The sequence below is a fragment of the Streptopelia decaocto genome (assembly GCF_964273445.1).
Source record: "Streptopelia decaocto genome assembly, chromosome: 1".
In the NCBI taxonomy this organism is placed as follows: domain Eukaryota; kingdom Metazoa; phylum Chordata; class Aves; order Columbiformes; family Columbidae; genus Streptopelia; species Streptopelia decaocto.
Window position 1 is genome coordinate 105339125 of NC_138663.1, and position 144179 is coordinate 105483303.

Below are 144179 nucleotides of genomic sequence, written 5' to 3' on the forward strand. Positions count from 1 at the left end.
GGGCACGACTGGGAGAAAAGCTGAAGTTGTTGAAAGTAGGGTGCAATAGCGATTTGGATCCCAGTTTCTTGGGTCAGCCCATTGTTTGCTATGGTTTCAGTGGAGTCCTGAGGTGTGTGAGGGTTCTGTTTGGGGCTCCCGTTGCCTGGTTGCTGGGCACATGCTGACCTGCCCTTTAATGAACATGGTCTCGCTGCAGTAAGACTTAGATTGTAAATGCTATTTTGCTCTTGCTTCTGGTCGGATGGCAGCTCAAATCACAGCTGGCGGGTTTGAGGCAAACTAATGAAGACCTGAGATTCTCCTAAGAGGGCAAGTGAGGAGACAGTATTCAGGAGAACAACAATTTTTTTGGAGAGAAGACGAATTTGAGCTATTAGCAATATCAGTGTTGTATTTGATGCTCTCAAAGCCATTGATGGGCTCAAAATTAATGTAACAGCACTTGTTTGAATTTCCTGATAGCTCCTTCAGAGGCAAGAAAAACAGTCTATTGTGGGGGAAAAACCCTAAAATCCTTCTTTCCTGAAATACTGACTCAGAAGGTGGCAGGCCCAGCTCAAGTGTGGGATACCCTTTTGTTGTGGGACCTTGAAAATAGTCCCACAACTATGAACAGTTGTGTGATACTAATATAATACAATATAACATAACATAACATAATGTAATGTAACATAACTTCATATATAATAATAAATATATAAAACCTGTAAATAGTCCCACAACAATATGTGTATTCCAACTCTTGAAACTGAAAATTCACTAGTTATGCATTTATGTTTTCCTTTCTCTTATCCTCCTGTTATTTTTACTTCTGCTAGTAAAGCTAAAGAATAGTACTTGAACATTCATTTTATGCTGCTGAATCTATTTGCTTTAAAATTCAAGTTGAAAATGAATATCAATGAAACAAAACAACAAATGCAATAATTTAGGTATGTCAGACATGTTAAAGAGAAACACGTATCCCTGGAGAAACGGAGAGGGGAGTCAGTGTGATCATATAAGTAATCTTTAGTTAAAATAAAGTTTAGTCTCCCTAAGAGCATCAATGACTTTCTTGTTACTTAGAAATTAACCTGTTCTGTTTCTCAGGGGAATTGTAGTCATTTGAACTTGTCGATTAGGAAGTGTATTGCATTAGTGAATGATACCAGTTAGTGAAGAGCTGAGCAGGTGCCAGAAGAAAAATGCAGAAGGCTGCACTGCAAAATGTACTTTGTTCATTTATTTAATTAAACCAAATCTTTTAATGTTTCAGTAGAATGCAACAGCAAATTGGATGTTCTATTTAAACAAAATCTGATAATGAAACCATTTTCTGTGGCACTGCCTCTCCTTGTAAATTTGGTGGTGGTGACACTGAGGGATATAGTGATAAATGGGGTGGTAGGGCACCTTTTCAAATCAATAGAGTGTTAGGAGGGCTGAGGTTTGCGGGTTTTTAGCAGTAGTATCTGGTGTAATTTGAAGTCCTTAGAATTCTACAGTTCCGATATTTCAAATCACAAAAATGAAGAGTAATAGGCCTCTGTAGTCCTTTGTCCCTAGTAGTGAGGCTTTAAATAGCTAGTGCTTCAGATTAAGAAACCACTGGTGCACATTAACTTTCAGCTAACATGTAAGGGAGAAACTGTATTAATTACTGAGTTAATCTGTCTCGAATGCAAGCTGATAGTGATCAGATGTGAAAAAGAAGCAGTATGGTTCATCAGGTCCAGTTTGTGTAGGATATGCTGTACAGTAATTTGTTATGAGCTGTAAGTACTTTAGATTCTGTGTTGTCAAGCACTTTTTTTTTTCCTCTCCCTCCCTCCCTCCATCCCAATCATCTCCCTGTTAGGAGTGGTAGCAAGAGCCCAGGATCCCAGAGCATTATAGTCCTCATCACTGAAGGGAGAACACAGGAAATGTGTGTAATGCTAACAGCTGAGAGAAACATGCTTCGTATCAGCAGCGATTAAAACTGATGGGCAGCATCACTGGAACCATGGGGTGCCGAAGCTCTGTGGCTGACAGAAGGTCAGAGAAAGGTGAGTACTGCTTTTGTCTTCAGGGTCAGTGGTGGTTATCACTGTAACACCAAAAGAGGATTGCAAGGTAACATTTCCTGCTATTGTCTGCATACTTGTTCAGAGAAAATTATTTTCTAGTTATATTATTTTTAAAAGTGCATAGCTTTTAGATTCTTGGTGAGGTCAGAAGGAAAATGTAGACCACCTGTAACATCTACAGATTGGGTTGGAAAAGATTCGCAGCATCTCAGACAGAAAGTAAATTTCAGATGTGTCTGTGCTCACTCTGTCACTGGCAAAATGTATGGAGTAAAGTACTGAAGGGGACTTTTATGGCCTTTCACAATACAAAATACCTGGGCAAAGTGCCCCGATTTCCCTGCTGTTGAGTGGCTCCAATTATGAAACAAGTATAATAAAGCAGAGCTATTACAATGACTCTCTGATGCAATTTTCTGACATATCAAGTGCCTGGCCTGAAATTCTCCCTGACCATCACCGAGGCTGTCAGTTGAAAGTCTCCACAGGACCTGGTTAAATGTTCCTTTAAAAACTAATGCATTATCTGCCTGCTTTTAATCATACCACACCCTGGTATGAACACACCAGGCTTTGCACAGGCAGGTGGGTTCCAGGATTGGCTCAGGCCATTGCTTAGACCCTTTGTGTTCTCTTTGAAGGTTTGTCATTAAAACATGATTTACAGGTCTGCCAATAGGCACGTTCCATGGCACAGTGCATAGTTTTAGGAGATTATCATGCTGAACAGCCACGGTTGAAAAGGAATGCTCTTTTTGGCTACCAAGCCAGGACACAAGTCATGGGAGACTGCTGATTAAGAAGCAGGAGCACTTAGTCATGGCTACAGGGACCTGAGCTGACTGCTGTGAGGGTAGCCCTCATCTCTGTGTACACTCCTTGGCAGTCACAGCAGCATCAGTGCTGTGTCACAGCAATGGCAGTAGAATGGAAACATATGGAGTCCGAGACCTGCCTGTAACTGGGAAGCGGTCCTTCCTCTTTGGGTTTGCATACTATATATATATGTGCCTTGGAAGGTCTTGGATACAAGTTAGGTGGGAATATTTCTGAGGGTGCAAAGGATTTGAGCTGTATTCTTTCACAGTCTGCAACCATCAATACACATTGGTCTGGAGCTAGGCTTTGCTACCCCAAAGCAGGCTTATGATTTTGTGTGCTTGTTTGAAAATGTTTTGTCCTCTCCACTTGCTGGATGGTATTCTTTCTGCACTTCAGCAGTAGTCAAATGATGCTGAACCATGATTCGATCTGCAGCCTGAGGCTATACATCCCTCTAATGCAATAATAATGTGAATTCAACAAGTACTTGCTGGTGTAGAGACCTTCTGCAATTGATAACAATTTATTTTACAGATGCAGTTTAGCCGCATGTAAAAATCATGTTCTGACTCAGTCCTGAGAATATCAGTGCTGTAATAATTGCAATTTAAAAAAAAAAAAAGGAAATATTCTGTTAGATTTGCAACATTAAACAGAGTGGTCTACGTATATCTGCCTCATGTGATACCAGTGGAACTGTGCCATGTTAAGTGCTCAGGACCATTAAGCAACCCAGGGGGTCTTTAATGGGAAGTTTAATGGTTCTGATGCTAGAAATCAGTTTCTGTGCTGGTGGCTGTGCTTTGCCCCTTAGATACTCTTCTAAACAGAAAAGCTGATGACAGCCTTGCTGCAATATGTCAGACTTCCAGTTCTGTGGTGGTGGCGAATTCCAGAAAGGACAGAAAATAAGAGAGGTATCAGAGTTTATGCAGGGTATGAAAGATGTCCTTAGTAATATAGGGGTTATATTTCCTTCAGGCAGGAAGATTTTTCTGGGACAGATGCAATAGCTGTAGGATCGGAGTCTTTACTGATTTTGGCCTTGTCTGGACTAGATAAATTTACCACTTTAACTCTGCTGTATACTTATTAACAGTAAATAAACAAACAATGTGCTGTTTGGCATCTGTAAGCATTTTTATTAAAAAAGCTTCCATAATGTTATACATTTATAAATAGACTCACTTTTCCATGGAGGTTTTTCTTTACCTGCATACTGTCAGTTTAAGAAAAAACTAATTCTTACTCAGGGGTGCCACTCATCTTAATCTCAAAATCCCCAGTATTTGTGATCAGCTAAAATAATTTACTAGTGTGAACTGTTGTTCCCTATAGTAGAGAGTTTTTCTTTGCTGTTTGGCAGGGGAAAAAAGCATTAGTACAGGCTGTTGGTCATTATTTCTTGTTTTGTTTTTCAGTATCAACTGCTCATTTTGGCAACTAGTACAAATATAAGGATATTCATATTAAGACATTAGTGTTGGTTTTAGTTTCCTCTTTTTTTTTTTTTCTTTTTAATGAATTTGCAGTACTGTGCAATGGTGATTGTGTCAAACTCTGGAATTCAGGAGAACACCTCAGTTTTGCTTCTGTTTTTGTTTTGTTTCTCCTGCTTGTCTGTTCATCCTCTCAGAAGTGAGCTCTAGTTCTTGGGAACATTGGCAGATAAGATCAGTGTATTCCTTTTGTCCTTGTACCTTTGATAGAGTTGCCCTGCAGCTGCTTTCACTTGTCCTCCCAAGATCAGATGCATAAGGACTTCTTCTGTGTCCTATGCTGAGCTATTCAGGGTTGAGTTCCTTAGGAAACTCCTTTAAGTGAGGTGTTAGCTGCAGGGCTGGAGACAAAGGCTTGACATTACTGGCCCTGTCCATTTATTTACTGGTATCCGGTTGAGAGTACAGGGAAAAAGGAGGTAAGGAGCCAGTTAAGAACTAATTATGTTCAACTTTAAGTCAGTAAATATGACATCTCTTGAGAGCAGCCTCCTACCATACTCTATTTTTTTGTTGCCAGGCAAGAATGTGGTGCGGGCGATGTGGTTGCATTGGGACAGGTGTAAGATCCAATGCTCCTGTGCTCTGTCTTCCTTTCACTGTTAGGCAGTGATGCATGTAATGCTTCTTGACTGTCCCTGTTAGGGCAAAGCATGTTAGCACAGAGTCCTCTTCTGACCAAAATTTGAGCAAATGACTAGATTTTAATTTGCCATTATTTCAGCTGCTTGACTTTCAAGGCAGTAGCTGCATTTTGTTCCAATTTTGTGCAGAAAATGGTGTCCTACTGTGGATGATAAATCAGTACTTACATATGCCCTATCTGAAACGTGCATTTATATAGTTAACAAGTGACTGAGAAATGTTTTACTCAAAGTCAGTTCATCTTTTTGAATAAGCACCCTTAAAGCACTAGAGAGTCCCAGCTCTGTGAAACAGCACATGTTACTGCTGAGCTCATCTGTTCTCCTCTCCAAAGCTCGTGGTTATCTCAGGCTTAGCATAGCCCCTCCAGCCTCCTGCTTTCACTCCTCCCTCCAGGTCTATCCAAGCTGCAGTGATCACCTGTCATGCAGAGGGCACACCGGCCCACCCTTCCTCTTGTCCTACTGCTGGCAGTGCTGCTGCCACTCACATTTCATGCCCAGGTTCCTCAGAGCTGCTGCCCTTTATGTACCAAGTGTAGCTGTGAGAGTTGTCAGCGTGATGGGGACGGATCAAGTGGGCTTCAGCTCCCAGAGCTCTTGTCCTCCAGCACTGCTCTCGCTAGTGGCCACTGTTCATGCAGCACTAAGTGCTTGGCACAGGTGTAAGGAGCTCTTCCCATGGAACAATGTCCAGCCCAGGACCATTTTGTGCCACCAGACATTGTTCTGCCTTATAAACTTTCATCTGACCAGCTACGGGAATGGGATTTGTTTGTGGTGTGACTGGGGCCTGTAGGCAAGCACTCTAGGCTGCAGTCTTGGTGATTGTCCTACAGGGAAGTTTCCAGCAGTTTTCCAGAATGGGACGATAGTAGGCACAACTTCTTAAAAGTGCTGAGTGGGATGCATATTCAGCACACAGTTCAAAATGGTCTTCTGACATGTCCCACTGAATTCTTGGGGTGAGGCTTCCTTTGTTCACCAAGCTAGCCAAGACATACCTGTGTGTCTTTTGGTGTGTCTATTTAAGCAATGTATTCTGCCCTTCAATACCATTTGTTAACATTTTATCCTAAGGTTTGAATTTTGCTGGCTTGCCAATATAGCTGTATAGGCAAAATCATTCTGTTAAAAGAGGCTGTTGCAAACTCTGTCATTACACGATGCTCATGTTACAGCTTGCAAAGTCTGAAATTTTTTACTGCAGCTTGGTAAAGAAGTACATTTTATTGACAGGCCAAACTGCTCTTCTTCCTTCCGTCACCTTCCCAGAACCCACATAGTGCCTATTAGTTGAACATGGCTGATTCCTTACATGGGTACTGTCTTCAGGACAATGAAATGAGGAAGGTTTCTAACAGTATAGGCATGAGCAATTCAGCTGGTTTGGGATCTGTCCCTAAAGGCAGAAACAGTAAATGCATCATGTATTCATTATTACAAAACACTTTTGCAGCCTCACTTTTACAGAGTTTCATTTTAATGTTGACTGTGTGCAATGAACAAATTTGGCATCTGTCTGCAAAATTCTGCGAAGGTAGCATGTGTTTTCATTGTAGATTACACTGCACCCATGTGTACTCCATTGCTTTCTGTTTTGACAGTCATTAGAGCTGCTATCCTCATCCAGAACTGGTACCGCCTTACAATGGCCCGGCTGGAGATGAGGCGCCGCTATTCTCTGAGTATCTTTCAGTCAATAGAATATGCTGATGAGCAAGATCAGCTGCAGGTTTGTAATCTTCAATTATTCCTGTACAAGCCGTTATGTTATCCCCAGAGGACTGAAGTTGCACAAACAAAATGGTTATGTGGTTATTTCTTCCTATGAAGCTGTGTCCTGTATAATAAAACCACTTCCCTGCCTCACACATGAACTAATTAAGTTGTGTGCATACATATATATACATGTGTGTTTATATATATATATGTAACTATGTAAACAGCAGGACACTGTTCTGCCCATACAACCATATGTAGGTTAGAGGTTCCCACAGAAGAGCTCTGTTACCCAGAGATTGCAGGTCACCTGACCATGGGTGATCTTAACCGTGCTCTGTGAGGTAAGGTATGTGCAATGGAGATATCAGTGTCTCAGCGTGTCAGCTCAGTCTTTCTTTAGGGTCAATAGAGTGAATTAGGAACTTGTAGGGCTTTGTGTTCATCCTAGCATCCATATCTGAAGTCAGTTCAGTGCATTGCAGCAGTGTCTTTCTATTGACTGCAGATGAAGTCCAGGCAAATAGTCTGGCTGATGGACAAGATGAATTACACCCAAAAATGTCAGCAGCATTGATACAGCCCTGGAACTTCTAATGTATTCTTATAGTGTCAATCTGCTAACTCATAGCAAAGAAGGAAAGGAGTAAGCCATTTCTGTAGTAGGACACAAGGTGTATCATTATTGCAGGCTAATGCTATGGGAACATACACTAGTGTCTTAGATCCCCCTAAATGGGAAATTGCTAGAAACTAAGTAAGGAAAGAGAATATTCATGCTTGTTGGATCCCCTAAACTGATCAGTGTGTGTTCTTTTCTTTTCCATATTCAGCTATCTGACTTTTTTACATTCATGCTGGAACGCTGTACTCCTCCTGATTCAGGTAAGGAAAAAATCAAAGTAATATGGAGATTCTGAACCTGATGTGAGAAAAGTTAATTTTCAATGTGACGTTCACAGCCTCTGGCACATGCTGGGGCTGAAGTTTCATTTCCCAAATATTTTAATAAGAATTTTATCCCGTAAGTGTTGACTCTGCTCAGTATCCACTCAGTGAGTCATGATGGAAGACATGTTGTCCTTATGAAAATACCCAGAGGTGCTCGAGTGCTTTCTTGTATGTTACTGCCCTTAAGCCGTTCTCATGGTAGTCTTACTGACTTAAACTTTCACAGTTTTCTATGCATGTTTTCTTAAACTATGAGATGTGATTATCCAGACAGACTGTTTCTAGTTGGTTTAGGACAAGTGTAATCAAAGAAGTTGGTAGGTTTCACCGCAAAACATGTATCAGTATGTGAATGGTTAAAAATGAAAAAAAATTAAACTGCTGGATATAAATCTTTACAATCGCCTTGATTAAAACTTGGTTATTCAAAGAACAACCTTTAACTTTTGAAGTATTTTGGGATCCTTGGACAAAACCTACTTTTGAGGTCAAGCTCAACAGAAGGACAGATTGAAAGTGATTCCTAAGTCCAGAAAACAAACATGGCTTCCCTGAACAAATTGAGAGTAGATCTAATCCCAGCGGAGTTAAAAAGGAGGCTGTCCCCTTCTTATTGAATTAGAAGAGAATGTCCTTTCTCTTTCATCTGATTGAGCTACAGGTTATTCCAATTAAAATTTGCACAAGGCACTTCGATAGCAGGCTAAAACTGCCATAAAAACTGTAAGTGGTTCAGTGTTCTAATCACAACCATTAGAAATTGCAATTTTTTCTCTTAAATACTTTAGAGTACCTAATGATCTCTCTGTTGTGCAGAAAAAGGAATTATGTTTGAGCCTTGCTCCAAAGTCAAAGCAGATGATACAATAGTCCTTCCTTTGATTTTTTTTTCCCCATTACCACTGTATTCTGAAACCAAAACAGAACAACAAAACCCACACCAAAACATACCACCATAATTTAACTTCCTGGGAAGGAAATGACAAACTCAAAGAAAATAACACACTGCTCACTTTATCTACTTCTACATGCTGATAGCGCTCCTCAGTTCAGCTTTTCCACCTGAGTGGGAAAGAAAATAGTAGTGCTAGGTCTGAGGTTTGGAAAATAGTGTTAATCTCCATTTTCATTACAATCTTAAAAGGGAATTTTACAGCTGCTCATTGTAGATATGACATATCCACCTTTATTGACTGTGTCTATTGACAGAAGGAACAAAGGCGAGCTGCCTCAGGTGACTTGCCAGGGCTCGAGATGCGGCTGGTACAGAGCACACTGCGACATGCATGAGCTGTTTGTTTGTGGGCAGGTGGAGACCCAGGTCCTGCCTGTGCACAGGGAGGGACAGAGGGTGCTGTGGGCTGCCCCTCGTCACCACTGCATGGGTGACCTGCTTCTTGGTCTCGCAGACTTTGGGAGTGTGGACGTGGTTAAGGCTGAAACACATGATGAAGTTTATGGTAAAGCTTCTCTTTGTCTTCCTTGCTTAAAACTTTCATTTGTTAGGACAAGCTGTTAAGACTTGATAACTGCTCTGAAGGCTTTATTTCTCTCTTGGTTTGTTACTTACTCTTTACTAACACCCCGTGTTACAGATACCAGAACCCAAAATGAAGCAGAAAGATTCCGTAAGGGACATATTTAATAGAGAGTTGTCTGAGGCTGCCTATGCAAAGGAGATGACTCAGGATTTTTTTGAGAAACTGCCTATCAAATTAGTGTTGTGTGGTTTGTGGCTATGTTTGTCCAATTACTGGCTGTGTGCATTCTTTACTTCAAGCTCTTGATTGCTTGCCCCTTCAAGTGACCTTTGCAGCACCCATGCTAGCCCCAGTGATTTGAGCAAATCAGTGCTGAATAGTGATTCTTAAGGAACTGCTTCCACTTCTGCTGAATCACAGTCTTAAGATGTGAGCCACAGTGAGAGTAAACACAGCAACCAGAGGGGCTTCAAATTGGCTTTGCTATTTCAAAGCGTTTTTTAAACCCCACCATTCTCTGGCCTTTTTTTTTTCCCTTTTTTTTTTTTTTTTCTTTCTTTTCTTTCTTTTTCTTTTTTTTTTTTTTTTTTTTTTTTAACAGTGTGTGCTCACTTAAATTGGAGTGATAGCACATGTTTCAAAAGCCCTCTCCAAGAAGACTATATATAATATTCTTGGCAGAGAATGGGTTGCCTGTTCTTCTCAGTATGTGATCAGAAATCTACCTGAAGATTGTGTGATCTGTGTTTTTCCTTGCGTTATAAAACACTCAGTCTTTGCTATTCATCTTGGCACTTCCCTCTCTTTAATCTGCTTTTTCAGAATATGTTTTTCAAAGAAAGCAAGCAGCCACCATCTCATTAACACAGTAGTGGTTTTGATGCCATTGTTTATCTGTTGTGCCCTGAAGCTTTTTTCATACTCTCAACCTGCTTAAAATTTCAGTGCAGTTTAAGTTATGATTGGGATACTATGTAGCTCTGTGTCTTGTTCTTCTGCTTCTGACTAAAGGCTGTTTTCCAAGGGTTTGTGGGAAGTAAGAGTTAAAACCTTCTCCATCTTACTCTTTTCTCCCTCCCTCCTTCACTCCCTCCTTTTCTCCTTCCTTCCCTCCCTCCCCTAAAAACTCTGCATAGCTACTTAGTCTTTCGATGGAAAGATCTCTGGTCAGAGAAAGCTGGAAACTGCTTTTCCAGCAAAAGATGACCCATTTACTCACTCTTTGGTGGCTGCACTGAGGGTAAGAAGGCTGCAAACATGTCCTGGGCAAAATGGTGGGACTGCAGGTCCAAGGCACCCCTGGCTGTGCCTTTCAAGGTCACTAGGACAGGAGCTGCAGCTCCTGGAGCCTTCCTTCAAAAGGGAACAAAGAAAAAGGTGCTGTTTTCTGCAGTTTCTCTCCCCAGGATGCCTCCCTTACAGCATTAACAACTTTCCAAGGCTTCTTGCACAGAGGGCTTCTTGCAGCAGGGAATAAGTCACAGCTACTTGGAGCTTACAGTGCCAGGAACAGAATGAAGGAATAAATTTTTGGGGCGTTATAGAAATTTTCATCTTCTCAGTGGATTCTGGCTCCATCTGGCTTTGACCTGGTGGCTAGGGATCAGTATCTGGCAGAGGTAAGGGCACTCCTCAGGGGTCAGGGGTGCTCTCAGGGACCTGAGTGGTTAGTCTGTAGGTGCACAGATGGTGGCAGAACACAGGCTTATTTCAAGCTGCAGAAGTAGCTGGTTCCCTGTTACCCCAATAGGGAGCACATCCTTGGCAGTGGTGTCTCTGACTTGCCTTGAACAACTCCCATGATGAGGTGATCTTGTCAGGAGAACCATGTCCCTGGGCTTTCTGTGGCCAAACTGACTCCACGTAGCTCTGGACTTCTGTGTGTAACATGGAATGTGGGTATTGTCCCGTAGGGCAGTTGTATGAGGTCTAGTGAAGGCTCAACTCACTGAGCTTGGGCTGGACCTCTGACACGTGTCAGAGTACAGAGCAGGTCATTCCCTGTACTCACTGGAGAGGTGCAGATACTGACAGAGGGTGTTTTGTTCTTTCTTAAGATGGGTGCCTGAACTAGACACAGTAAGAGTTTTTGTCTCTATCTTTCAATATGGACTGAAAGAGCCTTGACAGCTTCATTGAGAAGATGACTAAATGAGAGGGGTGCCGAATACATCAGGATTAGTCCTCCAGGGTGCTCGTGGTGAGCTGTGGTACGTGTTGGCCAGAGCACTAATCCCCAGGCTGCATTAGGGCATCCATTACTGACTGCTCTGAGACAAGACAGTCATCCTGCTCAGGAAGGAGCCTTAAAATCCAGCTGAAAGACTACCTGAGGAGATATAAGTGCACTCTAGGGCTAATGACCATCATTGGCTTTTGATGACTCATCCAGAAATGGAAAATGGGGTGTACTTTGCAGAGAGATGCCCTCCAGAGAAGGAGATTTGGTTTCCCAGCCTGGGCAAATGCCAAAAAGGAGCAAGGCTGTGAGGAAAGCAGGTTCATGTTCAGAGGTAAAGGGATGTGTAGACTGTTGTGTGCAAGAAGGAAGGGCCGTAGGAGGAGGAGGCCTGGACAGGTCTCTCCCTGCCTTGAAATGCTGAGAAGATTGCTGACTCTGAAGGAGTGTCAGATGAGGAGAGCCTCTGGATAGAACAGGCAACAATGAGCAATTTGGGTGGTCTGAGGAACCCACTCCAGGGTCTGCAGCCACCCACTGCCTGAGAGTTCAGGCACAGTGGGAGATGCCATGCAGAGACCTGCTGCTGGAGCTGGGACAAGACTCAGTGCAGATGTGGTTGGCTGATCAGTATATGCAAACCAGCACTTTCAGTCCATGGGTGATGTTCTGGCACCTGGCCAGATTAAATGTGGTGGGAATCTGCAAATCAGACTGTACTTGGTGGAAACTGTGAACCCTGAGCACCTTGCTGTTACTTGATGCCTTAATCAATTTACATGGCTGTGCACTGAATGTGCTAATCAGCTCACAGCAGAAGAAATGATAAAAAAGGGGGTTTTGTAATGCAGAGCTGATAAAAAGTGTGTTTTTACCTATTTATATATTTAATATGGGTTTCATCCAGTCACAAGACCAGCTGGCCTTTATAAATCTCATAATTTATGAAGCCACATGCCGGATTTGGTTGCTCTGAGTTTTGAGTCACAGCCACAGGTATTCCTCTAGCAATAAATAATACATTTTTATTTCCAGTTGCATCTAATCAAGGTTGCAGAAAACTTACCCGTAGCCCAACAAAGAGTGTTTACAACAATCATCTCACAAGAGCAACTCTGCAGCAGCAGCTGCCAGAACACTGTCCTCTTCTTTTTTAGTATAATAAATGATAAAGACAATCTGCAAGAGAACACTGAAATCTACAGTTCACTAAGTTACATTTCAAGGGTGTGCCAAAAAAATATTGGATTGAAGCAATTAGCAATGTTTCTGCTTTTCCCACATTCCAGGAAAATGAGAAGCTATGCTCTACTTTTATTGCTATGTTTTTGTCTACTTTATTTCATCCAATGGTTTTATGGCAGCCAACCAAGAGCTGGCATTGTCTCCTAGCTGTATCAGCAAGGAGTGCTTTGCAATCCGCTGCAAATAAATAGGATTTTGTTGAGGACTTTTTAACTAATCATTGACCTGCTGGCATTTAACCTGAAAAATTTACATAGAAAATAAGAGTAATGGAAATGAATCTCTAAAACCTGTATTAAAAGTGTAACATTGAACTTTAAACAGGTGATGGTTACTAAATGATCAGCCATGACTTTTGAATCTCCTTGCTTTGTGGAGAAGAAAGTCTGTAACAGGTTATGTTTCTCATTACATCTGATAGCAGATTGCTCCATAACTTCAGTGCAAAATGTTTTGCACCCTAATCACAGCTACTGGCTGTTAGGACAGAGGTTTTGACTGTTTTGTTTTGTTTTTTGGTTTGGTTGGCTTTTGCTTGGTTTTAGTATTGTAAAACAATGTGGGGAGACCTGGAGCTCTTCCACTGTACAGGTCAGGACTTCGCCCCTGCAATAGTGCAGCAAGTAAAGCATCAGTTCCATACAGCTGGTTCTGGTCATGCTGTTACAGCCCTATGGGGGGCTGGTGGAGTTTCTACATTGTTTTTTTTCTTCCCTCTTGTTCCAGTTTCTCACACTTTCACCAGCCCTGGTGTTTCTCAGGTGGTGGATGAAGGCTTCAACATTCAAGAATTTGAAAAGAAGATTTGTGTTCCAGACTCCTATTATGGACCACGACTCTCATTCCCCCTTACTGTTGAACATGCCAATGCTCTTCTTCATGCTTTCAAGAACGAACAGGTGCGTTGCAACTAGTTTTTTTTTTTTTTTTACTTATTTTGCATCTCTGTCAAGTTGTATCACAGTATCACAGTATGTTTGGGATTGGAAGGGACCTCAAAAGATCATCTAGTCCAATCCCCCTGCTGGAGCAGGAATGCCTAGGTGAGGTCGCACAGGAACATGTCCAGGCGGGTTTTGAATGTCTCCAGAGAAGGAGACTCCACAACCTCCCTGGGCAGCCTGTTCCAGTGCTCTGTCACCCTCACTGAGAAGAAGTTTCTTCTCAAATTTAAGTGGAACCTCTTGTGTTCCAGCTTGATCCCATTACCCCTTGTCCTATCATTGTTTGCCACCGAGAAGAGCCTGGCTCCATCCTCATGGCACTCACCCTTTATATATTTATAAACATTAATAAGGTCACCCCTCAGTCTCCTTTTCTCCAAACTAAAGAGACCCAGCTCCCTCAGCCTTTCTTCATAAGGGAGGTGCTCCACTCCCTTAATCATCTTTGTTGCCCTACGCTGGACCCTCTCCAGCAGTTTCCTGTCCTTCTTGAACTGAGGGGCCCAGAACTGGACACAATATTCTAGATGGGGTCTCACCAGGGCGGAGTAGAGGGGAAGGAGAACCTCTCTTGATCTACTAACCACCCCCCTTGTAATACACCTGAGGATGCCATTGGCCTTCTTGGCCACAGGTCCCTTTCCCCTACACTGCTCTCTAATATGTAATTTCCCAACCTATACTGGAACCTGGGGTTGTTCCTGCCCAGATGCAGGACTCTACACTTTCCCTTGTTAAACTTCATCAGGTTATTCCCTGCCCAACTCTCCAGCCTGTCCAGGTCCCTCTGGATGGCAGCACAGCCTTCTGGCGTGTCAGCCACTCCTCCCAGCTTAGTGTCATCAGCAAACTTGCTGATAGTACACTCTATTCCCTCGTCTAAATCATTAATGAGTATATTGAATAATACTGGCCCCAGTACTGACCCCTGAGGCACTCCACTAGATACTGGCCTCCAACTGGACTCCGCACCATTGACTACCACTCTCTGGCTTCTCTCCTTAAGCCAGTTTGCAACCCACCTCACTACTCTATTGTCCAGACCACACCTCCTCAACTTAGCTGTGAGGATGCTGTGGGAGACTGTGTCGAAGGCTTTACTGAAGTCAAGGTAGACCACATCCACCGCTCTGCCATCATCCACAATCAGCTCCACAATCAGCTGAATCCAATGTAAGGCTAAACCGATGCCCAAGGAGATATTTTTCCCCTCCTTTCCATCCCATTACCCTTTCTTGCTGGCTCCATGCGATCACATAGGTACGTGGTGGAGCTGTCTTGGGCTGGAAGCTGACACACAACAAAATCAAAAGCAGTGAGTTCTCAGCCAGAATAGTTCCCAGATTTAATCACTACTTGGCTACATGACCACCAGAGACACTGGGGAGGGGGCAAGGTCTAGTGGGGACCTCTTCTTCTAGCACTGAGATTACAGTGATCATGAAATGGGAACCCTTAGCAGCTGCAAGGCAGGGGTTGTCAGTGAGGCTGCAGGACTGGGGAAGGTATCCTAGGCTAACCTAAAAACTAGTTTCCATCTTTTTCTGGGTTCTGTGGTCCTTTTTTTTTTTTTTTCATTTTCCCACCCCATCCCTGTAGAGGAATTGAGGTGCAAAGGTTGTTCACCTTGTTCCATTGTGCAAGACTCCACCACCATGGAAGGGTGAATATAAAGCATCGCTAAGGTAGTGGAACGGGGTGACAGCACAAATCTCAGGTGGTGGCTGCCTGGACACAGAGAAGGCTGTTCCTGGTTCTCCGTGTTCCTGAGCAACAATATACTGCATATAAAGGATAAGGGTCTATCTTGCTTTTCAGTTTACTAAATAATGGTGGGTTTGTTTGTTTTTTTTCTGTAATTTCCTGTGGAGGCAAAATGTAGCAAAATGTAAAGTGCATGATAAATGAGCCCACCCAGACTTCACCTTACTGTCAGCTTTCTTTTACTATGGTTTGCATTTTATTAAGGAAACTTTTATATGTAATTGGCCTTGTTTGCTTTAAAAACATGAATCTTGAAAAGCCAGTCTGTAGCTCATCTCCTCTACCAAACTTCCTCAGAGCTGTGTTTGAATTAAGTGCCTTAAAAATCTCTGACTGACAAAATTACCACAAAAAGCATTAGCAGAGAAGACTAAAAGCTTCCACGTTGTGTTCTTGTAGCATCTTTACAGCAAACAGGAAAATAACTTTTAACAAGGCAACCTTTTCTGGAGTTTCCCTCTCATTATTTTTGCAATTTGCTGAAATATCATTTATGGCCTTTGGGGTTTTTTTGGTGGTGTGTTTTGTTTTGTTTTTACTGGCAGCTAGAACTATATCCTTTTTTTTTTTTTTTTTTTCCAGTTTCTTTGAACAGATGACCTTATGCAATCATTCTGAGTGCTTTATTACTCAGTCTCTTATCCTTTCTGTAGATACGAAGAGTATAAACAGTACACTAGGAAAGAAATAGAAAAATATGTAAAGCAAGTTCATTAAAGGCTCTATATCCATTCACCAGGATGCAAATACAAAGCTATGAACATTCCTAATTCCCAGCACTAAACCATATAGCCTGTAGTCATGTCTGGAGCTCTGTAGTATAAATAATCTTGGCAATACGTGTCTGGTACTAATAAAGCAGACAGACATATTGCTAATTCTAATAAGTCTCCCTTTTCTCCCTGCGTGTTTTTTTTTCCTCACAGCTGCTTCATGCCCGCTATGTACTGCAGCTGCTATGTGAAACTAAGAAGGTTCTCAAAGAGATGCCAAATATCACCCATCTTTCAACTTCCTACTCCAAGGAGATAACTGTGTGTGGTAAGATACAGAGAAGATAACTTCTTTGGGCTATGGACTGATATTCTAAGGGGTTAGAGAATGATGCAGACATTTCCAAATGTTGCCATTACAAGAAAGTTCTCAATGCTTTTTTTTCTTCTTCCCTCCCCCGCCTCATGAATAAATTAGAACAAACGAAAAAATAAGGTATCTGAGTCATGCTAAGTGTATATTAAGAAAGCCCCTCACCTCTTCTTTTCTTATTTAACATTGCTGAATGAGTCAGTATTAATTCAGCTAATACTGCAGTGTAGCTTAAATGTTCCTGCACTTCCATTTCTAAAATGCCACCAAGTATTTTGATCACCGGCTGCAAGTCTCACCACTTTCTCCTCTTACTAAGAAAAAGACTTTACCATCATAATTTACTCAGTAACGGTGACAAACAAGACCTTTCATTGACAGCATGACTAACTAGAATAAATTGAAATTGTAATAAACCCTCATTTCTAAAGGGACCTGCAAGAATGGATCAGTCATTATACAACCAATAAATTAGTCTCACAGAATGATGTGATGTGCTACAAGGTGTAAAAAACTAGGAGCTCATTGCCTGTCTATTTTGTTATGCTTTCGTAAATTATGGATAAATGGATGCAGTGTCCTGATTTGCCACAGAACACGGTAGCTGCAAAACAGCACAGTAAGGGTGACGTTAACTCTTGACAGCTAGCAGTGTGTGCTGTGTGTCATAGTAAAGTGGTATAAGGAAGGCTACTATGACACATGCAAAACAAATGACATTTTATAACATGTGGTTATGCACCCACTTGGATTGTCAGGAAAGGATTTGTTTAAATGAGGTTTTGTATAACCAGTAATTTGTTAACCAACCAACAAAACCTCTCTCGGAACCAAGGAAACACAGATTCATACTTTTTCACTACACAGCATGTTCTTATTAAACAAAACATCCCCTTCCTGCCATTGAAGCTAATAGCTTTTGTAACCAGAAAGATCCTCTGTGGAAGATTAAAGACCAATTTTTAGATGTAATTGGTCCAAAATCTTGATTTCTTTAACATAAAGTATCCCTTTCCCCATTTGATTTTAATTTCAAATTAATAATGCAGATTAAATACACACCTGAAATATTGCATCCACATGTGATGAAAAACTACCATTGCTTGAAGGACTCCTTAGAAGGACTTTGACTGGCTCATAATTAATAAAAAGTGGCACAGAAAACATGTAGACAGGATAAAAATGTCACATCTTTCCTTTCCTACTCATTGGTGCTGAAAGCATATTATCACAAGGTAGGTTTTGAAATCATTGTATGGCTTCGTGGTGGTGAGTCACAGACGTGAGAAGGTTGGTTCTGTGAGCATGAAATTCAGTCACATGCAGAGAGGAGCTATGCTGCAGCAATCCTTTGTGTTGGGGTGAAATCCCCCTGCCTGTTCCAAAATAAACCTTGGAGAAAGGGCCAAATCTGTCGTTCCTGTGGCATTAGCAGTGAGGCATACAAGCACGGACAGTGCTTGGCACTCTCCATCAAATCCTGCCTGTACTCATCAAAACCTGGCCCTGAATCAGACAGGTGTTCAGTTGTGCTGTAAATAGTGGGCTACACAGTAATGTCTTTTAGTGGCATTTTCTGTTTTTCAGGTTCATGGTATGTTTCTTCATCTTACTCCCATTTCCCTGAGTGAAACTTTGGCCATGTGACTAGTCTGATCTTCAGATCCAGTTGGAAGGACAAAAACTTTATGCAAGACGATTGTGTACTCTTTTAAGTATTTTATTGCCAGATTTTACTAGCAGCTTCAGTATGTACCTTAAAATGAAGCTAATTCTAATATAAGGCAAATTTAAAAAAAATTTCTTCCTCCTTTGTGAGAAAATAAATAAATAAATAGGAAAAGAATGTTTTTGTTTCTTGTAGGAGATTTGCATGGAAACCTGGATGATCTTTTGCTGATATTCTATAAGGTAAGTAGGCAGTCTGTGATGTAGCATTTTCACTTCAAGACTTGTTGAGAACATATATTTACGTCTGATAGATTTATCACTGTTATAAGTATACATGTGGTGTGCATATACCACCCACACAAATCCTGGAACAATTTGGTGATGTCTTTGTTGTAGCTTTTCCTTCTCTATATTCTCCTGCTCACTGTAAAGGGGGAGATCCAGAAGATCTTTCTCTTCCTAAATGTTGAACTGGAGCATGAACCAAAACTTAAGAGAGCTCCTTGCAATGTCTTCAAAACCCTACCACTTTTATATTCCACATTGACCAAAGTCTTCTAAAATCAGGAGCTATCTTAGTTCCTGATGTAACACTGCACCATGGATGATTTTGGCCCTCCAGAAAAAAGCAGAAGCTTTCATTTAGGCCTTCCCTTGATACCTGCAAAGTGGTTTTTTATTATTATTTGTTTACAGGAAAAAAAAAAAAAAAAGAGTGGTATCTATTTAAAAGCTTTTTAAGTCTTGGAAGCAATCCATTAGTCTGCACAATATGGAAATACCTTGGGCACCCTTTACATACCCTTGAACAGCTGCTCACTTTTTAATGTTAAAAAAGCAGAACTCTGTTTTACTTACGTGGAAAAAAAAAATAAATAAATCTCCAGGCTGTCTTTTCTACAATTGTATGTTTAACTGAAGATGTGGGAAGTTTCCTATATTTAGTTTCACATTTATCTTTAGCATGAATCACTGCCTTTCATTTAGCAGATACTCTATGTGATTTGAGCTTTCTGGGGAAAATGGTTTGTGTCTGGTCCTTATACATTCATCTGCACTGAATAGACTGAAGTGTGCTAAACCAGGTGTCTAAATTATGTGTTTCCCCCCTGCTTCCAACTTTGTTACACTTGATCTGACACTAGTTGAACAGAAACGTCGTTTTGCCCAAGTGCATACCTGAAGCCTATTGAAGTATAATCAGACCTTTTTACAGAGTTCTGCTTTTCTTATAAATCAATCAATTATGTTTAGCTGGTCCTTGACTTGCAGTCTTTTAGCCGTTATTTTAATTAGAGAGTCTTCCTTTTTGCAAGTGGAATGAGAGTATGATACAGATTGGTTTCATATGCAGGACCTGGAATTTGAAAAAGAACTATTTTGAAGCTAAACGCTCAGATATTTACAACTGCAATCAGCCTGAGTTTTACTCTTTTGGAGTAAACAACAGATGATTCTTTTTCCCCTCTTAAATGCATGTCATGAAGAGAAAAAAGCTCTAAGCAAGTACTAAAGCCTGACTTGAGTAAACTCAGAGCCATAGCCCCCATTGACTTCAGGCACTAGAATTTATCCCCCATCATTCTCTGTTAAGCTTCTAGGGGACTCCTTTCACCAAACTGCATAAAATGTACAAATATTTTGCCGTTTCAAATTGGTTGAGGAAATAGAGAGCACACGATAGAGCTGCTTAGTTATTTAAAAGCAAATTATATGACACAGTATTTTCTGTCCCTTCTGAGTAGTTTACTTGACCGAGCAGCCAAACCAGTCAATCTCTGGGATCCAAGTTTTTTTTCTGCTTCCCTAACTCTGTTTCAGTGGAAAGGGATTTCTTCCTCTGACCTGGTATGAACCACTTCATAGCCTTAAACAAGAGGCTGCAATGCCAAGTGATGCCATGAAGATGGTACCGATGGCAGTTCTGTGGAAAGCTGAAGTGGCTGCTGCAGCATTTCGGAGGCCTCTGTGTAGAGCAGGTGCCTCGAGCCTGTGACTCTGTCCAGGGAACTTTTATCACGTCCCTTTTACAAACTGTCAATAGCAAACACACCGAAGCTAGCAATCTGCAGCTTATCAATACAATGCTGGTTGTAAAAGTATGTGTAATTCCTAAACCTAGTTTGGGTGAGGCTAAGATGACTTCTTTCTCAATAGCCAGTTTGTAAGGTTTACATTAATCTCCATTAAATTACAGCATTTCCTGAAATTCCTTGAAACCCTTACACTTTAAATTGTGTATTGCTAAGTTCAATTGTTAAATGGATGATACAGATAGAAACAGCCTGAAGCTGTAGAAAATGCGAACAACAAATGGAAGCTAATTAACCACTAACCCAGCAGATACAGTAATGATGCCCAGCAGCAAGTTGCTAATCATTAGAGGGCCTTGTTTGCCTCTTTGACAGGTCAGAGGCTGCACGAGCCTTTAATTTAGTTTTGCTCTTATTGTTGGATGAAACCACAGAAAAGGAAATAAAAATTTTGCATGAGTGTGGGACAAAAATTAAATGTCACATTGAAGTTGAAAGCCCAAAACAAACTCTCATTTAAAATGAAGAGTTTTGGGTATGCTTTTCCAAAAGAAGAATGACAATCTGGAGAGTGCTTCAGTAGATCTGTCTTTCCATAGGATCTGCAGTTACAGAGTAGCTGTGTGTATATTGGCAATCTGCTGGTGATTTGCGTGCCTATCAGTTTTAAGGCAAAGCTTTTATTAATTCATCTTTCCAGGAACTGCTGTTGAGTTTCTCCTGTCTGTTCCACTCCTGAAATCCGTCCTTTCTTTTTTAAAACAACTACAACCCACTGCATTAGCAGAGTGTCATAAATTGCCACTCCTGTGAGCACAGAGCAACCACGCACCTCTTCTGAGTTAACTTGGAGGGAGCTGGGGACAGGCTATGGCAAAATCCAAGCAAGCTGCATTTACAGCAGTCAAGACTGTGCTGCTGTGGGAATCGAGAGACTGGGATTCACTACTGCATCCCAACATAATAGGACAGGACACTGATTTGGACAAAAAAAAAGATATTTCCTAGTGCGTTCAGATTAAATGTTTAATTGAGTCTCTGGCCAAATAATGTATCCTGCAGTACACCTGCTAAGACAGTACACCGGGGAATGCCATAGGAACATAGGAAGTGCGGGACACTGACGCAGTAGTGAGTGAGAAGTGAGATGTATTCATATGCTGCCAAACATGTTAAGAGTGGCCTCCACAGTGGTAATGTAGTTTTATAGATGTTCTACTGATAATTCTTGCACATCAGTTGTGAAAACAGAGGTTTCCTTTTTTGAGTAAGTCAAAATCGAAATAATATTTCTAATACTTGGGACTGGAAATGATGAAGCTACACAATTGCTGCTATACTTTCTGTAAGCTGATGGCATCCACTGACATGATGATAACTAATCTAATGAAACACACCATCAAGTCACAATACTAGCTTTTGATAATTCACCGTTCATAATAAAGCATTGCTCTATATCTTCAGAAAAAGTAAGGCAGGAAAAAGATTTTACGTGCAGCCTCTCAGTTCTGTGAGCAACGTAGTGCATCTTTGCCCTGAGTGGGGGCAAAGCGCAATGTGAGTAAAATTCAAGTTGTGCTTTCAGGATTAATGCAACTGGAATTAAGGTTCTTCAGAGTTCTGTATTACAATTTTATGTCCTCTGAACTGGCCTTTCTTAAAAGTTTCAGAATCATACACTGCAAACAATGTAAATCTATGAAATCCATTTTCTTGCTGTGTAAGGAAACATGAGAACCTTCAGACTTGTGTCAAAAGATAATTCTTCATGGATTTTTTCTCTTCCATTCAAAATGAATGACTCCTTTCTACTTGCAAGTGTATAACTTCCTGGCAGCAGTTGCATTAACAGAAAAGTATATTTTATTAGAAGAATAATGTTCCCATTGGTCCCTTTCAATTTTATTTAATAGGTAGAGGAAAGGATTAGAGATGACATCATAAGAATACTTGAGAGGTCATCTGTCCCTCTGATGGTTTGCACAGGTTGTCTGATGTAGAAATTTTTTGTTCCAAGCAGTGGAAATAAAGAAATGCTGCATTTTAGATCTCTGTATTGTGCAGGTCTTTTGCAGATTTTATAGCAATGTGATCTCATTTGAAATGCTATTTCCTTTGTTACAGTACCATAGAAGCGTCTCTAAATGTCCTTGGTTTTGTTTCCTTCTGCAGAATGGTCTGCCTTCAGAACAAAACTGTTATGTTTTTAACGGCGATTTTGTTGACAGAGGGAAAAACTCTATGGAAATAATTATAATCCTGTTTGCATTTCTTCTTATCTACCCCAATTACCTACACTTGAATAGAGGAAACCATGAAGACTACATCTTGAATCTGAGGTAGAGTTTAGAGGGCAGGGGAGGGTATCTGGCCTTTCACTAGAAATATTGGAGCTTTTGAATGCTGCTTTAGCCACTGTGACACTCTAAAACAGAAATAATGTTTTATTAGTTATTCAGGGGTTGCCCTGCTTCTTGAAGATGTGTGAGGGTGGCAAGAACATCTTCATTACACACAGGCACTCGAATGGGAGTCATGTCTTGTCTCTGACCGAGTCACAGTCTGCTGAAGTCAATGGGCTTAGTGCAGCTTCCAGAGTACCAAATCTGGGGAAAGGGGATGGATGGAAGGATTCTATTTTAGTTAAAGCATTAGCTTTTTTTCCACAGTATGGTAAAAGACATAATATTATGCAATATAATGGCATCAGTAAACCAGGAGCTGATATTTCACTTAGACTAAGATGTCACTTCTCAGACACAAGAGGTGGGTAAATAGCCTAACTTCAATGCCCTGGAGGTCCATTAGTTGAGTGGTGTCAGTCTACCCCACTGCAGGATCAGTTGAGACCCTGTTTTCTGATACAGGCATTTGTACTCAGCTGTACAGTTCTCAGTCGTTTGGTGACTGACTGGTGGGTAACCTGTTGTACCCTTTCTATCATTTGTTGTGTGCACATAAAATATATTGCTCTTTAGCCCAGGCATAAACCTGGGTTAGAGGCACAGTTTCAATGCCGGTTAGTGATCCATGTAAGCAAATCAGTTTCACGATGCTGCCTTTTTCAGCACTTACTTTTAAAAAGAAAAAAAAGGGGGGGGGGGGAAACAAAACAAAACTCCACACAACACTAAGATCAGTTACTCTGTCTACAAGGTAGGAAAATTCCCACCCAAAATAGTGGAAAATGTTAACTAAGTTTGTGATGGTAAGAAGAGCAAAGATGCATTCCTGTGTATGGCTCTTTGCCAGACATTTTGATTAGCAGTGCTGCACATTGGTAAATTGGAAAGCTGCAAGGCAGGGTGTTGTGAAAATGCCCCTTGTGCCAAGGATATCTTGGTGTTAAAAGAATAAGGTCTCAAAATCCTTGTCCCTTGTGGGGGAAAAGATGTTATAGATGACACTGCCTAATGAAGCTGAGTGATTTAGAACAAAAACTCAAATTTTTGTCCATCATCAGTTAGGTTCCTTTGACACTTCTTTCTGGTATCTAAAAGGTAAAACTGCTAAACTATTTCATTTAGATGAGAAAAAGGCCACTTAATAATTATTGGTTGGGGTTCTGTTCCTGATCTCTTGTGTGTAAAATAAATCAGTTTAAGTCAATTCTTCAGAGAGAGCAGCAGAAAGGACATTTAAACTGAGGTTAGACAGAATGGCAGGAGAGAAGGAGGGATAGAAAATTCGTGGCAAACGCTATAGAAAATCATGCAGGAGGGGCATACTGAAACCAGTTCCTGATGTTGTCCTATTTTCAGATATGGCTTCACAAAAGAAGTTTCAAAGAAGTACAAGGTAAGATTCCTTCCCCTATACTTCTTTTATCATTTTGCACATGTAAAATGAAAACTGTGTAAACAAGGAATCTTCCAAACAGTTTAATCAGGTGTAATATGGGATGACTTTGGCGATGTAGTTGGAATTATTTTGTGTTTTCAGTGAAATAACTGGCAAAACAATTTTAAGTGTTAGCCTTTCATGCTCAGAGATCTATGGAACAAAATAAATAGCATTCATGAGACCACTCAAGAACATGAAAAGAGGTGAGCATGAAAGAAAAATGAAATAGTATAGCGATAATCAAATGACCCTAAGGTAAATGTCAGAACGTGTTTGTCGCTGTTGCAGTTCAGGGTTTCACCTGGACAGAACTGTTCAGACTGTGGCAGACACTTAAGCAAAATCTTGAACTTAAAAGCAACAGAATCTGCCGGAATTAGGATCTAACATGAGTGTGTTTTACAGGACCATGGGAATCAGATTTTGTGTCTTCTGCGAGACGTCTTTAGCTGGCTTCCCCTCGCCACTATAATTGATAGCAAAGTTCTTATTCTACATGGAGGGATTTCAGACACCACAGATTTGGATTTCCTGAATGCACTGGAGAGAAGTAAGGTAAGAGATCATGTTCATGTGCGTGTGATTTTGTTTTCATTAACAAATTTAGCAGAAGAAATGCTAAGATGAAGATCTTTGCTTTAAGAAAGGAAATGGCTGCTGTATAAGGCATGTAAGGAAAGAGTCATGTTTTTTCTTCCAAATCTGTGTTTAGGAAGGAAGGTAGGTTTTAGTAGGTGCTGGGAGCCAGTTGTTTGGCTGCTGTAAAGTAACATGAGTCTTTTAACTTCAAAATAGCTAAAAAAGCTTTAGATACCACCTTTCTGCAGTGATGACATGTAAGACGAAAAGTATGAAAATTACTTAATTTTCAGGCTTTTCTAAACACTTTAGAAATCAATCTAGCCACATCTTCTTAGCACTGCCTTTGTCCTGGGGCTGTGCTTCTGCCACCTGTTCTGTGGGGGAAGTTCTGCACCTGTGGGGCTCTCCTTTGGCAGCAGCTGAGCTTTGCCCATGTGGGAGAGCCTTCCCAGTGCAATCAAACTTCAGGACCTGGTTTTGAGCAAACAGAAGCTACTGCTTCTCAGGGATTTAGAAGACAAATATCCTTTTTTTTTTTTTTTTTTTTTTTTTCTCCCTGAAATGCTGAGCAGGTCTTTGGAATCAGTGGAAAATGCTGTGGGATTTGGACAACTAAACTGAAATGTCTTCCTGTGAGCAGGGCGCTTAAGTTCCTTATGAGCAATGGAGACCCAGGAGATCTGGTGGAGATCCATATGTTATAATTGCTCAGACACAGGTCTCCAGTGCTGTTTGTGGAAGCACTTCATCGCCGAGGGATGTATCCTCTGGCCTCTGCCTGTCTCTGCAGAGTCTTCTTTGCAGGTCTCCTCCACCGGTCGGTCTCCTTTAAGTCTAGTTCAAATATGCCCAACCCACGCTAATTCACAGACATGGTAGAGCATCCCAGACGACACGAAACGCCTATTTTTAGGCAACTTTGTGTACCTTGTCATTAGTGTCTGTGGAATCTAGAGCTATTTCTCTCATCCTCATGTTTTCTAATACAGAAATAAATGCTTTACAGGACAGTCAGGTGTGCTCTGTTTCTTAAAGATGTGAAAAAGGGTAATGATGTCTGTGAATATCTGTGGATATCTGTGAAATGCAGAATTAACAGGTCAGAGTTGCTGCTACAGGAGAGCGTTGCTAATGAGATGTGTGGGCCACAACTCAGGGCAATATCGCTCGAGGCCACCTGATGTATTTTAATTGGTACAGCTGGCAGCTGACGGGTCTCAAATACTGGTCAGTGTGCTGGGGAATAACCCCGTGTTTTGCATTTTGTTTTGCATTAGTCCTTTTCTTTGTTAAAGAGTAGAATTGGAGGGGCAGGTGGGAGTTTTGTTGGGGCTTTTTTGTTCAAAAAATGAGCTGGTCTGAGAAAATTTCAAGTGAAAATAAAAGATAACTCCTGGAGAAGATTCTGTATTCATGAGCATTCATGGAGCCATAGCACACAGCTCCAAAAAAGCAAATGCCCATGCATATTGGAGGAGGTCAATTTAACAATAAAAGAGCATGATGTCATACGTTCAGCAATTTCATTGTTATCCTCCTGATTTTCCATTTATTTTAGCTGAATTAACCTATCAGCCTGTTACTGTATCACAGCAGTAGTGAATGCTGTTTCATTTTCAGTACAATACACATGTATCTTTTCAGTTTCTGGTGAAGTTGGGCACTTAAGTGTCTGCCCTGGTCCCAGACTATATTTGCTGTACAGTGAGACCTTGTGATTGACAGTGGCTTGGAATGAGTCTGTGTGTCTTCATAGAATAAGAGAGCAGCTCTGGAGAGGCTGTCTGCTGCTAGGTATAAAGCAAAAATCCTGCCAGTGCCCAAATACCTGCAGCTTCCACCAAACCTGTGAGTTCAGGACATTATGAGAGTTCAGTATTGAGTGCAGGAAATGAGAGCTGTTGTGCCTTTTGGTTGACATGACTGTATCATCTTTATGTTCTGCTAACTTTCTTTTTTTTTTAAGTTGAAATCATTAATGCGGCCACCCAAGTCGCTGAGAGACAGACAGGACCAAGTGAAGGAGAGAATTCCCCCAACCAGATCCACTAAACACGTGGCCACGCGGAATGTTGCAGGGAGAGCACGACGCTTGTCTTCATCGGGTTCTGCTGAGCCTTCAGGCTCAAATTTGCCTCCAGAACCCACGCCAAAGGAATGGAAACAAGTAGGTGAAACCAAACACAGACTGATACTGAGCCCCCCTGCACAAACCAACAGGCGCTCTGTTCAGGCAGTATGCTGGAGCCTGAGGAGACCGTCTCTCGACCAGAAACCCATAATTTTCGGGAATATAGTAGCCAGCTGTTAGGTCTTTGGATGCTTTTTGTAGAGCTGGTAGTAAAGGCTTGTGATTTTATACCTTACAATTTATCCAGTGTTTTCTTGGCCGTTAAGAGTAGGAAGCTGCTCAGCGTGAGATGGGTTTGCATGCCCTCATGTGGTTGCATCTGTTGGTACATCCCTGGCTGTCAATTTAAATAGGTCAGACTGCAATTGTCAACGACAGTGAGCACCTTTTTTTGGCTGTGTTTTTGGCAATTGAATGCTAATAGTGTCCAAAAAAACCTCGGTTCCTGAGACCTACAGGCTGATTACTCAAGAGTGGGAATTTTTTGTCCTCTGATTGTTCATTTCCTCTTGAATATTAGAGGCAATATGGAGCTCTTGTCATGCGGTAATTTAATAAATTGTGACAACTTGAAAAGCTTAATTTGCACAGCAATTTAGAAACACAAAATTGAGTAGTGTATAAGTTTATTTTTCTGAGCTCCTCTTCAGACAGCTGCTTTAAGGAGCACACACTTTTGTTTTGCTTCCTGAGAAGCAAATTCATGTCTGAAAATGTGATTTCCCAAGATACATATCTGACCTACAAATCAATGTAATGAGCACAAGCGGCCCCTCAAATCTGACACTCACCCAGCCAACCAGCCAAGGCTTCAGTGAGCCTCAGTCACAAAGGTGAAGTGGAATGTGTAAGCGTAAACCTTGTCCGGTTAGGTTTAAACAAACACATTTTGCCTGATATTTGCTACTGACTAGAATTAGTAGGTTAGGTGACTTTGAACCATGATAGTTCATCCTCTTGTGTGTAAAATCTTGTTTTGAAACATGAGCTAACCCAAGATACAAAAGCCAAAGGCAACTCTTGCCATGTTTAGAGCAGGCATTCCCAAGCTTAGTTTAGGTAAAGCCACCAACCTTTGTGGTTATCAGGTCTGTGCTAGGAGATAGAAAATGCCTCTCACAGCTACATGTGTAGAAGGCAGCTATTGCTCATGTTGAACTAGCCCAAGTACTGTTCCTGGTGCACCTACCCGAGTCTGGAAACTTCAGCTGTAAAAGGAGGTACGTTTCAGAAGTGCTGTTATTTCATCTGAAGAAGTTCATCCAAAATCTAGACAATGTTTCTTAAGAAAACTAGAACAAAAGTTTCAGCCCAAAGGCCTAGCTGTTACCTCAAGGTGTGTTTTTTTCTCCCTGGTCTGTGCAGCTCTTGCCATAGCCAGTACTTTAGACAGCCATAGCTTGTCAGTCCTCACCTACTACCAGCCCTCACTCGAGTTTGCTGTTTACAGATTCTTGACATTCTCTGGAGTGATCCAAGAAGCCAAAATGGCTGTACACCGAACAAGGCTCGGGGAGGAGGTTGTTACTTTGGCCCTGATGTTACTGCCGAGCTATTCAGAAGGTATAATCTGAAGTTGCTCATCAGGTCTCATGAATTTAAACCGGAAGGTTATGAGATCAGTCACAATGGAAAGGTAAGACGTTTCCATCTAAAGTAGAATTCTGTGAATTTCACAGGCACATCCACAGTAGCTTTGTCTGGAAAGTTAATTAAAAAAAATGAGTGGCTTCTTTAAAATGGGTTTTGGGGAATTGTGTGCAAGATTAGACATTAGAAAGAATGATGGAGTTCTGACAAACAAAATTCTTTACAGCTTCTGGGGGTGGAGACTGGCTTATTACTTGTGTGGAAACAAATGAATGTCAACAAAAGCCCTGAAGAAAGTTATGTGTAAACAGTGCAAGAGATGCTCTAAGGCTCTAGAAGTCTTTTAACTTAATCATTTCTCTTCTGGCCCTTCTTTCTGACATGCTGTATCAGAAGGCCAGCAAGAATCCTGAAAAACAGGTCAATCTTAGCAAGAGGTTTCTGTTTAACTGCATGTTATACCACACTGCCCTCTGAATTGAAGTCTTCCTACAACAGGCCAAAAACACAGGTCTGGAGCTCTAACTCAAAAAGTGCAAGAAATATGGTGAATGACATAGTTGCTGATCTCTGGGTTTATATGCAGACACTTAATTTCATAACCTGCAAGGTTTTCTAAGATCAGTTTCAGAAATCAGTCTCAAGAAAAGTTGTTCTAGCCAATCCAGTTCCTTTGTTTCCTGCGATCAGGTTATCACTATATTTTCTGCTTCTAACTACTACGAAGAGGGGAGCAACCGGGGAGCATACATCAAACTGAACCCTGAACTCATTCCTCGGTTTGTGCAGTATCAAGTCAGCAAGTATACGCTCAGGCACAGTCTTCGGGACAGGTAAAGCTGTGTGTTTTATGCGGTAAGCGTGTTCTCTCTTTGCACGTGAGTACCTGTCACAAAGTTGTGGTTTGATTGAATAATTGAATAGGCACCTATTTTCCTCAGTTTTCCTTGTTTTTCTGTTTTACAATTTAAAAATAATTACAGAAGACGAAACATGTTCTAAGTACTCAGATGCGGTTTCCTGAGAAGCTCCCAAAGGTAATTAGATGTGGTAAGCAGTTAGAACAGACAATTGTCAGGGACTCGTAAGGGGCCTGCACCTGTCTGTCAGTTCTCCTTTATGGCTGCAGCATTAATCTGACCAAATCCTGTTAGGAATTGAGTCCAAAAAGTTTATCATGACAGCTTTGCCATGCCTAGCACTGTGGTCAGATTTACTAATGCAAAGCAGCTTAGAATTACCTGCATAAACTCGATTATCTCATAAATTGAGATTATTCTTATGGGGCTTAGTTTTGTTGGTTTTGTTTTTTCTTTTCTCCAGTGTTGTCTTTTGATGACCCTGAACATACTACATGTTAAAGGATACAAGAATTTTATAGCGAATGTTGAAAAGCATAAAGTGCTAGAGGATTTAAATCCTGTACTGATCTGCTCTGCATTTTTTTTCCCCGTAGGGTGGGTACAATTGAATCAACTGCCTTAAAGTTCTTACGAGAGAAGATTTGTGCTCACAGGTCTGAACTCACTAGTGCTTTTGCACAGTATGACCCCGAGGGCACAGGTAACGCTACCTCACTGTCCAGTTGCCACCATGGGGAAAAGAGCTCCCATCCATGTGGGGAGGCAGAGGGGACAAACCCCATGGAGAGGGGTCCTGCCTGCCAGTGGGAGGCTGGAGGGCAGCAGAGTCTGGCTGCTCTGATGTTCTTCCTGAGCACAGAGGAGGCGTAGGTGTTAGCAAGCGATTAGCCCCAGAAAACAGCTTGAGGGGATGAAGCCCCACAGAGGTGGGAGAAAACAACTGAAAGACAAGGGCCAATAAGGAAGTGGTGTTTGCTGTTGGGCAGAGAGTTTGAGCAGGCAAATCCAACTCCAGAAACTCAAAGGTCACCACCCTCAGCAGTGTCTTCAGTTGTCAGACAGGGAACTGGGGTCTCACGTGGGGGGAACTGGGGTCTCACGTGGGGGGAACTGGTCTCCTTCTCAGTCTGGGACATATTTGAGTAAAGTTGACTGGCTGTGCCACTAGGAGGCACACGCTCACCCATCAGCTGAAGAAAAGTCAGTGGTAAGTTGATATAAGAAACTTTTGTGTAGGAGTAAGGAGTTTGTGATTTCTAGCGCAAGTACAACTTTTCCTCATGACAGCTTTTCACCTGACTGGGTTGTCATCATTGCCCCCAAAAGGGCAATCCATAAGCCATGGTACTGTTTCTTTGGCCACTGAGCAACTGTTTAACACATTTGTCTTGTTGGGTTTTCAGCAGCATAGATATCTATAACTGCAGCTCAGCTCACATCTGAAGTACTCTTCATGGCATAACCTGTTTTTCTCAAAAGGTATTAAAACATGTTGACCATCATAATAGCATCATAAAGCTGCTGAAGTTGGAAGGGACCTGTGGAGATGTCTATTCCAACCCTGCTGCTTGTTGTTACAAGGGTTTTTTTATCCCACGGTTAGGAGAAAATGTTTATGTTTTGCGGCTGTTCTTAAAAACAGCAGAAGGCATGCTGGTGACTGATCTGTGCTGTGTCACGTACCGCTTGTAACCACGAACTGATCCCTTCTGGCAGGCAGGATTTCTGTCAATGACTGGGCTGCAGCGATGGAGTCTGTCCTGCAGCTGAACCTGCCCTGGAGAATACTGCGCTCTCAGATAGCGCTGCTGAGCCCAGATGGAAAAGTTGACTGCGTATCATGTTTTGGTGATTTGGAAATAGCCCAACCTGTAAAAGAGGTAAGGAGGAAAACACTTCCTGACAAACCTTGGAGGAAGAGCTTTTGGTGCAACTTGATGCATAAGACAGTGGTTTGGCCAATCAGGCAGACATCCACAGCTGAACTAGTTGCTGAGCCTCCTTTTATAGTCACTGGAGGGAAATGAGCACTGTGGGGGTACGAATCATCATTCCCTGCTAAGGTAGATGCTTAATATAGGTCGGATGAATCACAAGCTGGAACTGCTTCTTACTTTCCCTTGACTCTCAAGGGTGTTTAGATAATGTAGCTGAGGAGATGTGACAAATTCTACCCAGAGCACTCAACCCTCGCTCTTGCAGATGAGCTTTTCATATGTGCTCCAGAGCCAATTCAGGCACCTGTAGGAGGGAGTTACATTTATAGATGGACTTTCAGATGTGTAATGGTAGCTGAGATCTCTTCTACAGAGTCCAGTTGATACCCTGTGGCTGCACAGTGCTTTGGTAATTAGCTGTCTCCATCATTTTCCTAAACAGCAGGATCCATCACATATGTACAGTGAAACTTTATGTGAGTTCATGGAGTGCAGCATTTTCCCTAGATTACCCATATTTCCACAAATAATTACTGAAGGTAGGAGGTATGAAAGGCTCCTTTCCCCTGTGCCCCACCATCTGAAAGTGACAGGTTTTAGCTGATTATGCCTCAGGGCAAGGCACAATGTTTCATTGCAGGGAACTTGAGCATAAGGAAGTTTTTTTTTCAACATTTGAGAAGTTAAACTGAGAACATCGATTTGTACAGTGCATATTCTGTTGGTTAGACTAATTCAAACCAAGGTTTTGACTGGTTTTCTGTATGGGATTTCACAACCAGGTTCAGCCAGCTTTGGCGGAAACACTGTGCAGATACAGAAAGGATCTGGAGATCATCTTTAACATCATTGACAAAGATCAGTCAGGTAAGTCTAAGTAACTTCACTGTACCAGCTCTAGGCAGCCCATACTTGTTATCTTTCCCCACCGTGTTTCCTCCTTAAGGCTTCTAAATATAGAGGAAGCAGGGGTGATGTCATTTTTGCAGTTTAGTGAAGACTAATTTAAGCAGTCAGGCTGTAACCATATAAAGGACAGTATACAGAGCCTAATTTGAGACAAAATTCTCACATAACACATCTCCAGAACCGGCTTCACTCTTTTGGAGGCTTTTCTCCGTTCCACTCCCACTTGCAGTATCTAGTGCTTTTTCAGTTCCACTGTTGAAAGCGTTAGATCATTACCTGAAGTAAAAATGTACTTTGGTCACAAAAATCACAACACACACCCCCAAGCCACCACAGTCCAGTAATTTTCTTGCAGTGGAGGAGTGTGCATGTATGTCTGTGTTCATGTAGGAAGGCAAAACAGCACTGGAAAAAGCAACCTGCTGTCTGTCTCCTTTAGGTCTGATTTCTCTTGAGGAGTTTGGCCAGACATGGAAACACTTCACTTCTCACCTGGGTATCGTATATAGTGAATCCCTTGACAAGTTAGTCCTCAGCATGGACTACAACAAAGATGGCTATATTGACTTCAATGAATTCTTAGAGGCCTTCCATGTGGTTCATAGACTACAGAAAAAGGGAGACTCGTGAAAGGCAGTTCTTGTGGGCTGTCCTGGAAGCTCACCTTCCTGTCATTAAACAGTCAGTTAAACCCATTTCCAGACTGACTGACAATAAATGGGCTGCTCGATATGGTAAGCATTGCAGTCACTGTATGCCTTCTAGTAATGACACAGAAGAGATGAAAACCTGCTACTCCTAGTGTGACTGTGTCACTGCCACATCAGTACCTTACAATTTATCCTCATCCTTGGTGGCATCTCCCCCACCACTCTAATGTGTGAACACTGCCAAGGTCGCACCTACAACCCTGTGGGAAGAAAACCGCTGGTTTCTTTCAGCAGACTTTAGCAACAGCTGAGAAATAGCACTGATGGCCACAAGGAACATATCAGACTTCCCTTGTGGATGTAACAGGCACGATGGAGGCCAGCTGTGGACCACCCAGTTCAGGAAAGAAAATAAAGAAGAAGAACCATCTAGTTAAAATACGTAGTTCTGCATTTAATCTTATTGTTTGCATGATGCAGTGAAATTAAAACATTCCGGGTTGTCATGGTTTAACCCCCACTGGCAACTAAGCATCACGCAGCTGCTCGCTCACTCCCCTCACAGTGGAATGGGGAAAGAGACTCAGAAAAGTGAGAAAACTTGTGGATTGAGATAAATACAGTTTAACAGGTAAAGCAAAAGCCACATGTGGAAGCAAAGCAAAATGGGATTCATTCACCACTTCCCATGGGCAGGTGTTCAGCCATCTCCAGAAAAGCCGGGCTCCATCACATGTAACGGTGACTGGGGAAGACAAACAGCATCACTCCAAACATCCTCCCTTTCTTCTTCTTCCCCCAGCTTTATGCTGAGCATGATGTCCTATGGTGTGGAATATCCCTTTGGCCAGTTCGGGTCAGCTGTCCCAGCTGTGTCCCCTCCCAGCTTGTTGTGTACCCCCAGCCTACTCGCTGAAAAGTCCTTGACTTGGTATAAATATTGCTTGGCAACAACTAAAGCATCAGTGTATTATCAATGTTCTTCTAATGCTAAATCCAAACCACAGCACTATACCAACTACTAGGGAGAAAAACTCTGTCCCAGCTGAAACCAGGACACTATCCTCCTTGAAGTTTACAGACACAACTTAAAGGCATTTAAGCTTGCACTAGATTTCTTCTTGCCACTGGTTACTTTTCCCTACATTTGTTGGGGTTTGTAGCTAATAAACAGTCATAACTCATCACCCTAATGCTAAATCCATACCATGTTGATGTAACATAATGTAACATATGATAGATCACAAGATAAAGCTTTACATACTACTGTGAAGATGTATGGTGTCTTTTTTTGCCTGTATTTTGATGTCTTATACATACCAGAGTACAACACGCTTTTCCTGACAATTAACTGCACTTTTTTAACACAAAAAGATGAGCAAGAACACGTAAGTAAAAAAAATTTCACACTAGTGATCCTAAATATTCTTGCATATACTTAAGCATATATCCTTTACCAAGTAAACCGAGAAATTCTGAAACCGAGTTTTTGGAACACAGCAAGAAGGAAGAGTCCTGCGCCCCCATTCCTGCAAGTACCACCCTGCCGGCTCCCAGCAGGGAGAGTAGGGTGATCTGCACCTAATTCTCTTGCATAATATGCTCTGAAAACAACACACTGATATCAAGTGAAGTGCAGCCAGGTCAGGAGCTTTTTGAAAACATTATTACTAATTCAGCCTAAGTAAATACAGTGTGCAGAAAGTGCTTTTTGGATAGGAAAAGGTTCCAGCCTAGCCTGTCTTTAAATTTTCATAGCAAAATATAAACTAAGCAAAGTAGCTATTTTTTATTTAATAACAGTGTTGAAAGTACAAAAAAAGCGCGTATCCTTTGCAGTTTATCATTACAGAATAACAGCAGCCCAAACTTAAGGTACTGCAGTCTTCCTTAAATCTCATTTTCTGCAATTAAATACAAAATACTTTTCTGGAAATATTTTGTAACTTGACAGATGAATGAATAAACATGCACACACTTATTTCCATTGCCTAGGGGAGAGGAAAAGAAAAATCTTTAACGGTGCAAACACAATTTACAGTAAAATTTTAATGGCATTGGTAATAGTGAATGTTTATTTGTAGCATGTATTTATCCTGATCTATGGACTGTATCAGTCCCACCTTATTCCAGTGGAGTGACAAAAAGGCTTCACCTGAGATGCACAAACACCACGGTGTGTGATGGGATCTTGCTTCCCACCATCGGTTTCCTTGCTGTGGGCACAAAGTGACAAGGTGGAATGGGCCAGTGCAGCTCTTGAGTCCTCATTTGTCACCACCACCCCTCCAGAAGAGAGGACAAAGCTAGGGTGTGCTACAAGACCTGGGAGCTCAGAAACATGGCCAACAGCCTCCAGCTTTGATGTCCCCCTCTAATGACACACTGCGGAAGCTCCCCTAGCATGAAGTTGAGGGATACTTGCCTCGAGGGACCACATCCTGAGTGGGGATGGAAAGGTAAGGTGGTGAGGCAGCGCTTCCCTCCGCAGGCAGCACAATGATGATTCCAGGGATGTGGCACTGAAGCATGAGAGGAGCTGAGTCATTGAGCCAAAAAAGAAAAAAGCCTGCCCCATCAGCTGCTAGCGCACACAGGAGCCCCTTACCCCTAACGGAAGAAGCGGGGAGTAACTGTGAAACATGTAATGCCAGAAATAAAAACCACTCCAGACTAAAGCTAGGAGTGGGAGAGACCCCGGCTACTTGTACTTAAATCAAAACTGCTCCAGCTGAAGCTCTTTTTCCATAACACCAACCCCCAATCTTTTTTTTTTTTTTTTTTTTTCTTCTATATCCCACCGTTTTATGCAGCAGCTACCTAATATTACAGCTGTGAGCGGTCTTTTGACCAGGGACTGAATCAGTCTGCAGCCAAGTGCACAAACTCTTTCCCTACAGGTGCAGGTGCCACCACCGGTGGCATCTCCCTTTCTCCCACTTGCTGAACAACTCTGCTCCTACCTCTGGACCACACCACAAAGTTTTTTAGGCTGGGCCTGCACTGACCCAGGCTCCCACTTCACTCCAGCCCCTGGCTGCTGCCAGAGGGGTGACACAGTCCTGCAGTGCCCCGTCCCTGCAGGGGTGCAGCCCAGATGTCCCATGACCCACCACAGAAAGTCACCATTCCTTTCTAGAACTCCCAGGGACTGCCCAGCTCCCCTTCACCTCCTGGGAATGACTGGGGCTCTTTCTCTGAGCAAGGAGACCACAATTAGCAGGACAGAAGCCAAGCAAATTTCATTCTCCAGCCATTAAGTGTTCACATCTGCTTGTAGGAGCAGCAGTCGAATAGGATTAATGCTGCTTGTGATCTGTCCAGTTTGATAAACTTGTGTCCTTTGCACAGCAGCCCCGAGGCAGCAAGCAGGGTGGGCGCTGGCCTGGTGGGGCTGGGTTGAGGCCAGCATGGGGTATGTGCTCTGAGCTGGACATGGTTCATTGTTCTGGCCAGTGCCCCCCGTTAGCCCCAGTTCTGTCTGCAGGCACGGCTGGCTGCCCCATGGCCCTGAAGGTGCTTCTGTCTCCACAGCTGCAAATTGCTCAGGGCAGCAGTGCCCGGCAGACTAGAAAGACTAGGTCTCTGGTGGGTTTCTTTTAACTCATCAGTGCCCTTATTTCTCAGGTGCAGAATGTGTCTGTTTGCCTTCTTTCCATAGATGAATTTTTCAGGGACTTGGAGTTGGCCATGTCATCCTCTGCGGGCTCCCCTGGGATGCCCAACAGCCAAGTCGAGCCTCTGCCAATTAGCTCAGCCCGGCACAAACTGCAAAGCTGTCACATATTTTAACTGGGAGCACACTCTCACCACCGCCGGTGCTAGCTCTGCTCTGCAACACTTAACACACACACACACACACACACACACACACACACACAGGTGGATCTTCAGCAAAGCAGGGGCTCTATATAAAACCCAATTTGCTTAATTAGATTTGCACTAAAATGCTACTTTCCATTTGAAATGGTTCTTTGCTCTGAGTAGTAACACAGCAGCAACTTGCAGCTGTGCCTGATCTGGAGGTAACACAAGTTTCCCTTCTGTTGGTGTTGTGTTTCTGAATCCCACCCTTCAGCACCAGGTACCCAAACTTTTCAAATTACTACATAAATACTACCTGAGTGCCAGTACTCCATGTGATAACTGATCATGATGATCGTAAATGTACCAAAACCTAGGTCATACTATGAATTTCAAATTAAAGATACCAGTGGTACTCCCATTAAAGAGTTAAGGGGTGTCCAGGTATGTTTTGCTGTAGGCTCAATGGTTTTAGACTTCAGTGCAGCTGAATGTAAAACCAACTATATCACCCTTCTTGTTTCTGAAAACAAGATAACACTGTAGGTTTAAAAAAACAAAACAAGAGTCTGAGGGAAAATCATCTTGCAGCTCTCAATCTGGGATTCAACAAGAAAAGCAAAAATAACTGCTCCTACTGCCTTTCTGTTCAATGCTGAGTAGAACCAGAAACTATTACACAGGCTCTTGTGTGCTCACACTCCGCACTGGAACATTTATCTGCTTATACTAGACAAAGGATTTTCCTTTTATTTGCTGGGAAACAAGTTACGTGATCTTTCACAATACAGATGAAAAGAAAAAAAAGAAACAAAACATAATGAAGGCAAAATCCTACAAAACAGGCACCATGCCGATCAAATTACTTCTACATCCAAGGGCTAACTGTACCTGAACCACACCTTTAGACCAGCCCCTCAGCAGGCCCACAGTTTTCACAGTGGTGAACACAGTACATGCCTCTCCCAGGCTCTGCAAAAACATGAGATCATCTCCTCAGGCTTCCCGCAACTTTGGTCTCTTCAGCCAGTGTCCAGACGCTGTTACAACAGCAGCAGCAGCTTCGTGGAGGGACAGCAGGAAGGGTGGCACTGCCATTGGGAGCTTTGCCTCCCCAGGACCATGGATGCTGGCCACTGGCAAGCGAGACACGGGTTCACTTCCCTCCTTTCATCAAGGTATTTCAGATACCTGAATGAAACTGGAACCAAAAACCTTCTTCTCAAAAGCACCAGGTACTATTTTGCCAAAAAAAAAAAAATAAAAAAAAAAATCTTCAAATCCTGTAAAAATGGCCTAGTTGTTTTGAAAGAGTAGAGAGTGGTCTCACAGAAATATGCTTATCAGGCTTATTAGCACAGAATATACGTACTTTTTACAGGCCATATCTGCTAGTTTCCTCTCCACCTGGCAAGGCAGAATTGCTCTGATCCTCTTTGCTCACCCGGCAGCGGAGCCGGCACATCCCAGTGCTGCTGAGGAGCCCGCGGCTAAAGCCACAGCCGCTTTTCTGAGCCGTCAGCCAGGTGCCTGCTGGCTGGTGGCAAAACCAGCAGCGCTGGCAGCACAAGGAAAACCGCAGCCGAGGCCTGAGGGAAAGCAGGGGTTTCCCCTCCAGAGGCAGGCTACCTCTGCTTTCAGTTTAAATAGCTACGGAGCGAATATCCTGCAGGACACACCTGCTCTCCTTGCAGCAGCTCGGAGCAGCCACAGAAATTGGTTTCCAGTGGACAGACTCAAGGTGCAGGCGCTAACCTGGGAGCTGTCTGAAGGGAGATTTCCAGGCAGCTCATCCCTAACTGCATGTGGTAAGTGCAATTTTAAACTGAAAAAAAGAAAAACAAAACGGAGAAACATCAAAGCCTTCCATAAACTCATGCTGTGCTGGAAAGGCAGCAATTATGCCATTCTTAACTCTGAGGCTATTTGCAAGGGAAAGGATCAGGAGATTTGGAAAGAGTGTCCGAGTGGGAGAGGTTTATTTTGTTCCATTCAGAGGAATGGATTACAGGCATAGAACTGTCTGTCACCTTGGAGAAGCTGGAGTCTTGAAATTTTGCCTCAAAAGCCTTGGGGATGCAGGGACGGAAGCGATTTTGTTCCAATTAAAGAGAGGTGCAGCTTCCCGAGAGAGGCCGTCCTCACAAATTAGTGGGTACTGTAAGACACTTGTCTCTACTGGTGTTAGCCCTGCACTGACTAGGTGCAAATGAGATGAGAATCAGGATAAACGTGTATTAGAAATATCACCTCGTTATTTCAAGTTATTCCTGCTCCTCTAATTTGCATTTCCCTGGATGGTTCACACTGTGCATTAGTGATTCACAATGATGTACATTTGCACAAAGCAGGAGAAAAATTAATGAATTCTATCACTTCCCTTATATGGGAGACTTTATGGCTGAGCTACAGCTCCCTTGTTTTATTATGCCTTTTGATCTCCACAGAGTAATCTCTTTTCCCCTTGGCAGAACTGTATAATTCTTGCTAATTTAATATGAATTACATTTACGCACTTTGGGCAGAATAAGCCTCATTATTCGTTATTTCTTGTGCACGCTCTTAAAACCAGGCCAAATTCCTGGCCCCCCACAGGTAGGCGTGCACGTAACATGATGACTAGTGTAACAGGCTGAGGTAGTGCACGGCACAAACACATGCAGCAACTAAACAAGAGGTTCATGGCAGGGAAATAGGTAGAAAGGGCTTCTGAGCCTTCCCTCCCGCACAAGGCATCGCTTATTGCATCGCACAGCCTGTGCTAGGCAGGAAATCGTGTAAATAAATAATTATGGCTTTTGTTAGGTATGTCATGGTGCCATAAGCCCCACTGGGAGCACTGTCATAAAAAAAGTGGCAAATTCCTGTAGCTACATCTTTCTCCAAGATGCCACCAGTAGCTCCAAATGATTTCTGAAAAGACACAAGCAAAGAAGTAGGGAAAGTCAGGCGTGCATGCTTATTTATTGGAAAAAACCCACCACATAATGATTTTGCATTTGTGCTGAATGCTGAAAGCAATTCTCCCTTCCCTCATGAAAACCTTAATCAGGATTATTATAGGACCCAAATGACTTACTTGGATCAGTGTAAGTAAATGAGGAACATATAACTTCACAGATTTTTGTCCTTTGGGGGAGGCGGGTAGAATTACTCAAATACTGGTAATTGTAATTCCTTGGTAAAGCAAAACTTCAATCTACCCACTTAGTTCAGAGCTTGTTAGCTGCTACAATTTTATTCCTTTTAAATCTTGCACAATTCTTAAATTAGTTTTCCAAATATATTTCCAGAAGACACTTAAGCAATTTGGTCTGTCTTTGTAGCGGAAAGAACAAGGACAAGATCGAGCTCATCGCACGTACTAAAAAAGGAGCAGGGGACAATTTTCAAACACGGAGGCTTCCCACCGCTGCCCTTTGAACTCACCAGCTCCTGCAGAAACAGGTCGTTGGCCATGTGCACGATTCGATCCACGTGGATGATGCCCCCGATGCTGTTCACCTCGATGTCAGAGAGGAAGGTGAGAACGAGAATCGCTTCCACCAAGAGCTGCCTGTACTCGGGCTGGGGTACGTGGTTCAGCACCGACTCCACGTGCACAGCAAACTTGATTTCGCACGGGGTCATCTGGCAAGTCGGAGTGCAAATGAAAAGAAAAAAACTGACGAATCCAAAAGACTAGTTCCCCGCATTCTGCGAGTACTTAAGCATATGCTCCTCTCTGCACGTGGGGGTAGACTGACTGAAGCGAACAAAATGTTTGCGCGGCTTTAGCACTTCCAGAAACTTTTTGTGTTGCTAGGCCCTGATCCTGCAAACAGTTACGCAACTTCCAGAAGGCTGCTCCAGCCCTGCAACCCGTCACACACACGGTTTAGCTGCACACAGGACTGCTGGTGCCGGGCTGGCAAATTAACTCTTCGCTCCTCGTGCCGCAGTCTTGTGCACTCTGCCTTGTAAGTATCTTTCTGGCATCGCAGGTTAGTTGCAAAGCCAAAATTGCTGTCGAGTTTTAAAAATAACCACATGCTTAGAGGGAATGCTGTTCCACACAGAGATAGAGCCATATTGTTTGTAGAGCAGCCTAATTTGCACCGGCATAGCTCTGCGGGTGCTACATGAAAGAAAGGCTGCTGCCTTAGGAGGTTTGTGCTTATTTCATTTGATTCCTTTAAACAGCAAAATTAGATACTGTCTAGGTCTGACAGGCTAAAAATATAAGCCTATTTATCTACACAATAGGAATAAATAAAGCTCCTCATTCTGAAAAAAAGGTTTAAATTTGGCAGAAAATTCCAGCTCCTCTCTTCAGCTGTTACCACCGTCCCTCAAAAGAGAAGGAACCCAGAGACAAATCTGAGGGAATCAGACAGGAAAACAGCCTCAGGCACACAAGCACCTCTCTTGTGCTGATGGATTACTGTTCACAAGAGTTTGTTTTATAGATATGAATCCGAAACCTGCCAGTGCACCTAAAGACAGAGCAGAAATCCAACTAAGGGGAAAAAAAAAAAAAAGGAAAGGTTATGGATTTAAAATCAAAGCTTTGGTTAGAAACAATCATCCTCAATTGGTATTTACTTTTGAGACTGAGATGCCAAAATGCACTGGCTGCTGGTAGAATCATAGAATCATTTTGGTTGGAAGAGACCATCAAGATCGAGTCCAACCATAACCTAAGTCTAGGACTAACCATGTCCCTAAGAACCTCGTCTAAACACCTTTTAAAAACCTCCAGGGATGGTGACTGCACCACTTCCCTGGGCAGCCTGTTATAATGCTTGACAACCCTTTCCGTGAAGAAATTTTTCCTCACATCCAATCTAAACCTCCCCTGGCACAACTTAAGGCCATTTCCTATCACTTGCTACTTGGGAGAAGAGACCAACCCCCTCCATGCTACAATCTCCTTTCAGGTAGTTGTAGGCAGCGATCAGGTCTCCCCTCAGCCTCCTTTTCTCCAGGCTGAACAGCCCCAGTTCCCTCAGCTGCTCCTCATCAGACTTGTGCTCCAGGCCCCTCACCAGCTTCGTTGCCCTTCTCTGACCTCTCCCCAGCACCTCAGTGTCTTTCCTGTAGTGAGGGGCCCAAAACTGAACACAGGATTCGAGGTGCGGCCTCTCCAGGGCTGAGTACAGTGGCACAATCACTTCCCTAGTCCTGCTTGCCACACTCTTCCTGACACAAGCCAGGATGCTGTTGGCTTTTTTGGCCACCAGGGCACACTGCTGGCTCGTGTTCAGCACATTCAGCTCATATTCAGCAGTATATTAAAAAAAAAAAAGCGGCAAGCAATGTGTCTGCTTCATTCCAACGTGGCTGCGTGGTCACCCCCCCCTTGCCCCAGGGGCGGCCATCAGGCACCCTCTGCCAAACGCTGCCCATGGGGTCACTGCAGACGTGCGGAGGGCGGGCTCAGTAAAGCGAAAACCTGCAGAAAGCTGCACCCAGGCCTGCCTGGCAGGAACTCATCCACACAGCCCCGGGGACAATGGCAGAAGTGCTGGAGGGAAGGTCCAGATCTTCTAACCTTCTTAAAACCGACGATCTGTAACAGCAGCCCCGCTACGTCTTACACTGTCAAACCAAACATTCAGTCATGGGGCTATGAAACCGTTGGCATTTTACTGTACCTCTCTGGTGGTTGAAGAAGGAAGGACATACCCGTCAATGGACAGACCATGGCACTGAAACAACAACATTTAGACAATGAACAGAAATTCAGTTCTTCCAAGCGAATCTGAGTGTTCTCTGATACCAGTCAGTGTGTAGCAACCCTCAGTTAAAAACAAACAAACAAAACCATCAAACACAAAAATCCATAAAAAAACCCAAACAATTACAATAAAACCTATTAAAAATATCATGTCACCTTTGCTGAAGAAGTTATTACATAACCTGGCAAATGTTAGAATAGCCTGACACGACGCTCAGAGAGTGTCCTGGGCTCCAGCCCAGCTACTGATAGGGAGGAAAGTGCTTAGAAAGCCACTACAGCAAGAGGCACACAAAGGAGGAAAACAAATCAATGAGAACATTCTGTAGGAAAGGATGTAGAAATAAAAGAAAATGCAAAAGCATGACAACAGACTACAGAAGTGAGAACATTCAGTTTTCATTTTCGCTAAAACAACATTGACTTAAGTGTTTCAGATCCAGGGCACCACAACTCAAGGATGTCAACATGTTGTGGTGCCTGGACATAGGCCACCAACAGTGGGGGAGAGGTGGTGTTAGAAATATCAAGTGGTATACAAGAAAAGAGTGACAAAACCTAAATGGTGAAAAGACAGGGAAGGAATGACACTTCTGAGTACCCGAGATACAAAAACACACAAAGAAGAAGAGTGAGCTTTTTTATGAATAGTCCAAAGAGAGTTTAAGAATGAAATACTGAAGACAACTTAGATAAGCACAATTGATTTTAATAACCAGAAAACCATTCTAATAGTCCCAGCTATGACGTTAGGTGAGGACAGAAGTGACGCTCACTCTATTGAAAGGTCCTGTTAGTAAATAGCCATGAGGTCATGTGTGACTCATCTTGGCCGACGTCAACACTAACAGCTTCAGCATAAGTGATTTTAGAAGGACAATCAACCTCAACCTGAGCTGGTGATGCACATTTTTCCCAACTGTGCAGGCATGAACAGCTCAGTGCTGCAAGGTGCTGTGTGCTGGCTTCCATCCAGCAAAGCAGAAGAACAGGTGCATAATCACTTTGAAATTAGTAAAAATTCATAATTCCCCTCTCCTCCTTCCTGGAGAGCTGCTTCAACACATTTCCAGACCCCTGATCCCCAAGGTGCTGCCACAGACTTACTTTTCACTTTAAAAAAAAAACAAAGCAAAACCGAACAACAAAATGTTCAGAATGCAATACAGCTCAGAGGAGCCAGCAAGAGATCTCAAGACATTTTGGAAGAGTCAGTGCAGTTTCCTACTTAATTCCTCACAGCCTTTCTGACCTGGAGCACACGAACTGCACCACATTGCAGTGCTCCTCAGCAGCACTGACCACAACTTGCATTAGGCTGTGGGCGAGGCAAAATAGACAGTGATGGAACAGAACCATTCAGACAAAATTCAACACCGACAGTTTCAGAGCAAAATACTCTTTCAAACAAATGCATGAACTTGTGTTCATCATAGAATCATGGGATCATTCTGGTTAGAAAAGACCTTTAAGATCATTCAGTCCAATCACTAACCTCGCACTGCCAAGTCCACTACTAAACCATGTCCCGAAGAGCCTCATTGATATGTCTTTCAAACACCTCCAAGGATGGTGACTCCACCACTTCCCTTGGCAGCCTGTTCCAGTGCCTGACAACCCTCTCCATGAATAAATTTTTCCTAATACCCAATCTAAACCTCCCCTGGTGCAACTCGAGGCCATTTCCTCTTGTCCTATCACTTGCTACTTGGGAGAAGAGACCAACCACCTCCATGCTACAACCTCCTTTCAGGTAGTTGTAGAGAGTGATCAGGTCTCCCCTCAGCCTCTTTTTCTCCAGGCTGAACAGCCCCAGTTCCCTCAGCTGCTCCTCATCAGACTTGTGCTCCAAACCCCTCACCAGCTTCATTGCCCTTCTCTGAACTCTCTCCAGCACCTCAATGTGTTTCCTGTAGTGAGGAGCCCAAAACTGAACACAGGATTCAGATGCAACGTCACTACAGCCAAGTAGGGGGCCACAATCACTTCTCTAGTCCTGCTGGCCACACTATTCCTGATACAAACCAGGATGCTGTTGGCCTTTTTGGCCACCTGGGCACACTGCTGGCTCATGTTCAGCCGGCTGTCAATCAACATCCCCAGGTCCTTTTCCTCCAGGCAGCTTTTGCAGCCACTTTCCCTCGAGCCTGTAGCTCTGCCTGGGGTTGTTGTGATGACCCAAGCACAGGACCTGGCACTTGGCCTTGTTGAACCTCATACAATTGGCCTCAGCCCATTGATTCAACTGGTCCAGTTCCCTCTGTAGAGTCTTCCTATCCTCCAGCAGATCAACACTGCCACCCAACTTGGTGTTGTCTGCAAACTTACTGAGGGTGCACTCAATTCCCTTGTCCAAAACATTAATAAAAATATTAAGAAGAACTGGCCTTTTTTTTTTTTTTTTTTCCCCAGAGACACACTGCTACTAATGACTCTAGTTTCTACCAGTCTTCCAACTGAAGAGCAACTTCACCTCCCAGCAACATGCCACCTCTGGACGTCCGCATCCCCAAGCTACCACATAGCTTGCTTGCTTCCTGCCCTCCACAGCTGCCAACTTACCTTCTGAAGGATTTTCCACACTTTCTCATAAAAGCCAACAGGAACTCTGTTAATAGCACCATCAAGCCTCCTTCTGCGCAGCCACTGCCCCTTTCGGTCACCCCAGCTTGTTTTTCCACTGGAGCCAGCAGGAGAGGTACTAGTGGGAGATGATGGAGTACTGCCCCTCTGAAAGAAACATCAAAGCCTTGGTTAGTTGCTTTCTACCACCCTTAGTGCTACTCCTGGTGAATACATCATTCTGTTACAAAGCTACCTCAGAACCAGGGAAAAAATACAGGCCATGATGTCATACAAGATGACTGAGCAAGACTGATTCCTTTCTCTTCCATTCACAACAAGCTTCGCTTGTCCAGTACTTCAACTACTTCTCAACAAAACAGACAAGCAGTTCAACAAGGCCTAACCCAGTAAACTTCCCTGCTTGGTTCAACACAGGGCATGACAATTTTAACAACTATGAGTTGGATGCCAGGTCAGTGCCACTGGTGTGCAAGATTTGCAGGATAGGTCTGACTCAAACTTCGGGCTCCATGTTGTAAGAGAACCAAAGGGTCCATGAATCCAGCAAGACAAGACATCTAAATTAAGTAGATTAAAAATTGACTTCATGTGACCGTGTAATCATCATGCCTGCCTCTCTGTAAGTATGAGTCTTGTTTCCTTTGTTGTCACAATTGCTCTATTTTTTTACTCTACCAGACTTGGAGACTAAATTAGACAGCAAATCATCTTCAAAGTTGTGGCATTACCACCAAATTCTTGTTCCCATTTCCACACATGCAGTCTGCCTACTCTTTGCACTCCCTGAGACAGTGCTCTTCCGTTTCCTCCTTCCTTTTCGCACACCTATTACTTGCAGCCCAGAAAGGACTTCACTGACAGCTCCAACGCAAATCCCACCATCTCTGAGTAAGGAACTGCCTGAGCAAAGTTCTGGGGAGGGTGAGAAATAAGAACGAAAGCTGTACATTTGCAAAAGATAGGCTCACTGACTCTACACAGCCAAGCTCTGCAAAAAGGCTGACAAATGCAACCAAAGTCCATATTGACTCCTGTTGGTGTCAGTGAGGCATAGGTGGTGTTCCCTGGATGGCATGATGGATGCCGTTCCTGAGATAGACAGAAGTTTCTGCACCCTGTTGGGTAGAGGAAGGGGATGCAGGAGGTCAGGTCAGCAGGAGGGTGGGTGCCAAAGCAAAGAAATCCATCTGCACATGATAATTAATCTGGCTACTCAGGTGGTTCAGGAAAGCAAAGATCTCACTGAACAATTCCGTGCATTTGGATCGAACACCCAGTTGAAGCCTGCCTTCCTGCATGGGTGTGTGGGAAGAGAGATGCAAAAGCAAGCTGGCAGCTGTCAAGCCAGGCCACAGAGTCAGTGGCACTCTGCAGTTGTGTATTTAGGACGTGGGGGAGGTGTGCCATCGACAGCGAGTCTGTGACCACAAATCACAACCGCCATTTCAAAGTGCATGCATAGCTGCAAACCTTCCATCTCTTCATGACAGATTTGGAGCCTCAGACTTACTTTAAATTGTTCATGTTTCTGTTGGTAAAATATTTAAACAATTATCTTAACAGTGAGAGCTTAAAAGAGCTACAGTTCTTTGCCCCGAATGAAGATGACTGCCTGAGGAGATACCCAGGCCCATAAACCTGCTGTCTCAAGAACCTGAAGCTATTCTGGGTTCATTACTGTCCAGAAACTGCCAGCATTTATCAACACTATATTACTTTTAAGTACTGATGACACCTGCAACATAATCCACCATCAAGTAGCTAAATCTGCTATGGTGTTTTATCTGCTAGAAATGCTTAAGCTTCAGAAGAACTAAGTGGATCTAAAGGTGAGACTCCACTACTATTAAAAGATTACCAATGAGAATTGGTTCCCAATGAAGATGAAAAAGACAAAGAGGTAGGGCTTGAAAACAAGTTTTTACACGGGAGAAGCCACAAGAGGCGTCTAGAGCTAAGACCTTGCACACACACACAGACACGGGGTGAAGAGCAGGTGCAGAGCTGCAGACGGTGTTTTACCATGGAAGCGAACATGCTGCTGGACATGGAGTGGCCCTCACGAAAGAACTACAAAACAAAAACAGACACCAACACATCAGACAGACAGCCATGACAGAACAGGACGCAAACAAGGTTAAGTAACCCATCCGTGCAAAGACAAGAAACATGGAATAAGCTCAGGTACCCCAGCAAAAAGCATGGCAGGCCCTGGCCTCCTGCAGTGCTGCACCTCAGCTGATGTTGGGGCAGCTGCTGCTAATGCCCAGTGTCACCAACAGGCATACCTCACCGTGCCAGAAGCCTGCTTGGTTGTGGTGGAGCCACAAGCTGCCCACACCATTCACTGAGCTCCAAGCATGGCCAACACAAACTGAGACAGTTTTAAGTCGCATGCAAAACCTTCCACGTGACTCAGGGGTGGGAAAAAAAAAAACCCAAGCTTCCCACTTCCATTCCCCATTCATTGCAATGTCAGCAGCTTCTCTTTGCAGGAGTAGGCCATCTTGCTGCAGAAGGTCTGAGGGCTGCCAACTGGGTAGGCAGCACTAAACAAAGAGCTGCAAGGCAAAATTTTTGCTGAAATGTGGATGCAGCACCTCAGGCTTGCAGTACTTTTCTGTAACTGTCTACCCTAAGCCATACCGCCTATTTAAGTATTAATGGTTCAGACCCAAACAAAGGCTTGATGTTCAGACTCCAGAAACAATTGCAGAAAAGGAGAGAGCTACAGCCACTCAACACCTGAGATCTGGTGCAAGGACATATTAGCACAAGTACTTGAAGTGTTCCTTGTAACACAAAATTGATTCCCCCCACTAAAATGACATAAAATTAGTGAATTTTTCAGAGAATGCAGTGAGACACGGCAGGAAGCAGCATGAGTGGAAAGATGGGGGGGAACAAAAATGAAACCAGTCAAGTCTTCCTCTGTGCTGAAACACCAGGTTTCCATCTAATGCAAAAGCAATGCAGGAAACACCTTTCCCACCTCAACAAACCTCCAAGTGTTTCAGCTCAGGTCGACCTCTGTATTTAAAACAAAACCGTGCTGCCACCTAGTGTCTAGTCCCTATTCCTTCCTAGAAAGGTCCACAAGTCAGACACACACCAGATGACTGCAAGCCCTGCTCAGGCTGAACCCCCAAATCATAGAATCATTACAGTTGGAAGAGACCCTCAAGATCGAGTCCAACCGTAATCTAACTCTAGCACTAAACCATGTTCCTAAGTACCTCATCTAAATACATTTTAAACACCTCCAGGGATGGTGACTCTACCACTTCCCTGGGCAGCCTGTTCCAATGCCTGACACCCCTTTCTGTGAACAAATGTTTCCTCATATCCAATCTAAACCTGCCCTGGTGCAACCTGAGGCCATTTCCTCCTGTCCTGTCACTTGTTACTTGGGAGAAGAGACCAACCCCCTCCATGCTACAACCTCCTTTCAGGTAGTTGCAGAGAGCAATCAGGTCTCCCCTCGGCCTCCTTTTCTCCAGGCTGAACAGCCCCAGTTCCCTCAGCTGCTCCTCATCAGACTTGTGCTCCAGACCCCTCACCAGCTTCATTGCCCTTCTCTGAACTCTCTCCAGCACCTCAGTGTCTTTCATGTAGTGAGGGGTCCAAATGCTTCAGAACTGTTGGGAAGCAGCTGGCAGCACCTTCACAGCAACTGCTGTACCACAAGGCTTGGCCACAATGATGCTCAGGCAGCAGCACAGCTCAAACGTGGTGACCAGGTCTCGTGAGACAAGACTCCACATTTCACTGGCGCCTTTGCTTCCTTGCCTTATTGTGTCCCATGAAGGATCATTAACTGATCTTTATTGTCACCATCGAACGATCCACATTAAGACCATGCAGAAATGCCACTCCTTTCTAAAGGCTTATTGAGCAAATATGTTTCATACAGTCAAAGGAAAACATCACATACTTCCTCAGAAACGTATAGAAACAGCCTCTTGTTAAGCTTGCTTGTTAAGAGGGTCTTTAAAAAATAGGTTCTAATATAAAATCATAGAATGGTTTGCACTGGAAGGAACCTTTAAGGACCATGCCACGGGCAGGGACACCTTCCACTAGACCAGGTTGCTCAGAGCTCCATCCAGCCTGGCCTTGAATGCTTCCAGGGATGAGGCATCTATCACCTCTCTGGGCAACCCGTGCCAGTGCCTCACTTCCCTCATGGTGAAGAATTTCTCCCTTATGTCTAATCTAAATCTACGCTCTTTCAGTTGAAATCAGTTGCCCCTTGTCCTGTCACTACAGGCCTTGGCAAAAAGCATGTCTTCATCTTTCTTTGTAAACCCCCTTTATATACTGAAAAGCTGCAATAAGGTCCCCCTGGAGCCTTCTCCAGGCTGAATAATCCAGGCTGAAAAATACAGAACCTTTCTTATACAGGTATTTAGTTGACCACTACCTTCCCATTTATCTAACCACCCATCACATACATTCAGAATATTTTGGTTGTGTTTTCTGTGATATCTCTCCATATACTCAGTTGCTGTGTAATTTAAAGTATTGAACTTACACATATACACATATATATATATACACATGTATATATACATACACACACATTCTAGCAGCAATCATCCTCCATTCCTGAAGAAACAAAACAAGGAGATTAGAAACCAAGATTTCTTTTCCAAGTGTATCTTTTCCAAAAGGCATGTGTAACACTTTAGCAACTTGGCCAGAGTACAAGAATGAAAACTGTTTGCATGAAAGCTTCACTTTGTACATTTGACTTTTCCTTAGCTGAAGACTATGTAAGAGCTGTTTTAAAGTTGATGCCATGAATGCATTAGTTTGTTCAAGTTCTTCTATATTCAGCATGTGAAACAAGAACAAAAAAGGAGGTATATTTTTGGATGAAACATCTCCTTAGTGCCTTCTATTTAGTGATCAGCTTTAAACCAAAGGATCTTTGGAAACTTCCGTCATTTACCAAGAATAAAACCTCACATAACACAGTTCCAGAAAAGCTGCATTTTCTGATGAGCATTGTCAGAAAACCCTTACCTGCTTCATCTCACTCTTCAGTTTAGTAATACCACTTCTTTCTGTTTTGGTTGCTCCAGAATGCCCCATTTCATGAATAGAAATCGCAGGGCTAGATGAAGAGGAATCTACAGGTCGCACTAAAGGAAGCAAATGGACATTTTTACAATTCTAGAGGTAGAAAAACAAATGAAATTGTACCTAGAAGTTAAACACATATCCCTTTGGAAGTGTAAAACGCTCTTGGTGACAGCATCCTTTCAAATCACATCAATAGTTCAAACCTCATTGCATCAAGTAAGGAGCCTAGATCCATGCTTGGATATCAGGGGCTGATTTTCCAAGGCACTGAGCAATTGTAGCTTTAACAGATGTAAGAGTTGCAATGAGTCTGTGAGGGCCTAAGAATGAAGCCAGGAGACAGCCAATGTGCCAGCTGGGAATATCTGGGCATCACAGACCTGGTCCCTGAAGGCAGGTTAGGTGTGACCATTTTATGGTTTACATTCTGATCACATAAAATTTCTTAATTTCAAAGTTTTCCTTCATGTAATTGAAAACTTGATACAATCTTATTTCGGTGCAGGACAGCTTCCATTATATTTGTTTTGTTTATTCCACAGCAGACACACACATGTACTGGCTACCCATGATTAACAGATTACCTATACCTCTATTTTACATGCCAAGAGTCGATTCCTATTTATAAGACAATCTAACTTTACATTTGTAGTTCTTACTTAACATATGCAAGTACCCAAGTGGACAACTTACAGCTTCTTTCCACTCCAAACTCTTTTCCACTGAGAATATGGTGTAGGAGATTTTTCATATCAAAGGGGCTTAGATTCATCAAACTCTCTGAAGCTTCTTCACCTAGTTAAAAAAAAAAAAGACAAACTCATTATAGGCGGCTTTATAGCTAGTTTTCCTAAGTAAACTGTTGATGAATGAAGTTCAGACACATTGATGTTTGTGGCTAACCCTTCCTTTAAAAAAATTAACACGTAGAGTCACATTTCAAAGAAAAGACATTGCAGGACTAAACAACAAACACTGCATGGAAATAACACCATATGCATTAGTGATCATTATGCTGCAGCTTGTGCGAAATCTCACCGAAGCTGACGATGAGAAAGCAGTTGCTCCTTTGTAGAGCAAGATGACTAGAAAAGGCATTACAGCCATCTCTCAACAGCAGATGACATGTAGATCCAAATTACAGAGCCAGAGTTATTCCTTAAAGAAATGCATGCATGTGGAAGGCTTGTGTTTTATTTGATTAAGGATCGTGCTAGTTAAGTGAGAGAGAGGAAAAGCACATACATACACATGAGCCCACGTGAGCACAGACAGCTCTCCCATTGGAGAACATGGACAAGGCAGCAGTAAAGTGGAGGACAGTGTACAAAGCAGCTGGCATTTAAAGCTAAGGAATAGCAAGAGGGACCCCAGGAATGAACAGGCTTTGCACTGTGAACAAAGCTGCTTCTGCTACTCAGCTACAGGCTTGGGCGAAACTGGGCTTTCTGTACTCTGTTCATACAAAAACAGAATTATCCCACAAAATCACTTGGCTGCTTTTGTCACCTTTTCCGAAGGGAGAAACCTGCTACCCCCCAGTGGCAGTCGGCCACTCAAGTCAGCGAACAGCAGCCTCCAAAGTGGCTTCCATCTGACCAGCTACCAGGGACCCCCTCTTCACTCCACCAGGGTGTGCCAGGGCATTAGAAATGGTAACAAGAGCTGAGCCACAACAATATGGCCCAGATCATGCTCCTAAGTGATAGCATTTAACTATATATTTGTCACATTAACTTGATTACTTTTCATGATGACTCCTTCTTAGACTTCTGACTCCTTTCAAGGGGTAAAATTCTTCAGTGATTTTTCAGATCTCTCTTCAGTCATGATTTCTCTCTAGCTTCACTTTTCCAAAATGAGTTTTAAGATATTTTTGCCTTGCACCACTTGTTTTTTTCCTTACTTCTTGGGTTTTTGTAGGGCTTATGCAACATCTTGGGGGCCTGTAAGGATTTGTTTTTACTGATGTCCTGGCAAAAGAACATATCACTAGCTGAAAACTAAATGGCAAATATTTTTCAACTAAGCACATTCAAGGGGAGAAGGCTTACACATAAAAAGGAAGAAGATCAGAAATTATTTGAATCAAAACTACCAGAACTACGAATTAAGGCTTAATTATTCAGAAGACATCTAGGGTCCTAATTCTCATTGACATCAGTAGCACTGGGTCTTTAAATACACACATGTGCAATTTGATGACCTGGACCTCAACCATTTACTGAAAGTCAGGGACTTAAGTATTTAATATGCACTTCCGTTTGAATAACAGGGGGATGGGGCGACAGGAATCTTTCATTAAGCCAAAAAGAGAAGTTATTTTCAAAGTTTGTAAGTGCCCATGCTGCATGAAGAAGTTAATAAAAGGATTTAACACATATAAACGAAAAATCAACCACTGAGGTAAAGCAGAAAAAATGCCATAAGTACCCTTATGATAAAATTGCTCTTACCTGAGCATTTCAGACTTCGAGCCAGTTCAGTGGCCATCACCTGAATTATCAGACCAATGCGGAGCCTGAGCATTTCCACAAAAAGACTGGGCTGTGACCGTACGTACATAGCCAAGTACATAATTATTTCCTGTAAGGACAAATCCATAAGGGCACCCATTCAGAGAAGGTCCTCTTGGCCTTCCCAGTCACAGAGCAAACACTGGTGCTGCACTGGGCACAGCTGGAAGAACCTTTCTTACACATGCTGCTTACCTGTGTCAGGACTGCAATACTGATGTCTTGGCCACTGGCTTCATAAATCAGATCCGTCAGCTCCTCAGGTGGCAGTGGGCTGCAAGAAGGCAAAGCACAGTGAGCAGTGACTCAGGCAGCTGCTGTTAATCTCATGAACAAGCACTGGAACTGAGTCACCCAGAAACATCTTTGCACCACAAAGGTGCCTACAATTCTGACTGGGTGGCTGCAATTCCTCTGAAGGCAAGGAATAAGTTTTAAAATGAGATAACAACAGCAGAACGGTGCTGGCAGGAAGAAGAAGGGCAGGCTGCTTCTGTAACTGAGGCAGAGCTCCAACTTACGCGGTGATTATTTTCTCACGGGGTTCTGGTGGCAGGCCCACTGTAAGTTGCTTGTGGTGCGACAGAAGGTCCGTGCATGCCTATCACAATGGGACGGAAAACAAGAGAACTTGCTTTGAGACATGTGGAAGTGATACGGCTCCTAATTCTCCAAAATGAAGCATTTATTTAGCAATTTTTAAGTGCATCTCTGTTAATTGTCAGACATGTAGATCCAGCAGAATACTGTTAACTAGTTGCCAAAGATGCCCTGAGGTCAACAGGGCTATGAGAGTCTGCCCAGGTTGAAAGCCTGCTTCACTGCACAGTGAGATCAGCAGCATCATGGTTAGGGACTCCCGTGGGGCTGGCACATCAATAAAGGACTTTATCCTTAATCATAAGATAAATGTTTGTTGTTTATTTAAGACAGAAAAGAATGTTTTAATCAATGAAAAGCCTGGCAGTATTAGCTAAAAAAAGTGCTGTGTACTAATATATCTCTTAAAGCAAACAAACACCAAACATACTGCACCACATTCCTGAATCAGACACCCTGACACATTGTGAAATAGGTGCTCCCCCCAGTTCCACAGTGTTTACTGTTCTCTGTCAACCTCCTTTAAAAGTGGGTGTTCAGTTTACCTGTTTTAGGAGCCTGAATCAAATTTCTCTGATTTTGAAGAGTCTATTTCCCCCCCCTCAATGTGGAACACATCAGATCACCTCTACTCTTTTCCTCCCAAATTCTTTGTATCTTTTCAACTTAACATACATGGCTTTCTGTGAACACGTCTGTACTCCTGTCCATCATGTCTTGAGGATGGAAAATGTTATATGCTTAATGAAGTACCATGCAGGGCTATTATCACAAATTGCTCCCCACAGATACAACTGTGACTAAAATAGGGCACCATAGATGTGACAGTCAAAGCTTTGAAAATGGCCAGAAATTAAAGAAAGAGCTCTTCAGAAATATGCAGCGATAAGTACAAAATTAAACAAATATTTTATAGTACTTGGAACACTTCTGTAATGTTCAAAATCAAATCTGTGCCCTTACAGTGGATCTTTCTTGTTACCATTTAATAGCCCCAAATATTTTAAAGCTTCTGAACAACCACATCCATGCACAAGGCAGACTGTCTGCCCAGTGGGATGGAAATCAGCAGAACATGTTTTTGCATCATGGCTGGCACCTTGACATACTGGTGCTCCAAAAGCGTTCACAATAGCAACAGACAATTACCAACGACAACTACAACTTTCAAAGCACATAATTAAGCTTCTCTGTTTAACAGAGATGAAATGAAGCCTTCACAATCATTTACAGTGTGACATTCCCAGTCCATGCCAACATTAGCACAGTTTGCAGTACGGATGAAAGGTAAAGATACGATTTTAGATCAGAAAAGCAACCAGTATTTACTGAAAGATGCTGCCCTATGTATGTTGTGAAGACTAGAAGAAGGGCAAGCACAAGCCCCACTAAACTGGTAGTCTCACCTGTTTCCCCTCAGGAAACTGAGCCAGTTATTATTTCTATTTCATACCTCAGCCAGGACTTCCACTCTCTTTTTGAGTATACCAGAAATATAACGGATTAAGCCCCACTCCTGATTGAGGCCTGCCTCTCTGTAGAGCTCATTGAGCAGGCAATGAACAGTGACGCCGTGCTGTCCATCCAGCTGTGTGTCCCAGTCAGCGCCTCTGCCGGAAAAGACACTGAAGGTTAGTTGTCATCAGATAAAATGCTACACTGCTTAACCTTACCACACAACATTTTGGTCGCATTGCTCATTTTGGTGACAGAATTAAGTAGTACACGGGAGGCGTGGGCCTTCACCAGGTTATATGGGGACAAAACCCTCTTGGTACCAGGAACGTTTATATTTACTTGAGCATTCACTTAGACATGAGACTGTGACTTCAAAGCAACTACCTAAATGATTTCCCACCAGACATTAAACTGAGCATGCATGCAGACAGTTTGCTGAAGGAACACTCCACATGGTGCTTTTTCAGAGCAGAATTCAGCAATGTCTTCAGAACGGCTGAAGACTGCACCCATTTTTCAGATGCCTCAGGGGACTCAAAAGTTTTTTAGCCATGCCTCTTTCTTAGCTAGTAACTACACTTTCACGCTGCTTATGCTGCTACTGAAAAAGCAAAAGAGATTTCTGTTCCTCTCCTGGTTTTGAAATACACTGCATTATGGCTCTTGCTAAAGTTTTGAAGGGTCACAGAATGACCTTGCAACTCCTGCTGGAGGCACAGAAGTCTACCTGCCTGCCCAACAGAGACTCCTACAGTGAAACAAGTCCAGAATGGAAAATTGTTACATGCAGTTAAACAACAAAATGAATTTTTTTTTTTCAGGATTTCCTTTGCTCTTTAAGCGAGGCTGCTAAATATTTTGCTTGGGAAATCAAGACAACCAAAGAAGAGGTCCTCATGGGAGAAAGACTTAACAAAGAGACAATCTTTGTAGCAGTAAGGAAGACCATCTGTGATTAACACATGCTTGTCCTTGCACCCAAAGCTAACTTCCTGACAGGTTCCAGCAGTATTCTCCTGCACAGGAAGAAAAAAAAAAAAAGACCAATAAATGCAATCAAGACGATAATTTTGTTGGTTTGTATTTGCGTTTTATTCCCATCAAACCTATTTAAATAGCAGCTGTTTACTAATGCCAGCAGCTGGGGTTACACAGTTAAGACTGTTCCAAATAACGTTTTGAAGAGCACTGAGTTTCAGGTGGTAGTGCACTTAAACACGCAGAGGCATTAGAGGAAAAATAGCGACTACTCATTAAAACCGCATTTTGCTTCTAATCAGAAAATGACAAGATGAAGTTTCCCTTCACCTCCCTTCTGTGTATAAAATTCACACCAAATCTTTGTGAACTTAATATGGGTGCAGTGAGTTCTCATTCATGGAAAGAATCTGTGCATTTCATTTGTGAGCCTTAGAGCCTGTATGTAGTCATGACTGTGTGCCAATCAACTCTAAAATTTGCACAAGCATTTTTTTTCATCCAAATTATTTATGTAATCAAGCTAATTGCAAAGATGCTTGCTAAAGCACTAAATATTTTAACCTCTCACCTCAAAACACAACCCTGAACAGCAGACAGCTTTTGTACAAGCATAATAAGATAGTTGCAACCATACTTAAAGATGCTGAAGTTTATACTCAGACAACTCACTTCATTATATGCAAGATATATAAGATATCTGCTTGATCATGGAGCGTTGGACATTCCTTCAGCTGCTCAACAAGTTTCCTGCAGTCCAAATCACCATGAGCATCTTTAGGCAAGTGCAAAACATTTTCACGGTCCTGAAAACAAAGATGAATGAAAAATCAAATTAATGATCTTGAAAAAAGTAGCAGATCAAATTCAAACTGTAACTTCCCACTGAACAATACAACAGACTCGCACCATAACTCTGAACTTGAAATGCAGGCACATCATATAGTTCTTGGTAGACTACTACAGACATGACAAGGAGACTAATCCCAGGAAACACAACATCCAGAATAGAACCTTGTCCCTAGTTTTGGTTCAGTCAACAAGAAAAGCTTTTTTTTGGACAAAACAAATATTTTGTAATGAAGGAAACTGAACTATTTGCATGCTTTTCCTGTCATTTGCTGCTACTTGTAAAGAGAAAAGCAGAAGGATACTACTTTTTTTTTTTTTTTAGCTGAAATAATTTAGAGCTTTTTGAGTTCCATCTCTAATCTGCATATATGTGGTGCTTTATGAATTGCTTTACGTTGCCATCATACATCTTCCAAGTTTATGAAACGAACATGTTAACTAATCAGATGTTGCAATATTGTGGTGAGTTCTTGGATGAAGAGATTTGTTTAATTAGCTATTCAGCAATTGATATTGTCCTAAAATACCACTTCTGCAAACAGAGCCTGTAGAGCAGAATCCTTCGGGAGGCTGGATACAACCTCCTGTAACCATTCTCAGCAGCTGGTCACAGGCAAGACAAAACAAGCGCCCAGTGCAAACCACCATTCATACCTTGTTGTGGGGTTTGGCTGGTGCCTTAACGACACCTGTCCTTTCACACACTCCCCTCCTGCCCAGACATTACTGCATATCTCATTTCTTGGAGAACATCTCTAAAGACTGTGAACATCCTGTCCTTCCCTTTGTGTGTTCAGTTAGAACTGAAGATGATGACCTAACAACGATCATATTATTTTCCAGTTTGCACGCATAATTAAAAATTTTCCCCTTGATAATGTCTGTTTAACCAAAAAAAGTCACCCAGCCAAAAAATAAATTCCAAAACAAGCGAGTAGCTACCTGGTACCTTGGGTAGAATGGCTTGTCTGTGAAGGAAAATGAGAACTAACACAGGATTTGGCTGGGAAACACAGGAAAGGTCACAATATTGTGGCCTAAAACGACAAACAGCGTAGAACTTCCCACAGCTTACCTTTGTGTCGAAGAAATGGGGATTATCAACAAGATTCAGAGACTTCCGGTGCGTGTTCAGAACTTTAGTGGGTAGAGACATAGACACAGCTGGAAAGCAAAGCCACCAGAAAAAAAAAAAAAAAAAGAGTCAATTTCAAGTAACATCAAAATTGAAAACACATACGTGAAGAAATAATACTAGGTAAAAACACCAGAAATACCTCAAAGAGTTCAAATATAGAGGTGTTGCTTCTGAGGTGCTGTGGAACTTGGAGACAAGGTCACGTTCTGAACCTTACCTCCTTGCAGGCTTGCTCCAAGAGCTTCTGAGAGCAGCCTGTCAAGGCTCAGGTGCTACAGGCTCAACTGACACCTCTTATGAGGGTTCATGCCTCAGAAATCCTACAGCCCAATGACCCGATCACAGAATCACAGAATGTTAGGGACTGGAAGGATCCTGCTCAGTGTTTTAAACATTTCAGTGGGAAGTATGTGGAGAAAATGGTCTAACTGGTAAGATACTGTAATTAAACTGATAACTCTAAATGGAAGCTAATGCTTTGTTAATGTCATTTGTTGAATTCAATAGAGGATCGGATGATATGGCACATGAAAGATGGGAGAAAAGAATGACAAAAAAGGTTGAAAGTTATTTACATTGAAGTTAAGGGAAGCCTTCCCTTAACCAGGCTATTGAGTACTATATACCTACATATAAAAAAATGTAAATGTTGGAATTTAATTACAAATTCAGTCAAAGCTTTTTGTTTTGGTATAAATCCTCAAATCAGTCTATTAGTAATATAGCATAATTAGGAATACTGTCCCACCTCTCTACTCCATTTGTTCTTACAAATTTAGAAAGTACATGCACACAGTTGTGCTTTTCTGACATTGAAACATTTCATTTCACCATAACTTCATTAAAATAAGAAAGTACATTTTCTCTGCCTTTGTATAAACAAAAAAAAAGAAGAATTAACTGACTCAGGTTCTAAAATTCTGTCCCACTGAGAAGCTGCAGCAGTTTCCATAACATTAACTTGGATTACATGATACATTTCATAGCAGCTTATCCATGTGTACACCAAGACAGGAGATACTGTGGGAACGTAGCAGTAACTGCTTCCAACTCATTCTTATTTCTTGATAACTACAAGATATTTGTACCACTAGTTATTTTAAAATGGCAGAATTTTGAAATACTTGAACTCATACCTTGTAGCACCCAAACCACATTTTCAATTATTATCAGTAAATAAATAATAGGCAGAAATACCTGGAACCTCTAAGCCCTTTGTCTTGGCCATTATCGACAGTATGTCTGTTGTGGAATGGTTTGCACTGAACACAGGTGGTTGATTCGCAGTCTTTGAGGTTGGAGGCAGGTACGACTTCAGTGCTGTACTCTGCAGGACATCATTTATATACTGATCCAGCTCATCCTGGCTTTCTAGTATGACATACAAAAAGGTTTATTAAATGTAAAATCATAATTTGTCAGTGCTTTCTTTTTCAAACACACCGCTCTATTCTTGCTTATATAGAAGAGCACACACAAAAAAAAAGCAATATCATAAGCACGAGATTTTTAAGCTGATCAAACTGGAAAGAAAAAAAATTAATCTGTTTTTGACACTTTGAAAACAGATACATTAAGAAATTACTTTTCTCTTCGAAAGGAAGCAAAGGAGTTTATATCCTGCTGGTAGTCCACAGGTCATGGTTGGGCTCAATGATCTTAAAGGGCTTTTCCAACCTAAATGATTCTATGATTCTAACATCTCTTCCACACAAGCTCTTGTCTATGACTTCTCGCAGTCTCTTCCGCCCTCTAATCTCTTCCACACCTGCCCTCATGTGCTGACTCTCAGACCCAGCTTTACTGCAGCAGTTACTGGTCAACGCCATACTATGAATGTAGGAAGAGTATGCACAAATTCCTTCTCCAAATTACGTCATGCAGGTCCTGTCCCCACACTGACGCATGAGAAACCTGAATGACTATCAGCTGCACACAAAATAGACTCTGCATTGTAGGTAAACCCAGGCTCTGCTGATAGAACTTGACATAGAAAAAAAAAAAACTGAAGTGAAAACACATTACCTTTTTCACAGAAATCTGATGGATAGCCTCCATATTCACTGTCAGGACTACTACAGCCTTCATTAGGGTTGTCAAACAGTTTTACATCGCAGTCTGGATCCAGGAAGCTCAGATGTGTATGAAAAGAGGTGGTAAGAAATTCTGAGAGCTTACCTATCTTCACCCTGCAAACAGGAACACAGGCCAAAGGGCATTGACATCCACCATTCTGATACTGATTAATACTCCCTGAGCTTTCAAAAACTCCTCCAAAATTTATGAGACCTACTCTTAAATCCAGCCTTGGTAACTGCAAAGCAGGAGATACTGACACTGAGAAAAACAAATGCAAAACACTAATCAAACTTACAAATAACTGTGTTATGGTAACACCTATAGCCCTAACTCAAAGTCTAATTTTTCAGGGTGCTGTATGTTTATATGAAGAGAGACTCTGAACAAACACCTAAGCTCCAAGGATGATGCATGAGACACTGAGGCTGAGAAGTTCCCATGAACAGCAGCATCTTCTCACAGAACTGCAGTACTGCCAAAAACCAGAAAGCACATCTGACTGTCAGAGGAAGACACTGATCAAATGAGGGCAAGCAGAAAGGGAACAGAGAGATACTGTGGCATCATATTAAATTGCTTTTACATGTAGATGAATGCAACACATAAGCTTACAAGTACTACATGAAATTCGTGTTTCGAAGACGTCCAATAACTGTGAAAGATAATTACTTTTTAAAAAGAAGAAACCCAGCCAAGGCCAAGCTTTTGTATCTCCAAAGGTCTGACATTCATTTTTCCTCATCCATTAATGGCAGCCAGAGATGGTACACCTTTTGGGAGACAGATCATTTCCATTGCATCTGAGGTACAGCTACCATGTGGTTGCTACAAAATAACTAAAGCTGAAACTTCTCTCTCTGCAGAGTTCTGCTACAAGGTCTCTGCACTATCACAAATTGAAAGTTGAGGCTTGTATAGAATTTAACAAAAAACGTCATGGAGACAATCATTTGGGGTTTATAACATTACCTTGCACCTCCAAAATAACCATCCTCTAATTTTCTTATGGTGGCAAGAACTGCTGGATGAATGTCGGTACCATCATCAACTAAAAAAGAATAATGGAAGAGCTGAAGCTTACCAACACTTCTTAAATCATCATGTCCAAATAAAATGGATTACTGAGTGTTTTCTACGAAGTAAATCAGAGGTATTTAAAACAGAACTCATAACTGCTATCAATACTAGCTTATTCAAAAAAATCCAAACAAGCAAATAAAAAACAACCCTGAGACAAGTTCTAAACGGATTTCTCCAGACAAAAACGAACCCACTCAAGACAAGGTCCAAAGTGATTTCTATCAAATTTATTTGGATAGAAATAGTATGGAAATGATGGGGATATGCAAGGATATAAAGGGGGAAATGAAATATTAACATGTCATCCAAATTCAGTGTACACTTGAGAAAGTAAAACTGTGCTTTTGATGTTAGAACTCAGATACTGAAACACTCATGCCACCTGCCTTCTCTCAAACCAACTTCTATCCTACTCCTCTGCAGTAATCTACTCTGCTTGAAATAGAGAAAATGAAGTTTACCAAGCATTGTGTGGGTGATGGGAAATGTCAGGGTTGGTCTCCCTGTCATCCTCCAACAAGAAGTGAGGTAAGCCAGCTCTATCTTGAGCATCTCCACGATCATCTGATTGTCTAGAGCCAGATAGAAGTGATGCTGGTCAGTAAACTAGAGAACAGAGAAATATGGCATATGAGTAGTTGTCAGTACTGCCCTTATTTTTTCTGTTTCCTCCCCTAAATAATTCACAAAAGCCATACGTGCCATTCTAGACCACAACACAGACTGCGAAAAAAGAAAACTAAATCCATGCTTGTGCAGAGTCCAGTTTCTTACACTTGTAGGCTGCCTGCGAAAGAAGTATCATGGTATCACAGAATCACAGTATGTTTGGGATTGGAAAGGACCTCAAAAGATCACCTAGTCCAATCCCCCTGCTGGAGCAGGAACGCCTAGGTGAGGTCGCACAGGAACATGTCCAGGCGGGTTTTGAATGTCTCCAGAGAAGGAGACTCCACAACCTCCCTGGGCAGCCTGTTCCAGTGTTCTGGCACACTCACTGAAAAGAAGTTTCTTCTCAAATTTAAGTGGAACCTCTTGTGTTCCAGCTTGATCCCATTACCCCTTGTCCTATCATTGTTTGTCAGCGAGAAGAGCCTGGCTCCATCCTCATGGCACTCACCCTTTATATATTTATAAGCATTAATAAGGTCACCCCTCAGTCTCCTCTTCTCCAAACTAAAAAGACCCAGCTTCCTCAGCCTTTCTTCATAAGGGAGGTGCTCCACTCCCTTAATCATCTTTGTTGCCCTACGCTGGACCCTCTCCAGCAGTTCCCTGTCCTTCTTGAACTGAGGGGCCCAGAACTGGACACAATATTCCAGATGGGGTCTCACCAGGGCGGAGTAGAGGGGAAGGAGGACCTCCCTCGACCTACTAACCACCCCCTTTGTAATACACCTGAGGATGCCATTGGCCTTCCTGGCCACAAGGGCACAGTGCTGGCTCATGGTCATCCTGTTGTCCACCAGGACCCCCAGGTCCCTTTCCCCTACACTGCTCTCTAATATGTAATTTCCCAACCTATACTGGAACCTGGGGTTGCTCCTGCCCAGATGCAGGACTCTACACTTTCCCTTGTTAAATTTCATCAGGTTATTCCCCGCCCAACTCTCCAGCTTGTCCAGGTCCCGCTGGATGGCAGCACAGCCTTCTGGCGTGTCAGCCACTCCTCCCAGCTTAGTGTCATCAGCAAACTTGCTGATAGTACACTCAATTCCCTCGTCTACATTGTTAATGAATATATTGAATAATACTGGCCCCAGTACTGACCCCTGAGGCACTCCACTAGATACTGGCCTCCAACTAGACTCCGCACCATTGACTACCACTCTCTGGCTTCTCTCCTTAAGCCAGTTTGCAACCCACCTCACTACTCTATTGTCTAGACCACACCTCCTCAACTTAGCTGTGAGGATGCTGTGGGAGACTGTGTCAAAGGCTTTACTGAAGTCAAGGTAGACCACATCCACCGCTCTGCCATCATCCATTCACCTTGTTACATTCTCATAAAAGGCTATGAGGTTGTAAGTAAGCCTTACAAATAAAAAGCAGACAATCACATCCATGAAGCAGCATCTTCCCAATGATGAATTTCAGTAACCTATGATCTGGAAGACGGAAGCACTCTAAAGGTGGAAGAAAAAGCTAACAATACCAACAAAACGAATAACAGGCTTAAGTGTACGCAAGGGACTGGGAACTAGTAACTGTATGTCTCTTGGGAACAATCTGAAAGTCAAGCAGAATACGGAAATGCCAGCAGTTACTGTGCAAAAAAGGTACATTAAATGTACAATGGTAAAGTGTGGTGTTCCCGCTACAGAGGGAAGCCAAGAACCTCAACCAAGGACTATTACAGCTACTTCAGGAGCTGTAAACCAAAAAAGCGGGACAAACTGTGGAAGAGCAGAGCAGAGCAGCCATAACAAAAGTTAAGGAAGCACATAACTCTTTGGGAGGGGTTAGCATGTATTGTAAATTCAAGCTGTCAAAGTCCCGATAAATTACTTCACAGAACTTAAGGAAATGGCCAAAGTAATCCCTGAGCCACTTGCAATTAGTTTCGATAGCTCAGGAAAAACAGGTCCCAGAATCCAGGGAGAAGCAAAGACACTGCCTGCCTTTAAAAAGGAAGAGCCAGGATAACACAGAGCAGTCAAGCCCATTTCAGCGCCTGAAAGTACAGGAAAACAAATCCAATTTGAGACTGCCAAGTTATTACAAAATGATCAAGCAAAAGTGCCAAACAGTCATATCGAAAAATCAATCTCCGCAAACGAGTCCAATTTCTTTCTTTGGGAGCAACTAGATGGTAGGTACAAGAAAGTGGCTGGCAACTTTTGCAAATTTTCACACTTGTGAGCTGAAGAAAAAAACATCTGAGGAGGCAGAACTGCTTGAAAAATTGTTCTCAAAACGTAGTTATTAAACATTTTTTCAGAATGAGAGGGTATCTAAATGGGCTCAGTCCCTGCCCCACACCTAATCAATGTTTTCATTAGAGGACAGGACTAAATACAAACTGCAAAACAAAATTTGTGGACATTAGCCAAGATCAACACAGATGAGTTAACTGCTAGCCTTAGGAAGGTGAAATTAAACATTAATTCCACCCCTCTCAAAAAAAGTCAGGGGCAGTGTCTGGCTACAAAGTATGATGGGAAATGTTATGGAGCTTTTAGTCAAACACTGAATAAGCAGAAACTGTCAGCATGTTGCTAATGCAAAGATAAGTGCCTTTTTGGAATATTTTAATAAGTATGTCCATACAGGATATGTGGCAATATTTCAGCCAGAATATTGGGTCCTACTGACATAGTAAGATGTGGACAAAGAGATACTTTGAAAAAACCTCACAACTCTAAGGAATTTTTCCCTAATTTGCAAACATGAAAATTGGTGTGGGGGAGCACCACAACAAATAACCTGTCACAAAGCTGCTTGTGATCAACTGACATGGGGAAGAACAGGAAGGGTTCCACATTCTTTGCAGTAAATCTGCCATTGTTTGGACATCATGAAGCAACACAGAAGCCACCTACGGAGTCCACTGAATGTCTGCCATGGAATTTAGAGACAACATCAGTAAAACATCTGTTTAGGAGGGTATGATCCCCATTTGCAAATTTGGAGTGGGTAACTCTTTGGCCTTCTAGCACAAACTGCTAGAATAAGTCTACAGGAATAAGCATGTCATATTTCATTAAATGTATAAACAAGAGCCATTAATTCTGGGAGGATACAAACTTCCAGCTACATTGAAAAAGGCACTAAACAGAAAACAGAGAACATCCCTTTATCAGCACTATTGACCCTTTCAACAATATAATTAAAAGATTACATCTTACTCTCTTGGGGGTAACAGTACTTGGCATGCTTATGTGAAACTAAATTGTGCATCAAAGCAACCACTAGAAAGATACATTAAGTGACCTATTTCTGGAGAAACTATTTTTCATTAGCTAGAATGTTGGTTCGGGCAAAGATCAGTAACAACTTTGTACTACTGATTTGCTGTGCTCTCCTAAGCCAGAAGCCAAACTCTGTATGAGAGATGAGAGATTCATCAGCACTCCTACCATGCTTGTCACCCAATGTTCTGAAAAACCCCACAAAGCAAAGCACATCTGCTTTATCAGCCCTGCTCCACCTAAGTGACAGCATGTAAAAGCAACGTGATTAGCCATCAAGTAAGCAGTGATTTCCCTGCCAGCTTTACATGCTCACCTGAGGGGTAAAAGCAAATATTTGATTTCTTATCACATACAGCTTGGAGGTGCCTAACACTCCAATATGTCGGTGTGGCCGTCCGCTTAATTTCATGTTCTTGTTCCGGCCTGTAATGAAAAGCAAAAGAAGAAAAATGTCTCGCCTAACAGTTTCTGTGTGGTTGGTTTTCCACAACAACTATTTTAGACAAGGAGATCTACTTCATTGGTATCAGCAAGGCAGAAGACAGATAAGAGAGTGAGATGCTACAAACTGGTCTGTTTTGTAGCAACCACAAGTATAATAGTTGGAGTTCTTCAAAGGCCTGATAAAAAGTTTTGGTTTCACTGACCATGGGATTGAGTCTTTTAATTACAGTCATTGCTCAGCACCCAAAGCTTCCCCACCAAGAAGGACAGGAGGTATGTCCTTTCAAAAACAAGGCCCACACCATACAACAGAAACTGTAATGATTTCACTGAAGAACCTTAAAAATTCTTGACCACAGAAGGCTAAATCCAAAGTACATCCAAGTACAAGACAGATTTTCATTCTTTTCATCAAATAAGCTCCAGTTTTCTCAGCAGAACTTATTAGCAAATGACTTGCACCGCACCCTTTGCTGCAGCAGCCAGGAGCTGACTTGAATCTGTCTGACAAGGAATATGAGCCAAACGACCATGTGCCTGAAAAAATACCACTGTGAGCATTCCCAAAAAAGTCACCATTAAGAACAATACACCAACATATCAAATAATCCAAGTCATCCTCCCACTAGTGAAAGAAAGCTATTATGAATTATTATTAAATAAATGTATACTTCAAAGCCCTGAAAATGTTTTCTTTGTTAAAAGTTCTTAGTGATAAAGACACAGATTCTTTCCAGAAAGCAGCACATGTAATTTCCCTACTCCATGAAAAGGCAAACTTCCTAAGGCATATTCGAAGGTCCTATTATGTTGGATGCTTCCAAAAAACTTCATTTTAAAAGAACAACAACAACAAAAAAAAACAACAAAAAACACCATGACAACGAAAAACTCATTAGAATGGCAGCCACACTGCTCAGTTTCCTGACTTAAACTGGAAGCACTCTGACTTCTGAAAGAAAAAACACTTTATTTTTTTCTGTGTTTTCCCAGGCATTTTTTCTAAAGCCAGTTTCTCTGTAGAAGTAGTTCCTGCAGGACAAAAAAGAGTCAGTTCTTGCCTAACTCCAAGGGTACTGGGAAATATGTATTTGGGCCACCTTTTCTAACAAGGCAATTTTTTTCTCCCCTGTTGGAGTCCGTTATTTAAGACAGAAGTTCTAACTTTATTGAGCTTCTTTGCAGAAATGCATTTTTTTTAATAAATAAAATTTATTTCAAGAAAATAAATTAAATCAAAGAAACTGAGACAGTGTGAAGGAAGAAAAACAAAACACCACCCTTAAAAAGTACCATGCACAGCAGCAGAGAGAGGCTTCCATGTTCAAATACCTACCCAGCATGGTGTAGAGGTTACTCAGGATGCGAGCTGGCTGCACTCTGAGCGGGTAGATATCAGCAATGCTCTGAACACTGATTCCATGGTCTTGCAAGAGATTCTTAATTTCGTTAGTTTCAGCCAAAACAGTTACTGCATAACAGAACAGAAAAGAAAAGCACTAGTAAGAACCAACTTTCTACTCTTTTTAACTGACTGTCTCTACTGTCACCTCTCAGCTAATCCATTTAGTTGACTTAAAAAGGCACAGAGGCCTCACTTCTTTCTTAATTTGTGAGCCTGTGAGACCAAAACAGATTGCCAGAGGGCATCAGGCAGATTTTGGCTCTCTGCTTCTCAACATGTCTTGCCATTCCTGTCTTCTTTGGACTACAGGGTAATTCAAGTTGGCAGGGTACTTACAAGGTTTCTATTCCAACCTCCTGCTCAAAGCCGGGTCAGCTCTGAGGTTAGATCAGGTTCTTAGGGGCTTTATCTGTCGTTTCTCATTTATTTCAGTACCTTTAGTTTGCATCATGCAGTCTCTTTTAGCAGATAGGGCTTTTGCCCCATAAAACAACGGGAAACAAGACTTGAAAAATCTTTGTTGTTCTAATACAGCACACTATTAACAACACAGCCTTATCAATGGGGAACAGGTGCTGTTACATGTATAGCAATAACTGTTAAGAGAGTCCATAAAATGGAAGAGATAGGGGAAAAAAGTCCCAAAATCTGAGGTATTTACAAACCAGGCCCTGATCCCACCTCTTGTCCTGCTTGAGGTTTTGTTCATGTTAGGTGGCTTATTGGTTTGTGACTAATAATTCTGTTCTCTTATTTGCATTATAAATACTTGTCAAAGAATGCTAAAAATATGCAAGCACTTCTATTTCTACTAGAAATTAAGTACTTCAAGAATAACAAAATGCCACCCCCACATCAACAGGGGGTAAACAAGAACCTGCCCAGGTCACAGTAAAATTGACAAAGGCAGATCCTTATAATGAGCTGGTTGCTTTTCCAGAGCAGTACAGACCCTTGAAAAACCTTTAAGCCTCGATCAGCTGGTGGTTGCCTTCTACTTAATTTTCTGGTTTTGGCTGTTCCTGCACTGACTACAGGAGCCACCCCATGCAGCAGCTAAAAGGTGGCCCTAAGTCTGGCTGCCTCACCTCTGTGTGCAGAGATCCTCCCCACTCATTGCTCTCTGGTTCCTCCAAAAAGGGGCTGCACAGATACCCAGCTAAACTGACCTATCTCCTGTCACTCCTATCTTTCTCGCTAAAATCCACCGAGATTTTCCTTTTCCCTAAAAGATCAAGTTTGCCACTCTCCCGCCCCTGACAAGTCTTAACATTTTAACAAATATAGTTTTTTAAAAAGTTTGTTAAACCTGGTCTTCCCTCCTGGAAAAAAAAAAGCTGCTGGGCAAACAACCACTTTCTCCTTCTCAAAGTATCACATCAAAGAAAAATCCACGTTTATTTTAAACATGTCTTTCTTCTCTCCTGTACACCGGGACTTTGCCATTACATGATCCAATTCACCCAGAATATTCAAAAAACCTTCCTCACCTTGTACCACAACATCAGGTTTAAATCCAGTGGAAAATCTCCTGTTTAAGGGATCAATTTCACCTGCAGCAAGAAATCCCTACAATAAATGCAAAAGAAAAAAGAAAGGAAATGAAAAAATAAGTAAAAGGCTTCTGATGACATCTAGAAGAAATCTTAACCAAATTTCATGTTTTGTCAGGAGAGCGGGACTTAAAGCCTGGTTTATCTACCCCATCCTCCAAGTAGTACATTCCGTAAAAACAGTATTCTTTCAGAATAACAAGAAAATGTTTATGACTGACACAATCTGCATGTTCAGATTTCCTATTTTAGAGTTGCAGCAACTGTCACAATTTCACCAGACCAGTGATTTTTTTTTTAGCTCCACAAAGATATTCAGTGGTTCCTTTAACAAGCCCATGGCTAATACGGGACAACTCCGCAGGCATCCTAGTGGAGCCGAAACAGTGCAAAATCCCAGCTCTGGGACAGACAAGTCAGACCAGGCATTTTCCTCTAGCCTAAGCATATATTCAGGCCATGTGACAACTTATTTGGCTCGATTAGAAACAGATAATTGCATATCAATATCCAAAAAAACAAAAAATTGCTCCTGAAAGCTCAGAGTCAGCTCTCCATAGTTCATGTACATGTTTCTACCGGAAAACACATTATTCCCTACCTGTCAATCAAATTGTCCTTAAAGTCCAAGCCATCTCAAAACAAAATGAAATTCAAGGTCACCTACTATATAAGAAACAATTACCTCTGCTAACAGGCAGCTAAGGACATACAACGATTGGCCCCAAAGATGAGGCAACTTTCCCACTGGGACACGATCCACTGAGTGAGGATTTTCATACTCCTCATCCACCTGAAAACCAACACATAAGCAAGAAAAATTACTTTAAAGTTGTGAAGAACAATCTGTAACACGGAAGTATTTAAAAAAAGTATGGTTTATCGTCTACCCTTTCTAACCTGGCATCATTACCGACATCAAGATCTCTTGGTTTTATTTTTATGGCTGCATGTTTTCTGGGATAAGAACTATGCTTCCATTTCATACACCACCCCACCCTTCAAAGCTGGAGGTTAAATGGATACTCTGCATATAATTATAGCTTTGGTGTTGGTGCTTCCCTTTCTTCTCGCCATGTCTTTGCTGCCTTCCCTCTGGGCAGCTTGTAGGTAATTGTGTGTCCGCTTTCCAGCCCCTGGCAACATGACACTTGAACTTCACTGATGTCCACCTAGTTCCCAAATTAAAGGTGCTTTCCGAAAATGAAAGCTATTCCAACTTTCCCATGTTAGCAAGAATGACCAATGGGAAAATTAAGAGTAGACTCATTAATTTAGAAAAAATGTCTTGGTTTTGCAGTATGCAGAGATCTACTGAGCACAGGGGGAAAACCCTCCTAGAAAATATCTCTACCATAGCCATTCTAAAATTTATAAATGACATATTGGCATATTCATCAGATCATGGTATCAGAATTCACAAGAAGGCTCTGAACTCTCACACACTTGTTTCCCACTAGGAAGGCAACTGAGAGTTCCCACCCCTGATCTGCGACCAACATATCAGCTGTCGACGCTCCCTGCCCATACTCAGACCAACCCAGGAGGCTCTGCACCCCTAGTGAATGAGGGCTGACAAGTCTGGAGTGGAAGAGGAAGTTGGCAGGGAAGGATGCAAAGGCAAAGAGCATGGAAGAACACATAAGCTCATCTGAATTTCTCTGTCGCAATGGAAGAATCAGGTAAGAAGTAACAGCAAAGATGAGGGGAAAAAAAACCAAAACAAAACACCCAAGCAAAAAACCACACCACAACAAACAAAAAACCCAGCCCAAACCCTAATCCATCTGAAACCCGATTCCCTCCTACATACAAACTCTGGAAAAGAGAGCACAACCAATCAATAGACTAGGCAGGCAGGACAGTCTATGCTTTATTTTGTCATCGAGTTTCAGTTCCTAAGTCAGCATTAGCACTTCTTAAATATATGTCTTACTATGAGCACTTAAAGCTTTAGACCTGCTTTCATATTTCTGTAGGCACCCAGATTCCCAAGTTAAAAATGTGACCATTTGAAAGCCTGAAGTTTACCATTTCTCAGTGGGAGCTGTGACATGTCTCTTAGTTTTTAAATAACGTGAATCAGTCTTTTTTACTGCTGGTTTAGATTTATCAGCTATAGGAAAACTACAAAACCAACATTCGTCTTGATATCTGTACTTTGCATACTGAAGTGGATGCTACATTTTCACAATACCTTTTCTGGAGGGACTGCATATAGTTCAGGCATTAGCACTATTCCATTCTTCTCTCTAATAAGTATTCCTTCCAGTGCCTCTCTGTATTCTTGTACCTGGAAATATTTTTAAAAGGAAGTGAGAATTCACATTTCAGTCAGCAAAAGTGACGCAGTAAAGTTATAACACTTTCCCACAGTACGTTTTAGCTGAAAGTTCATAAAAAAAAAGGCGGGGGGGGGGGGACGGAGCTGAAATCGTGACTTGCTATTGCAAGATCAGGATCCAAATCCTCAGCATCTCTCTTTCAGCATCTCCATACTATCAGCCTCAGAAATGTGAACATACATCTTTAATCTATACCACACCACTGCAGTACAAAGCTTCTAACATTTTCCTATCAAGAAGCCACAAGAACAAATCCTACATGAAATTTGCAACAGATGATAATGCAGTGACATGGATGTCAGGACTGCCAATATCCATAAAAGTGTAAGATGTGTAATAATTATTAGTTTTCTACTGTGCACATTTGTCTATGATTTTCTGAATTCTGCACTGCAGAATTGGGAAATCAGTTTCACTTAACAGATTAACTTAAAAAATTGCCCCCTGGAAAACTTTTAAACCATTTAAAAATATCTAAGTTAACCAAATAGAAAATAGACAACATATTATGAACAGAAATACTAGACCGATACAAAATGAAGAACATTTAACATTCTTTTTACCAGATGCCTTATTTTGTTCCATTTTTTAACTATTCTATTCCAAGTTTTTACATACAAGAAAGCTGTTTTCAAGCTTCCCCAGTACCTGCCTCTGAAATCCTATTTCTGCAATCCCTGAGTGCAGTGGAAAATGCAAGGTAAGGTGCTCACAGGTTCTTTTATGGTGCACTGACATTTTCAGTATCCCATCCTTCTCTACTTATTTGAGTCCCTCACATGCTTATTTTTCTAACAATTGCTGCCATTGCAACCACTTGTTTGCAGCAGTTACTGGGGAAGACGAGACACTCACCTGAGTGTCCCAGTGTGTCACTCAGCTGTGCTTAAATGGTGGGAACTGGGAACAATTGGCTGGTCTGACCATGCCCTAGCACAGCCTGTCTACACACCATAAGGGCAACCAGGTACAAACCATCTCAGATAATCCAACTGAATTCTAGAGGCTGCTTTCTGAAGTGGTATTTTATTGACATGACTGAAGTTTCCAATTTTTTTCCCCTCATGAAATAATGCCTTTTCTCTCTCCACCAGACTATTTTTATTGTGTTCAGGAAAGCAATCTACATTTCTAGTGTCAGTAAGTATTTCACTTGATATACAGCATCTGGTACAAAAAGAGGGCTTTTTTTGGTCTGAAATTCCCTGCTTTGTTTCTGATGTCATTTTACTTTTTAAGAGTTTAGTTTAGTAATCTCCTGTCCCCCTACACACTAGGTAACTAAATCACATGTATTTTTTACTTCCATCAAGCCATCAAGCTACAGAAGTCTTGGTATGAACACATTTAGTCCTGGATACTTGTCACTCTAATTCACCAGTACTCTCCAAGTGCCACAATAACGTTTGGAGGGCTACAATCGATTTAGCTCCCATGACCACTGAATACTTGATACAGTAAAGACATGAAGTAACTTAGGGAGTTGTTAATTAACTTAGGAAATTAGTGAAAATTAAATAGTTCCTCATAGTCCAATGCCAAATCTCCCTGAAGGTACATAAGGACTGAAGGTGCTGTGAATCCTGTTCTCAGAGCCAAGCCACAGAAATTGGATGGAAAAAGAAGCTGGTCTCATCCTGCAGTAATTGGGAAAGAGGCACAAAAGCTGGCAATCAGACAGAAACAGGCAAATTAACCCTGTTCGGCTCAGTTTGACCACACCAGCTAACAGAGCCACCCAGGCTGGCAGAGAGAGGGCAATGAGGCCTCGGTGTGCACAACACTGCAGCCTCTACCACATCACAAACTCCCCAAAAGGAAGAGATTGCCTGAAGACTGCTCTCATCCTACTGATAGGGTGTTCAACTGATACTCAAAAAAAACCACGGAGCAAAGCTACAAAACACTGTGGGCAAATGGCTTCGCTTTTCCATTGAAAGAAAAGTCTTCTTTCCTCACCTGAATTTTGTCCTCATTAAAGACTCCATCAATTAGGAAGTATGTCCAGAATACCGGCCACTCACATTCAATATTTTCAAAAAGCTTGAGCTCAGCGGGATCATAATGCAGCCTGCTTGGATCCTGGAAATACAATCATACTCGTTCAGTCACAGTGCTCAATTAGTCATTCATATTCCAGTCATAATGGCAGCCTATTTTATACAAGAATTAAAACCAAGAAACAAATAAAAACACCATAAATAGTTTCCACACAGTCTCTTGACTTCTTTTTCACACTCAGTCTCAAACTCATTTAATCGTTCCCCAGACAAATTGACCCTTCCCTGTCACAGAATCTAGGTGTCACCCGAACAATCTTGGCTCTGCCTCAGTTCAGAGATATTTTGGGAAGCCTCAGAGACAATGGTTCCACTTAGGCACCATAAGCATATCTAAGGGCTCATTTCCTACAGAATTATTAATTAAGTTCTGTCCTTAACAACTGGTTTTCAAACCCTTAGCCTCCTGCAGATATGTGTCGTTTCCAGGGCGGATACATAGACTACCTCCAAATCCACTAAGATGTCTTAACAGCGATACAGAACTTCACCCCTTCATGTAAATGTGACAAAACTTGTCTATAAACAAGAGATAAAATTCTTTCTAATGCCTACTGAAAATATACATCAGAAGTACCTCTCTGGGCGTCTTGTAACCATCTCGGAGAAAGCGACAACAGCCATAGCGGCCCTGTAAAAACAGACAGAATTACAGAAAACTTCACATACTGTTCTTCCTCACAGACTAACATCAGCATAAAAGTATGTGCTGAGTTTTAAGTGCCACTTAGGGACTTTCCTCCCCCTCTTCCACAACAGATGAACCTAGTCTGGCAACCCATCTTTAATTAAGATTTTTTTGTTCAGAAAGGGGGGTTCTGCTTCTCTTTCCTTCCAGAAAATAAAAATAAAAGAACTCCTTACCTGCAATTTGGATATGATTTCACTCTTGGTTACATTAACAAGGTTTAGATCCTCCACTGCAAAAGCCGGGTAAGAAATAATAGAGAGAAGGCCAGCATCTATCTCCTTTGAGGTGGATGCCCTTGGCAACATGGAGTACAGAATAGACTGAGCAAAACAGGAACAGAAGAGAGGGATGTAAAACAATTTACCTGCTTCAGAAGATTACATCAAGTGCAAAATGAATAGACTGTGTTATTTGCAAACTGACAGAGAACTCAATGCATAATTATTTTTAACTGAGTTAGAACGAGAATGCTTTACATCACTCACTTTCACATGATCTACTAGAAATAGGGTGAACAGCATAGTCTGAAGCCACCCTATTACATTAAGTTCTTAGCTCTGTTAATCAACATTTCATTTAAAAACAAAAGAGACAGGGTGTTGTTCCCCTAGGAAAGGAAACAGAAGATTCATTTTTACCTGACAATGTTCTACTTCATCAGGAAGAACATGAATCACTGATTTGTGTCCTCCATGAGCTCCAAAAAGATCTAGTTCATCAATTGCTTCCAAAGCAGCCTTCAAAAAATCCCAAACAACAACCCAAATCATTAAATACCTTTGAAGCCAAGTATAAACTCCAGCACCTGCACTTATCCTCTGAAGGAAATTCCGTAAGACAGAAGTTTGCTTCACATTTTTTCATCTTTAAAGCCTGGCAATATTTTAGAAAAAGTGAATATTTCTCTCTTTCTGCTAGTAGAATACCGGACTGATGTGCTGATGATCCTTCTTATAACTTAAAGGCAATGCAAAACAACGAGGAGCTGGGCTTCCACCAAGACAATATCTAAATATGAAAGTATTTAGTAATGAACACATCTTCCAAAATAACCCCTATTCAGTGGCTTTTCACTCCTCCTGCCTGAAGGGCTCTTCAAAGAAGGCTTGTTTTGGTCATCCCAGAATTGGCAGACAGTGGTGCCTCAAGAGCATCGCCATCTCTCTAATGCTATCACTTCCCAAGGGGAAGAGAAACGAGATGTCTGCTCTTTGCACAGCCAACCCAGGCACACCATGCTCATATCAACAGATGAACCACCACACCCCACACCTCTTAGCCACAGCACGTTTGCCTAGTGAAGGCAGAAGTGAAGCTGCTCTGGGGAGCAGCTCCGCAGAGAGGGATCTGGGAGTTTTGGTTGACGGCAAGTTGAACATGAGTCAACAGTGTGCCCTGGCAGCCAAGAGGGCCAACCATGTCCTGTGCATCCAGCACAGCACTGCCAGCCAGGCAAGGGAGGTGATTGTCCCGCTCTGCTCGGCACTGGTGCAGCCTCACCTTGAGCACTGCGTGCAGTTCTGGGCAACACAGGATAAAAAAAAAAGATATTAAGCTACTGGAGAGTATCCATAAGAGGGCTACTAAATTGGTGAAGAGTTTGGAGGGGAAGCTGTATGAGGAGTGGCTAAGGTCACTGGGTTTGTTCAGCTTGGAGGAGACTGAGGGGAGACCCCATGGCAGCTACAGCTTCCTCACAAGGGGAGGAAGAAGGGCAGGTGCTGATCTCTTCTCTCTGGTGACCAATGACAGAACCTGAGGGAATGGCAGGAAGATGTGCCAGGGGAGGTTTAGGTTGGACATTAGGAAAAGGTTCTTCCCCCAGAGGGTGGTGGAGCACTGGAACAGGCTCCCCAGGGAGGTGTCACGGCCCCAAGTCTGACAGTGTTCAAGAAGAGACTGGACAACACCCTCAGACACATGGTGTGAACTGTGGGGTTGTCATATGCTGGACTCGATGATCCTTGTGGGTCCCTTCCAACCCAGGACATTCTATGATTCTAAGACATCAGCCACCTGCTTTGTACTCCTGCTTTCACCTTGCAGGCTACAAAACCCAGCTTTGCAGACGCAGGGTGTGCAGCGCCGCACAGGCAATGCGGCAGGGAAGAGAGCAATGACAAGACAGTCAGAGCCAGCCCAGCAGAGCTTTCCTCTGAAATGCATATTAACAGGGTGGTGGTAACACTCAGTGTTGCTTCATGCCCATTTTTGTCCTGCAGGTTCATGGTAATGTCAACCTCTGACAAAGGAAGCAGCTTGCCTTATTCTCTCTGCAGAGAAACAAGGGTATTTTTCTTCTTCCAACACAAACACGGGCTTACTGCCTCTGTAGAGCCTCTCCCCAGCCCAGCACTAGCGCAGCACATGTTCCTGGTGGCAGCAGAAAGCCTCACTGAGGAACTACTCACAACTCACAACTACACCTTTGACTTTAACAATATTTGGCTTCTATCAGTCCACCAGACACCATGTAAAAAAGTAGCTGTCAATTGCACATTTACATTTAGGGCCTTCTGAGCTTCATTTAGTATCTCTGTGACCTTGTGCTATGGGGGAAGCAGAAATAGCTTTCTTTTAGAATCATAGAATCATTTTGGTTGGAAGAGAACCTCAAGATCATCAAGTCCAACTGTTAACCTAACATTGGCACTAAACCATGTCCCTAAGAGCCTCATGTACGCATCTTTTAAACACCTCCAGTGACGGGGACTCCACCACTTCCCTGGGCAACCTCTTCCAATGCCTGACAACCCTTTCTGTGAAGAAACTTTTCTTAATATAAAATCTAAACCTCCCCTGAGGTTCACAACTTGAGGCCATTTCCTCCTGTCCAATCACTTGTTCCTTGGGAGAAGAGACCAACCCCCTCCATGCTACAGCCCCCTTTCAGGTAGTTGTAGAGAGCAACACAAGTACATCTTTACTCTTTTTTCTCGCTAAATTACTTGTGAATAATTTATTAGACTGATATTCTGTTGTTTTCCAGAATTTACATCTGACTTAATCTTACCATGAAAACACCACATATAATACTGGGGTTGGAGAATTAAGATAGAGGGACAGAAAACCAGAAGACATTTCATGAGACTGCACCTCAGTGAATCAGATTCATGCCTCAATGAATCTGGTACCTTTCTTGCAATTCCTGGAACAACTGTGCTGAGGTCTTTCAATCAAAGCCGTTATTACAAGAATTTTACACTGAAAAATATTCACACTCAAACAAAAATTCTTATACAATCAGCTAATTATCGCAATGGCCAAGAAGACTATGCAAAGGAAGCCATCAGGTTTGTGAGAATCTTCAGCATGACAGAACAGCCACGAAGGAAATGTTAGGAAGACATTCTCACTTTGGCCATCCCTACGGAGCTTGCGTTCAGTTCAGGGATGCCCTGGTTTGTCTTGTCACCACGTTCCCAAATTCCATAGTCCTGGAACAACATCATCAAGAAAACATCTGCATGATAATAAACAATAACAATGTTTTCCCCTTTTATCCCACGATAAAACTAGAGCCCTACATGAAATTAGTTCACTTGCCTTAGGGGAAAAAAAAAAAAAAAAGAGAAAGAAAAAAGGAAAAGTAAAGGCTCCAAGTCTACAAAGAGCCATCCTCATGTTCAAAGGGCAGCGCATAAAAATATACCCCAACAGGATCAGGTCTACACTCATGAATCACTGTTTTCACAGAACACACCAAGTTCTTTATCCTTCCCCCTGTGTCCATTCAACTCATCACTTTACAGAAAGTCTTTTAACAGTTTACTCTTTTTAGAAATGTCCATAAGATTTAAGTGAGAGATCAGAAAATAATATTAATTATTAATAAACTATTTTTACCATAAAACAAGTATACTTCATCCAGGTAGCCATAAATCCTCCACAGCCCTCCTACCACCTTGAAAGATGCTCCTTACAATGTAAAGTACTGATGGTTTCTAATATATTCTTATGGAAGAAGAAGTCTGTATTTTCCTTCTCCATCAGTAAATAATTTTCCACCCACATCTGAGCAGTGTTCAGGTCTTTTACATATAAATAACTACTTACAGCAACTTTGTAGGCAGCTTCTATGTAAAAAACAAGATTCTGAATAAAGGTAACTTCATCAAGGGTAAAGATAATACGTAACCCTGATTGAAAGAAGGGAAGAGAGTAATTATACTGTATCAGAATTAAAGTATCACAGTATCACAGTATGTTTGGGATTGGAAAGGACCTCAAAAGATCATCTAGTCCAATCCCCCTGCTGGAGCAGGAACGCCTAGGTGAGGTCGCACAGGAACATGTCCAGGCGGGTTTTGAATGTCTCCAGCGAAGGAGACTCCACAATCTCCCTGGGCTGCCTGTTCCAGTGTTCTGTCACCCTTACTGAGAATAAGTTTTTTCTCAAATTTAAGTGGAACCTCTTGTGTTCCAGCTTGATCCCATTACCCCTTGTCCTATCATTGTTTGCCACCGAGAAGAGCCTGGCTCCATCCTCATGGCACTCACCCTTTATATATTTATAAACATTAATAAGGTCACCCCTCAGTCTCCTCTTCTCCAAACTAAAGAGACCCAGCTCCCTCAGCCTTTCTTCATAAGGGAGGTGCTCCACTCCCTTCATCGTCTTTGTTGCCCTACGCTGGACTCTCTCCAGCAGTTCCCTGTCCTTCTGGAACTGAGGGGCCCAGAACTGGACACAATATTCCAGATGGGGTCTCACCAGGGCGGAGTAGAGGGGAAGGAGGACCTCCCTCGACCTACTAACTACCCCCCTTGTAATACACCCCAGGATGCCATTGGCCTTCCTGGCCACAAGGGCACAGTGCTGGCTCATGGTCATCCTGTTGTCCACCAGGACCCCCAGGTCCCTTTCCCCTACACTGATCTCTATTATGTAATTTCCCAACCTATACTGGAACCTGGGGTTGTTCCTGCCCAGATGCAGGACTCTATACTTTCCCTTGTTAAATTTCATTAGGTTATTTACTCCTCAGTGAGCTTCATGATTTTGTTTATTTGCTACTAACTCCTGCCCACTGAAATCAAAGGAAAAATGCTGATTTTGAAAGATCAGGCAGCAAGCCTCAATACTTACTGCTGATAAAATACTTTGAATGTCACCAAGACATCCTGCTTCAAAGACCAACCAAAAACCACTCTTGGGAGGGTGGCATTGAGAGATGGTGGGTACAGAGCAGATCAATCTGAGCCACCTCTGGTTCCCAAGAGCAGTTCACCCCAGTTCCCGCAGTTTACCAGCCCACCGCCCACTCAGTGCTTTATCAAGGGACCACCAGGACAATCAGGCACCCGCGCTGCAGGAATAAGTTGTGAGGGGCTCTGAGGACAGAAAAACACGTAGGGAAACAAACCCTTATCCTCACAGGAGGAGTACAGTTGAGAACAGCACAAAATAAAACAGCGCCAGCAAGAAGAGGAACACAGATGGTGCTAGTGGCACCTGTCTCAGTGTTGCCACTCCCTGAAGAAAACTGGTTGTCCATTAGGATGCCCTACAAATGCTAAGCTTCTCTGACATGATTCTGAATATCTCGTGTATTTGTACATCAACAAACATTAAGGGAACAGACACTGCCAGTTACTATAAACATGAAATCCTAACTAAGCCACATCTCTTTTTCCAGAGAAATATTACTTTATTCTGAGCAATAACTATGTACAGGTCTTTGAAGCTAGTTACAACTTTTTTTTCCTTTTTCAATGAAAACTAGAAGAGAAGAAGACTGCAACAATAGTCAAGGCTAAAATATGTTCTGCTTACCTGATGCAGTCATCTGTGCCAAGAAGAGCAGGTAAAGGGAGGTTGCATCCACTTGTAGATGCCCCCATTGGTCATCCCCAACCACAGTGGCACAAGTTGCAGAGTTATACTTGGCATGTAGGCAGTCTTTGGTACTCTGTGTGCGCTTGAACTTCTCTACCTTATCTACCTAAAAAACACCACAAATCTAAAATCTGAAGCATTTCAGAAGAAAATTCCCAAACTGTTTCAAAATTAACAACTTTTCTTAGGTGAGGAGCAACTTGAGGTCTTAATTTTTGTTACCTCACTTCAGTGTGTTTTGATTGGTCAGAGTGCTTAAACACAACTCTAACTTAAGGCTCCAGCTAAATCCACATCTCTTCAGGAAGGAGTAAGAAGAAATTACTTTGTTGAGTTGAGACCTTGGTTATATATAAACATCTTGGTAAAAATCGGTTTATAAAGGCAAAACTGCAATTTGCTACAAATACAATCTCAAAAAGGTGCAAGTAAGATCAGAGTTTTGCTGCAGTTAAAAATACTCCCCACACTACCATCTACACACATGCAGAAAACTCACAAGGAATATATGCTGGAGATGAAATGCTTTGTAAATGCAACACGTACTAGTTCAGCTCATACTTATGACATTACCTGTCGCATCATGCACTGTAAGAGTCCCCGCATCAGCTTCACAACGTTCTGCGGGAACAAAACAGACCAGTGACACCCTCACAGGGCCAAAGCCGTCAGCTGTTACAAACAACATTCAAAAGTGACAAAGTTCACATCCCCTACTAATATCCTGCCATAGGTAAAAAAATGCGTACTTGTCTGAAATGCTTTACCTGTCTTTTTAAAAATATACTGATTGATCTTTATTCCCACATCCTTATGTAGGAGAACAAATCTTTTCCCAACAGTCCTCTCTAAACAGTGGAGCAAATCTCTGTGATCCTTTTATCCAGTTAAGGAAGTGAGCAGAATGTTATGTCTTGTAAAAATAATAATAACGATGATTATGATGATTTTTAGAGTGACAGATCCAGGGAACACTGGTAGGTGACTGCAAGACACTGACACGATTGGAAAACCCGTGGAGCTTCTTTTCCTCTTTATACAGCATAACAGAAAGCAGATGACTAATGTAAAGAAAGGGTCTTTAGTGTGTACAGAGTACAAGTTTTTGTCTTAAATGAAGAAATCAACCCCATCTTTTTATCCACAAATTACTATAGCCTCAAAACATGATCATGCAAACTAAGCCAAGGTTATTTAGCCACCACAGACCTCTCTGGTTTCAGCACTACATGTCAGCATAAAATTTACCCAATGCCTACAAAAACAACAGCAGGACACTGACACCAATGCTCTCTCACTTCCCATGTAACCCATCTCTGCACCCTCACTTCTGATACCCACTTTCCCAGCTGCAGATTATAGAAATTAACTGTGTCAGTTACCTCCCCTTCTAATTCTCCAGCACACAACTCTTAACAGTTTGGAGACTGTTGCTTTGTCTGGTTTGATCAAACATGTCCATACACCATGTAGGACTTCCATGAGATGACAAGTGCCCACATCAAAGATTGCTACTTTAAATGGCACGCTTCTCCTTACAGGGAAGAGTGGCCTAGCAAAAAATTGCTACCCTAGGATCCAAGTGACCTTGGCTTAATCTTCTGTTCTGTAATGTAACTCAGGAGGGATATCAAGGTTTAATTAGACTCTTGTAAATCTGGGCATAAAATCTCTCAGAAGCCTAATTTTCAACAATCAGCCAAATGATGGAGGTCTGATTCCTATATGTATTTGTTTTGTTTATATTTTAATCCAGATATAAGCCTCTCTGCTACAGTTCTCCAAATCTTGCTTGTGGGATGGCTGCCAGGAATACCATACACCATGTACTGCACAGATACTGATGTGATAGGAACGCGACATGTACTCCAAGCTGGGAAAACCCTGCCAGATCCTAAATAGAGCGGCAATGCAAACACACTGTTCAAAACCACCACGATATGAAAAATAATCAAACAGCGTAAGTGGTTTACACTAAATTTTGACATACCTGCTCGAGCTCGTAGGCTTTGGCCTTATCCTCATCCCGGTCCGCGTTCTTCCGATAAGCCATCCCCAGCCCCCACACGGCCAGGATGCTGTAGATGTTGTCCCGTACCCAGGCATCCTTATGGTCCGCACCGGCTGAGAGCAGTCCGGTAACTGGATTCTAATCACAGAAGAAGGAATAAAGAACAAACATTACTAGCTGAAATTCCACCTTTCCATATCAAAGGGTTACAAAACAAGAGAGAGAGACAAAAATGATTGCATACTGCGGCCGCCCACAATTTTGCAACAGAAGTGAGGTCCCACCTTTCTTTCCCCAACTCACATCAGTGAAATACAAAATTTCTTTGAACGCTTCAGGATATAAAGCTTACGGTGTCCAGCTGGGCATCCTCATCCCCATAGGATTATTAGCTAAGTCACTAAGTGAAACTTGAAATATATTGAGGAAATAGGAATTTAAATGTTATATATTTGTAAGGAAAAGACGGTACTGAGATAACATTAGCAAATGAGTCTGGAATCTGTTCTTCTCTATGCAACTAGTCTGTGGCATAATCTTGAGGAAGTAAAAAAACCTACTACTTCCCTTTCAGGAAATTAAAGAAGTATTTCTATTCATTTATAATACCTGCTTGGTTTATGACAGCCAAAACATGAATACACGCAAAGCCTTTTTATATCCTCCTCTGAAAAATGTACAGAAAGGTAAATTCTGGTGGTGTTGAAAAGCAGGAGTGTCTGAAAAGCAGCACACTGAGTAGTCTCCTGCATCCCAAATAATCCATTACATTTTTCATTGCATCATTAATTCCCATCATTTCATTATCATTAATTTTTAAGACCATCTTTCTCAGTTGCATGTTCTTCACTACCAAAAAAATGAGGTAGAGAGGCAAAAGCTCGACAGAGCTTTCAGTCAACTCAAGCCTTTATAGAAAATTTAACTGACCAAAGGCCAGTTGCCAGGGCTGGAGTGACAAAGGGGAAAGATTACAATAATAAAGGTAAGTAAAATTTTTAAAAATACACACATCAATTGCTCATTTCTGGCACACACCGGTCCACTCAACTCCTTCCGTAGTTATTTTTAAGAAAGAAGTTCGGGGGTGGGGAGGAGCTTCAATTACAATTTCCTGGGCTTTGCATGTGACAACTGAACAAGAGGCGGGTGACAGTCGGACACACTAGGCCAGTCACAGTCCATGCTATTGTTAGGGTTTATACAGAGAAATGTCTTGTGGCTCGCAGAGAGTACAAACGTGTAGTTCTGCTGCAAGAGTCCCTCAGCACGGCCTGAACAAACAACATAACAACAGCAGGACACCCACTCGGCTGTTTGCTGGTGAAAATATTATCCCAAAGAGCTTAAAAAACCCCTCTTTCTGAACTTCAAAAGTCAAACCAAGGAGTAAGAGAACAACAAGTGAGAGAGCAAAGAAGGGAGAACCTGCTTCCATTTCAGCACTGTACCTATGAGGCAAAAACCAGGGTCTTGAAAGGCAGATTGCATGTTCTCAGCTTTTTTAGAGAGAACTTGGTTTCCCTTCTCTCATGCAGCACAACAAATTTCTATATAACCACAACCCTGGCTTGACAGAGTTCACCCTGCTGCCTGAGAAATGGTGATTTTGGTTTGTTTTTCCCCACCCTTCATGCAGCTGCAAATTAAAAAAGCCTCCAGGTACCAAGATGGAAATCCTTGAAAAATGGCCCATGCAAGACTTTAGATAAACCATTCAGTCCCCAGGAAGGGACGTACCTGCCTTCAAGAGGCCACATTAAACACATCCAACAGCAGCTATCACCATTTCAGTGCCTTTGGTTCCTCTACAAGAAGGTCTCAGCTCCTGGGGAACACTGAGGCTGGCTCTCATGGACTGACAACACATTAATGTCTTTCCTCATGCACATTCATAATGTTAGCAGAACACCACAATATTTTTTAATAAAAACCTTATTCTTAAAAACTACAGTTATTTTCTTCTGTTACCTCTGACACCAGATGAAAAGTACAACGCTTACAAGGCGCTACAGAACCTGAAGAAACACCATGTGTTTAACTCCAAAGGTGTCAAAGGAATTTTAGCTCAGCAAGTGCTTCAAAGCATCACATGTATGCAGTGATGTCTAACTGGACTAGCAGGTTTCATCCTGCAAATCACACTGTGCATACAGACGCATGGAGCAAAGAATCAGCATCTATGGGCTCTGTGAGCTGAGAGCACCAGAACAGAAAGCTGATTGCTGGACTAAGACTTTAAACAGCTGTATCATGCCCATCCTATTTGTAAGTTTATCTGTTAGTCTGGAAACTAAAAACCCCAAAACACCACACCAGTTCCTACAGGGAAACAGATATTAATATGAACTGCAGTAATACAGGCACAAAAGTAGTGAGGTTCTAACCAGAATAGCAACACAAGTAAGCCCACTTTTAGCATCTTGTTGAAAATCTATTTAATTTGTTTCATTGATCTGTCAGATGAAAACCAATGTAAGCTCTAGCAAAGTTTGCAGATAGATTATTTGTGTGAAATCAGACATAACACAATTTGTGTTACCCAAAAATGTATGCCAAATGTGCTTTCCTTATCAGCTCCATATGCTTTCTCTTATAGTACCCTAGCAACACTTAAAATGTATATAGACGTTACGTTTTGCTATTTTATGTACATATCTTAAGATTCACATTTTTTCTTAACCATTCAAATTAACAAGTGTAATAAGCAGCTGAGCACGGCCTGCTGGTGATGCTCTTCAGTGCTTGCTCAGCTACAGTATGGAAGCATCCCTCTGGCCCCTGTCCCCACGGACACGTGCAATAGCTGGCAGACCCCACAACATGGCAGGTCAGTATAGCCAACACAAAGGCATGATACAGGAGCCAGCAGTTTGGTCTCAGCCTCCTTGTACAACCTTTAACATGATCGTACTTATCACTGTGCATGCTGCAGGGACTGATCAATGTTTGTAATGCTTGCAAAACAATAAAAAGTTGGCTTCAGATCCAGTACTGCAAGGCGCTGCATAAGGAAAACTCTCAGCCCTGGTGAAGAGTCTGGACTTGCAATGTGAATGCACGTCTGCCTAGTAGCATCCAAATTAAAAGTTACCTCTAAAATTACACTGACTTTGAGTGATTGGAATGAATGCAAGATCAGTTGCTACTACTGAGAAACGTGACCCCTGATGTACTAAATGTCTTCTTATCAAAACAAAATGTTCCTGAGCACGCTAAGTGTTCTCATTGCTGCATCCGTACAAGAGCAAGCTCGTCACTGCCCTCCATCAGAGCACACCAGCTGCCATGCCAAGTCTGCACAGCTGGCACGCCTGTGCATGTGAGGTACAAGGTCACAGCCACACGTCACCCCTGCACTGAGCAGCAGCACATCAGAGGCATTTCAAATGCCTCCCGGCTCTTCTGTCAGGCTGCTCCTAGGAAAAACGACGGCTTAAATTCTCCTCCCTGGCTCCACCCTGAAAGGCACCAGCAGTAGTGAAGCAGCTCAGCTCAGCTCACCACAGGCTATTCTGTTCTCAAGCAAGACAGGGCTGCACCTGGCCCAAGGACAACCGTCCTAAGTTGCCCAAGCAAGCACTGCATCTCTTCACCCAGCTGAGTGGGACATTTCCATCTAGTGCAGTGGAAAACTGTAAAGAGTATAGATAAAAAAAAAAATCTAGAAACCTGCCTTGCAGCATTTCTCTGGGGCCACTTCTAATATTGCTGTCCGTTTGCATTGCTGCTACCCTGTGACTTGCCTTCCACACACAGAAGAAAACTTATTTATCTCCTTCCCTGATCTCTGAACTCTCCACAGCATTGAGCACCTAGTGGAAAAGGCAGCACTGAGCCATGAACACACATCCAAGCACTGTAGATAGCAAATATAAAATTCAGAGATGCTGGTATAATCTCCCATATTTCCTTTAAGTTACCCTTTTTATTATTGTTAACCACTAATATCATTAAGGCACGGCTTTCACAGGGCATTTTTGATCTCTGGATCCCAGAGGCTCCATCTCTCCTCTAATGGAGCATGTTATTGGCATCCCCATCCTATAAACATGGAACTCAAAGCAGGCACTGGAAGCCAAAGTGACATGTCCAAGGTCATCCCACAGACAAAAGGCTGAGACAGGAGCACAACTCAGCATCTCCTGCAGCCCAGCACAGCCAGGGAGCAAAATTATCTTCTCACACCACTTATTCCTTGCATTTTTTTTCTAATGAGTTCACAATAACTCATACACAAATATTAACTATGGGTGTCTGGACTGTGTGCTCACAACAGTCAGTGACAAAAATCTTATGGACCTAAGAGGATTTCAGTCCTCACCTCTTCTTTCACTGCTTTCCAGTTTCTTGTAACTCTCAGCAATATTTGGAAACCAATTAGTGAAAAAACCCCTGTTGCTCTCATCTTTATGTAGCGGACTGTTTTAACTGAAGCATGACACTACAGAGCACACTGTTGAGTGCCCATCCTCGGAGCCCGCCTGGGTGAAGCAAGCACATGAAGCAGAGAACCCTACGCTATACAGTTATGCAGACGCACTGGCCAAAAAACACATAGTGGATAAGTTTTTCCCCACCAGCCTTGACATCTTCATTCTTTTACAGCTCACACACGCAGGCAGCACCGCCCAACAAGCTGGTGTAACCCCGGGACAAGTCGTGCCACTAAACCCATGGCTGCAGAAGCTGCCCCAGCAGCAGCTCGGGGTCGGGGATCTCTGGGACGTGCCCCACTGCACATACGTACCGCACACAGCACAGCGGCCCCTGTGAGCCCTCTCCTGGATTCACATCGAGCTGATGCTGACAGATGTATTTCAAAGGCCCTGCTAGGGACCTCTGCCTTACTGGGACTTCATAGTGTTACGGGCATGTGTAGATATATATATATATATATACACACACATATAGTCTTACAGCAGATAGCTTTGTATCATATGACCACGAACACGTTCTATACATAGTATTATTGTTTGCAAGCACAGGCTTGTGGTACTTCGCACTTAGAGAAGCTGCCGGCCAGCACCCCCGAGGCTTCGCAGCGCCTCGGCTTCCCCGCGCTGCTCCTCAGGCGGGGGCAGGCGGAGATCCGGAGGAGGCCATGCGCCGGGGAGATAGGGTATCTTCTCCCCCCCGGCCCCGTCACGCCCCTTGTGCAACCAAGCTGCGGTCAGCGGCCCCGGCCGCTCCAGCTGGCGGCCCCCGCCGCGGCCCTCCGCGCCCTGGCCAACCCCATCGATCCGGGCGCCGCAAGCCCCGGCCGGGCGTCCCGCGGCGGCGGCCCTCACCTGATGGCAAAGGATGGTACGCTGGACCAGGCGGGCGTAGCCGTCCAGGCGTACCCCTGAGTTGCTACGGCTCCTCATCGCCCCACAGCCGGCCCGCCCGCCACCTCCGAGCCTCCCGCCTCAGCCGGGGCGGCTGCCGGGCCTGCCCCCTCTCCCCCGGTAGCGATCGGCGCGGCGGCTGCCGGAGATGGCGGCGGCCTCCTCCCTCCCTGCCGGCCTGGGCAACGGGTGGAGCGCCAGCCTGCCCTCCCGCCGGCGGGGCGGGGCGGGGAGAACCGGCCTCCTCGCTCCGGGCAGGCAGGCGGACGGCAGGTCCCCAGAGGGGCGGAAGTGGGCGAAGGCGAGGGTGGGCTGACTCGGAGGCGACGTGAGCGGGAGCTTGCAGGCCCCCGCAGGAAAGGGGAGCGTGAGGGTGGGATGCTTGAAATCCCAAATTCAGCTTTTCTGAAGAACCAGCAGGCTTTTTCCTGCGGTGTTTGCAGCTACTTTCCCAAGCCTCACCACCTGGGAAGCGCCAGGAATAGGGCGAGCGTGAGGGACGGGAAGGCACCGCAACCCGCAGGGATACCGGGGCGGGGAGGGGGTTGTCGATGCCCAAGGGACTAGTTTGGACAACGGCAAGGGCGAGCAGTGTGAGCCGTCAGGCTAAATTGCCAATAACGGCGATTTTATGCATCCACTTTGTAAATTCATAAGATAAAATGCAAAATGTCAGAACATTTATTGGAAGCGTGTTTGTTTTTTTCTTCTTCCCCAGCCTTAAAAAATACCGTTTTGAGATCTGACAGAATGAAAGAAAAAAGAAAATGCAAGACTTTATTAGGTGACTTCACACCCCAGCCTTGGCTTTCCAGCTTAATAAAGAAAGAAGATTTATGATGGAAATGAACCTGCTATTCCCACAGGCACTCACTAGGAGCATCATAGGATAGGGCAGGAGCAAGCAGAAAGACGGCAAGCCGGGGAAAGAGTGCCAAGATGTGGGTACTTGACAAAGACTTAACAGAACAAAAAAAGAAGAAAGAAAGACACGTGTTACAGTTGCAAAATCTTCAGCGGGTTCCCCCTGTGGTCCTCGCACCAGGAAGAAAAACAATGGTAAATGTGGACATGGTGCTGAAGCACAAAAACGATGTTGCAGGGTAGCTGGAGATGTGAGATTCACTCAGACTTCAGAAAGGATTTTTCTGTTTTTTGTTTGCTTTTCTCATGTGGAATAACACCATTAACGGAGTTAATTTTGTAACTTTTTTTTTCTGTACTTAACTTGTTGACTGTGTAACTGACCACCATTGTTGCAAAAACAGGCTTAAAAAGAGACCTGTTGGTTCAGCGGTGGCCATCAGACAGCTTTTCTGTAGGTCCTGCACAGCAGAAGGTGACAGGGCACTGCTCCAAGGTTCGGTAATGCCATCAGCCAGAGCCCCGCAGCTGTGGTTCAGTGAAGGCTGCGCAGTCCCAGAACCTGGACCAGTTCACTCTCCCCTAAACTCTGCAGGAGCTTCCTGCTTCAGGGCACCACTTTTTACAGAGAAGATGGCGTACGCTTCAGCAACGAGTTTGCTGAGCAAGGTGGTGCCAGCTGTACACAGCATGTTGCTGTTTATCAATGACTAAGCTTAAAACCTCCTTACAGATGTCTTTGAGTTGGCTTTGCATCCCCCAAATGATGCACAGAGTTTTACTTTGCGCTCTGGGAAGGGGTTGTAGCTTTCATCAAGCCATGGGCTGCCATGGCAAAACTGCGAGCAGCATACAAGAGGCCAAGTACCAAAAGGATAGCAGGACATCCAATAAGCAAACACTTTTTCAGCTAGTTTAATGATGGTAATGATTACTGAGCTAAAATAATATGCTGCTGTGAGTGCAAAATTTTACAATATGTGCGTGCTTTTAAGTGGCAAAATCAGAAAAGACTTCCCACTCCCAGGAATATATAAAATAAAAATTATTAAAATATTCCTACCATAAGTTAGCGTACAAAAACAAAAACAAAGGAAGACTCGAAGCAGGTCAGTGACAGTGGAGTATGTGTTTTCATAGTGAATTTAATTACTGAAGCCAAACCCAACTATGTGCTTTTGCTCACAGCTTTCTTGTGGAAGAGCTTCAGCAGACTTGACGGCACACATTGACTGGACAGATTTATGTCAGGGTTTTCTCTGCTGAAAACCACATCTGCTAGAACCATGAAAGGTAAAATATGTGGAAGACAATAAATGTAAGGACTAAGTCAGCAGTTTCTCCAAGATGTTACTTACTCCAGCTCATGTAATCTGAAGAATTGTAACACAGCCAAGTATAATGGCACATTTATCTAAAATACAAAGTTTATATATTTTACATGTTGTACTTCCTGTAAATTTATTATTTTTTTTTCTACAGTTGAAAATATAAATACAAGAACATTAAATAAATTTACAAGAAACAGTGCAAAGGCAATTAGCCAAATAGTTAAAGCATTCACAGAAATGCATTCCAGCTACTAGCATTCCAGTACTGTCTTTTATTAACATGCAGTTAAAACCTTGTGGATAAAGACAAGAAATACTTCAAATTCTCACTTTAAAAGCATATTCAGAGTAGTCTTGGACACAGGTGACCAAAAGACCCCATGCATTGCACATAAAACCACAAGAGGGTTTGAGTACTGAACAGATTCAATTGCTGAACTACAGCAGAGCCCCAGACAGGAGGCATTTTTCTGATGCCTTTTACTGAGAAGAGTGTTTCCAGAGCTCCCTACTGAGTCCCTCTGGGAAAGCAAAGCTCTTGGTCCCCTCCTGCGTGCATCTGCCTGAAAAAATCCCCTTTACAGGGCCTGGCACTCCACAGTTTGATGCCAGTTTGTTCCAGCTCTTGCTCCAGGAGCATCCAACCTTTGGCCAAGAGCACAAGGAAAAAAAGTAACCGCCACAGCTGCATGCCTGCATGAGGAAGAGGAAGCACAACCTAATTTATGTTCAGGGAGAATCTTCACAATGTCATATGGGCTTTCAGCTGCTGTGCATGAAGGGCCAAAACTCAGCTTTTTCAGACAACTGTCATAAAGGGAATGAAATTTTGCTTCAGGAATTACTGAGCTAGGGCCTCAGGATTTGGGTTCCAACCAAGGGCCAAAGTACAAGCAGAAATACTCATCAGAATAGCTCAAAAGCTGCCCCTTAAAAAACAGCCACACTATGGAACAAACAATTTCTTGGCTACTAAATATAGCAGCTAGCAGTTATTCTCTGTATTTTTTCTTCAAAAAATAACACTTCTCTACTTCTATTTATCACTGCAAATCAGAAATGGCAGTGTGCTTAATCTCTGGAACCACCATGCAAGATAAAATATTGACCGTGCTGAAGTCAATGGCAAAAGCACACATTGACTTACTCAAGCCACTAACAAAACGTAGTTGTATTTTATAACCTGCTGACTACTTTATTTATCAGTCCTTTATTCATGGCACTCTATTTTGATGATACCCAGTTTTATCCCTCTAAGGCATACTAAGAGGTCACTAAAGGTTCGAGACCGATAGCGTTTATATTTACAGTTCTGTGTCTAGTGAATATATTTAAACCACTGTAAGTGATTTCACTTACTGAACAAATAAACTTCTGTATCATTCTATATTAAAGTTAATTATTTCAATTAAAGAAAACTGCAAACTTATAATAAAATTAAAAGAAAAAAACAATTCTTTTTCTATACATAGGAATATTAAAATTTATATTACAAGAAATAAATATAAAAAGTATCATTAAGATGCTTAAAGGTTGATATTTTTGTGCTTATGTACATCACTATAGAGTTTGCTACTACAACGTACAAAAAGTTGAAGACAGCGTAGCTAACATTTTTAAAGATAACATCATTTGTATGCACAAGTTGTAACTTCCTATATTTATACAATACTACTATGCATTATATCCAGATAAACTTAGTTGTAATGAAAAATGTCTTAACAAAACTTTCCTTCAAATGTAAAAAAAAACCCTCAAAAATGCTCTAATGAAGAACCAAAATAGAAATGTGCCAGCTGTAATTTGATATCCAAGATACCTTGTCAAATTAGTAGCTTCCTTTTTTTTTGATAATTGTCCTCATCAATCCATTGCATGGCTGCTTTGAAGATCCAGTACCATATATTAAATAAAATCAGTTCTTGGTCTGCTCACATTATGTAAAACTGTTAAAGTAAATCTCTACTTCACACTGTAAAAAATGTGCTGTTTACAAGGAAATCACATTTTCTCAATAAAACTTAGGCCCCCCCTCTTTGAAGTCCTTTTGAGCAAGATACGGCCTTTCTGGCTGCCTGTATCATCCTTTTCTTGAAATACAAGTTGTTTGCCTGAAAATTCATGGAGACACACATCATCATTCTTTACACTGAAAGAAACACCATTCTTCTCACTGGGAAGATGGCCTGTTGAAACAAAAAAGTGCATCTGCTATCAGAAAGGTTCAGAATCAAGTCTCCCATCCTTTTTCAGTCACTGTAGGGAGTCCACATACTCTAGTTGTATTCCTCTGACAATTTCAAAATGTGGATTTTTCTGTACATATTCTGTATATATTTATTTTTCTGCGTGAAATCAGTAAGAGATTTCAGAGATGTTAATCTATTTATGCACAATAGGATTCAGTATTTTCAGCAGCGAAAGTCACAATTCTCGGAATATAGACTTTGACTCAAAATAAATATCTCTAGGTAAGATGCAAAATACATCTCATTCTAGTTTTGTTTCAACAAGTTAAATTTAAAGATTTCGTAGGTTTGCCATGCATCTGAAACAAAGTTTTTGAGAAAACAAGGATATTTTTTTCCTTTCAAAGGAACTCAACTTGCAGCATTTATTTCTGGAGGACAATTAGAATATGTCCTATGTTCAATCGTGGATCTAAGCCATATTTTGACGAGAATCTTGTGCATTTAGGTGAATCTACAATGAACATGTGTAATACCACTGCTGATTGCAGCCTATTAATGAAATCCTCCACAAATGCTCCATTCACTAGATAGAATCCCCTACCTCTATGCATCAGATTCTAGATGCAGAGCTATCATTTATCATTTATACCAGAAACAGAATAAAAACCATAAAACATCCCAATTTGCTATTTATGTTAATGCTCATAACATGTCATATACAAACATCATCATGATTCAGTAGATTTCAGTAAATGTACTGAAAAGACACAACAGTTTTACAGCCTCTATTTTCTCTTATTCGCATAAGCAGCTTATAGAAGCTCGCATAGGCGAGTGTTCTATTAATGTTCTTCCTAGTATTACTTCTTACATTATTTCTTTCATACTTTCAAACCACATTATCCTGTATTTCTTTCCTCTTCAGGCAATGTTTGTTTTAATGAGGTTTACAAGATGAACTGTTTTAAAACATGCTTGGAGTTTATTGTTATATATTCAGGTGACAAGAGAAGTGTTAGCAGCTTCTGCTAAGTAATTGCTCTAATAATGAAGATTACCTACTATTTGATATATAAACAATGAGTTCCCTCTAAGTAGGAGAAATGGATATTTTAAAACTTTTCTATAGTCCCCTAAAACTGACGTGGACATCCTGAAATCGATGGGGTATATACATATATACCCTATACTTAGGAATAATATTTGGTCAGCACTTCACTTTATATTAGCATGAAAGAGCATAGCACTTCTGTTTTAAGACAAGGAAAAAAAATAGCTTCAGAAATACTATGTTGCATTACACATACCATTTCCATTTGTGTGCACTGAATAATCACTATTCATTAGCAGTATTGTAGAGTTAGTGGAGTTACTGTTTGATTGTAAGGAATTGGAAGAACTGGATACTCCTTGATTCGTAGTCTGCTTCTTTAAACCGTTAGTAGCGGTTCTACTCCAGTCTACAATAGATACATGTGACAGAAAATAGCACAAGTCATACAAGCACAATATACAGTTAAGAATGTAACTGAATTAAAATGAAAACAAGGCTTTACCCACTCTCTTCACAGTGTTCCAGACACAATGATGTTATCCTAGGAATTTAATGATTCTTGATGTTTAAAATTATATAAATCTACTTCCTTTTTCTCTTGGCCCTTTTTTTAATACAAGCAGCCAACTGTCATAGTTTTACAAATGCAGACCAGATCAGAGAAATAACTGAAGTACAGTTGATATTCTTAGTTAAAGTGTCTAAAAAGTATACAGCTTCATGAGAAGTAAACTACGGAATAACTAACCTAAACTCATTTACATTTTTTTTGGTTTAAACTATGCTTTACTTTGTTTTTGTGGAAGTCACTAGTAAAACTATAGCTGACTCAGAAGCTAGAACACATCTTACAGTTTTTCACATGATCAAAAGTCTTCTGCAAAGACATGCCTTTATACTTCAGTGGAAGAGATGAACTGGAGTTACAGCTTAATGTAACAGCATGTAACCATGTAAGAACAGAATCTATGAGCCCCTTAAAGAGTATAATTTTATAGGTTTATTACACCATGGATAATAAATTAGACCTGCAACTACAGCAACATGATTTATTGACTATTTTTTTAAGTATTGCAAAATACTATGAACTCAACACTAAGTATTCAGAAGAAAAAAAAAAAAAAAATCATATTTACCAGAGTTTTCAGCCAGCCTGAATTTCCCACAACAGAGATATCTTCTCCACTGTTTACGGACATTGTCCTTTGTTACACAATAGAAGATAAAAATGAAGAACCCTGCAAAGCAATAATATTAGAATTCATTGCAAAATTGACTTTTGCTACTTCTTAATGAACAACATTTTGGTTTTCTTTCATTTCTTTTAAATTTCTAAACAAAAGTTATGGTGAAAAAGTTTACATCTCTGAACACTGAGGAGTACTTTTCCCTTACATAGATGAGAAGAATCATACACAAAAATGTAAGAACAAAAAATATAACCAAATTCACAAAGTGCATAAAGTTTCCCTCTAAGAGAAAAAAAATCTCTGGATCCTGAAATTTACTTAACACTTCTGGAAAAGAATTCAAAGCGATGCCAAACAGAGGGTATGATATGACACTGTCAGGCTATGCAGATGTTAGCACATGGTGTGACACTGTCCCATCTTTTATTTGAAGCTAATCTGTTACCACCAACTGCAATAGAACCAGTAACACCATAAAATTCTGAGCATTCATATAAAGAAAATAACTCTCATCTAAAATAATAATGAATGTTCCCCCCTTTACAACAAACTCAAGACAAATATTTTCTAGAAGGGATGGGGCTCATCCCTGTCTCTTGTGGGTGCCACACTACAGATTGCTGGCTTCTCATTCAATTCTAACTGACACAAGGTGGGACCTAACTTTCCTTGCTTAAAAGTCCATCATTATCATCCCCCTCGCAATGTGTCCTCGAGAGCAGATATTAGGTTTTCAATGAATTGAAAATAACGAAGGAAAACTAAATGATCAGACTGGTGCAGACACACATGCATATTATGTTTACCCTGCTTTTGAGGCCAGTTAAACGTAGAATCACACTAGAAAAGATTACTCACATCTTTCTTTGCTTAAGTATCTTTCTTAACTTTGGCTTTTAGGGTGAATTTTTGAATGTAACTAAGTGTTGCTATACACAGATGATCCTATATGTTTTTCAAATACAGTGTTGAAACACTAGCATAAGCTTAATTAAAGTAAATACAATTTATGCACCTTTATTACTCTAGTATCAAATTTACCCAGAACCTAACTAAAAACTGGGAACAGAGGTACTTATTTTCACTAAACAGATTACTCTGACTACACAGAATCTAGTCTTGTGGTAGTTCAAGACAATCCCATGCAAGATCTGGAAAGATGTGGGTTTAACCCTTCAAGTTACCAAGGAGTAATGTACTCTAAAATCAACATAACAAATAGAGGAGGGATGTATACACTGAACTGCAATTTTCATAGTTTCAATCTGTCTGGGAAATCATCCAGAATCAACCGCAAATCCTCTCATGTGCTACTTAAGCAGAAGTTTGGATCCAAACTTGAGTAGGGCAATTCGGGTATACTTAGATAACTGTAGGCACCGATGGTACCTCACATTTATATGGAAGTTTTTGCAGCCTCTGAAACTCTGCTTTTGGATATGTCCAGTAGCATCTTGGCCTTTGCAAAGCTGCATGCCTTCATATCTATGTCCTGTATGTTCTTAAGTACTAAAGGTCACAGTTGAGAATTAGACCACTAACTAGATGTTGCAGCCCTTCCTGTCTCAATGGCCCTTTGTCAAATGTCACAGCCCACCCTCAAGCTTTAGGGTAAGTGGAGAAATGATACAGTCTTCACTATATTAATCGCATTATTATGTGAACACTTACAGTAACTGAGTATTTACAATTGATTTGTTGCCTAGAGAAATACAGTCACTTCCAGTGGTGTCTGGTTTGCATTCATTTTAAAAATTATAATATTTATAAATATCCTATACATATAAATAGTAACTAGCTCTCCTGTACCTTACCATAGCATAACTGTAACTTAAGATTACAGTAAGGCAGTATCATCTCTAATTTAATTAATATGTTAAAGCGCATATCATAATTACGTCTTTATTGCTGAATCAAGAAAAATGCCATTTCCAAATGTTTTGATCATTATATTGCATGCAACGGCCTGTCACATAAAGGATAAACTTACCTTGCAAGCTGTTGAAAATGGTGAAGAGGTAAGTAAACACATCAGTTACTGTGAAGAAAGCAAATCCCCAAGTAATCCCCAACAAGAATGTGAGGCCAGCAACACTCCTAAGATCTTGAATACTGTTTCTTCTTTGAGCACCAAGTTGTTTTCTCTTTTTGATACGACAGAGCTGGATCAGCACAACAATGAACATGCTGATATTGATGAGGAATATAACACAGAAGTATCCCACAGCAGTAATATAGAAGACAGTTTTATTTTTAATCCAGCAGCTAGAAGACAAGAACAGTCTGTCAATCATTGTTAGAAACAGAAATTAAGTAACAAGAGATAAAGGGGTAGTTTGTTGCACATGCAAGCTATTTTGCCTCTTTAGTAAAAAAGGGTTTTTTGGCCAAAGAATAAGAGCTTTCATATAGGCCATAACCACAAAACACATGACATACTGTAAAGCTATACCATTTCAAAGCTCTCCCATTGCTTCCCTCACCACCTTTACTTTAAAAAAACTAATTTTGTAGGACCTCCTCTCACCCACTCCCAAAAAAGCACCTCCCTTTAACTCACAATTCATCGGGTCTGCTTATTGAAACCGTTCCAGTGGATATAAGTCCATAATTATCTGGTGACACTACCAACACAATGGACACAACTACTGCTGGTAACCCTAAAAGATTATGAGCAAACATATAAGTGAAAATCAAAACAAAGACAGTATTACAACTTGAAATTATTATGTTTTTCTATGAAAACTACAACTTGTTTCTGAAATCTGCCTGTTGAATTCTGCTGACTACTAGCTGTCTGAAAGAATCTAAAAGCTGGAGCATTCAAACTGTTCAAGAACTTGCAAAGAAACGAGTTCTCCACAGCTAGCTCCAAACCTTTCTGAATATGGTAACAAATACCATCACTCATCAAACTGATTTCAAACATGTGAAATACAGGATACCTGATTTTCTTTCTAACATCTGTTTTAAATAAACAATTCTATTGATTTTAGTGCCTTCACATTCACTCATATTTACTGAAGTGGCCAGAGAGGATAATCAGGTCCAGAATCTCTTCATCCTTCATCCAGTTCTTTTTCTTTTAGCATCAGTGTTATCTCAGAAATGGAATATATATACACTTATTGGCATTTATTTTCAAAACTGAACGGACACCATCTGTCTGCTAAATGGAATTGGAAGTATGCACATTCCAAACTGGTTTTATTGTACTTGGCACAAGGGAAATTCATTATCAATTTGCATTGCAGCAGCCTCAGTTCTGCAGTTAGAGGGGCAGCTCCCTACCACAGAAAGGTAGAATATGTAGGCAGGTTTACTGATAATGAATACGTGGTCACTGAAAGGTTGTAACATTAAATGACTGCTTCATTTTCATTTCTGAACTATGTCACATTCACTGAAATACTTGATAAGAGGACTGATTTATTTAGAATCCAAAAGGAAAAACAAAGAAACCAACCACAATTAAAAATACATACCCCAACCAACAATGCAAAATTTAATAATGTATCTCCGTACATAGGTATTAAAAACTTTCACAAGTGCCAGATACATGTGGAAAGCTTCTAGGCCCATCCAGGTGAAGGAAACCAAGAGGAAATAGTGAAGAAATACTGCAGCTGCAATGCATAGGCCTCGTGAATCATGTAGTGCAATCCATGAGTCAAGAAGGAAAACTAAGTTGAGTAGCAGTAATGCAGCACACAGCTGAATAAGGATTTTGGAGGGGTAGTCTCTCCGGATTTTCCTAAAAAAGCAAATTAGTGAGATTATATCAGCTGTCCATGGATCCCTGGCTTACTCCCTCTCTTTTAGTCTTTAGTGCACAAATGCAAAAAATATATATATTTTTTTTCATTCATACATAATGCTTCATATACTGCATGGAGAGAGTAATTCACAAAAGATCGCCAAATTAATGTTCTGTATGAATAAAGTTTGTTATGATAAGGTTACATAAATACAAACAACAACTTTGATTCTTAGAGTTTAGTACCATGATGTTTTGGTTTTTTTTTAACTGTATGTTGGACTCCTTGTACTTCCAAAAATCAAAATGTGACTGTTCTTACGGCTAAGCTACACTAGGCTTTTGACTGGGCTTCAAGAGCTGTGATAGAGACAAGTCAGTCCTTGATGATAGGATAATGAGAGAACAAACACGTGCTTTGAGGAGGATTTTCAAAACATAGTATGGAGAAGTCAATAGTTAAGGCTCACACATAAGAAAATGTTCCAACAAACAACAAAGAACACAAATGCATTTAAATTTGCTATCATTCTGCACTGCTCTATATATATCTTAAACACATTCCTTCACACTTCTATTACGATAATCTGTTATAAATTATTTAAGAGTGCTACTTCTTCACTTCTTACTGCATAGAGCTACATGATTAATTCACTTGTCCACAAGATTAATTAACATTCCTGAAGATTGAATCAAAACATTCCCAGTAAAATGGACAACTTTGTGCGCTATTGAAGGAGACAGAATCCATAACTATTGGAAAGGACTTTGCAGTGAAGAGTACAAGCTATCATCATTTAAGAATAATAGGAGTTCAGTTGAACAGGTACTTACTCAAAGGCTATGTAGGTCACAAGTGTAATAGAAAGAAAAATTGCAGAGATGCCACAGCCTATATAGGATATAAAAGTCAGCACCAATTGTTGTGTGAGATTCAAAGGAGTATCTCCATACAAGTTCTAAAACAGAAAGATAATTTAATTTCAGAGAATGTTTATTAAATGGAAAAAGATCAGAAGAACCCCAAAAGCACCTTTCTCTCTGCGATTAAAAAAAAAAAAAAAAAAGGGAAAACATTATTTTCATCATGGATCTTATAAAAGGTTAATTGAAAAACAGAAAAGCTAATCTAGTCCTGCGAGAAGCAGGGAGTTGAACCTGATGATCCTTTTGGGTGCCTTCCAAATTGAGATATTCCATGATTCTAATTGAGTAATCCCATTTGATTAAAAACCTGTTTAAAATCTAATTTATCCTAATTTTCATTTCTTACAATATAAACAACTGCCTAAATGTAAAGTCTGCAATTTAATAAGCACTTACAGAATTTTTTACTTCAATGGAACTCATGGGCCCCCACTCAACAAGCAGCTTAAGCATGCGACTAGTTTTATTGCTATATGTAGTAACACTGAAGTGACTAGAACCTGAGTAATATTTCATAGGTGGCATATGCTTACTGAATCCTCATTTGCTTAAGCTAACACATGCTTAAGTCTTTTCTTGCGTCAGAGTTAGATTGCATAATTTTTTAAATAATTACCATCAAAACTGCAAAGCCTGTGAGATGGTTGCATGAACAGACTGTTTCAGTTACTCTACTTTCTTTAACTATGCAGCCTTCATATGACCAGCCTCCTTCTCCACCTGTTAAAGAAAACAGCTTTGCTATTCATAAGAGTCTTTATTTATATTAACATGTATTAATATAGCTAAAACAGTATATCTTGGGTGATATGAAGTACTTACCATTCTTATTGAAGTCCCAAAAAACACATCTAACTGTTGAATTATCCTGTTTGGGAGGTAAATAAAAAAAATTACTAAACTATGAGTTTATTATCAAGTACTTTATTAATTATCTACAAAATAGAGGCAAGAATAAATACTGTATGCAGCAAATATACCTGTTTTTTATGAATTTAGGTGCATAGAATAGATTAATATTGTAACACACGTGAAAAAATGATGAACAAATTCAAAGTCACCATACAGAAGCTAGCTCTCATGCTTACACGAAGATTCTGTTCTTGGTAGAACATTATGAATGCTGTTTTTTTGCCTTCCCACATCATATATTCTCGGAATTTCTCATTTTTCCTGATTTTGTAAGTATCAGAAAATGATCACAAATCTGCCAAAATGTAAGCCATACCTGATTAGGTTTGATATTCTGTAAAGTGACAGTAACATTTGCCTTTAAGTTGCTTATTTTGAGGTTAGCAACACTTGATGATATAACATTGCTGATTAAAGATTCATTCTTCAAGGACAGATCCTGGAACAACAAAAAATAATCAGATTTTAAATCTTAAAGGAAATAATAATAGAGTACAGCACCCACAAGCTCAGTTATTATGTGGAGTGAGCACTGGACAAAAACAATTACTTTTTAAATCAGGAAGTTTTGAAATATCTTTTGTGGGAAAAAAAGTCCACTCGTGTTTTATTTTGCTCTAGGCTTGAATTTAAACCCCTTATGAACAGAGGATCAAAAAGATACCTGGAACACAGTAGTCTTTTTAAAGAAATTAAATATAATTCTAGAAGCCAGGTCCAACTCTTCAGGAGATAAATTTGTCAGCAATGATGAGGGAAGCGTAATTGATCCAAGATTATTTAAGCCATGGTTTGCATTAGAGCCTAGAGAGATCTGAAAAATAAATGCAATGATTATGCTTCATTTCAGTCACTAAAGAAAAATTAAATTATTACTTCTTTCTGTTTAGAATTTCAAATTACATATCTCTGTAATTACTGTCAGGAGCTCATTGCTGCTCTCTCATTCCCTTCCTGCTCTGATGAATAAATAGCGCCTGCAGGCCTGAAAAGGATGCAACTCATTTCAGGTCTGCCTACCACTGCAAACGTTCAGTCGTTACCTATTTGCTTACAGGGACAGAACATATCACTGTGGTCGATACTATTGATTTGAAAAAGGTGAAGAGCAACAACCTATGCTGGTCTGTTTAACTGTGTAGGGAGATAAACATTTCACAGAATGCAAAGGCAAAGAATTTTTATAACCCATATGAAGTATGTCAGAATTCAGAAAAAAAATGTAAATAGCCATTATTTGTCAATAGTAGGTTAAGCAGAACCTAAGAACAGAAACCCTAACTTTACGATCATCTGGCAAAAATGACAAAAATAAACTGCATAAGCTTCAATTCAGGTATCTCAAGAACTTAGTGATTTAACATCATAAAAAAAAATCTGAACTTTCAACTAGTTTTCTGTGCTGTAGTTACAGGTCGGAGAACTTTGCTTAGTACAAAATCTCTAACATCTTCTCATTGCACAGTAGTTACTTAACACAAATATAATAATCTCTGAGTTCCTGAGAGATGTGAAACATTAGCAGAATTGAAGAAAGAAATTATCTGTGAATGCAAAGAATGGTTGTAATAGGACTAACACTATGAGCTTTCCGCAGTGCCCTAACAGTATGGTTTAACTCTTCTGTTTCGACCAGTGGTCTCCAAACTATTTTGATCATGCATACCCTAAACATTTTTTAAGCAAACACCCCCAAATAAATCTATTTATAAATTATATATATGCACTACTGTAGTAATATATTATGCACCTTATAAAACATATACAAAAATAGAACTTTTTAAAGGATGAGATAAGGATTAATAATATTTTTAACTATATTTTCTATTTATTAATTGTATAAAAATATTTTCTTCCTGTACCCCAATGGACTGTCATGTGCACGCCCTGGCGTACTAACGCCCCACTTTGGAGATCACTGGTTTAGACAGCCACCAAAGAAATCCCGAATCAATTCCACAAAAGAACTAGATGATAACTTGTTGAAAATGCTCTGCATTTCATTGCCAGTGCTATGAGATTTCCGGAAAATCATTACTTAGCAAATATTTGCTTTTCAGGGCTGCCACCTTCTAGACACCTCACATATTGCTAAGAAAATAGGAGAGAACTAAAATGTTAACATTTTGTATCATTTTCAGTTTCACGGAACAGTTCCAATACTACTTATGGCTCATGCTACATTAAGATATTTCCTTCTCTGAAAGGATAGAATATGCCAAAATTTGTACAGAACTTTCCATCTCTCCTTGTTTAAGCCACCAAGGCTGGTATTGTCCAAATTATTAGATCCTCAGCCAGGAGGGAGGCTTTGAGTGAGACAAAGTGGATCCAAACTTTCTAAGCACTTATTTCTTGGCGAGATCAACTAGTCAATGAGAGACAAATCCATGAATGTCTTTATCCAAGCAACATAGTAGTTCTTTCCTGGAACCCTCTGCAATTAATCTTCTAACAGATGAAACCATCTGGCAACACTCCTTGACAAATTTCAGCACTGTTCAGGATGGGTGATTAAGTGACTCATGATTCAGGGTTTTTGAGGCAAACTTATTCCTCCAAGCACTCTGGTCATTCCAGTGTTCTGGCTGTACCATCTCTAACAGCTTATTAGTCAAATGCCAGTTTCTGATAAGTCTGTTGCTTATTTACAACATAATAGAAAACAAACTGTACAACAATGGAGGGTTTCAAAAACAAAGTATTTTTTCTTTGAAACAAACATGAGCAAAAGACTCCAAAATTGTGACATAAACACAGAAAAAACTCATGTTCCATATAAATATGAAAACATAAATACTTAAAAATAAACGTTTGAGACTTTGTAAATATTTAGAATTATCGATGTTTAACCTGGAGATTAGCTGAATCCTGGACAGCAAAAGACACTTGGTTGGAGCGGATGCTGTTGGTTTTGACAACTGCCAGAGCCAAGGAAGGGGAGGCAAAATCCGCAGACTCTGCTGAAAAGCTCAGTTTTAAGCCAATGTAATCCACCAGTTTTATAATTCTGTTAAAAAGAAGAGATGCTTAGTATTACCAAGCACACACACCCAAAATTCCCAGGCAAATTGCAGTTATGGAGCAGCAATCCAAGTGTAGTGCAAAACACAGCTGACTCTGCTCACTTATTGTGGTGTCAACACAAAACATACACTGTTTTCCATGGCATTATATTACAGTAGAGCTGGTAACACTAGAATGATACTCCATTTTGTATAAGCACATTAGAGAATAAATATTTTGGATTGTGATTATGAAAAAAATAAACTCCCTGAAGCCAATTTATCAAGACATTCAATACAACACACCTTTAATCTATTGCTAGAATGACCTACCTGTTAGAAATTTCAGGTGATAATGGTTGAGAAGAAGTCAGGACTTCACTAATCTCACTGACCATCCTTTCTACATCTTTTGGTTCTACTTTTCCAGCTGCTAAATCATTTTCTATGTTGGACACGATTTGTTCAGGTGTGGTCTTATTAAAGATGATATCTATAGTACTTAGATCTGGCAGTACCTTTCCTGTCACAAAAGAAAAGTTGCGCATTCACTTAAACTCTGTATTCAACAAAGGAAGAAAGCTTTGACAAGCAGAAAAATTAAGCAGTTTTCTTGACCAATAAACCTCATCACAACTTGTAAAGACTCTCAACATGTTATGTGAGACAGAATCCCTTTTTCTCCCTATCAGCCACTTTGCAAATACTTTAAATCTTATTAAAACATAAAGCAAGGTTTCAAATGGGCAGCATTATTTTTATTGATTACAAAGTTTCTCATATGAGACCATTAGTGATGTTAAATAATCTATTATTTTTGATTTTTAGCCACTGGATGCCTGAAAGTAGAAAAAAAATCAAGATAAATGAATTTGTAGGGTGAGGTATCACTCATCATGGCCAAAGGCATCACAATGTATTTTAAAATAACTATACACTTCATGAGAGTTGTCTCAGGTTATTCACAGTAATTGCAAGGCCACAGCTCATATGTATAACCTTGTTCATGAAGTTTAAAAGCAAATTCAGTATATGGCATTCAAATAAAAAAAGAATTTCACTTGTCATATTTTGTCATATTTACCTGTGTTCCCATTAGGCCTGTTACTGTGGCCATCAGCAGTAGAATGTGGATGAGGAGCTGAGACAGAATGGTTGACAGGACTAACAGTAGGGTTCAAAGTTATTGTGAAAGGCGTAAGGGGACGAATAGGTGCTGTAGTGACACTTTTGTTACCAGAAATAGGTTGGGTGGAATCTGTAGCAGGCTGAATTTGTGAAAGACATCTGGTGGTAGTCTCAAAGGGGGGAATTGCTATTGGAGGATTGGAGGGAAGTTTAGAAGGGGAAGGTTTAGTGAAATTTACAGAAGGAGAAATTATTGTAATAGGCTTGCTAAGATATGCAGTATCAGATTTACTTGAGAAAGCAGCATTAGTGACAGATTTTGTTTCAGGTGTGGAAGCAGTGACAGATTTATTAGAAGCTATGGAAGGAAAAGTTGGAATGGTAGGTTGGCCAAGAGACTCAGAAGAGGAAAGTGTAGTGGTAACACTGGTGGAAGACACAGAAGTTTCAGTAGAAGATGAGGTAGAAGTTTCAGAGAGAGGATTTGTAGTGGGAGATGTGGAGAGAGTTCCAGAAAAAGCAGTTTCTGTGAATGGTGGGATCAGTGGTCTAACTGTGGGGCTTTGTTTGCTAGAAAGCATAGTGGGGGAAATAAAAGTGTTAGATTTGGGGGGAATCTTTTTAGGGAGAGAAGGAGAACGAGGGAAAGGAACCCATATAGAATGAGGTGGTACTTGTATAATACTGGAAAAAGAAAAAAAAAGCACAGAAATACACGTCAAATTTAACATTGTTTATATTTTAAAGAAAACACATTTTAATAGAGGAATATATATTCATTTTATGGACTTACTACATTGCATGTTTCATGCTCTAGTAATAAATATGAATTCCATAATATTTTGAGGGTTCTTACTTTCTATTTTGCTGTAGTTGTAACTATGTTAACTATGTCCATAAATACTACTGCTACCTATTCCAGAGGTGACTTGATGCTGAACACAAAAGCTATCTGCATCAGGGGAAAAAAAAAGTGTGTGTGTGTGGGGAACAGGGAGAAGGAAAAAAAAAAAAAGGGAAAAGAAGGGAGGGAAGGGGAACATGGAGGAATGGGGAGGGAGCTATACAGGAAAATGCCTGTCAAGTTGTTCTTGTAGACTCCTTCCTAGCTATTACACTGCAACATAGAACTTGACTCTATTAATGCATTAGGAAATAAGCAAGTCAAATTTTGTATTTATACATACTACATCTGTAATTCTTCAGCAGTCAAGGAGCAATACTTCACTGATGAACAGCAGCACCGCTCTGAGATGAGAAAGAAGCATTAACCTAGTTCATCCTCAAGCATAAAAAATGCTAATAATGTTAAGCAGGATATTCAATTAAGCATGTGGTTTATGTTTTTTAAACAATAGTGCATATCGCAGAATTTATTTTGAGGTTTCTTTCTGAAATGACATTTGCAAACCACGTCTTGACCAGTCAGAATACTGCGATACCCTCAGATTTTTGCTCAATGCCTTGCAAGTATAGAGTTCTCTTCTTGTAAACAAACCAAAATGCAAAGCTACATCTTTTGAAACAAAGAGACAAATTGTATGAGTCACCACTTCATTCTATCACAATATCACTGAGGAAGCTTGGCTAGTTTATAAGCTTTTCAACTCAGATCACCATTTCATTAACATGTTTATGTTCTCAAGTAATTTTACACCTAATCCTTTCAAAGTCTGTTTTATTAATGTAGTCAGAAATTTTATACCAAAGTTTTTTTAAGACATATTTCTATCTTCTGCTTCCCTACCCCAAAATCATAAGGCTGCATTTTTTATCTATTTATATTGTTTAACAAAAATTATCTATAAATAAGCATCATTTTTTTCTTTTAGGTACTTGATGGTGACCTGTAAATATATGAAATTTAATCTGAAGGGGTAACTGTTATGAGACTGTGTTTAAAGCATAACTTACCAAGTTGGCTTAATTTTACTTTGTCAGTTAAACTGCTTATATTCTCTCTCTCAGCCAGCTTCATTATGAAATCGCAGTGTATACTATAATGAGAAGAAAAAGCTTTAGACTCAAGAAACATATCTGTGTCATCTTTATGACACCTGAAATTAACATCAAATGCTAAGTGAAAGCACATTCTCACAAATGCTAAGTTTGAAAGCACATTTTTCCTAGGGTCTTTCAGATTTGGGGATATTCTTAATGCACATGAAACACTATGCCAGGCTAAATAGAAGAGTAATACATCAGTTTGTGGCAGCTTATTTTTTCTCTACAGACACTGTTGATGCTTAAACGGAGTCCTCCCTAATCAATGCTATCCATTAATTAATTGTTAATTTTGTGAAGATAATAATGTAATCTTCACTGTTACTGTAAAAAAACTCCATAGAGGAACTAGCAAGTGTCCTAGGTGGCTATGTCAGTCTATATGAAATCTCCATCACCTGGAGAAAGCCAGTGTTCTCTCTCTTGACTTCAGAGAGTACTTAAAATGACCCACTTAAACAGGTACCTACACATTAACAATTATGGTTCAATGACATGAAACCTTGCCTAAACTAGCAAACCTGTATCAAGAATTCTTTATGTTCGGTGAACTCAAACACACAAGTGAATGAAAAGGCAACACACATTAAAGATGAAGTGAAGCTTCTTTTCAGCTAACAAGAATGAAAAGAGTGCCCTAACTACTGCCAGTATATGACATGAAGGTGTGATCTGATTTTCTGTATGTTACTATTTGAGTGGTTTGAACTTTCACCCTAACCCAGGATGATAAACACCAAATTCAGGTATTTGGGGAAAGGAAGTTATTATTTTCTTTTATAACATCATGTTTCCAAGCTGATCAGTTTAAAGGACCAGCAATTTAGTGGTAAGGAACAATCAGATTGACAGGCATTATCTACATTTCAGGATTTCCAGGATCACCTCTGTGGAGTAGCCTTGCTGTTCTGATACTCCATGGCTTCCAAACTCTGAACTAGTTACCTTCTCAGGCTTCCACTCTGCTGAGGATGCCTGGTTTCCCAAGCCAAAGAACAGCAACGTGGGATGTCCAAAGCAATTTCCTCATAAAGACTGCTTCATATTCGCAAACTCTTGAAGCCTGGTGATTCCAAATCACCATAGCCTTAGTGGTTAGATTGCTATGTCACTCAGCTAACACAAAGATGCAGAAGGCATATGGCAGGCAAGCCCATGCTTCATCAGAAGATGAATGAAAAGCAACACAGTTTGGTTTAAAAAAATAAAAATAAAATCACTAATGCTAGGAGAAAACAGGGTCAGCCTACATATACTTCTCCAGTCTGTTTCTCAAACTTAACTTCCTAGAAAGTCTGTTTCTTCTTCTGTCACATAGCCATTCATACTTGATATATCACAAGATAATACATGAGCTTTTAAATATATGAGCATTTAAAAAATTAACAACAAACCTTTGGTTTTCTGCACTGCATTCCATAACGTAGGACTGTAATGACAAGTGAAAATAGAAAAAATTATTTTGTCAGGAGAAAACAGGAGTGATGCTTATTATCAGAAATAAGTTGGAAAAGAGTTTTCCAAACACTAACAATTAGTAATCTTACCTCACTTACTGCTTGCAAGGTTTTGTTGAATTCTGAAATTCTTTAAAATAAAAAGTTACCATTATGAAGGATTTCTATGTACGTTTCTAAAGGCAATTACAACAATATAACAAAAAGAACAAGCAATTACTGGGAAAAAAAAAACACAAAACAAAAACATTTTTCTATTTGTTCAGCGATTTTTTAAAAATCATGCCAGTTCTAATATTATAAAACCACTTTTCAAAGGATTAAACATTTTAAAAGTTGTCTTTTATTAGGCAATCTATAAACTAAGTTTAAATGTCCCTCTTCACATATCTTAACATCAATACACTTCTTTAAAAGTTCTTTAAAAGAGCAAAAGATAAATCTTAATGTTGCCTTTTGGCAGGCAAGCATTTGGAACAGAATTCTAAATTCATACTCAAGCCATAAAAACAGAATGAGTAAGAAATATAGATTTCTTCTACAAACAAGACCTGCTGGCTTATGTACATATTTTTAATTTTCAGCATAAGTTTTGAGAACAGTAGTAAATATTCACTCATTTAAATCCATGTTCATAAACACTGTGAAAGAAGAAACTACGCTAAAATAAAACTATAGCTGTGACTCCAAAAATATGTATTAAAAACCAGGCAACTATGGAAGTTCTCTTAGTAATTTCCTAATAGGAAGACCAAATACCTGAAATTATGCAAAGCATTTAGTCATGAAGATCAGCAGCCAGACTGGTATCCTCTACAACCCACAACTCATGCCCTCAGATATTACTACTACTACTATTACTTCTCCTATAACTATTGCTACTATTATTAAGATCGGCACCATATAAAAACCAAGGTCTTTGGGCATTGTTGAACCCCAAGAAAACTGAAAGACCTAAAAGGAAATCAGCAAGTGTACCGGTTCTTAAAACAAAGCCCAGTGGCACAAAACAAAATGAAGAGTATTCTAACCAATATGAACTTCATGTTAAAGAACAATAACTTACAACTCCTGAAATTTTTGGTTTATAAAGTGCAGGAATAATGCAAAGTGAAGCACCTGCTAAGCACATGCAAGGTCTCAATCTTTTTCAAATATAACAAAGATTTCAATCCTTATTCAAAATTACCTCAGTTGTTGTAGGGTAGGTGCTGGAATTGTAATTAATTTTGTAACTTGATTGTCAGTGGTCATGTTATTAATCTGTTAGAAACAAAGATTCCCATAGCTAAGTAAAACCAGTAATTTTTAGACTTAAAAGAAACTTATGTTCATTTCACACATTTTAACAGTCTGAAATTCCGAAGATAAGAAGCACATTTTCTCATTAATACACTTCAACAAGTATTTACCATGACACTGTTGTCACAACTTACGGAAGGAATTGGCTAATCTAGTATAGAGGGAATGACAGGATCTCATTTGTGAAAGATATGGGGCATAATGACTTTGCCATATCTCATGTTGGAAAAAGAGGAATTTGGCTTAGTTTGCAACAAAGACAGCTTAGACCAGACACTGGACAAACTTTTAAACTCTAAGCATAGCAATGGGACAAGCTCCATAAGTGACCTAAATAACAGACAACACAGAATCCTGGGAGTAACAAGTCAAGAACTGAGGTAAAAGATGTGGCAGCAATGTTCTAGATACATATGATGTAGCCTTAGGGCTGGCGGATACACCAAGGTTTATTTAAAGGCCCTTTCTAGATCTGGATTCTTATGTTCTGCTTGCCACCATTACTGGATATTTTTATATTTCAGGCAAGCAGCAATCACCACAATAAAAATGTCATCTAACATATATGGTATTGACATTACCTAAAATATTCTGTTAAAAAGTCAAAGAGTTTCATGAAAGAGGAAACCCGTTTTTCTAATAGCTGTTACATGTAATATTAATACACTGGGATGGTTTCAGTAGGCATTATCACCACTGAAATGCAACATAATGCAGAGGTGGCTCTTGCCAGAGGCCTACCCCTGCCCAAACTCAGTGCCCCACATACACCTGTGCAGAGGCTCTCTACAGTGATTTTGCTGTCTACTGCCATGTATGCAGAGACTGGCACGTGAAATCTCAGACTGAGAGCAGATGGATATGTAGGAGAAAGACACAAGGTCTTTTACACTATAATGTCTTTTCGTGTGTGTGTTTGTTTGTTTGTTTTCTCCCTTCAGTTTTATATCTACAACAACTGAACATACTCATGCTCATAGTATTATTTCAATACTGAATTATCTATATGGCCCTTGCTTTGCATGGTATCATTCTCTTCAACCTCTGTTGTGTTGCATAAGTAGACACACTCATATCACATAGGCCTATTGCAAATTAATAACTGATTAATCACATGACAAAAAGCATTGAACAATACCCTATTTATAAAAGTCTCGACATGAATTATTCACAGGATGCAACTCAACAGAACTTATGCCCATGCTGTTGCCATGTAATGATGCTCACTTTCTAAAGTAAAGTGCCTAAATTCATCTCCAAAGGTAGATCCTGTGTCTCTAAATGCAGATTCTTAATTGGGCAGTTCCTCTCTCCTTTCAGTGGCTATGTAGAGAATATAGGCCCAGACTGCAGGAAGTTTACTTATCTGGAATTCTAAATTTAGCTGTAAATCAGCTGTTTAAGAGTAGATACCTCTACGGCAAACATTAATTTGTACTGCAAACTGTATTCGAAATAAAAATATAAAGGACATAATAAGAATCATATCAGGGTATCAGTATTTTAAGCGTAGACAAAGAAAATTATTTCAACCTTCCTTACAATAAAGTTTTAAAAGAGGGAACACTTACTATTTCTACATTTAGTGACGTGTTACTTTCTTCATTTGTGTGAAGTTTCACCTTGCCCACATAGAACACTAAAAACAAAAGGCAAAAATGTTAAGAAAAATCAATGCTAAACCACATTATATATAATTCAGTATTTAAAAACTCACAGTCTTGTTTTACAGTAGAAGGGAAATAAGAACACTAGCTTTTCTGATCATTCAGTATTTTTGCAATTGTTCTTCCATCTTTTCACTTACTATTTGCACAAAGTAGTCCAATAACTTCGTTATTTTCTGGAAAGTTATTTAATTTACTTTTGCTGGCTGTCTCTTAAATTCCTTCTAGTTCTTTTTTTTTTTTTTTTTTTTTTTTTTTTTTCCTCTATTAATACAACTTCAGCTCCCACAATGAGAATAAACTGTGTGGGAAAAGGTAAAATGATGCTCTGAAAATTATTCACATGGAGATTAAAGAACTTTCAGGATACCATCATTCAGAGCATTGTTCAACAGTCCTTGACAGCTGGTAGGCCCATGTTGGAGACAAAATGGAACTTCCACCCAAATCACCTAGCAGTTTACCATGTCAACCAGTAGGTAAACTTTATAAGGCGGGGTTGGGGGGGCAGATACTTATTCTGCCTCTTTCTAATTTATAAAGTACTCAGCATATGCCTACTTGGCAGAAGTGACTTCATTTTTAAAGCATTTCTCATGGAAGCTCTTCATCAAAGTGTTTTGGAAGGCAGAAACACGTTTCAACAAAATCTTTGTTTACTACATCTTTGTTAACACACATAAAGGGAACTGCAGTGCCCCTTCAATTTTCCTTTGTTTACCTGTTCTGTCACATTACATTTTCAAAACATATGCAGACTTTTACAGTAATTTTCCTAAACACTATTCCAACTTCTATTCCTGATACAGAGTTAGGCTCAATATGGCAGATATTAGTGCCTACCATAGCACACTAATTTCTTGTTTTCTCAGGTTTGTAATTCTTGTCTGCAACTGTGTATCATTTGATAAGAAACCAAAGATCAAAAATACAATAGACTAAATATTACTTTTAAATAAAAAAACCCAATATTTTATAATAATGTTTTAGAAGTTTCACAAAATCTCTCTAAATTCACAAGAAAATTTATTACAGAGCTAGCTTTTACACAGCAACTAAAAGTCGCCTCTTTAATCAGAATGGAAGATATTTGAACATGGTTTTTATAAGAAAAAAAGGGAAACCACTAACCTGAAAAATTACAGGCAGGTGTTATGTTGCATAAAATGGTTTCTTCTGCTATAGTTTATTTGGGGGAAAAAAATCTAGTGAGTAAAAAAGCGGAACTTAAAACCAGTACTGACAAACATATATATTTACAATCATTTCAATGTTTTAAATGTAAAGGTCTTTACCTTTTAGAAAGCTTTTGGCTACTCCCATATTTCTAATACTACCTACACTGCAAAGAAATAACACTGATCCCGAATTAAAGGTACTGTAAACAGCTGGCTCTGTTGTGTAAAATCAAAATAGGAGACTGGAAAGATATTTGCATCCAAGACAAAACACCTACTCTTGTTCATAAAAACAATGTGGAAGCACAACTTTCCTTACATTACTTAAGTAGATTGCTCAGTTACGCTGAGGATGGCAAAACGGTTCAAAATAAACACCATATTTTGGTATAAGAATAGAGATTGGCATCCATTAACAGAAAAACAAATGCTATTTTCTCTGCTGTTACCATTAGCTAGTGCCAAATAAGATGGGAATTTTACTTTCTTTTCTGTGGTACAAACGTTTGCCTGTTATAGCTTGATGCTTCATTAATTTTACCACCATCGTCAAACAGCCATCAGAGGGTACAGATAGTGAGCTGGTGGCAATATTCAAATTATTACAAAAAAAAAAATTCAGACAGCAAATCCGATTCAAATAAATTTGCCTTCCATTCTGTGTTGGCAGTTGGCAGTGAAATAGTTATGAAAATTGTATCAGCACTTTACTCTTTTTAAACAATCCCTAAAGAAATAAAATGTTCGTAAATAACTGAGTTTGACAAAACTATTAACTACATAAAGAACAAAACCACTTATAAAACCCCAAAGCAAAACCCAAGAGTGACACAAAAGTAAAAGGTAACATCAGCCTACATAGGTAGTGTGGAGGATAAAAAACTGATGAAAAATCACTAGTGCATCCAGCCCCCAAAGATCTTCAGGTAACAGCTGCAAACTTCCTGTAGGTCACATTCACACTCAAATTATACTAGCCAGTATACTAGCCAGGATGGTCTCATGCCAGTTCTTCCACCAGTTACATTAATTCAGTACAAATACATTCTAATTGGTCTATCCTACATGGATAATAATAAAATTAAATTCAGCCTACTCCTATAGACTGGACCTGCCATGAGAAAGAACATCATGACTGGATTCAGTCTGCTGTGATCTACTGAAAAGCATAAGGATATTTTTTTAAAGTAAACGTGGTCCCTGAGGTTGTGTTTCTTACATTGTTGTGGTAACCTGCTGCTCTGAATTACAAAACAACCAAACTCTTCTATATGTGGCCATCTAGGCAAGCATTGCACAATTAGGCCTTCTACCAGACTGGAAATCAATGCAAAGTAAGACGGACTGCTAATACAACACACCATAATACCAAGAAAAAAAAATCTTATTAAAAATATTTGGGAGCAGACTTCCTGAACTCACACACACTCAAATTTTGAGGAGTGTAAAAGAAGGTCAGTGGTGATATATGAATCCTACCTGGTGCTATGGTAGAGTAATAATCAGTGATGTTAAGAGGTTCTGTTAAAAAAAAAAAAGTTTTAAAATTAATTTTTCACATTTTAACTTTAAAAGCCTATGAAATATATGTCACAAAAAAAAGTTTCCTAATTTCTGCTTTAGGCAGTGTCCCCAGGAGAAGTGTAATTAAGTTATTATCAGAATTGGGAAATGAAAAAGCAGCATTCGGAATGAGATCCATCCAATCAAATGTTTATGTCCCCATGTGAGCCAGTTACTCCAGGCTCCCTGTTATTCAGTGGAGAAAGCGGTGCTTTTAAGGTGTGATTCCCATTTAACCTATTCTACACGGGCACTTCAGCATAAGATTAATCATGTTGCATAAATGTGTCTTGCTCTCCATCAGCTATGAAGAACAGCAGGATGTCTAGCTCATATACAGACATGTAGGAATCTGATAATGGGATGAACCTACTCCTTGTTTTCAAATGCAAACATCAGGAGAAAAAGGAGTAGCAAGTTCTTCTGATTGAGTCTTTACTGATCCTATTTGGCAACTTACTGCAAGAACATGCATCATTTAAGTGTCTTTAAGGAATGGTGTGTATATTTTACTTTTGTAAAATACTTTAAACAGTATCAGAAAGTATAGAAAACATTTGATTTATAAATATACCAAAAAAAACCCATACTTGCTAAAAATAAATATGCCCAGTTTGGGCTTTGGTAAGCAATGTAATATTTTGAATAAAAAAGAAAGGTTAACAGCTCAGAGTCAGTTTAATTTGCTTCAAAACCCTGCCCATCCAGACTTCAAATACAGATTGGAGATAATACAAATTTTAAGATCACATAAGAAAAGAATTTGGACTAAACAAACCCCAGTTATTTAAAAAAAAAAAAAAAGAAAAAAAAAGCAAACTTTCATGAATGCAGCAAAGATCTCCCTTCACACTTTACTCTCTTCATGTTAATTCTCACCTGGAGTTTGTGTAGTCTCCTCTGAAGTCATATCTGAAGAAGAAAAATTAATAACAGTAAGAGCAATAAAAATAAAAATCTAAAGAAATCTAAAATAGCTAACTCTAAATCTAAATAAGAGAAATATTAATAAAACCTTGCCTGAAGGATTAATAGGATAGGTGATAAAAGTAATAATAGAGGATTCTGGAGAAAAAAAAAGAAAGAAAATAAGTACAAAAGTAGAAATTACTAATATAATATTTTATTTCCATGAATTTTAGAGAAAAAATGTCAAGCATGCAAAGCTTCGAAGAGGAACTGAATTTAATTATCTAAGTTCTTTTTTAAGAACAACTGCAGTACTTGTTAGGAATGTTCACATTGTTTCAGTAGAAATATTTGGAAAAATGTTCACATTTTTTAAAAAATCTGAGTATCTGAATATGAACAGCTGGTAATCAAGTTCCTTCAGATAAATTCCTTTTATTGTTTTAATTCTTTCAGAAAATGCAGATGAATTTGGCATGTCTGACAGCAACAACTGCTTCACCCCAAGGACCTTTCCAAGCACCAACTCACAACACTCATGAGCAGAGATGACACACAGTGTGTGGCAAACTGTCATTCCAAAAAAGCTATTTTTGCCAGTAACCATACATAAATAAAACAGAGTGAGGATGCAAGGGTTTTTTAGCTACTTTTTTTTTAAAAAAAGAAAATTACATTAAGAGGATAGAAGAAAATGTAAGGATTGCTCAGGAACAGTATGCTTAGTAGGCATATTAGTGGTTAGACCACTTAATATCACTCCGATATGACAACTTAGTGCCTTTTTAAGAATGGGCCAGAGCACCTTTATAACAGAAAAACATTATACTTTCTAAGCTTCTTTACTAAAAGCACCACTGTCATTAGAAGCAATATCTTGCATATAATAAAAAAAAAGTTGGTGGCTCTGCATAAAGATAATTGCATATCAAGAAAAAAGGCAATCTATTTCATCGCATGGAAAGGGAAAGGGAGTTTTTCTATTTGGTATATTTATTTCAAGTAGGCTAGCCATTTTGAGCCTTTTCTAGAATGACCTCTTAATTCCACACACCGAGCAAAAGACAAGCATATTTGGTTCTTAAGTAACAATCCCGAAGACAACTAATTTTCAAAGGCAACTAGCAAGCAGCCAAAATATGAGGAATCAGAGTGAAAATTAAGTGCTGACTTCATCTGTATTATTTGGCTTGGTATAAACTACAAGAAATATTGAATTGGCTGCAGTTGTTAAAGATTAACAATTCCCAGAGAAAGACTGTATCTGTAAAAGAACATAAGCATGTGTGTTTGTGTCTGCTATTACTCCTTTTCTCCAGAGCACGATATGTCAGTATACATTAAGCAAGAAAGCAACTGGTTTTCAAACAGCTGTTGCTGCATGTCCACATCCTTCATTTTTCAAAAATGCTTTCATAGGTGATTTTCATCACCTCTGGTCTCAGAAATTAAGAGTCTCATGTGTGTCTGTGTGTGTAGTATACCACACTGCATCAGCTGACACATGCGTATCTGCTAGGATAGGAGGAGAGGGAAGGTAGCTCTCTTTACAATGTTCCTCCTCTTCCATCTCTGCAAACTGTTCACTGTTCAGGTTACTGGAGAAAAGGTTCCTGATGAAGCAACTTGCACCTACTTCATCCCCAAGCAACACTGCCACAAACCATGAGTGGCACTTTTAAGGCTTGCTATTTCATTACAAAGTAGAAAAAATAAATTAATTTTCTCTTCAAAAAATAAACAATGAAAACACAAAATGCTGGAATTCGTTTACATTACAATTTTGCTGCTTTACATCAGACAAAGGCAGATTTATGTAACAGGAAATAACAAACATTGCAATAATCAGTGAAGTCCTGATTTTCTTACCAGAACTGGTTGTTGCAGCTGACTCATCTGAATTTGCATCTTTTGTTTCAGTTCCCAAAAAAAAAAAAAAAAAAAGGGGGTGGCGGGGGGAGGAAAAAAAAGGACCATAATAAAGTTTCGACACATACATCATCATCCTCAGCAGCCTTTCCTTATATTAACACAAGTTTACTGTGTTCACCAGAAGAGGGCAACACCTGCTTACAAGAAGAACACTTCCAGGTTGTCAAAAAAAGGCATATGTAACAATCTCTGACCAAAAAAAATTTACTATTTTAATGAATTCAAATAGCATTTTACTGAAGACAATTTATTTTCAACAAATACTGGATAATTTACATTGTATAATGTTAAGAAAGCAAAGATCATTGACCCAAGTTATGTGCTATACTAGTCTGAAAGCTGCATGCCTGTCCTGAGTGTTTTGCTAATTCTGGAAATGCAAATCAAGCATACATAACGAGGTGGCTATAGCTGGGTATGAAGAACTCTTCTCAGACTTCGTATAATAGCACTGAGACTTGTAATTTAAAATTTGTCCCACACATATCTGTTCTCTTTTCTATCCTGCAAAAAGCAGCATTACAAAAAGCTAATTCACTTCAAGTTTGAACCTCTGATCTTGATAGGAGCCAGCCAAATATTTATATAGCAAACACTACCCACTAAATCTTTGATGTTGTTACAGTCAGTATTTTGATCAAAAATAAATTAGGAAATTTGATATCTGGTTCACACAGCAACTTCAAAGTTAGCCGTTTCAGTGAGTGGTTTTTGATAGTGCCCTGGATAAGTCAAGTCACAGTTACCAAAGAAATATAATCTAAAAGTTGGCTGCAAATATGAAACAGTATTTAAAAATATACTTAAGGTATTTCAACATCCTCTCTCAAAAGTCATCCTATAATGTTACTTCCGATACAATAATTATACTGTAAAGCCTTTCCTATTGTTGTAGAGAGTTAAAAGACAGAGAAACCAGAAGTCTCTGTGGAAAACCAAATTTTTTTTTTTTGGTTAAACATAGTAAACAAGGAGTTTCTGAAAGGCTAATCACTCACATGATTCCTTGCTCAGACTATTTTGCTTGCCTTACTGAAAACTAGTAATAGCTTCTTTCCAAAGGATAAATGTAAACATAATTTCTGCAATGAAAGGAGAATCAGAGTCATCTCAGTGACCCTATTATCATTTTCTCTGGAAAATCAGTGATGCTATTTGCACCATGAAATATGCTAATAAGCCATAAGAATTATATGGATAATTAATTTGCAAGGATTTACATATTCTTAACTATCTCCATGAATTAAAAAGTAACAGCAGTAAAAATTTTCCTATGCACTTTCTAAAATAAAAGAACAATGGGAAAAAATTATGAAGAACCTCATTACCTGTTATCTGTTTTCTGCCAGGCAGCGTAGCAGTAGTCTCAACTATAAAGGAAAAAGATTTTTTAGGAACAGAAGTTTTTATATATATTTAGACACACACACACACAAACACACACACACATATATATATATACATATATATATATATATACATACACACACACTTTTTAAAACACAACTATTCTAGATGTGCCACTCACCTCAATTCAAACTGGTTTGCAAAACTACTTTGCATCCATTGAGAAATGTGTGTTGAGTCTTTTTGAAAGCTGGAAGGTGAACTCTTTTGAGTTCAATTTCTTACTCAGTTTATCACTTTTATGCTTTTGGAAGACACAGATTCGGCTGTGAGCTTTTCCACTGCCCTTCCATTGGCAATGCCTTCAGAAACCCTTTCAGCACATTGGCTTGAGAGAAGTAGACTAAAAAGCAACAACTAAAAACATAACAGGTACACACAACTGTGCTTTCACACAGCTATTTTTGCAAAAAATGTGGAAAAGACATGCTTATGTATTATTCAAGAAGAGAAATTTTATTAATACAAAGAGAACCAGATAAATTAAAGCAAAAAGAAGCAGAGGGCAGGTGAGTTGGGTAAGACAGGGGTGCTTTATTCCATACATATTTACAAATAACATGAGATGTATTTTGAGAATATATCTATATCATTATGTGCATATACATCATGTACATGCTCACAAGAGCTGTACCACCAAAGAACATCTAAACAATTAAATCATGTGGCAAGAAGCCCTAGGGAATAATTCCAACTGGAATTATTCTATGATTCTATAATTCTATGAGCAGATAGATCAAGCTGCCATAAATGAAGCAGCTCAGGAGAACCTGCACTGGGAATGAAAAGGTGAACTATTTCTAGCTCAATGGGCCCATGAAACATGTCCCTAGGGACACCTAAGGAGAGATGCAGCAAGGTGTGGATCTGACAACTGAAACTACTGCACAGGCTACCCATGAATGTGAAATGTGTGCCATAATCAAGTGAGCCAAGTGACTAAAACCTCCCAGGAATAGAAGATGGTGGCTGGGCCATCAATATGGGTAGGCCTAGCAGATTGATTACATCAGAACACCATTGCAAACATGCCACCAAGGCAAGTGTTATGTGCTTCCTGTGATGGAGGCAACTAGCAGGTGGCTAGAAAGGTACCCTGCAATCTATGCCACCACTCAAAACATCATCCTGGGCCTTGAAAAACAAGTGGCAAAACACCACAACATATAGTTAAGGTACTGTCATCTACTTCAGCACCACTGATAGCTGAGACCCTGGCTGTTTGGGCAAGAAGGAAGAGACACTGTCTTTGAGCCACTGAACCTGTTGGGACACTCTAGCCACAGCCAAGACGCAGGTCTACAAGGATGATGAAGAAGAGAGATTCTCTCTGAATTGTCAAAGCTGGTGTGACAATTTCTCCACAGTTAGTACCTTGATATCTGTCCAGTCCATCATCACCAACCAATGCGCTGGCATATTACACTGGTGTGTACTATATTAACCTCTGCAACATAGCTCATGTGAAACCTCCATCATCCAGATCTTTTGCGACCTGGCTGTTGCCTAGGTTGCTGCAGACCACCTCTCCACCACTGCTAACTCTCTCAAGAAAGACACCTTCTTTCTTCCATCTGTGCTGGCCCACTTGCATCGGCAGTCTACAAGACCATCCTCAGACTCTGAATCCAGTGATCCAAGTTCAAATATCCCTGTGGAACCTGCAGCAAAGAACCAGTTGGGGATGACGCACAGGAACGTGTTCTGAGGCAGCAAATTCCTAGGTAGCAATTTGTGTGGGAAAATTAGGACAGGTGCCTAGAGCAGTCTTCACCTCTGATGGCCTGGGAGTTTGCACTTGAACAGGCATGGAATCCTGTTGAAATGGCAGACCACTTGAAGGAAGGATGCCTTGCTTTTACACTGAAGACAGAGACTTATGGTGCTGTGTTGAGGCCTGGCCTATACCTATAAAGCCTGTGGCCAGGACCCTGAAAGGAGCAAGAGGGTCTCTGGATCTAAGGACATGCAAATGGATACTGCAGCTAAACCAGAGACAATCCTAACCGTAACAGTCACTCCTGCAGTCAAGAGGAAACAATGAAAGTGGAGGTTGAGCCATTTAGCGAAGGAAGAAGAAGATTCTCTTGAGGGGATGCAGGAAGAAGACTCAGAAGAGGTAGCCTGTTCTGCACCAGGACAGCCACAAGAACAGGAGGGGGAAGTGACAGAAATCATAAACAAGACAGAAACCATTCAGTCCCTATTCCTGAGTGAGTTGTGAGATATGCACAAAGATTACAGCTGCTGTTAGTTTTAGTTGATTTGCATCCTGGGTAGAAATTTTATTATATAAAAGAAAGAACACTAATATTCTAAGTAAAATGATACATATGAAGGTATAACTTTTTAGTTATACTTTTTGCTTAATGGATGCGTATCAGTCTACTGAATTTAAACTATTTCAGTAAAGACATGTAAAAAGGAAAGTAAAATAACTCAAGGTGTGCTATTTACAAACTAACAGAAAATTTCTTTCTCTTAGGTTGTTTACTATCGATAAGAGCAATAAAATCCTTATGTATATGAAACCTCATTTTATTTGCTCCATGCATTTTTATTTGCAACACTGTTAATTTAGGATCACCAAATCAACACAGCTAATATCCTATTCCAAAACAAAGCATTATATATTATAGTAATACTTTTCTCTAATAGAAAACATTCCTCAGAATCCTAACAGCAAATATAGGCAAGTAGCATTAATCAGTATTACTCTTTGCTTTTGCTTTTTCTGCAAGGGAGACAGAATAGGTCCCTACAAGAACTACTGTTTTTTTCTAAAGTAAAAGGCAACTCCATTAAGTGAGATAAGCACCAGTTTCTGTTACTAACATGCATCATTAGAAACAAAAGCAGCAACTCCCTTACTGTCTTCTTATCACTTTGTACTGTTCCTAAGCCAAGACTTGAGAATTCCACCCGTGCAGGCAGAGGAAACTGTTCCACTGGTATGAAACCTGTTCAGCAACTCTTGCCATCCCTTCAAACCACAGCTGCAAAAAACTTACCTGAGAACCAGTACTTGCAGTGACAACCTTCATTTCCTATAATGACTTTGTATGACACTGGGGACCAGTGTAATCTAACAGCTCCAGACTGGTAGGAGACTAAATCCATTAATAACAGTACTTAAGGCTAGGTCCACAAACTGATGTAGCTCTGACAGAGATCAGTTCCTGGCCCTGTCTACAAAATAGCCTTATGTTTACAGCATTCCCTAGTATGACAGATCTTATCTACCAGTCTACTGGCTTTTTTAGGATGGGATGGTCTCCACATGTCCTGCTGAAGCTGTTCCATCAAGCAAAGCAGAATTCAAAAATCAAATCAGCCAAAAGGAAAGAAAGGCAGAATGGAGGCTTTGTAACACAGTTGTGAAGATTGGGATGGATAGTTTTGGTCCCTGCACCACAGACACTGTCACTCTCTGCATGTCTTTTATTCATTAACTTAGACACCTGATACAGAAAAAGCCCTTAAAGCATCAACGGTGTACAATGTTCTGTCTCCAACTGTAATAATGAAAAATATACTTTTCTTCTCCCTACCTCAAATCTAACTTATGATCAGTATACACTTAAGATTTTTGGAAAGGCAACACCCTTTCTGATTCACCTGTCTTCACACAACTCACTCTGCCAGAAGCAGTTCAGTTTTTCCAGGGTGGAGGAGTGAGAAGCAGCTAGAACCTGGCTGCAGATAACATCGTGCAAGAACTAAGTTATTGGCAGCTGCTTCTTGCTCCCCTGTCTCTGGGGAACAGTGTTGCTGCTGAGTAAATACTGTTTGACCTAACACTTCATGATCGCCTTTAAACTTTTGAAGAAAGCATCCTTTGAGCACGTCTGAGACAGCAACTAGAGTGCTTTCTTAGGAGAAGGAGAAAAAGAGTCTGAACTGTAGTGAACTAGAGCCTCCTGTCACATGGACACATCCTCTGCCCAGTCTGTGGGGTGTGGAGGGGCAGCGGATGGTACAGCAAGAGGGTTGTGCCTGCTGGCCTCTGCCTCTCACGAAACGCAGTGAGAGAATGCAGGTCCAGACATGAAATATGTACTGAACACTTCAGCAGTACCAACAGCCCTGGCAATCTGTAGGAACACAGACAACATTACAGACATAAAAACATACATTTATGGACTTAGATGCTCTGGGTCCTAGAAGACAGGTTTATGAAATGAAGTCCCTTAAATTTTACTGGTATTAATTGAAAAACAAGCCAAAAATGAAAACAGTTTGTATTATCACCCAGGACTATTCTATCAAACTAAAGGTAACCTCAACCATGTCAGGTCTCACAAATGGATCAACAGCAGAATCCAGGTGGAAGAATCCCAAGGGACACCTTGGTGGCTATGTAATTTCATCGCCCCATGCCTCAGTACTTGGTTGACACCACAGAATGGCATTGGATAACCACAACTGTGTATTGCTGATGAGATCAGTTTTGATTTGCAAATACACACAAAAATACTAGGAAATTAATAAAAATCAGATTTTCTAAAGAAGGTGTGATAGAAAATGTAGTACTGAAAGTTTTCTGATTGAGGCTAGGGAATTAATTTGCATTAAAAATTCCCATCAGAAATTCCAAAGCGGAAATTTTATTAAAATAGATATACAATACACTTTCTGGCTTTAAAAAAAAATAATTAAAACCATTTTACATCAAAAAATTGATTCCATACTGCATTTTTAAGTCTATACAATGTCTCTTCTAAACATTCTCATAAGCAACAGTTATCAGTACATATTACATCAGTTACCAGTACTGTGCAGCAACTACCATCCATTTCTATTTAGTGTTACTAGGATACAATCATGTGAAAATGCCTGGCATTAATACATTTCACAGGTCTTGTGAACAAAACTGAGTAGCCCAAACAGAAAACTTCAAAATGGTGCTTTTCTAAAATCCATCTCTTTACAGAAATAGTCACCAAAAATATGACATTCAAGTATCATATTTAAATTAAATCCATATTTTCTATTAAGAAATTGGGGCCCTTTAACATTTGATAAACCTTGCAGCTGGATAAACGTTCTGCCAAAATGAACCATCCTGTCACACATGGCATTAATAACAGTAACAAATAAGAAACCTCCTCAATTGTTCTACTGTATGTATTAGTCCATGATGACTTTTTGCTTAAGTTAGGTTTTGAGACACATCGTACAAGTTTACAGGATAAAACTACGTGCAATCTCAATTTCATGTTTTGGTGCCCCTCATGACACCTCAAATCTGCTCTGACTCACTGGTTTTGGACAGCAGCAAATATAAGAAAACAATATAAGTGCTTGTTCACATCAGGCTCTGTTACTTTGGCCAGTTCATTTTAGTATTCTTAACAGAAAATGTAGGTACAGTATTTTAACTCGGCTGTGATGTTACACAGGTATTTAGGAAATAAGGTTATAAACAAAGCTTTATCTGTTTGTATAAAGTTCTGTTTGTATAAAGCTGTACTTCAAATACTGAGGTGAATCAAATCACTTCTCCAGCAGGCTGATTTCCAAAAAACTACTTCCTTTGATATCACAGTGGAGGGAGGCAACAAGAGCAAAGAAAAGGAAGGTCAAACATACATTCTGTTAATAGGTACAAAATAGAGTGGCACATGAGTCATCAAATAGGCACTCCAGAGTTAGGTATTTTTTCCCCGTCGCATTTACTTCCTTTAAGAGCTTCTGGTGGTTTCTGTAGTATTCTGTCCTCACAGGTTTAGAAAGAAAATGGTATCAGGCCATATCATTTATTTTTTCATCTCCACCTTTCATGGCCCACTCGATAAACATAACAATATGGCCCAAAGTTTGATACCAAACAGACTAGGATGCAGACTGGATGAATGGTAACTACCTCCTCAAGCAGAAGGTGGAGGTATAAAGCATTGGAACTCCAGGAAAGCTGATCCTGTCATCAGAAGTGCACAAAGCCCAGGAAATCTTTAAAAGGGATTGCATGAGCCTAAATTGTACCTCCTATTGCCCACACCTGCAAACTAGAACAACAGCCCAAACTGCAGTTTTTCTCCTCCTTGAGCATACAAAGGCAAAATAGTCACACAAGGCACCAGTCACTTCCCACTTCTCCCATCAGCATTAAACAGCTTTGTTCCCACAAGCTTGGAAACGTCCTCCAACAACACCAGTAGCAGGCTCAGCAATACTTGGAGTGAAAAGGATGTATGGAAAAGCAGGGGCAACACCTTAACCTTGACATGCCTAAAATGCCTAAAATGTCACATTATAAATACTGAATCGTATTTATGCAAAAAAATGCAATCAAAAGCAAGAGGCACGGGACTTCTGCTAAAAGTTAGGGCACAAATGAGATGACAGTGCTCTACTGCCTGTGATACTGTTCACAGTTATGCCATAAATCATCTATTTTATTTATTCATTGAGATTTGTAAAAGATAGCCCACCATCTCTGTGCTCTTTTCATAAATGCACAGTGTAAGAGTTTATGTATTTATATATGGATTAAGAATGTTACTGTTTAATGTGTAACTGAAATAATTAATGTTTAAACAGTACATTTCTTTCAGTTGTCAAATTATTTTTAAAGGCAACTTGCAAATATCCCATGTAAAAATGACAACTAAAGAGCTGGTGCTCACAGATGACTAAAGTTTATTTTCAAGCATTTAGCATTTTCAACTCACTTATTTTCTCGTGGTTTTGTATTCTGTTAAATCACCCAGGGGTTTATATTACTAGGTGCACTTTTTTCTTGGATTATGAAGAGACAATAGTGATATCATTCCTATTGTGCACATTAAAGTACACAGCTAAATAGGAATTATTCATCAAAGAACAAGATAAAAAAATTTTCCAAAGTTGGCATTTGGAAGGGTGAGCACATCTTTCTTCACTTCTATATTTTTAAATACCAGGAGTTAAAGTGAGATACATTCAATCTGTGACACTCTATCTCCATATCACAGCTGTTATGCTATTTCTCATTCTCAGCAAATGGGGAATTATCAAAGGAACCTGAGGAATGTAAGTGGAAGGTTAGTGACGCAGAATGTGTGGGGCCTCGTTCTCTCTTTGGCCCTACCTGCAGTATTCACACCTGATCAGCATGCAATGGCTACACCAAGCAGAGGGGAACCAGAAGACTGTGTGACTGCAAGAAGCAAGAGTTGCGTCTTTAACTCAGATCAAAAGATTATTATTTCTACGTTCTATTAGTCCAAGAAATGTGATCAGTCCTCAATACAAACTGGGAAGCAGTCAGGTATGTCCTTTCTTGCAAATCTTCAGCTGCATAAGATACATAGCTACTGCAAATGTAATTCCATCTGCTTCTGGGGAACAAACTACTTGATTAGAGTTAAGCATGCCTTTAAGTGCTAAGCATGTATGCAAATCTTGCCAGAATCAGGATTCTGGTCCTTATTAGACCCCACATGGTTAAGAAAAAAACAAATATATTTTTGGTAGCCTGAAAAATTATTAGAAAAATAATTAATAAAACCAAAAGAAAAATAATCTGAAGAGTCAACAGAAAGATAGGCAGGAAAGGAAGGTAAGGAAACATAAACTAATGTGATGTTAAGTAAATCTAGACTTATTAATGGAGTGCATCACAGTGTATGAGACACCAATTAGATAATGGCCTACACTGCACAATGATTTTGAGTGTTTAAGCAAAGGAGAAATCACAGAAATCATGGGAACCCTTGACTGAACATTTTAGAAATTGTTGGTTTATGTAAGCACAAAATGCCAAACAGATAAAAAAAATTCTGAAAAATTCTGGCACAATTATGACTGTAATGAACCACTTCCTTTTCACTTTTTGTGTCTAGACAGGAGGCATAGCCCTTTCTCAAGCTTTAGCCATTTACCTGTTATGTTCTTTATGGATGTAAAATCAGACCTTTATGAAGACTTACTAGTCAAAGTCCTTCTGTTTTAACAAAAACAGAGCAGCTTTCAAAATCGGGTAAGTTTTACACGGGTGTACAGAGGAACTTATAGAAAGAAATCAGATTGTAAGACTAGTAGCACCATCAATTAAAATTGCCTGACACTGATTATTACAGGCTCCTACTGTCAATGCTTTGTTTTTGTTTATTTGTTGGATTGATATTTGTTAAATATATGCCTTTCACGGGCTGACGTGGAGGGGAAGGGCAAACAGCAAAAATGCATCTATTCCTGAAAACAGGCAAAAAAACTGTTAAAAAATTCCAGTGAAGTTTTATTCAAAAAGCTGCTATTCTGCCAAGTTATCTAGAGGAGATAACTTACATTTAGCAGTAGAGATGGTGTCTGTACTGAATCAAACTTCTGTCAGCACAATTAAAGTTCAATTAGCTAAGTAACAGAGCTCTGGAAACCATGCTTCTTATACACTCACTGGAGAGCTCTTGCAGTTAGACAAAGGATTCCACAAGCCCCAAAATTACTAATTCTAAAATCATTGATTGGTTGGGGCTGGAGTTGAGCATTGCCTAACCAAGCTGCCCTGTGATGCTCAAGGACTCTCTCTATTCAAGGCAGAAAGCGCTGGAACTGAAAACTAGAAGGTTATCCTTTCAATGCCTCAGTGAAAGATAATCAGATGCTCCACTGACCAGGTTTTATGCCACTATGCAGACAGATCTCTCTCAGTCTTCCTTGGTAAAAAACTTTTTTCTGGTAGCCACAATGTTTCTGCTTTCAGCCTTAGGACTATGTTACTTCAAACACCGTCACACAAGAGCAAAAGAAAGACATCCTGTCTTCAACTCCTCTCCCAAATCACACGACCCAACAGAGAAGATGTGCTCCCAGCCACAGCACCAGGCCAGCAGAGGAATTTCATTCATTATGACCCAGTGTTGGAAACATTCTCCTTGAGTCCTGTTTTTTTTGGACAGATTTCTTTCTCTCCCAGAAAAAGAAATCTGGTCACCTTATTTAATGCCCCTACTAAGACACTTCTAATCTACCCAGTCAGGCAGTTATTATAATATTACATAGTTAAAAAGTATTTTTTAGTGTGCACAAAATAGATAGGTACAGTTTTTAAGGATAAAGGTGATGATTGGTGTGACAATTTAACTGAAGAACTTAGGCTATATAAGAATTTTAGGAATGAATTGAGCTAGTCACCTTAAAAATCTCTGAAGGTCTTAGGGGGTAATACCATTTACTACAGTTGATAAATTGGATGCCACCTGAACTTGATTCAAATTTGTCTTTCTTGTCAACAGACATGATAACAAAAGCTAGAAAGATGGTTATTCTCTTGCTTTAACTCAATTTATCTGAAAATGAAATTTTTGTTTTGTTTTAAAGCTTTTTATGGTTCTTTTTCAGGACAGAGTTGAATTTTGAGAAATGTGTGAGAAACCATTTGGCCATTTTAATAATGGAAGACATTACTGATACAGAAGCAAGAAGAAATCAGAGCCTCCAGTAATCTTTACAGATGTAGACCTTACCAGCTAAAGATGGTGTAATGTGCCAGTGAAACAGTGAAAAGTTGTACTCATTGAAGTTCTGACCCAACTAATATGCAGGAAGAGGACCAGCAATGCTTTCCTCTATATATATTCCCTGAACAGAAGGTATGTAAATTAATTATTTTAAGATGACATTGATAGAAAGCCCTAATATTCCAAGGAGTTTTGTGTGGATGCATCCTGCTCTCATTACCATTACACGGACAGTAGACAGACACATAAGTTGAAGCAAGTTGACAGTCTTTAAAGGACTGCTGCTATGCTTCCTACATTTGGATAAAAGCTGGCGAAAGCTGCACATCCTCATATGATCTCATTAAGCATTTAGCTAGAAATTACTACTACACAAAGACTTTGTAAAACCTGGAAGAGAAATGTTAGACATTCATTTCAACTTTTGTCAAAAACAGAATTTTAAAAACAGGAGTACAATGGTACTTACCACATGGCAAAGAGTTATCCTCTTCTATTGTCTTATTATAGACCCAATCCTCCTTTCTCCAGCGTATAACACCACTATCTTCACAGTCCCAAGAATTCTTTATATTTGCTTTATCCCACATTCTGAACATGTACAGCTCCCCAGTCATACCTGGGTTAGGTGACGTAGCTGTACCTGGCAGCTTTGAACAGCCAAGTAAGAACTGCCCTTTTCCAGGCAAATTAACTTTTCCGGTTAGTTTTTTGTTTACTTTTTTTGTTTCATTTATGAATATTTTCATCTCCTCATCTTCACTTTTCCACTGGATACATATTCGGTTCCAAGTGTTTTCATGAAGTCTCACTGTTGTATTTATTTGATTTCCAAACAACCATATCCTCAATTTACCATGACCTCCTGTAAGTCCAAGATCATACCTATTTACAGAGAGATTGGTGTGAGGTGTTTCTTGATTGTATACATACGCTGTCCAGGGACTCTCTGAGGAATATAGCTTGAGGTGCACACAGACAATGAATTCTTTCAAGGGACGCAGAGAAATTCTTGGTGACATAATCCAAGGGTCTTCACATGCAGTCTTAAAAACGGCTTTATATTTTCCTAGAAATTCCTCCTGATCTAAATAAAGAAAAGGTAACTTGTAAAATTATTTTGTTTTTAAAAGGATCTCCTATATTAATGTTATTCTTCCATATAGTACTGCTCCTAGGAGTTTTAAAAGTAACACATTAAGAAATCTTGTATCCTTCTCTTTTGCTTTTTTGTATTGGGGAAGCGGCAAATTTGGAGGCAGTCAATAAATTCTAGCTGCTCATGAGTTTTGAAGTAAACTCATGCACGAGACAAAAGATGACCATGTAGTTCTCTAAGGCAGCACTCAAATGACCAGTGCGAGGCAAAAAGAGAATCACAGATCCTGGTTCCAGTTCCCAGGACTGCACAGGTATTTTGCATTTAATAGAAACTGGATAAAAAAAACAGAAACAGAGCTAGAAGAAGGGACTATAGGCCTTACTGTCTCCTCATGTCCCAGCCTTGTATCCTCCCTTCTCTGAAAAAGACAGTGCTTCTCCATGCCATTTTTTTCCAACCCTGATTTTCTTAAATCCCCTGCTGCATACTGGCAGAGTTTCAGCAACAAAGGTAGAACACAGCCACATTCTAGAAAAGAATGAGTTGAGGTAACTTTCAGGAAATGTGTTTCGGAGCCACTGGTTTATTTAAAATTTAATTCCATTCAGCCCGTGTTCTCTGTTCTCTACTGGGGCATTTACTTGCAGAGACATCTTATCTGTTAATCTCAAACCTGCTGAGGCATTGAGATGGTGGTAACCCGGAGTTCAAGTGTGACAGTAAATAGAATTTCAGGTACTGACAGCAAATTTACTGGAGAAAACAGGGTGTCAGAAAAAGAAACAAGAACAAGTAGTGCCAGGGAAGGCCTGTATTGTACCTTATTGAGCAAAACAGGATCCACTCAAGCAAAATAATGCCTTCAAGGCCAGCATGAAGCAGCCACAAGCTATCAACAGTGTCTGCAGCTAATCAAGATAAGGGCCTGTCAGAAGACAGTGAAAGAATTCAATGAGAAGCAAGAAGACCCCAGACTCAAATATTATTATTGGACTGAATCACTATGTGATGGGCAGGTAAATAGTCTGTAAGGGTAAAATTGCCCAGGGACTTCTTTGCTCAAGTGGGCAAGTTTGCAAAAGCATCCAGTTCTAATCAACCCTGCTGCAGCACTACTCCATTAAATTACTTATTTCTATGAACTTTGATGCCTGAAAGTTTGCTTCAAGAGACCTAGGACTCAGACTTTGGAGAGACCTGGCACCCCTAGAGGGGAGGTAAGCAGGTTGAGATGCAGCATGATGGAACTTTTGAAATCCTAGCCAAGCGGTATAAAGAATCAGGTGTGCACATATAATCCTTTTGCCATAAACAAATATAATCCCTTACCTGTTTTCCCTCGCTTTTTTGTGTCCCTTAGACATAAAATGTTGAACAAGTGTGGGACTAAGTTTGGATTCAGCCACACCTGGACTCCTCTTTGAGAAGGAGTTTAGAAAGCAAGGGGGTCCATTCTGAACCTCATGACTCAATGGCAGGGCCTCCCTCTAGCCCTTTGCATCTCCTGTCCCCCTACTAACCATTCTAAAATTACTTCCACCCTATTCTCGCTGGTATATTTCCTCCATGCAGTAAGTAACAGAGTGAACCTTGCCACTGCAATCTGTTAAGTTGTACTTTTCTTTAAGCACTGTTCCATGACACTCAGCTAGAAACAGTTCAGGACAGTTTTTAAAACATGACTTAAAAGCTGAGGTGAGGAAGACTTGGCAGGAGGGGAAAGTGTCAGAGAAGTGGAGGTTTTTAGAGACAGACTCAAATGTACTTATCCTTTTTAATAAAAGGGGTACAATATCTGACAGTCTCTCCTAAGAAAAATAATTGCTTAAGTCTTTCATTGTTAAGTAGGAAGTATACTGAAGGTTTAGAAAGATTTGATGCAGCTACTGTGCCTCAGGAAGTATATGTCAGAAGTACACATGTGTGATTCATATACTCTCCAAAATTCCTGTAAGAAATCTTGAGCATGCAGAGATGGCCAAAGTGACTGGTTAAAGAAGTCTCCTGACATAGCTTCAAAACTTGAAGTTACTGTTGACTATCCAGATTAGAAGACTGGAAATTCATTCCTGAGCAAAATTTTGATCAGAACTTGAGGTACCTTCAGCAGACTTGATTTTTGCAAGTGAACAAATTCTGAGAGGGGCTTGATTTAATATTAAGCATTAAATCAGTGTTCATGTGCAAACAGTGAATTAATTACAGGGCTGAAAAATCCTATGGCATTCTTTAGGAGAGAAGTTGTCAAGGGAACCAGAGTGGACATAAACTTGCAGGTGAAAACAGTCTTAAGGCAGGTAACCAAGACAAATTATGCAAAATGAGATTAATTCTGATGATGATTCTCCTAGTCTGCTTTGTGTCATTCAAAAAGACTGCTGTTGATCCGTATGGAAGGCCTGACAAATTAATTTAAACTAACAAAAGAGTTTACTTAGAGAGGTCTAGCCTTCTGGAAACTGGAAAATCTGGCCCACATTGATCTAAATAATTAAAAAAAAAAAAAAAGTGCCCCAAACCGAAAAGGGGCATCAAAGTTAAGAGAATAGATATCAATACTATCTGAATTGTGACAAGAAAGGCTTGGAAAATTTTCTGTGGTTTGTCTACTCAAACAATGCTGAAAAAGCACAAAGGAAATCATAACCATAGTCAGAAAATGCACTTCACTGTTCCAAGTGGAACACATTCAGTACAGTGTTAAATTAGTTAGAAATTAATTATCAACATGATCCTAGCTAAGTCTGTTTGATATGTGGGTGGATGCAACGTAAGTAGGAGATGACATTACTTTAAAGCTTTTGGAAGTTCTGTTAATCATTGCTTATTTTCTCTAGTAATGATACTTGTGGGCTGTGGCCCACCCTTGACCATGGAACCGAGGAGCTAGAACTGGTTGTGCTCTGACAATGGCATTCTGGGTTTATAAGTAGTTCCTTTGGGTCCAGACAGTACAAATCACGTTCAGAAACCTAGCGATGAAAATTACTTTGCCACCACAGTACAGAAAAGGTAGCATAGCAGAAAGAATGCTCAAAACATCTCCAGAATAAGAAAAATAAGCAAAAAACAAAATTTGGAGTCAAGTAAATTCCAGGCAATAGTGATGGTGAGCTGACTTTTCAATGTTAGTTGCTGTATTCAAGCACTTAATCTCTTTCAGAAATGCAAATTGTTCCTTCTTAATATATTTTTCTCTTTTAGATGCAAGAGCTGGGGTTGTTACCCTCACTAAAACTAAGAGCAGGCACTTCATAAGTGTGTTCTCTTAAGCCCTAAAACAAATCCCGAAATGCATGCGCATACTTCTAAACATTTAAAATAAACTTTCTAAGAATGACAAGGTAATGAAAACATAAACCAAAAATGTCATCTCTCTTTTTTAAAACATTTTCAGATAGTAGTAATTGATGTCTTTTCAAGAGATAGCCAACTATAAGTAGACATACAGAAGCAGATCCTCTCAGTATAGAAGCACCAGTGTTATTTTCCTTACATTACTAATAACTACTGTATCAGTATAGTTGAGCATTAATACAGTTGAGTATATTTTTGAATAAAAATAGCCACAAGTTTATATGTCTGCACAAACTGGCTTTTAACCAGTGACAAGAGTTATTAATTTCTCTGCCAGTGCTTGCCACCTGCAACACAATTTGGCTTGTTATGGTCCATTAAGATGATATCATAAGAATCTTGTTTCTTTATGTATTCCACCTAGAGACCATAACTGTTCTTTAAAAAAAGTTTAAATCTCTAAACTTTCTACATGTTTTGGGAACCTGAAGCTAATAACTGTTTCCTCAAAATTAATTTCATCCCTCCTTCTCCTTCATAGTTGTATTTGGATATCTCGATGTCCTAGACACTGGAAAAACACAGGCAGTTCTTCTCTCCTTATGTTTAAAGGAGAACACAAATGTACTTTGGCTCCTTAGACAAGGAGAGAACTGAGTAGGGATGTTGCTGACAGTGCTAACAGCCTAAAAATAAACAAACAAAAAAATAGGGTGGAACCATAAATAAAACCTTGCATCAGTTTAGCTTTTCTTGAAGGACTACTGACACTTGCAAATGATATGTAGTTGAAAGACAAAATCCCTCTTTGCTTCCTGCATCAGAACTCCAGAGGTAGTTGAATTTTCCCTGGAAAAATTCTTGTAGAACATCTACCCATCTTCAGAGCAGCACTGTCCTTTTTATTACTCAAAGTACATAAGGTTAAAACCTGACCATGTTAGTAACAATTTTATCAGCTGAATCTCAAATTCTGTCTCAATAAAAGCTTCATTTTATGAAAATTATTACGTCTGGAGAATTGGAATCAGAACTAGTCTAGTCTGTAAATCTGAGAAATTTAATTGCTAGTATAATGTCGTTAAGCAGGCATACTTACTAGGTACATTTGAACTGCAATAAACTTTGACCTATTAGAGTAAAAAAACACACCATGACGTAAGAAGCAGTTTCTAAAAATAGCCATTCAGTATATGGCAAAAAACACTTCTAATTTTTTAATATTCCATGCACATTACTAACATGATAAATGTATTACACAATATGGATATAAAGAAGTTTTATGAAAGACAAGCACTGTTATCTGTATCTATTGAGGTCCAGAGTAGTGACAGATTTGTATCTGCTGCTTACAGAACAGCCATGAATAAATCACAAATTTCTGATTCTACTGTACCTCATAAAAAAAGCATCGCCATGTCAGTTACCCAATTTGTACAAGAACCCTATGAATTTATTCTTCATTTGGTTATATAAAGAGCACACAGACTGTCAAATTCAAATACATAACTTCTGTTACATGTTTTGGACCTTACTGCCTTCTTCCTAACAATATTTGGATCCACGACCAAGAGCAATGCAGATGTTCTACACTCATACGTGCACAAGGTAGATTCAAGCTCAAAGGATCTTGTGATGTTTGTGTAAGAGCAGTGTAAAAGATTTAACGACATGTTCTGAAAATAGTAACACTTCCAGCTCAAAAAATTAGCAAGAAAGTAACACATAACTGTGTTTACATCCTCTCCTCATCCATAGCCAAAAAAGAAGTTACTACTGATGACTTTCTCTGAACACAAATCCTGTTAACAGAGCATTTGTATATCCAAACTGCTAAGCACCAACTGTTCCATTTCTTGTTAATGGCAGGTTTTCCTCCTGATTTCAAGAGGGCAGAAACTTGCCCGTTCTGAGTATATTCGAAAGTTCTATTCATCAAGACTAATGCTATTTATTTGGAATACCTACACTAGATAAATCAGGAAAAAATTGTCTTACCTTTGCCTGCTGTAGCCAGGAACAAATGAAGTAAAAGGACTGCTAGAACAATCGTGAATCTCAAGAAAATATCCTGTATTCTGCCAACACAGCAGTGCTGTTTTCCCCAGGCAACCATTCTAGAATAAAAAATAAATAAATAAACCTCAGTGAGTAGAAAACATGCAGCTGTGCAGATATCATGACAAATTATGTTTCCAACCCAAGAGCGTAAATCTTTTCAACCCTGTTATACTATTGGGTGTATATGGTACAGAAATGAACAAACACTCTGTGGAATCTTGCCAAGTCACTAAGAAAGAAACTGTTTGCTGGGGAGGGGGGGGGAACAAACAAACAAAAACACTCAAGATCTAGTTCTCCAAAGATTCACAAGTGCACCAGAGCATGGCCATGAGTCCTTGCACAAGTAAGGCTTTCAAAAAGCAAGCAAACCATCAAATAACAAAAAAACCCCACACCAACAGAGCACCCAAGCAAAATGGCTAGAAAGCAAGCTTGGAGAGCTTATCCAAAAGCTTTGTTAATCTCAGTAAGTGTATAGGAAGCATCTCTTCAGTCTTCCAAGAGTTTGATTCTGAATCCTCATCTCATTCTCAAGGCAGGAAGCTACTGAAAAAAAAAAAAAAAGAAAGAAATGCCACAATTCACTGTGGGCAGCACGTTCATGAAAAGTAGGGTCAAAACCTGGTTTGTCCACATTTATTCCTAGTGATGGTTGCCTAATGTGAGCAAAAAGACATGGCAGTAGACAAAAGAACATACCTCCCACTGTAAGAGATAATGTTCTATGAAATTATACACTTTTTAAAAGAAGTCTTTTCAATAAAGGTACATCAAAATATTTTGCATGTCAAAGGAAATGTGCTTTTTGCATGCAGTATTTCCTAAATAAAAACTTTTAGGGACACGTAGTTACAAGTGGTTCTATAATTGATTCTTGAAACAAGCGGTAAACTTTACATATTGTTTATGTTTAATGTATCAGCTTTATGGTAGACCAGAGCATTATGCATGACACCAGAAATTTAACTTTGCCATCACAAGTTTGACATATGTGTATGTTGGTTAGCACTCATACTGCTTGCAAACTTCACTATATTTTTGTACATGCTTATGTTCCCTTATTTCCAAGCACGGTAAATTATGAATTCTTTCAGGAGCTGTAAATTCCTTTTAAGGTTAGGACTAAAATGTATTTTTTGCAAGCACTCACATTAATGTAAATATTTATCAGCATAAAATCATTACTATGGGCTGAACTCTCCAAGAGAAGTGGTAGAGGAATAAACTGCCAAAGAGTGAAGTTGCTAGATACTTGACATTTTGAAAATTGATTAAATGCACATAAATTGCACACCTACGATAACATAACATAGATTACATAAAGCAAAGGCTTTTTAAAAATTAGAGCACTGCAACATTGTTGCCAGCCAGTGGGCATATGGGCAATTACACAATATGTGATATTTCTAGTCCAAAAATAAGATCATACTTCTTGCATTGAAGCAAACCATTCTGGATGATGACACATACTGCTTCCACTTTGCAGATTTTGGATACTGTGCTTAAAATTCAAATACACTAAGGAAATAACAGTCAAATTGAGGCAACATCATGACTGGCATCTGCATGGGTGCTGCAAATGTTAATGAGCAGAAAGAAAAGCTATTGATGAAAGGAATGACCAACCTCATAGCCTTTTATGAGAATGTAACAAGGTGGATGGATGATGGCAGAGCGGTGGATGTGGTCTACCTTGACTTCAGTAAAGCCTTTGACACAGTCTCCCACAGCATCCTCACAGCTAAGCTGAAGAGGTTTGGTCTAGACAGTAGAGTAGTGAGGTGGGTTGCAAACTGGCTTAGGGAGAGAAGCCAGAGAGTGGTAGTCAATGGTGCGGAGTCTAGTTGGAGGCCAGTATCTAGTGGAGTACCTCAGGGGTCAGTACTGGGGCCAGTATTATTCAATATATTCATTAACGATGTAGACGAGGGAATTGAGTGTACTATCAGCAAGTTTGCTGATGACACTAAGCTGGGAGGAGTGGCTGACACGCCAGAAGGCTGTGCTGCCATCCAGCGGGACCTGGACAGGCTGGAGAGTTGGGCGGGGAATAACCTGATGAAATTTAACAAGGGAAAGTGTAGAGTCCTGCATCTGGGCAGGAACAACCCCAGGTTCCAGTATAAGTTGGGAAATTACATATTAGAGAGCAGTGTAGGGGAAAGGGACCTGGGGGTCCTGGTGGACAACAGGATGACCATGAGCCAGCACTGTGCCCTTGTGGCCAAGAAGGCCAATGGCATCCTGGGGTGTATTACAAGGAGGGTGGTTAGTAGATCAAGAGAGGTCCTCCTTCCCCTCTACTCCGCCTTGGTGAGACACCATCTGGAATATTGTGTCCAGTTCTGGGCCCCTCAGTTCCAGAAGGACAGGGAACTGCTGGAGAGGGTCCAGCATAGGGCAACAAAGATGATTAAGGGAGTGGAGCATCTTCCTTATGAAGAAAGGCTGAGGGAGCTGGGTCTCTTTAGTTTGGAGGAGAGGAGACTGAGGGGTGACCTTATTAATGCTTATAAATATATAAAGGGTGAGTGCCACGAGGACGGAGCCAGGCTTTTCTCGGTGGCAAACAATGATAGGACAAGGGTAATGGGATCAAGCTGGAACACAAGAGGTTCCACTTAAATTTGAAAAGAAACTTCTTCTCAGTGAGGGTGACAGAGCACTGGAACAGGCTGCTCAGGGAGGTTGTGGAGTCTCCTCCTCTGGAGACATTCAAAACCCGCCTGGACATGTTCCTGTGCGACTTCACCTAGGCGTTCCTGCTCCAGCAGAGGGATTGGACTAGATGATCTTTTGAGGTCCTTTCCAATCCCAAACATACTGTGATACTGTGAATACAAAAATCAAACATGCTAAAGCTGAGAGGAAAATAAGTAGTATGCTAAAACAATGGACATAGCTAATACACAGAATCCTATGCAGGAACAGACCAATAAAAGCAAGTAAAAATAGCAAAAAATGTCATAAGTGGACTAGCTTTCTAGAGATTTACAGGAAACATGTCCAAACCCGTCTTCAGCTTACATTAGTGCCCTATCCACCAGAAGCAACAATTGCATTCTAAGAGTTCAAAGTTGTGGGCAAGAGCCAAGAAATTCCTGGTTGTGATTCCAGCTCTGCCTGAGTGCTATGTAGCCCTGAAGAGTAAGAACAGACATTCCTCTAACTCAAGCCTCACAGAATGAGCTTTGCTAATATTTGCCCAGTGTTTAAACGAAAGACTACAATAAATACTTTCAATACTTTTTTATCCCCTCCAGTTTTTTTTACATTATTCTCACTTCCTGAGATAGGCCTGGCAAAGAAAAATGGGGACAGAGACACAGCTTCATGTTGACAGAATATAGTCACATCAAGAACTCCAAATCTATTCAAAGCTATGAATGCAGGTTAATGGTCTGATGGAAAGCAATAAAATCCAGATAGCAGGAAAGGGAGTGGATGTATCAAGCAAAATCCTGATGTGGCCACAGCTCAGCTGACTTTTCGCAAGACTTAGGACATTTATGCTAGCTGAAGATTAGTTCCAATGTATGGATAACAAGTACAATTAAAAGAGTTAGGAAAATAACATTAGTATTTCTTTCTTTTTCCAAAAATGCTGTTTAGACACTAGAAAAGATGCTGCTAGCTTTGATAGATTTAGATTAAAAAAAAAAAGACGTACAATATTATTTCACCATATCTATCTAAAAAAGATCATATGATACATGCCAAAACATTTTCTTAAACTTATTTAAACCCTTCTTTGTATTGGAATTCTAAAACTTTACTCTTAATTATGATCGTGAAAAGTAATATAATTGTAAATATATAGTTGTGGACATCACAGAATTAGGCATAAGTGATTATTTTTCATTTGTTATTAATTTTGTTCATTTGTTCAAATAAACACTTGTATTGTTCATTATAATAGGTGGATACGGCATGACTCAGAGAGCCGAGCATGAATCTGCACAGTTTTTGCAGTAGGATAAAAAATTTTCACTTGTAAATCAGGCAAATCTAATCAAGTAAACCACTACTGGGCACAACTACTGAGTCACCCAAGCATGGGTGAGAATTCTATGCACAGACCACAGGTAAAGCTGTAACTAGCTATCTTTCTCACTTACTATTCTCAAATAAGAATTACGTCACTTTTATGCACAAAGAGCTAACTGTCTGAAGTAGAAGAGAATGTAATAAATCACTTTATGGTCAGTAGATAAAACGGAAATTCAGAAAACAGAAAGTAAGGGCTTAGGCACATATCTGTTCTCCCTTGTTTGCTCTCCACGAAGAGTGCTCTATTTTGACCAGTGACAATCTTGCAGCATTGGTACCAAGGTTTCACAACCAATCATACCATACATTAACTTGAAAGTGAAACTAGAATTGATAGAACTTTTCTTAAAACAAATTAAACATACTTCGAAAAATTAAACGTTTGTTTTGCATGTTGTGTTACGCGCCTTGCAGTTCTGCATTAATACAACATTCTCTAGAAATTAAAGAGGTTACTGGAAATGAAGACAGGAGGACGGTATAAAGGGGAGTCTGTATTCTTATCATTAGTATTAACTAGGTTATGTCGTGCTATTTTACTAGTTTTCTGATCGAATTGTCCTTCAACACAATGTGAGTTTTACTTGCCTAAAGAGCACAGAGTTTCTGCAGGAGAAGTTGCTGAAACCTAATAGGTTTACCAAGACAAATACTGGAGAGGGAGCCTGCTGCAGAAGGACCAGCAGAAGAAAGGGTGAAGGTCAGTAAGTCAACAGCAACAAAAAGAGTAGGCAAAGAAAACTGTTAAAACCAAGGCTTGTAAGGCTTTTACCATGTTTACATGTTTACTCTGCTGTACTCAGCTTTGTACCTCTGAAAGATGAGAAACATTGTTTGAAGTTGACTTTTAAATGTCCTTTAGGTAGATACTCAGAAGTATCCACAGTGATTTTGAGGTGCCCCAGGAAACTGGGCTTGTGTTACAAACACAACTGGAAGGCAGATGACATGGTGTCCATGCCACTGCAACAAGCCTCACAGAGGACCACATGATGCAGCTCCATTCAAAGTGCAGTGTGAGAAACCTGGACTGCTTTCCAAGTGTGCACCCATGGGTGACATATCAAGAGATATAGGGGCTTACCTTAAGCCACTACTTGCCTTGTATTATAGCAGATATATTTTCAGTAGGCTTAAAGCCAAAGAAAAGTGCAAAAATGAAAAGAGAGCTGGTTCGTGCTGTATTGTACTTCATTAAATCACCTTTTGAAAAATATATTCAAATTTTACAGATCCTGTTGAATATATCTATTTATTGACAGTCTCTAAAATTTAATAAACTATTCATTTTTTTATGCCACGTTTTAGCCAGAGCAGGTTCTCACTGCCAATGCATAAACTGTTCGTAACAGAAACTTCGGTTGGAAATCATGACCCAACGCAATCACTCATTTATTTCTAACCATGCTGTCTACTGCTGCACTTCAATGTGTTCTGTTCAAGTCACACTTATTCCACTCACAGTCTTTGGGGCCCACTCTGCCTACTTTTGTATATAGCCCCTATTAAAATCTTGGATTTCAATAAAAATATTTCCAAAATTTATGGAGTTTACTCTTAAGGAAGATGGCAATAATGAATGGTAAGCTTCTGGCCATTGTTTTGTGACAGTCTGCAGTATTCAAATCTACACCAGCTGATAAAAGGCAGAAGTGAGCAAGAGAAACATCTTACAGCTCAAGTATGTGAACTTCTTGATGCTGCAGACTTCTTCCATCAACCCCTTATATTTTCCAGACTGGAACCAAAATGTAGTAAAGTTTTTGTGTTATTTTTAAATTTTGGCTGAAGCAAGTTAGATGTAATAGGGAGGACGCTTACAATGGAAAGTCTTATGTCACTGTGAATTTTGGCACATACAGCATCCACTGACTTAACAGCAGAAGTAAGCACCATTGATTTTAAAATGTTGTTCCATGGGATTTTTTAATGCATTTTTCCAGAAGACAGTAATAGGATTATTACTGTCTGATAATAGCTTGGTTTTCAATATTTTCTCCACTTTTTATTGAAGGCTGTAAAAACAGTCATACTGTGTTCTACACATAGTTGCTTTATGTAGAACACTAGCATTTTCTAAGACTGCAGTGGTAATGTGTGGAGCCAGTTCGAGGACCTCTCAAACTTATCCTCATAACACAAATCTTTACTGTTTTCAAAGACATTAAATATTTTACTTTTTAATAAGTTGGCTTACAGAGAGCAACAAACCACTGTTAAACACCAGTCTTCTGAAAAAACTCACAGCTCATTGGTTCAGTTCTTAACAGAAATAAACAGGAGAAAGTACCCTCCAAGAAATGCATTCTTTTGTCTAGTCTTTCAACTTCTGAGGATAGTGGTATAAGAAAAGGTTTTTTTTAATTTTATTTTACAAATATCAAGCTTATAAGTCAATGTCTACCCTCAGTTCAACTCCTAGATCTCTCCTTAGATTCATGTAAAAATGTAAGCTTAATCATTAAGGTTTGTATAAGTGAATTAATGAGTGTAATATGCTATTGGATGGCTCTCCATTACAGTTCTCAGAGCCAAAAAGTACTTTTGGTACTGAATTCTCTCTTACAGTAACTTGTGTCATTGTATATAGTACAAAAATGGAACAGGCAACAATTTCAAACAAGTTTTTCTTCCCTCTTATCCAGTTTGGCCATGTTTTCTCATATTCAACAATCACCTAGGAGAGGAGCAAGAGACCTCTTTCTAGCTCTTATAAAAGTTCTACACTATCTAGAAAATCCTCTTCTGCATTGTGTATTTCTTTGAGAGAACAATGTTATCCAGGTGCTCTATTAAATCTTCCAGAGCAAACACAAAAGCCCTTCAGTGACAATACCTGAGCAGGATTCCACTTCAAAGAGTTTACAAAGTACTGATGAGACATAAGAAGCAGAGATGTAATAAAGTAGTTACATTTGTCACAAATCTGGTTACTTCAACTTCAGTCAGGTTTTTATATTTTCATTTTTAACAAGTGCAAAATCCAAGAGACCTGTATACTTCAGAGTACAGAGGTAAATAAGTTCATGGGGTGAAATAACAAAAGAAGTGTTCTGCAGAGTAGAAGACTGAAAGTACAACAAAGACTATATTTCAGTTGGCACACAGAAAAAGATCAAAGGAATGCTAGACATGCACCTTGAGCCATGCAAAAAGGATGAGGAAGTGTGTACAAAGACACAAGCATAGCAAAAAAGACAAAGTTTTGCAAAATCTTTATATTCGGTAACAGGACTTGAATTTGATGCAGAGAGAAAGAGGGAAGGACAAAGACTTTTCTAAAGCTGAAATATTCAAACCAGTGAACAATGTAAGCAGGCTGTAAGGAATCAAGTGAGAGCCAGAAAGAAGACTGTTCAGCTCATGCTTTAAATTTTGCTACTTTTCAAAAATGAGACCTGAAAGTTTATTTCATCTTACTGTAAGGGAGGAGAGGGAAACCAGTTGTTTTTGCTCAGTTTACACTCTCCTTCCCCACTCTCCTTTCCATGCTCTCTTGGCTTGAAAAGCAGCACCCTAAAAAAAGAAATTATATTATGATTTCATCCTAAACTTCACTTTATGGACTTAACAGATCTCTTGGATCTTGCATTTGGAGCTGTTAAAATTTCTGTGGAAGCTAAGAAGCACAATACTTGGTGGAGACATTTTGTTTATTGTTTTGTTGTTGTTGTTGTTGTTTTGGTTTGTGGGTATTTTTTCTTTTAAACAGTCTCTCAGACTGTTTTAATCAACAGCCCGATGACCAAAATTAATAGTTTATAGCAAAGAAATAAAGCTCAACAGTTTTGAAAGATGTATGCACTGAAGCAAACATCTTCCTGATCTCCACTACAACTCTGATTAGGAATATGGCATCGCTATACAGCCTAAAGAAATAGTCACTTTGGCACCTCAGTCTTCCCATGGGGTAAATATTTAGGGGTCCTCTATTAATACATTCTACGAAACGGGACTATGTCAGAACCGCATTCTGGGTCTCTTTTAGCACTGCTCCTCTGGTACAATGTAAGTCTATGGAGGGCAGGGGAAAAGAGATGGTACCACTGCCAGGACAAGCCCCATCTGTTGTTAGGGAAAGAAGGGGAGGCAAAGTTCCAACTAGAACCTACATTAGACTAATACAACTGAAACAAATTAGTCAACAGCAATCATTCTTAAATGTTTGAAAGTTACTACACAAGAAAGCAGATGATTTCCAAGCAACTTCATTTATTTAAACCAGCACAACTTCTGTGTGCAGCCCACATAAATGCATCAGCTCAGAAAACATACTTTGTACAGCTACACTTGACATGGCTTCTTTCACCATCAACACCTCTATTAAAAAAAAAAGTGATTAGCCCGCTTACAAGTAAACCACCCTAACCACAGTGCCAACTTGCTGAAACATAGATAAGAGTGGAAAAAAGTAAGGTATTTTTTAATTAAAGTTACATGAATACTTGGACTCTGTTATGAATAAGTAATGATGGGACAAAGTCCCCCAGACTTCAAAACATGAAGTGACAAGTATTATCAGAAACCCATTCAGTCAGCTCATGTCCATAATTAATTGGGTGCAAAGGAAAAAAAGATATTCAAAGTCTGGATGGGAACTCAGAAATTCAATGTGGAATTTGGCAGCATTCACAATCAGGCATGCCCAGATGTCTAATAAATCCAGGCAGAGAGCCAAAGTAATTTTTGCTCTAAGGAATATAAAATGGATTTTTAAGAGAATATTTAAACCACTAAAAACGTCAGTAAAAAGATGCTGGTTTTTGTTACGTGTGCACAATGTTGTTTCCATAATCAGCATACTCACATTATTCATTCTCTTGCTAGTTCTACCATTTCTAAATGTGTTATATCTTGTCAAACACCACGGCTTCTGGCAAACCTACTACTGGATCTCTTAGGTCTTAATTCTTTGACAATTCCTTTAAGGAGCACCATAAACGAGGACATGCAGAGTGCTTAATTTGTGAGTGGGTGTTCTTTTTTTTGGTAAGTAAGGCATCACCTGAGGTACTCATGCAAATTTCAGAAAACAGAAATAATGTGATAAATTGTAGTAATTTCCTCTAAATGCTATGGAGTGAAAAAGTATTTTTAGTAGACTGGAGAACTTCATAGGCTATTTCTTTTCTATACATTGTCTCATCTAGCGTAACTGACATTCTACAGTTTTCACAGAATCACAGAACCACAGAATCACAGAATGTTAGGGATTGGAAGGGACCTCAAAAGATCATCTAGTCCAATCCCCCTGCCAGAGCAGGAACACATAGATGAGGCTACACAGGAATGTGTCCAGGCGGGTTTTGAATGTCTCCAGAGAAGGAAACCCCACAACCTCCCTGGGCAGCCTGTTCCAGTGCCCCGTCAACCTCACCATAAAGAAGTTTCCCCTCATTTTTCCCCTCTTGTGTTCCAGTTTGTGCCTGCTGCCCCTTGTCCTATCATTGGTTGTCACCAAGAAGAGCCTGGCTCCATCCTCATGACGCTCACCCTTTACATATTTATAAACATTAATGAGATCATCCCTCAGTCTCCTCCAAGCTAAAGAGACCCAGCTCCCTCAGCCTTTCCTCATAAGGAAGATGCTCCACTCCCTTAATCACCTCTTTTGCCCTGCGCTGGACTGTCTCCAGCAGTTCCCTGTCCTTCTGGAACTGAGGGGCCCAGAGAGGAGAACCTCTCTCAACCTACTCACCACACCCCTTCTAATCCACACCAGGATGCCATTGGCCTTCTTGGCCACAAGGGCACAGTGCTGGTTTATGGTCATCCTGTTGTCCACCAGGACTCCCAGGTCCCTTTCCCCTACGCTGCTCTCTATTAGGTTGTTCCCCAACTTATACTGGGACCTGGGGTTGTTCCTGCCCAGATGCAAGACTCTACACTTGCTCTTGTTACATTTCATTAAATTTTTCCCCACCCAATTCTCCAGCCTGTCCAGGTCTCGCTGGATGGCAGCACAGCAGTCTGGTGTGTCAGCCACTCCTCCCAGCTTGGTGTCATCAGCAAACTTGCTGACAGTGCACTCTATTCCCTCATCCAAGTAGCTGATTAATATATTGAATAATACTGGTCCCAGTACTGACCCTTGAGGCACTCCACTAGATACAGGCCTCCAACTAGATTCTGCCCCATTTACCATGACTCTCTGGCTTCTTTCCTTCAGCCAGTTCGCAGTTCACCTCACTACCTGATCGTCCAGACCACACTTCCTCAGTTTAGCAGCGAGGATGCTGTGGGAGACTGTGTCAAATGCTTTACTGAAATTAAGGTAGACCACATCCACTGCTTTGCCATCATCTATCCAGCTGGTTATGTCCTCATAAAAGGCTATGAGGTTGGTTAAGCATGACTTCCCCTTGGTGAAGCCATGTTGACTGCCCCTAATGACCCTCTTATCCTTGATATACCTTGAGATAGTACCAAGGATAAGTTGTTCCATCACCTTTCCAGAGATAGAAGTAAGGCTGACCGGTGTATAGTTACCCAGGTCCTCCTTCTTGCCCTTTTTGAAGACTGGAGTGACATTTGTTTTCCTCCAGTCCTCAGGCACCTCTCCTGTTCCCCACGAGTTAGCAACAATGATGGAGAGTGGCCTAGCAATGACTTCAGCCAGCTCCCTCAGCACCCGCAGATGCATCTCATCAAGACCCATGGATTTATGGATGTCCATAAATTGCTCCCTAACCCAGTCCTCATCAACCAAGGCAAACTCCTCCATTGTCCTGCCTTCCTCTGGGGCCTCAGGGATAGGGGGTTCCTCAGAACAGCCTCTGGCAGAGTAGACAGAGACAAAGAAGGCATTCAGTAACTCTGGCCTCTCTGTATCTTCTGTCACCAGGGCACCCATCTCATTCATCAGTGGGCCTACATTGCCTCTAGTGTTAGTTTTATCTGCCATGTATTTGAAGAAGCTCTTTTCTTTTAAAGCAAATAAGTCAATCATGCTACAAACTACAGTTTTTCTCTGAAATGTTAAAAACACTATTTCAGTAGCCAGCAGAAGAGGACCTAAAACAGAAGAGCAAAATCAATGTTTTAATAAGGTACTAGCTGAAAAGCAGATATTTTGTCAAACAATAATTATATTTCTGAGCTACACCGCTCATCAATAAAACAAAACCAGAAAATGCTGAGGTTGGGACTTTAGCTGCCAAATACGCTACTAAAATATTGTGTCAGTTCTACTACATATTACCTAAAATAAAACTGTCCTGAAGCTGATGGAAGTAACACTCGTAGGTTGAGCACCTGTGGTATACATGTCCAGCTCACAGCTGAAGACAAATGCATCTGACTCATGCAGGGAGGAGTGTGAGATTCTTTTTTTTTTTGTCTTTGACTTAATGTCAACTACAAAGGATCCTTTGTCCACCCTGAACAACCATAAATTTCAAAGATATTTTGGCACAAAAGGAATGCAAGATTCCCAAAAAATTGAGTCCTATTAAGTACCATATAGTTACACAAGACTATCTTTTCATAGAGCAAATATAGATCCTTTCCATGTTATAATTACACTGACTGGAAGAACAAGACCCTCGTAATCATGATTATCTATCTAAGAAAAATGAAATTATTCACTCTGCTCCTTTCTTCTTCACAAGCTGAGTAGCACCTACCAGTGTCCTGCAATTATTCAAATATTCTCTAAATTTGTGCATCTAAAAAAAGAGTAAAGTTTTTACTTGAACCTAGATATAACAATACTACTAAACTTATCATTTATCAGAAAGCTAATGTTTCAGGCCAAATACTATGCCTTACTCCTGCCAATAATTCTGTTGAAGGCAACGAGACTAATTGTATGAGCTACCCTGATTTTGGCCTTCCAATAATCCGCTATTCCACTGAAAACATAAAATTCCAAAGTCAAGTGTAGTGATCAGCTTTAAAGGTACACTGTGTTTGCCAAGGTCACTGATCATTTTACATAGCAAGAACTTAAAATTGTCCAAATTTAACAAGTTATTCTCTCATGAAATCCAAAACTTTCTCCGTCTGCCAACACTCTACAGCTATTGGTGAAAGACCTGACTAAAGCATTCACAGCACAAAAAATCATATAAATTGAGCAATTAACTTGAGACTGAGAATGTAGTCCTTTATCTCTCTCCAGCTGGCTCTAATTTGAGCCAAGTTCTGTTGATGTATAAGAAATAGAGGTTTAACATTAAATATGGAAGTATGTACTCACAAACTCCATCTGATCTATAGAATTACCTTAAGATACTAAAGTAATATTAATAAAGATACTAATAACATTAGTTTACTTGGTTTCTGACTGCCACAGCAGAAATAAGATGATACTAGCTTGCAGCGTAAGCAGAAAATTTTGCGGTCCCAATTCA

The 144179-nt window shown here is 40.3% G+C and overlaps 3 protein-coding genes across 9 annotated transcripts in view; 1 reads left to right on the top strand and 2 right to left on the bottom strand.

The window, feature by feature from the left end:
• Positions 1–1969: 1969 nt before the first annotated feature.
• PPEF1 (protein phosphatase with EF-hand domain 1) lies at positions 1970–32580 on the top strand (the record flags this gene model as incomplete). The annotated part of the gene is made up of 16 exons (XM_082071625.1): positions 1970–2033; positions 6627–6754; positions 7575–7626; positions 13324–13496; positions 16232–16346; positions 18256–18302; positions 22268–22434; positions 23857–23893; positions 24344–24493; positions 26487–26687; positions 28102–28287; positions 28932–29074; positions 29698–29804; positions 30821–30984; positions 31824–31908; positions 32390–32580. The coding sequence occupies 16 exons, from the start codon at positions 1970–1972 to the stop codon at positions 32578–32580; spliced, it is 2010 nt and encodes a 669-aa protein (XP_081927751.1).
• A 5075-nt stretch (positions 32581–37655) lies between these two features.
• Positions 37656–86401, bottom strand: PHKA2 (phosphorylase kinase regulatory subunit alpha 2). 3 transcript variants are annotated; one of them, XM_082043424.1, is made up of 32 exons: positions 86052–86401; positions 80740–80898; positions 79323–79370; positions 78687–78855; positions 76967–77049; positions 76267–76347; positions 73549–73647; positions 73084–73230; positions 72797–72850; positions 72119–72241; positions 70012–70107; positions 68500–68607; positions 67752–67830; positions 66193–66327; positions 64726–64835; positions 60960–61104; positions 60388–60466; positions 59365–59528; positions 58537–58710; positions 57277–57365; positions 56022–56155; positions 54367–54523; positions 52835–52914; positions 52509–52587; positions 52254–52383; positions 50491–50592; positions 49738–49856; positions 46732–46779; positions 44686–44853; positions 42041–42094; positions 39834–40034; positions 37656–39317 (listed from the first exon to the last, which is right to left on the bottom strand). In XM_082043424.1, the coding sequence occupies exons 1-32, from the start codon at positions 86127–86129 to the stop codon at positions 39144–39146; spliced, it is 3666 nt and encodes a 1221-aa protein (XP_081899550.1). In that variant the 5' UTR covers positions 86130–86401; the 3' UTR covers positions 37656–39143. The 3 variants fall into 3 exon arrangements, with proteins under 3 accessions (XP_081899550.1, XP_081899552.1, XP_081899551.1); XM_082043426.1 differs by lacking the exon at positions 73084–73230 and having other exon boundaries at positions 86052–86400; XM_082043425.1 differs by lacking the exon at positions 46732–46779 and having other exon boundaries at positions 86052–86399.
• A 3885-nt stretch (positions 86402–90286) lies between these two features.
• The window catches only part of ADGRG2 (adhesion G protein-coupled receptor G2), a gene marked incomplete at its 3' end in the record, with an annotated part of 55868 nt that continues 1975 nt past the window's right edge, over positions 90287–144179 (bottom strand). For 2 of the 5 annotated variants that reach the window (XM_082045741.1, XM_082045744.1), the window contains exons 2-28: positions 131710–131828; positions 125782–126399; positions 115791–115832; positions 114400–114438; positions 112501–112533; positions 111538–111579; positions 110012–110059; positions 108785–108852; positions 107101–107174; positions 106002–106041; positions 105849–105883; positions 104365–104447; positions 103638–103698; positions 102407–103134; positions 101656–101845; positions 101171–101327; positions 98982–99131; positions 98634–98756; positions 98228–98273; positions 98022–98125; positions 97313–97437; positions 96207–96475; positions 95282–95381; positions 94712–94986; positions 92668–92769; positions 91785–91937; positions 90287–90471 (exon numbers count right to left, since the gene is read on the bottom strand). In XM_082045741.1, coding sequence (XP_081901867.1) covers positions 90287–90471; positions 91785–91937; positions 92668–92769; positions 94712–94986; positions 95282–95381; positions 96207–96475; positions 97313–97437; positions 98022–98125; positions 98228–98273; positions 98634–98756; positions 98982–99131; positions 101171–101327; positions 101656–101845; positions 102407–103134; positions 103638–103698; positions 104365–104447; positions 105849–105883; positions 106002–106041; positions 107101–107174; positions 108785–108852; positions 110012–110059; positions 111538–111579; positions 112501–112533; positions 114400–114438; positions 115791–115832; positions 125782–126399; positions 131710–131828 — 4009 coding nt within the window. Of the gene's footprint in view, positions 90472–91784; positions 91938–92667; positions 92770–94711; positions 94987–95281; positions 95382–96206; positions 96476–97312; positions 97438–98021; positions 98126–98227; positions 98274–98633; positions 98757–98981; positions 99132–101170; positions 101328–101655; positions 101846–102406; positions 103135–103637; positions 103699–104364; positions 104448–105848; positions 105884–106001; positions 106042–107100; positions 107175–108784; positions 108853–110011; positions 110060–111537; positions 111580–112500; positions 112534–114399; positions 114439–115790; positions 115833–125781; positions 126400–126796; positions 126856–131709; positions 131829–144179 lie in introns of those variants that run through there. The other 3 variants (XM_082045743.1, XM_082045742.1, XM_082045745.1) reach the window with 3 other exon arrangements.

Bases quoted from the DNA above. Each gene is read 5' to 3' on its own strand.
- PHKA2 (XM_082043424.1), bottom strand. From the start codon at position 86,129: ATGAGGAGCCGTAGCAACTCAGGGGTACGCCTGGACGGCTACGCCCGC. The intron at 70,108-72,118 runs GTGAGGAAAGAA...AAATATTTCCAG, and splicing joins TTAATGAGGACAAAATTCAG to GTACAAGAATACAGAGAGGC. The intron at 52,588-52,834 runs GTAAGTTGGAGC...GCCTTCTTGCAG, and splicing joins CGTGAGAAAATAATCACCGC to CCCACTGCCACCTGAGGAGC.